A 142,306-nucleotide genomic window follows, 5' to 3' on the forward strand; every position below is an offset into this window, starting at 1 on the left:
ACATTATACATGCTCTAACTCACTAAAACACAGGATACCAAATGTTGTAAAAAGTTTATCAGGCACAGCCACAAGAACCAAAGTTCCCTGTCTAAGTTTGCATATGACTCTGGTAACTTTAAACACCTCAAATACTAAATACACAATCAATCTGCCTTCCAAAACATGACAGATGTAATAATATTTGGTGTGGAAAGTAACATGGCACTGCACTAAACATTAAGGCCCACATGACAAATTCAGTCTCTTTTTCCCTGCTTTTCATATTTTACAAGTATAGCCGATATTTCAGTACTTGAGGTACCAAGAGATTAGCTTGGACATTCTAACAAATGAGGGTGGGATTATTTAATCTTTTGGCCTGTGTTCTCTTTTTTCTCCCCACTACAGATGAAGCCTGAGCCCCCTGTGGTCCACTGAGGCAAAAACCAAAGACCTTAGGAGAGTGTCTGAGGACTGCCACTGTCCGTCTGCATTCAAGTTACCCTGATGCTTTAGGAGAATTACTTTGTTTTGAAATAACGGACAACATATCTCAAAAAGTTTGTTCCACCCTCTAATCTGTGACACCGCCCTTTGAAAACCTGGCAGCAGTGACCGTAACCCTCTGCAGAGGGTACATCAATCCCAGTTCACACCACCTGGTAGAACTAGATTACCTAAACTGATTTTGATGGAAATGGTAATGCAAACATGTTCAGTGAACAATGAATTTCAGGCTGTAGATTATATGTTTTGTAACTTTATGAGATTTGATAATGCACACAAATAAACTGCAGACTAACCTCAGCAATAAGACTAGCTTATATTTAAAAATGAGAAGCAGGCCTCTTGTAGCACCTGACAGCATTCATGTAAACCTATTTCATCACACACACACACACACACACACGCACGCACGCACGCACGCACACACACACACACACATACACACACACACACACACACACACACACACACACACACACACTGCACAAACCGATTTGCTGACACAAGTCAGCAAACAGGATTGTTGAAGTGTGCATAAACACATTACATACTCATTATTATTGAACAGCAGGACACAAACAGGGCATTTGCTAGCAGTGCATCTTGATACATGTATTTAATAATACTGTGACTGTTTGTCTTTGTCCACCATTGTAAGCCAAGGCCTAATGATGATATATTGTTTTCAGCAAGGATAAAATCCTCTTCCTAAATGTCTGACACCATTATTTTATATTTAACATGACACAAGAGCTCCAGCATCACATGCATTAATGTCACAATACCTACCAACACCAGTCTTAGTGATGCATTGGAAGGTTCAAAGAAATCCAGCCAGTCAGTCACATTTTGAAAGCGTTTATTCTTCTTACCTAGAGAAAATGTTTTCCTAACAATTAAATGAAGAGGGGAGACATGGAAAGGAGATGGGTCCTTGTAGAAAAATAGCAAGCAAAGTGGTTTGGTGTTGGGGGATGAGATGGAGGTCCTGGAGGATGAGGTCAAAGCATTATTACAGCATTGATATTGGTACAATCCATACTTTTCAAATGCAGTTTTTTGAACATCTCACTGCAACATCTTAACATCTCAAGGGGCAACACTATGAAAATAAGCTTTAAATGGAGCAATTACATCCATACAATTAGGTCTCACCCAAATATTTTTCAAGGCATCTCCAAAAAGTGTAAAAAAAAAACCCTAAAACAAAACAAAAAAAACAACCTCAAACCTTTTCAGCTTAGCAAAGTTTTCCCTCCAATGTACACTATTGACAGTCTTCTAGAAATTGTACAAAGTTTTGTGTTGCAGAGAGGGAGAGAGCAAAAGCCAACTCTTTGGTACACTTCTATGTACAGTACAAACTGGGTGTGTATTCACATAGAATATGAGGGTGGAAAATGATATATCAAGCCATTCTTCACAGGAAAAAAGCGATATTTTAAAAAAATGTAGTAGCTGTTTAAGTGATCCAGATATGACACAGGTATCCAGCAGCACTTGAGTTGTCATATGCAGACTCATGCATGAAAAGGAGGGGAAATTTGGATGTTGGTCAAGTTATAAATCACCAAGTGCTTTTTTTTTTTTTAAAGACAACACTGAAAAAAAATCTTGAGGTTCCACATTTTGTTACTCCAAAAAAAGCAGGGCATGATTTATGGGTCTCTTCCCTCACTTCAGTAATAATAGACATTTTACTGAAAAAAACACTTGTTGAAATCCCTAATCTTGTCATTTTGCCGGTATAAAACTGTATGTGTTCTGTCGACATGGGCCATGTTGCACACATGTGGGATAAAGCCAACTTATTATTAATGTCACTTGGCTGTCTTCATGCTTCATAGCACTATGCAGTTATTATCTATAGAAATTTGCAAAAAATTGACAGCAAAGACGGGCAAAAGCATAAAGGTTGGCATGGCTAACATTATGACTGGAAAACAAAAATACATAATGCATTTGGTTTATGAAGGCTCTACCAATATATGGTTTGGGTGGGAATATGTTTCTCTGTTACTTCCCGTCCTTTCCATTTGGAGATAAGCGCGAGTTCCTACCTTAAAGTACCACAACAAAGAAACTAGGTCTCCAGGGAGAAAAAAGCTTAAGAGAGAAAAAGATAAAGCAATATCAAAAAGAAAAGAGCAGATAACCAAAGTACTGTGTAGCCATTCAGAAAAAGAGCCATAAATAGAGACAGATCTACTAGATGAGGTCTCAAGTTCCTTCTATGACCAGTGTAATTCATAACAAGGATAGACTCAGCAGCAGGATCTCTTGTTGTGTGTGTGTGTGTGTGTGTGTGTAGCTTCTACAAGCTCTCACAGGAGAATGCAGGCACAATGCAGTCACTGGCTCTTGCAGACATATCTGAGTTTGTGTACATTTATATTTTTTTCAAGTCCAGAATCTTCAACCCTTCATTATCCTTTTGCAACCCGGATTGCAGTGTGCACAGCCGGCCTCTAGGAGGCGAGCCAAGGATGGGAGAGGCACTGGGCTGCAGTGGCTCTCTTCTCAGGCACCAGGTCCAGCATGGGCAGCAAGAAGCTGCTGAAGCAGTGAGCGTCCTCCTTGGACCACTCGTACTTTTCCACCAGTACCTCAAATAGACCCCAGGGCTTCAGCTTGGTGATGTGACGCAGATCACCTGAGAGAGGAGGTGAGGACAGAGTGGAGGGACATGGGGGGGAGGGAAGGGAGGAAAGACATCAGCAGCATGATTTAAAAAATAATAAGAAGAAAAAAATACAGAGGGACAGAGCCAGAGCTCACATCTGAAAGGCTTCAAATATAGGGAGAGTATAACTTTGGAATGTTTTTCAATCTTGAGACTGAAAATACTAAATATCAAATATATATATATACAAAAAACAACATTTCATACAACTAAAAGAAATTCCTGTATTTTTGACATTTAGTAATATAGTGTAAAAGTATCCAATTCACCATAACTAACATTAAGCTCTGGCCTCAAACAGGACAATGTCTTATCCTGAGACAGTAAATGCTGCATCAGACAGCTGTACGTACTCAAAGGTTGTGTTGGATTAAGTGACAGGGAATGGCTGGTGGCAGGATGGGTATGTTTACCTTTCTTGGTGAAAAACTCCTTTGAGTATTTGCCTGCCAAGATCAGCTTCCTAGGAACTTTACCAAGTAGCTCAATAATCAGTGCTATGTGATCTACAAGGAGAAAAGAGAGTTCAAGAGGAGCAAAGGTTAAACAGAACCATTTTAGTGATTTTACACATTTAGTATAAAATTCTTTAGTCCAATCTACATTCATCAATAACATAAACCACACGACTCTTGTAATGTTGTACAATTTAATAGCCGTTTTGGTGACTATTCATTGAATGAATGACTCTTGGTGCTTGATGGTTCTGTCAAACCCACAGTACCTGGGTGAAAACTTTGAGCTTTAACTTCTTGGGGAGTTATCTAATAATTTCACATCATTATGCCAGCACATTACATAAAAGGTTTCTGACTAGTTTAGTTTTAATGGACTATGGAAAAAAAAAATTCTGATGGCCTGAACAATCTGTTTGGTTGAACTGCAATCTTCTGGAATGGAACTGAATCAAAGTTGCCATCAGGGTAATTAATAATAACATATATATTGAAAGTTGGACTTTCTAAACTGTAGTCTATCTATCGGCCAACTAAATCCAGCAATAGCACTCATTTGTCCACTGGGTTCCAAGGGAATTGCAGAATGATATTTTAGGGAAAAGCAGCTCATGTGTGTCAGACACCAACCTTCATCTCTGGAGTAGTCTTCCCCAGAATGAGGTTCAAACAGATAGTCTCCAGTAGCAAGCTCAAAAGCCTGAGGAAACAAGCACACAGGAAATAAACAGTAACAAACAGGAGAAGTGTGAACTCAGTCGGTTACAAACCAGCAGTATGGTTAATGTGGCTGACTTGAAAGATTGCTTTTCCTGTCCTCGTTTTCTTTCGTTTGACAGTGTGTGTGTGTGTGTGTGTGTGTGTGTGTGTGTGTGTGTGTGTGTGTGTTTATGTCCATCAAGTCGGGATCCTTCTCACTCCTTCGAGATGCATTCTGAGCGTCAACAGAGTTCTCCTGCCATTCACTCACAACTGCGCTAGGCTGTGTTTATTTGCTACCCTGTAACAATAACTGTGTGTGTGTGTGTGTGTGTTTGTGTAGGCTGTATTTGAAAAAAGGTTTTCCTCTACTAGCACAATCGACTGATTCCTGTGTAGGTAGCAAGGTCACATTTTATGTACAAACGTAAGGCATCATATGACTTGTCAGTTTGCCTGTTCTGTAGGTGTTCATACAGTATCACTTTATTTCCTACTACTTCAATCTGATTTCCATCTTTTTGTGTGTTTGTGTGTGTGTGTGTGTGTGTGTGTGTGTGCGATTGTACTCTACCATGCATGCTGTGCTCCAAATGTCTGCTGGCGTGCTGTAGCCGGCTCCCATTAGCACCTCCAGAGAACGATACTGTCGTGTCTGGATGTCGTCTGTGAAGTGTTTGTGCTGGGGGACGAAAGGAGAAATCAACCATGTTGGAGCACGGAAAGCCCGAGAATGGGGAAAGTGGTAAACATGATCTGCTGTTTTGACATTGGGTTTTGGCATTGGAACCTTAAACCACATTAAATTAATCGGCTCCCAGTGAGAGTTCTTTCTGAGGAAAAAGTGGTACAACATTTTTGTGCACTAATGAATTATGTGCCTCGGTAACATCTGCACTCACCACCCAGCAGGCATTGCCAAGGTCAGCAATCTTAACCTGCAGCTTGTCAGCATTCAGAGGTTCCAGTGGGTTCACCAACAGGCTTCCTGATCCTACAAGTAAAACAAAGAAGGAGAGGGGAGGGTGGATGGAGAGAGAAGAGGACACAGGTGGAAAAGCAGGGGGACAAAAGGAGAAAAAAAAGACAGCATGAGAAGACCAAGGAAGGCTTAAGCTGGGGACACACTAGAGAGTCACCAGGCCAATTAACATCATATTTACACATAACAACAATCAAGACGAGACCCAAAATCTGAGGCATAGTAAAGACTGACAGTCTGAACAGATTTTGTGGTCCTGCGGAGGCTTTACAAACTCCGTTTTTACCACACTTATCAAATAACAGGCTGGTGTGATCTGCACTGATCATAACAAATACAGCAGGTTTGATATTTATGACCTGACCTCTAAAGAGGACCTGAAAAGTGTGAGTATATTTGGAATCAATTTTGGCAAAACATTAGCCTGCAAGTTTCTTTCTCTTGCTAACCATTCTGGCTGTCTTCTTCTTCTTCGCCTCCTCTGGTCTGTCCCAGTGTATCCATCTCCTCCTCCTTCTTCTCCTCCTTTTCCCCCGCCCTCAGCTCTACAGTAACAGAGTCAGGGCAGAGACAGGCAGGGAGCTGCGGCAGGTCAGGGTGCAGGTCCCCGGGGGTCCCGTTAATGGTGTGATGGTCCTGCTTGTTGTCTGATGTGTTGTGGTTCTCCGTCTTTGTGTCGTTCTCTGGTTGGTTGGCATTCTGCTGGTCTTCCTGTTGCTCTGTATACTGCTTGGTCCCAAGTACCTGGCTCTCCAGGCTAGTCTCGCTCCCCAGGGTGGAGGTGAGGCCATTGCAGTTCACTTCCATCCTGTTTGTCTCCTCGCCCTCGCCCTTTGTCTGTTCCTCCCCCACTGGCCTCTGGTCATCAGAAGTTGAGTCTATGGGAAACCAGAATGTTAAATATATTTACACAGCACCACAAAAACATAACTATTCCAAAAGCATTTTGTTCAGTTATTTCATGAATTAAATCAAAATGTGTAACAAATTCTTTGCTGAGTGCAAGGGCTCATTTGAAACCCTTCTATATAGTTAAGACATTATTTTGGGGGGTTAAGTGTTTTCTGAAGCTGCATTTGGAAGATGTGCTGAACATCAAAACATAATTAACTCTTTGCCTTGGGTCACTGTTGTTACCACTCCACCCATTTAATGTTGGAAAAAGCTGCTGCCTAGGTAATTTCAGGATTTAGCCTACCATTGAATAGGGATTATGTGAAACAGACCCTGAGTATTGTCGTAATATAGGCTAGCACCCACAAGTAATTCTTGCACTTGGGTGTCATCACCCACTTTTGCCACTGATCGGGGATAATATCTAACTAACGCGCTATCCAACTGTTTAACTCAGGATCCTGCCAGCCAATCACCTGCGATGGTATGGCTAGCAATATCTTGCAGTGTAGCAGACACGGAGAGAGTGGCTGAAGAGAGGGTGTCTTCCGTGGTCTCTGTTGTCTCTTCGTCATCCTCTTCCTCTCCTCCCTCAGGGGTGGCACCTCCTTCCATTTCCTGGATTCTCTTTTCCAGCAGCTCTGCCTGCTTTTTTTGTTTTTTCTTCATCTTCTTCTTCTTGTTCTTGGACATCTTGGCCATCTGAGGAAAAGGGGATTGGAGTAGAGAGAGATGTGGAGAGGAACACTGTGAATTTGTCACAACACTGACACCATCTAATTTAACTTCAAATCTAATTTGGACATATTGCTCATATCACAAGCGCTCTTAAAATAATGAGACTTACTGGCTTGGGTGCTGGGGCTGTGCTCACTGTAAGAGACAGAAAAATGAGAAGATTACATTTCACATTTAGCGGAGACATGTGTGACACATTCTCTCCATAATTAGCATTCGCTTCAGGTGGTTGGGTTGATTCGCACCCCGCTGTACTAATACCTTGTTTCTGCATTAGCATCAGGCACAGTGGGAGTCACACGCTCCTCTGAACGAGCTGGTAATTTCCATAACCAATCGAGAGGTGACTCATGCTGACACACAGCTACGCACACCTCTTTTATTAGAAACTTCCAGGTGTTTTTTTTCTGAAACATAGGCGTACATGACTATATAGCCACAGATCCTTCAGCATTATGGCATTCAGCTGGAAAATAATCTTTTGCAACGTCTTCTCCTATTCCCGTTCCATTATGCCCTATTTTGTGCCCCTTGACAATGCAATCATAAAATCATCTTAATGTGAAAGTGTTTATTCATTTAAGGACCCATCTTGAATCAAATGTGAATGCCAACCACAAACTAAGTGACATGCCACTGTAAGAGTGAATAGGAATAGACTTGCTGATGGCAGAGAAAACCCTCTAGGTCAGTAACATGCCATTCAAATCATAAAACTTGCATAGAGAGAAAGGTTGTGACCTGCAGAACCGGAGGGAGGCGCAGCACCAGTCCTCTGCCACTGGGTCGCTTCAGCAGCCATCTTCTTGACATAGGGCTCATTGACAGTCAGAAGGATATTCTCTGGTTTGATGTCTGTGTGGATGATTTTGCACTTGGTGTGGAGGTAGTCTAACCCCTGTAGGACCTGCAGAGCAGCACAGTCACACAGCGAAAGGATGAAGGATGTGTTCTAGCTCAGTGGTTTTCAAAGTGGGGTCCGGGAAACCCCAGAGGTCCTTGAGTGGCTTTAAGGGGGTCCTCAGTGAAATGAGGAATAGTTTAATTCCACTGGAATTATTTCACTAGAAATTGTTACAGTGCAGAATATATGAGGGATCATTTTTATCATTTTCTTCTTTGTAGTAGTTTAATTCCATCACTGTTAGTGTTCCAGTATGACAACCAAACAATTTGACCCTTTGAAACTTGCAGAAAAATCACATGATTTCATTGATAAAACATGGGACAAAAAAGACAAGGAGGTAATTAGGTAATAAAAATGACCAGGAACATGTAAAAGAAAATTTGGGTGGGTGGTTACAATTAGTAGAAAAAAATGTTTTACAAATTACAAGAAAATTATATATAATTATTACAATTACATATTTAACCTTCAGACCAGTGATGCTGGATCAAATGCTTGTGAAAGGCATCTTAGGTGTGTTTAAATGCAAGCATTTCACAAGCATTTAATACTTAACACAAACCAAAATATCTCTGACATACAGTAATGTTCTCTAAGGTTCTCTCCACTCAACTTGGGGGTCCTGAACATGAAAAGGTTTGGAAACCCCTGCTCTAGCTTAATGTCTTTGCATAGATGACAATTAAAAAAAAAAAAAAAAAAAAAAAAGAACAAATCTTGGAAGATGCAGCCCCATTGCTGTCTGCTGAATTTCCACAGCTCATGATTTAGACAATTTTTTAAATCTCATTAATCAAGTGAAAGAGTTGCACCTCTTTCACATAAGTATATTGTTACATATACATGTTATATCAGTGTACTGGAGTCTGTAGAACAACCGGTGAAAAGGGTAGGTTTTATAGGAGCCCAGTTCTATCACATTTACAAAAACCAGAAAGCATAATGTTTGTCACTCTGGCCGTGAGCCCACTTGCAATACCAGTCTAATCATTCAATGAATCAGAAAATTACTCCTTGGGCGGTAAATAAATTGTGTTAAATCCAATTACTGGTAATATTTTCAAATCAACTTGTTCCTCCTGAGGAGATGTACCTGTCGTATGATGCTCTTAACGCAGGGCAGAGGCAGGCCTTGATAATTGGACTTGATGATCCACTTCAGTAGGTGGTGGCCCAGAACCTCAAACACCATGCACACATCTGGCAGGATGCAAGGTCAAGGACTAAAAGAATATGTTTTTTTTTCACTCTGGTTACCCACACGAAGACAGAAAATTGGTCAAAAAAAACCCAAATAGATATAGAGCTTAATTCAGTCACTAACCAAACTGATGAGTGAAATGATGTTACGATGTTTTTCCACATATTACCACACATCAAAGACAAACAAACTTTCCTGGACTGTGCTTTAAATGTTTGAAAGCCATTAAAACAAAAATACACACACACACACACACACACACACACACACATTCCCATACATTATTTATTACACAATTGCCACAACTTTTCTGTATTAGTCTTATTTCTGCGACAAGGAGCCAGATTTAGTAGCAGCCAAGGTTACCAAGTAGCTGCCAGTGACAATTAGCAGGATGAAAAATTATACCTAAAATAATATCTGGTTATGTATCACTGATTATGCAGCATCATTTCCAGGGAAATATTTCAAATGCCATGACTTTTCAAGGTTTTTCATGACTGTGAGCCCTTAAAAAACATTCAAACATATGCGCATGCATGCACGCACAAAAGTGAGTCAGCGAGAAGACTATCTAGAGGATGTCTGGGCATGCTGCCTAAAGACGCAGCTGTAGGCAGGCTGAATGAAGAGAGAGAGAGAGAGAGAGAGAGAGAGGGATGGAGCAAGTGTCACTACAGGAGGGACTGTCACACCTAAAGACGAGCCAATACACACAGCTAGCCAAACATCAGAGCAACATCTGTGAACCACTGATAGAGGAGAAGTGCATAAGTGTGCGTCTGTACTAAAACTGCAGCAGACAAAACCGTAAAGGCTAGCGCTTAATTTGTGCATCAGTGCTATGTTTGCAGTAAAACTCCCTAAATCCAGTAGGTCCCTGGCTTAATAACTGAACTTGTCTTTGAAATTAATGCCAGACAAATGTACCCGTCTAACATAACAAGAAAGAACTAATTTAAACGTCTAGCCTGAGGCAGTGCAGTCTTATCGTTGGATGTTAAACACTTTGAAGTAACCATTTGGCCTGCAATGAGTATAATCAGTATGTCCAAGACATCAAGAGAAGACAGCAACAGGGGGAGAGAAAATGGAGGCCGAGTTGCTCATTTATGTTACTCATTTCTTTAACAGGGACTGTGCATATTAATCAGTACCACTCTATTATGGTGTAAATGTGCTGGGAATTTGACAAAAGACTCACATTAATTTCCATTTGCTGTCCAAGGTTGAAGACGAGTTCGCGATTTTGGAACATCGGCCCTATTTACAAATGATCTGGCATCATCCTCAGACATAGAAGGTATCATTTCATTATCTGCTTCAGTACTGAGTCTGATGTCGAGGAGCTGCAGGTTCCTGCTTGGCAAGAGCAGGGATCAATGAGGCAACCGTAAATGGCTTTGAAAAACTAAGATAACGATGCTTTTCAGAAAAGCAACAAGAAAAGCAAGATATTGTAGCTTGAGCCAAGAGAAATCCCAAAAGAATATCACTGTCTAAGTCCAAAATTATTAACAAAATGCTTTGTTTGTGATACCATTCTAAGGAGAACGTTCTGTGATTGGTAAGGCTTCACATTATCAAATGGAACAGAACAGGGAACAAAAGATTAATTTATTTCTGAGTTTCAGGAAGACATGGGCAGTTATTGCTTAAAAAGAAATCTCTTTCTTAGCAAAGGATACGAGTGCCGTTCATGCCAGAAATCTTGAAATCATCAAGAAGCTGTACCACTTTCTCTCTGCTGGGGTCATTGGGATCTGTGTTCCTCACCTGGAAAACATAGACATGCACAGATGATGTATGCGCGCGCGCACGCACACACACACACACACACACACACACACAGTCATGTAGTATGAAAATATTTCAGGGCATTGCAGTTTAAGACATTAAAACATTAAAAACGGGATAACCACTGTGTGCCTTACAGATTTGAGCAGCTTGATCTCATCCAGAGCCGTCTCAGTGTAGTGCTCAGCACTCTTCACCACCTTCATGGCCACGAAACGCTTACCCCTGATAAAAAAAAAAATAATAATAATAATAATAATAAATTAAAAAAACACACACAAAAATCGTTCATTTATTTGACCACAACCTTAGGGGAGGTTTTCAATTTTGTACAGATCAGACAACTATGAGGCCAAATATCATAAAACCTCCACTGTCAGGGCTTTATTTATCTCAATAAAAGAGAGTACCAGGCCTTTATAAAAGACAAGCCATTACTTCTTACACCTTAAAGTGAAAAAATAAAACTATATTCTCCCAAGAATTGTGCTGTTCAAAAATATATAATTGCCTTTTTGGCACATAGCCGAAAATACTAAAAGTACTGGCAACTGAAGTCAGATTCTAGAAAGATCTCTATTTTTATTCAAACCTGACCTTTTTTTCAACACATACACTGCGTCACTAATGTTAGAGATCTGGTGACATTTTCAGAAATGACTACAGCAGAGTTTTGAAGCTGATGCAGAGGTGTCAGCAAAGGAAATTCTTCTAATGTCCACTAGAAGCTGGTTTCAGGAAAAAAAAAAAAAAAAAAAAAAAAAAAAAAACTATAAATCCAATCCAATTTTCAATGTATTAAGAGGATATAATGAAAATATGATGAGGTTGTATTTGCCAAGTCAGTCTGTATAGTGATTGACAAGTCATTCATAAGTCTAATCTAAGAGTTACACAATTGCCTCCAACTTGGTTCTATTCTTTTTCTCATTTTGTTGCTTCATCCCCAGAAAATTATAACATTGTGCAGCTGTAAAGACAATGCCCTTCAAAAGACAGCAGTTAATGTTACACTCACTGCATCCACCTTTATTTGACACCAGTCTTTACTGGACGTTTTATGGTATTAACAAATGTCGCAGCTTGATGAAATCGTCTCACATTTGAACAGCATTGCATTTTATGAGCTCTGACTCGATACCTGGAATTTGGCCATAGAAAGACTGTACACTACTCTCTATGTTCCAGACAGCTCCACTTTTGTTGAGTCAACTTACTGGATGTCCCAGGCCAGCCAAACAGTGGAGAAGTGCCCCCAGCCCAGCTTACGGATCACATGGTATCTCCCATTGAACAGGTCTCCTATCTTCACATGGTGATATCCGCCTAACAAGAGAGACGTGAATGTCATCAGACTCACAGACGGCAACAATGGTCTTTGATATTCTGTGTTAATGTATAGTGTGTATCTGTACGGACTGGACCGAAGAAAATCTACTGAGTTTGAAATCAATTTTGATAACTGGGGAGGAAATTCAACAACATGCTTGAAAAACTGTCCTTATAAGAAGAAAAAAGAATTTTTAAACGCATACAATATATAGTTAACAAACAGATTATCTGAAGAGATAGCAAGACTGAAGAGAGACAACATACCCCTGCAGTAGTCATTGGGGTCCTCCTGCTCCTCATCATCAGAGCCCAGGATCTCTTCATCCTGCTCTGGGAGGGGAGAGTCTGGCTGGCCTGGCTGAGAGCCGCCTCCTCGACCATGAGGCTCTGGTCTGAGTCGGGGACAAGAGGAAGAGGGACGGCAAGAAAAAGAGACAAAGGGCCGGTTAAAGTAAGGGAGTTAAAGCTCGGACAGAAAGCGCTTTCAATAATGTCACGCATTTTTGCCATATAAGGTAGTCATTCAGCTTATGTTTTTATTCAGAGTAAACACTGAGTGCGCTACAGCACAGTAAGATTTATGCTTCTATCACCAAAATTACAAGCAACCAACAACCAAGAATCTGTGCTCTTATAATGCTCCTGCGATGATGATAAGCACAGTACTATAAAAATAATACAATAAGGACAAGTGAGATCAACATAAACTGGGTGGAGAAATGAGCAGGATGGAGTCAGAACAGAAGGATCAGGTGCCTGGTAGCAGCAGAGCACAGAGCACAGACTGTCTGCAGGACTACAAAATGGAGGTATGATGGTGCAGATCCCTTCAAAGCCTTGTTCACCAACTCAGGGGTTTTGAATTTGATATAAACAACTGTGGGCAGCCAGAGGAGAGAGTATAGGAGGATAGAGACATGGGACAATGTGGGCAGACTGAAGACGGGGTGGACTGCAGCAAACTGGATGAGTTGAGATGAGAGAAGTAACTTATAGAAAGAATGATAAGGAGCTACTTTCACTTCCAAAGATTCAAGTCAGCTCTCTATAATTAATGCTGCGCTAGGCAACTTTACACGCTGACAGCTCCAAATGGCAGCAGGAGGTGACAGTTCAATTTTTTTTTTCTTTTAAGTTTTTAGGGAGTTCATTAACCAGAATGAACTGCAAACTTCACTGACCTACAGTAAATTTATTCTTCTTGGGAGCTATTAGTTGTAGGGATGGTCCAGCTTTCTCTCAAAAGAGTGCTTGTTAGGCGCTTTTTAAGTGAAAGTTTTATACTTGTACTTTGAGTTTTAATAATACAATAAATTTAACAATACAATTCCGGCTTGGAGAGAGCAGAGCCCCCCCCAGTGACCATACGTAACACTAAGGGTGTAACGATTCACTCATTTCACGATTCGATTCACAATACAGGGTTCACGATTCGATATTCTAATGACAAAATTTGAATTAAGAGAAGAATATGATTAAACAATAATATTCTTCGGCATTATCAATGCAAAACAACTTGTTTTCTTGAACACTTGAACAGAGGAATAACATTTTACAATTCCAACTCCAATTCACATCTGGCAGATGTTTTTATCCAAAGCGACATACAGCTCTCCACAATGTGACGTGACGATACACATACTACAGTTTTTCATGGCAAAGTACAGCGACATCATATATTGTTACAACCCTATCAGTAACATAACTGGAGCCCAGCAAACTGCACCAGCAGTGGTGGTAGCAGGTTGGTTGCGGTGGCAGATGCCTGGGTGTGGGGATGGGGAACTACTAGATGGAAGACAGAACCGCAACTCGAGAATGTGAACTTTTGTACACACCTTTGTATACACCTTTACCTAACACCTGAGATCAATTTGGGCAAAGACGGCAGATCTATGGGGTCTCAATTAGTTTTGTATGTGTTTGTAACTAAGGTGAATATGAATGCAATGTAATGCTGAGTCGTGCAAATTTGCTGAGACTTTACACACTGCCCTGGCAACAAAGGTTCACACAGTAATCCGTATCAAGCCGTGGTACATCTTCATCAGACTTTAAAGAAAACATTTAATAACACTTAACCACATTTAAAATAAAACATCTATCAGTGATACACCTTGTGTTGTGTTGTTGTTTTTTGGCTGTAGATTTTTCTGATTTGTATGGACAAGCAGAGCTATGTAAATGATGTGATGACATAATCTTTAAAATTACACACCTATGTAAACAGTAAGAGAATCCCAGACAGGTATACATTGTTGTCATTACTATCATTATTGTTATTATTATCATTTATTGTCAATATAGCATTTAAATGATGGTGGCTATATTATGTTTCTTCACACTGATGTTCAGTATCATACCACACAACTGATCGAGACAGTTACGACATGGTTTTTAACACAAAAACACTGACATTACTGAATAATTCAGATGTGTACTTTAAAAGGGAATCAAAGTGTCAGAATGCATGTAAAGAAACCGAGCGGAGTTGTTTATTTCCCTGGGGGAATCGTGCTCCCACACCTCACTCTAATGGGTTTTACCCTTTGGCCGGCGACTCAGTGTGCTGGTAGAAAACACTGGCATGATGCACAGCACTGCAGGTGTATGTGCATACAAACACAGATAACCTCACACAACAACATTAGCCTCCAGTGAAGGACAAGGAAACAGTGCAGAGTAAAAGTGGATCAGCGCAGCTCGGTGACCTGATTAGGAGAGCTGCTGCAGAGCTCAACATTTTCAACTCTGCCTTTCCTCACACATCTTTTCTCCACTCCGCTCCTCTACTCACTTGATATTTCAAGGTCAGGACGCTAGTCTGCCTGTACTACAAAGGAAAACACTGAACATAAGGATGTAAGTTTTTTTTTTCTGTAAACTCCCAAAGTTCAGTTGAACAGTGAGCACAGGGTTTCACATATCTTTACTACTGCCAGCTGCTGTACTACCACACTACGAAAATGATGTCAGTATGAAAAAAGATATTTCTCATTGTCCATATTTTCAAGAATATAATGACAACAAAGATGATAACATAATCCCCAGCGTGGTATTTGATATTTGTGTTGAGAATCTTGGTGATACTTACAGCACATCTGCTCTGCTATTTGTTTGAGGTATACTTGGGGCAGGAACAGCTTTTACTCTATCTTGTCAGTCAGCAGCATTGTGACTTTTCAAGCAATTTAAATGATATTACAGAAATGGGTGGCAGACTAATCAAAGACTCGACCGCTGGAAAACAAATCAATAATCAATTGGATAACCGGATAATTGTTGTCATTTAGAAAAATTAAAGAATAAATACCAAGTGCTCTGGTTACAACTTCACAAATGCTACGGTTTGCTTGCATTTTTCTGAAATTATTTTTTAAATCATAAAATGAACACTTAATTTGGGTTAATCTGGTCGCTAATCAAATTAAGTCAGCAGAGAGGTTTTTTTTGTTTGTTTGTTTGTTTTTTTCATTTGATAGATAAAATAATGAATCAAGAAAATATTGACAGATTAATCAACAACGAAAATAATAGAAAGTTGCAGCCCCAGTAAATTACAGTCCAGGTTGAATTATTACCTAACAACCAAAACAGTAGTACAGTCCTTTGACCAAGACGTAATGTCATTCAATATTAACTGCCTTGTTGAATAGCTAATGGTGACTCTGCAGTGCTTAAATGAATAGGATGTGTTGTGCAATTCTGGACATAGTGAAATAAATTATTCAAACACAATTCTCCGGTTGCTCATATAGGACAGCTCACTGGAGAGTAAAACAGACAATGTATGTTTTAATGAATAGGGACTCAAGGTGGAAATCAAGTCAGCCAACTGAAACACACAGCCCAGAGACGGTGAAAGAGAAAAGTGTCAAAACAAGCAGGAAAGAGGAGCTCACTTCGACTCTCCACTAGCGCTGTCCTTGACAATTTCTTTGATTGACCGGTGAGGTTTATATTTTACGGAGAGTGCGTGCAGGTGATGACGGATTATGTCGCCACATCCCATTGCATCTGATGTGATATAACTTTACCCATTCCTGCCAATTGTCCCAACATTTCGTTTATATCGTTTATAACATTTATATCAAATTAGTGTCAAATCAATAGGCTAACAGGTGCACAGAGCTCAATTTCAGGACAAGACGTTATCATGCACATCTCAAAGTCCACAAAGCCTTGACTATTTTTACCCTAAAAATGACGAAGAGGGGACTAAATGATTTCACCCAACTGTGTCATCCATCTCTTTGCCCGAGTGATTTCGCCCAAGTCTCCAAGCCAAAAAAAGAACAGAAGAAAATCCCCAAAACTGCTTGACAGACTGCTCGACTGACGACATTCTGACCAAACATTTGACTAATTAGGGTCAGCACATACACTGTGTTCAACCATCCATCCACACACACACACACACACACAGTCAAATTATTCTCTCACATCATTATCTTGTTCTTGTTTTTGTAGTATTTACGATGTTACCTTCTTGTTGCTAACAAGTGGACAATTTCACGCCTGGTTGTTTTAAGTGCACTTTGCTGCTGTCCTTGGTACCAAAAGTAAATTTAAAAAAAAAAAAAAAAAAAAAAAAAAAAGACCAAACATTGACAGAATTTTCTGGCAATGTATAGACAGTGTATGGGATCATAGTGTATGGGGGTCAAAGCTAACATGTTAACCAATTCATTAATTTGAAGACCTTAACACACCATTAAAAAAATTATGCAAATTAACACAATTTTGAAGTTTTAGCCACTTTTGACCGTTAAACCCATCTGACATCACACATGATGCTGTGGACGCTGCCAGCAGAGAGCTACTTTGAATACCAATAAAAAAAATAAATAAATAAAATAAAAATGAATGGCAAAACAACGTGGGGTCTGCTGGATGGCAAGTTTTCGTTCAAGATTTTTTCCAATGTTTTAAAATGTCAGCTATATGCCAAACTTTTTTTTTTTTACTAACTAAGTGCTTCCTATAGCCATTGTAGTAAGCTAATACTAGCAGTGGTGCTGTCCGACCACACTTGTGAAGTGTGTAAGGGTCAAATCTGTCAACACAACAAAACTGAGGGATGCAGTTGCTAAGTGGATTGCCACAGACTGTCGGCCCATCAGCGTTGTTGGAAACAACGGGCTGAAAAACTTCAGATTACACTGGGGAATCCATCGTGTAAAACCCATTGAGGAGCAACAATTGTTTCCGAAATGCTCATGACCATCATGCATTAATGATGATAAATGCATGACTACAGTGTGTTTAATGTGTTTAAAAATATTTATCACTTGACAACCCTACTCGTGTGTGTATTCTTTTTTTTTTTTTTTTCATGTTGAGCTTTTTATCACATGCTATAGTCCTTGCTCAGCACTGCTGAAGATGTTTAATGTATCCAGACTAGAGGACTGTCTGGGTCTGACAGCAGATACACAATCTGTGTCATTGGTAATTAGTTGATCTTGGCACACCATGGAGGTAAGGATGGCCTACAGCTTCTAGCAAGAAAACCTGCTCTGAGCACAGACTCACACACAGTGCAGACAGATGTTTCACACAAACATTTCCCCCTTCTTTACGCCACATGGCGGTTTCAAGCAGACTCAAAGGACCTGCATCTCTCAAACCAAACCCCCTTTGACCAAGCTGTTTTACAGCAGCTCCTCGTGTTTTAGTGACATCTAGGTTATTGAATAAAACTGCAGTCAGGTAAAAAGCCTGGTCATGTGGCTCTGAAGGATTTGGACTTGATCAAAATAAGCCATGCATCATCTGTTAAAACAGCAGAGCAATTTTAACAGCTCTCTCTCCCTACATACTAATGTAGAGGAGCACTTTACTGCTAACAGTGTTTACCAGTGGTTAAATGTGGTTGTCTCTCTAATCTGGAATTTACTATTGCATGCAGTTTGACTTCATTGGATGAGGGTATTTTGTTGTAATTTGTTTACAAACAACATTAACAAAGTCATTAGGATTAACAACCTCAGCTAATCAATTCACCAGCTTAAGTCAGAGCAGAAGGGCCCATTTGGTTGCACACTGGCAAAGAGGTGTTTACTAAGCCTCATATATTCAGCGGTCTACTCAACCATACTGCTTGTCCTCTCCTGGAAAAAACAAACAAACAAACAAAAAAAACAATGTAAACAAAGGGCTTAAGTCAGAGGTTGTAAGGAGATTCCTGATTACAAATGAGGTCTTCTGGTTCTGTGACAAGAAAATGTAATATTCACAATCAAATCAAAATGAAAACCAGGCTCAAGAGTTTTTCAAATTAGCATCAAAGTTCACCAGAGAATTAATTAGGATTTTCTGTTACTTTCACGGAAAGTTTTCATGTGTGTAGGAGGTATCTTATTGGGAAAAAAACCCTTGGCAACAGATTTGATTATTATTCATCCTGTGATTATGCTTCTTGATATACCCCCCATCTGCTGTGAGATTTAATTCTGCCTCGTCAAAGAAAAGGTTATGCTGACGTGGGTATACTCACAACACTTTCAATTTTTTCAGAATGTTTCAACCTTGATATGAGAGAGCCATTAAAATTTCTTAGTTTTGATTTTCCCACTTATGACAGGAGTTTCAAAGAGTGGACAGCCCCAAATTAATTTCAGCTGGTAGTACAAAGTAATGGAAGATAGAGCCTTTACTCTTTCTCAGATGTTTTTACAGATGTTTTGGTACTTGCAAACAAGGTTGCCTGATAAACATGTCCATGTGTTACCCGTCTTAAGCTTAAGCCTGCAGCACATTATTAAAAATAAGCTAAAACCATCCTAACCTAGTGCTTGTTCAGAGAGTAACAATATGTTAATTAAGAAGTGCTAAAATTTAAAACCAAAGTGGAAGACACTGCTGTGCACAGATGGAGAGTGCATGGATGAGCGACAGATGAAGATAGTGCTGAAATCAAAGTTGAATGATTTATTATTTGATGGACAGACATTAACTGATTAGAATTTGAACAATCAAGTAACAGTTTTAGTTATTACCAAATAAAAATAAGTTTGTTTTTTTCTTTTACTAGTTGGTCAAACTGACTTAAGCAATTTTGAGACAATCAGCAAGCAACCAATAATGTGATGAATGTGCTACCTCCTTTTTCTGGGGCGGCTGATTGATAAGTGCTTAAAGCAATCTCAGCAGCACACATAAGACCTTTGCCAGCCCACACACTGAATGGTAAAAGCATAACCAAATTGCATAAACACTTAAGACACTAGGCCTGTCCAAAACACCTTTTGGCATTCAGCAGCAATTATTTGATGGCATTCAAAGGATTGTTACGTGGCTTGCCCGCATGTACATGAGGGATTTCCAGCACTGTGTGTCATGGTGCACAGAGGGACTGTCACGGTAGAACGTATGCCACTAGCAACATCCAACTTTCCTGGTGGGGGGGGTGCCCATGGACACTGTCCTATCCTGAAACAAGAGTCCCACATAAATTACCTGGAGCACTAAGTGAAGTCTCTCACCCTGAAAAGCTCTCTTCTGTTTCTCATATTTCATCCTATTCTGGTGAGACCAGGCAATACGGTAGCTTAATGTATATTAACCATTGGGGGGTTTGTGTTCCTGTTAGTTACACACTCTGGTACACAGACTGATTTTATGGATTTCTGTCTCCGAGAGCGACACACGTTCCCGGAATTCTGAATCTGGGGGCAGATCTGATGCCCAGGGGCACGCCACTATATGGAGAATGGACTGTGCATCCAGATTTTGTGAGGCAAGTGTGGATGTGCTGTGGCACAACCACAGTGGATCTGTTCACATCAAGAGAAAACGCACAGTATTTGCTGATAAAAAGTAAAAACAATGTGTGCGTGCGTGTGTGTGTGTGCCATTGACTACCACGTCAAAGCTTCGAAGCATTTGGGCCATTTGGACGAAACACACTAACACTTTGTAATGAGGGCCAACAAAAAATGGGTTAAAAGCTGTGCTTGAGTAATTACATACAGATGAAGAGACAGAATGGTGAGGAGGTTAGAGGGACATCAACATCAAAGAAAGCAGTGAGAAATACAAAAATATGTACCAAATATTCATGACATAAAAATTACATGTCACCTGCACTCACTGGAGGCATTCACAACTGATAAAAAAGGCCTCTTGGATTATGCAAAAAATCTCTTGGACTGCAGTAAATCGACAGAGAGAAACAGGTCAGTGTCAATGCCCTGTTATCACCATACGTGACAAACATGCATACACTAATCAGGGTACTTCAAGGACTTCTACAACACTCACCGTGAGACACCATGACCTGTCTCAAGATGTCAGTAACTGTCTATGGCTGTTCATCACTCATGCACACACATACACACACACACACCCTGCTCTTACCTGCAGGATGCACGGATGCCCATGGGACGTAACAGAGGAGAAGAGGGAGTGCAGGTGTTAAGAGACCCTCTCACTCCATCCACCAGGAGAAAAGGAGGGATCAGAGGACCAAAGGAAAGAGGGGATAGGGAGAAAGTAGAGTGGAAAAGGAGGGAGATCAGTGCTGATGAGTGAAAAGCAGAGATTGCAGAGAGGGGGGAAATGGCAAACAAGAGTGAAAAGCAGGGAATTGAGTGAAAATGGTAGAAAACACAAAAGACACAAAGAGGATGGAAAGGAGAAGAGTGGGTGAAGGCAAGCGCAGAGAGGAGAGGAAGAGGAGACAGAAAGAGAGAAAAAGAGAAATGTAGAGGCTCTGCCGCAGGCTCAGCACAGATTCAGAGTGCTAGAGCACAGGGCACCACTGCTCGCTCACTCACATTAAACTGACTCCCTCTCTCTCTGACCGAGAACTCTCCTTGGCTGTCGTCAGCCCACAGGGCCCGCCCCCTTCCCTGAGAGCCGCGACATGATTGGCTAATGCAGTGCAGCACTGCATTGCAGGTGAGGGACGACAGCAGCTCCCCTCCTCCTTCTCTGACCAAAACAACATCAGTCCTCTTTCCCCTCTTGGGCTGTCCATCATCCTCATCACCCCCATCTTATTCTTCTACCAATCCACCACAATTTCACTGTATGTCTCTCTCTGAAAGAAAAATGCCGTTGAGCCAGTCTCTTTTGCAGCCATTATGTCCATGCATGTGCAAGCTGTGCTCTACATAATGAAGTGCTGAGTAGCCAGCTTACACTGTTCTGATTTGCTGCCTTAATGAAGATTTGAAGCCCCAAGACAGATGGAAATCAATCAGCAGATCCAATCATTAGAATCAGAGATTGATCTTATGTTTTGATTCACTATTGCCCCTTTTCCACCAGAAAAAACCTGGTGCTAGTTCGGAGCTGGTGCTAGAGCCGGTGCTTAACTGGTGCCAACGAAGAACCGGTTTGTTTTTCCACAGGTCAAGAGCAAACTGGAGCCAAGTCAGAGCCACGTCATGACGTCTTCGGAAAACGTAATGACGGTTGCGCGAGACGCCCGCTCAGAATCACAATAACCATCATGAATGAATGAATGAATGATACTTTATTAATCCTTTGCAGGAAATTACATTGTCACGGCAGCTTCATCACTTCAACACACATAAAACTGCACACTCATACTATACAGTGGCTGTAGCGTCTCTGTCTCTGTCCGGCCGTCCTGTCCTGAAGCCGGTGAAACTGATCAGTGAGTCGGGGATGATGTTCGCGAGCCGCGTCTCAGTCAAGCATATAATGCTGCTTTCCCGATACAGTTTCTGGCCCCGGGTGGAGCAGGATCTGGATTTATTAGCGATGCAAATACTGCTTGTATCTTTACAAGCCTACATTTCAATACAGAGGCGAAAAACACAATTATTGCCGGCTACCTGTCGGATTCCTGATCGGAACGAATGACAGCGATGTTTAGTTATAAAACGGGTGCTTCTCATCCTTAAACGTAATTTGCTGAGCCGCGTTCCATGCCGCTGTAAAATCAGTATAACCCACGGCTTCTCGGGGATTATTGTTTATGTTTATAGCGTTCGCAGTTCCTGTTTTGTTTTGTAACCCCGCCCACCAATGACGCGGTGGGCCGCGTCATCGGTTCTTTCTCTGGCTCCTGTTTAGCCCCTGCTCGGAGTCGGTGCTTGCCTAGCACCAGTTTGGAACCAGTTTGGCACCAGTTTGGCCCCTGCTTGGGCGGTGGAAAACCAAAAAACTGGTGCTAAGTCAGGCACCGGCTCCGAACCAGCCCCGGTGGAAAAGGGGTATATGCAACACAATGTACCAGGGTTTCATCTGTATTCATTTAGCAAAAAAAAAAAAAAAGAAAAGAAAAACTGCAAGAGAAAAAGAGAAATTATAATAAACAGTAGAACTTCAACTTTAAATATAAATCAGACCTAAACAGCAACAGATGTGGGACAAAACTAAGATTACTGCTCAAAGCACCACAGCTTTATCAACATCACAGACGAAACACCGCCATTTTCACATTTTCAAGTCAATTCAATTTGATTAAAAAAAGAAATCTAAATACTTAATAATAACTGTTGATATTTCCAAATAAGAAGCTACAGTTTTTGTAACCCTCAGTGATGTCTGAGGATGGAAAATGAGTTTACCACAATCTATGCCCATGCTCCTCCGTCTATCTGTCCAACCATCACGCACAATGTCTTGAATGCCACTGATGGAACTTTGACACAATTTCACTGAATAATACATTGTTTTTCAAAGGGGGCACTACAATGTTTGTTTAACTGTACGTCATTTATATTATTTTGGACAATTCTGATTGTCTTCTCCATTCTGGCATTTATAAAATCACAATGACTGGCCCAAAGGGCTGCTACAATGATTGTCTTCCTGTTTGTCCAAGTATTGCACTATATTTAAGACACCACTGGTCAGATTTAAGCACTTTGAATAAGTTTTAACTATATTCAGTCATACAAAGCAAATCCTGAGTCAACTGATCATTGAATAATGGCTATGTATTGATTACCTTCAGGGTCCATGTGCTTAGACCGTATATTAACATTACTTGGCATAATTATCTATGGGGTATTAATTTCATGAAATTTTTGATAAGCATTAGTAATAGTAAGTAAATAGTAAATAAGTCTGTAAGTAATGAGGATATAATGACCAAACAGGCAGAGACAAATAAGAGAACAGCTATGATAGAAAAATTTCAGGAAAAAAAAATAAAAATGAGAAAAATCCATCTTGTTAGCATAATGCATAATGATAGTAGGGCCCCACTTGGGTCTACCATGTCCAAAATCCCAGACGACATCTAGTCTCACTTCACAATATCAATATAATATCTATACATCGCCCAGCCTTAGTCTTAATCACGATCTGTTTGCTTATCAGCCGATAGTATCTACTTTTACTGCTCTGCTGGCAATGCACAACAGTATCACTTGCACAAACTCTTTGACGTTGCTTCTGCCTAGAAGACCTGATGACACAAGACTAATTAGACTATACCCCTGAAACGGCAGTGTCAGGGATGATATGGGTTTGCCCCGACTGCTGCTGTTTGCCCCACCACAGATCCTGGCTGTGGCTGCAATAATTTGAATACTGTTGAGTTATCTTTTCAAAGTGGCTGAGCACATTCACAACCCCGACAGAAAGATCACTACTGATTTCAGTGACCTCATGACCTTTCTTCTAATGCCACCATCAAGCCAAACTCAGGCTGTTTGGATATGGCCTCCTGTTGTTCAGCGACATCAGATACCTCATTTGAATCCTGGTGGCATCAGACATGCCACTTTCAAGTTGTCTGGAAGTTAAGAGTCATATCTACGAGTTGTTAAGAATTTATTAAAGGAATATATCACCCATTACTATACATTTCTGTATCAATTACTGACCCTGAGTTGTCGTGAATGTCCAACAAAATAAGTTTTTAAATCGCAAGAGTCAAAACTAATTTAGTACCTGTTTTAAGGCAAGCCCTCCACCCGTTCCGTCTGTGAAGCTGACCAATGTAACAACTTATTATACCAAACTCCAGTGTATCGATTGTTCATTTAAACTTTTCAACATTTCCCAACCTCTATGATAAACTAATAACAACTTAACCCCCCTCTCTCTCACAGGTTGAGGTCTCTCTTATAGGGTGAATACTGCTGAGGGATCTCTATCCTGAACTGTGTGTGCTGCAGTATAAATAGAAAATCTCTGTATAGTTCTTTCACTTGCAGACACTGAAACTATCAAGCACATAAAGGGTCACAGCTGGTTAATCTCAACTCAGCCTGGGCCAGATTTCCTCAAACTTTTCTTAAGTGGGCGAGAGTGATTGTGCCAACAAAGACTGCAATATAATGCAGCACCATGTCCATTTGACATCTCCTTTTTCAATCTTGTGCACAGATCTGACATGACAGGGAGTGCCAGCACCCACTGGTTTCTCTTAGCCTTGCTGTTTCCACCTATCCAGTCCTATCAGATCTCTGATGCAAAACAAACAGTGGCGCAGAGGAAGGAAGAGCTCTTTGGGACGGAATATGGCCAAAGTTTACTTCTTCCTCTCTAACCCTCCATCCAGATAAAATCAATGTTAAATGACAGCAGGATGAAACAGCAGCTCTGGTGAAGTTTCATAACTTTTTTAGGGCTTTTAGAGCTATTTTTAACTATTTAAGGCTGAAGACACTCAGCACTGATAGTGTTACAGAACATACTGCAGCACATGCACTTTAGGCCCCCAACATCCATGTGATGAGATTATGCTTTTAGAATTGCTTAATGTTATTAACATATGCTGAATGCCTATTATTATCATCATCTTTCTTAGGTATTATGTGACTAGTAAATTCAAATATTTCAAAAATTCAAATAATTTTTGTAAGTGATGTGTGTGGGACCCCCTCGAAAACGAGTTGCGACAACTCAAGGGGTTTATCCTACGAATAAACTTCATCATCAAATAAACTAAAATGTACTGTTAAGTGTAGTGTCACAAAGGTTAACTAGGATCCATCTCTTCCCTGTTTAAGAGTAAGTTGTCTGGAGAGAGTGCTTAAGTGTGAGATCCAGGGGCCACTGGCAGAAGAGGTCATTGTATAAAGTGGACCTCCAGGCAGAGATAGCAAGACTGTGTATGAGTGAGTGAGTGAGTGAGTGAGAGAGAGAGAGAGAGAGAGAGAGAGAGAGAGAATGTAGTATGACATCTTCAAATGCTAGAGCACCACACTGCAGTTTTTCCGCTTACTTCACAAAACAAATTCCTTCAGCTAAAAACTCACCATCTCCATGGCCTAAAACAACTTTGCCTTCCCATGCCCACCCCTTGACAGTTTATTCTGCATTTGTTAGGAAAGATAGATAATGAGTAACCTGCAGGGGGAGGAGAGCACAAGAGAGAGAGGAATTGAGGGACAGAGAGCTGTAGTGGGCTCCAGATGATAAAAGATGTGATGGGTTATGTAATGAACTGCAGTTATGACTGGGAGAGAGCAGAGAAACAGAGAGAGATGAAAGCAAAATGCAATAGAGAACAATGGCACTGGCAAACCCACTGCTACTCTGGTTATTTATGCTCAGTCTCCTGGGTGCACATACAAGCTTAAAAGACAGAAAAGTACATAAAAAGGGGATGCAGCCATGCCCAGAAAATAAGAGAGAGAGAGAGAGAATTAGGTTTGAACAAAGAGAAAAAAAAATTGTCTGTGCATCAGAAATAAAGTGAGAAAATTGGGAGGGTAATAAGCTCTTTCAAGAACTGACAGCACAAATCCACCAGGGACATCATCAGTCTCGCTCTTTTATTCGCTCTCTCTTCGTCTAACTCACACAGACATTAAGCAAGACACACTGGCAGGTAAACAGGTACCTAGTGGAGCAACAACAATCAGCATCTGCTCCCTAATTAAAAATGGATCGGCCTGCCAGTAAGTCAGCCAAGCTCCATGCAAACTGGCATCAGGCGTGCGCACACACACACACACACATACATACACACACCCACACACACTCACACATATACACACTTGCTGAAACAACACAACCTTGAAAAACTATGTGCCATCCACAAATCCAACAGGTAGTACAGACATAAGCAAAGCTCTACTGTTCCATACATTATTCTCTTTCTCACACACACACACACACACACACACACACACACACACACACACACTATTTGGTTTGACACTCACTTGCACCTGAGACCACTGGCTAGCTTCACCACGGCTGTGTTGATAGAGAAGATCCAGTCCAGTAGCCACATGGCTCTTGAGGCGCTAGGCTAAAGGTATGTTACACCACAACAGAATAAATTATGCTAGCAGAGCGCAGGATGAGGGATGAGCCCTGAGACCGCTGTGCTGCAGGACAAGGTCTGTGCTCAGTTCCTCTCTCCTCTGGCTCGTCCACTGAAAACTGTCTGCTGCTTCCTCACAGCACAGCTACAACTGAGCTGCTGAAACCAGAGAGAGGGAGGGAGGGAGGCAGGGAGTGTGATGGGTACAAGGGCAAGAGAAAAAGAGAGAGAGGGAGTGGTGGATCAGGATGGACACACAGAGGAAGTGAGATGGAGAGAAAGCTAGGAGAGTAGAGAAATACAGAGAAAAGAGCAAAAGTGGAGCCACGTATTTGAGTCAGGAGGAGAGAAGAAGAAAGTGAGGTGAAGAAGAAATAAGTGGAGGAGGAGTTGAGGCTAAAGAGAAGGGGAAAGAAGGGGAGAAGAGGAGGAAGGGGAGGCTAACAAAAGGTCAAATAACAGGAGAGGAGAAAACTAACACTTACTGATGGTGATACTAAGGATGTGGAGAAAGTAAAGGAGATGTCAATGGGGATGAAGATTAAAGGGCTGGAAAAGTTGAAGGAAGACGAAAGGCAAAGAAGATGTATGGATGAAGGGAAGAGGAGAACTGATGAAATTGTCATAATCTACAGGCCTACTCTCAAATACTGCAAGCAGAAAAAAATGTTTTTTTGCATCGTTCTCTATAGACAGACAGTCTTCCTGTGTAAAAAGATTCCCACATTTGCAATAATACAAGGTCTAGTACCAAAACGTTGAAAAATAAATGTATTATAGCAAGTTAGTGTACAGGAGTCTTTTCATCTACACAACCCTCTCCTATGCAACTGTCTGATAGAATAAGTGTGATAAGTTTCCCCTTGAGACCATGTTCAGTAATAATCTCAAGTTACTGTATCGCGTTCAATGAAATTGGGAGTGGAGGGGACTATGAATCAGCGTTCCTTCACTTGTCACACAGCAGCATATCTTGCAAACAGATGCTCAGATTTCCTCTAATTTTGATGGGAAGGTTGGTCATGGGCCACTGAAGTAGCAGCGAATGTTTTACAGGACTTGGCCAAAAGGTGGCATGGCATACTGCAGAAAATACTTCCAAACGTAATATCCAAAATTTTAATGCAAGGTTTGTCCTGGGCTAAGGAACAAAATATTTACTTATAACGCTGACTGGGCCACACCCACTTCCTCCCACGCCACACATGGGAGGAAGTGGTAAGGATCTGTATATCTACTGTGTCAACATGCATAACAAACACATGACCTGCAAGGCCTTGCACAGTGGAAGGCATGTGAGATGTTTGTGTTTTGCAACAATTTTGGATACGAGTGCACCTGTATAACCAGTTACTGTTGGTATTCTGTGTTTTTAAGCAACTACAACTGGAGGATGACTGACCTGACCAGATCCTAAACTTTGTCAGCTCTGATACACAGCTGTCAGTCAGCTGAGTGGTGACTGCACAGCCAGGAGAAACACACACACACACACACACACACATACACACAACATACACACAAAATCAGAGAGCTGACACACGTGCACACGCACACTTTCACCTGAATGGGATACTTAGACATGGCATGGCAGAGCTACATGTGTCCTGCCCTTTCACTCTGCCACACTACCGTGCTTGCTTCTTTCTTTCTTTTAATGATCTTAATTACACACATCACTCTCATGTGTGTTTTATTCTACTCCAACAACAAATAATCTATTAGTGTGTTGACACAGGAATAGAAATTTTACCAACCTGTGGCAAATGGTTGTATTCAGGGTTCAGCCTGGCCTCAAATCAAATCAATCAGGGCCGGGCTAATGCCCATCCCTGCATCTGAGTGCCAGTCATTAACTTGCCAACTATTTACTGAGAACCTCGCAGGCAGATGGGATCTCCAGACAAATCCCCAGAGCCCAGACTACTACAGGGCAGTAGGGAAGCTATCAAAATTAAGTGTGTGTGTGTGTGTGTGTGTGTGTGTGTGTGTGTGCCCACATATGTTCACGCAAGGAGAGACTCAAGGGCTAATCATGACAACAAGCTCATCAATAATTAGCAAGGCTCTCTTGAGGCTGTCTGTCTGGCTTGAGACAGATCTGATTCAAATAACTGGGCTCCCTGCGCTCTAATAAGCAGAACATAATGGCAGCCACACAAAACACACTAGGGCATGCAGTGCATCTTTACACACACAAACATTACAGCCCAGAAGATTAAGCAGTGAACTGATGCCCTTCACTAATTACTCTCCTGTTTGCTTCCTAATGCACTTTACATATTCATCTATATACCTTGTACTTTGCAATGCCCTGAGGCCTAGACAAACGACTTCCTTGCAGACAACCCTCAAAACAGGCCATTTTGTGGTTGCAGTTGCGTTCAAAGCGTCACATTTTGCTCAATAATAAGCTTTAAAGACAAAATCAAAGACAATGTATGCTTTTACATAACCAGCAGACACAGGAAACAGCTTTAATGTTGACACTGTTTCAGAAAAACACACACCTGCCCACACACAATAAAACCACAGGACAATCCTAAGTATGAAAACAAAAGCCTGTCCGAACACTGAAAGTCAGATTCTCAGGCCCATTTCAGGTACAACTGGCACTACTGTGAAACAATCTGAGGATGTTGTACAAATCATTATTTCGAAGTAGCATTAGTAGCAGATATCATTTAACAAAAAAACTATTAAATGTCTCCTTAAATGATATGAATGTACTTACACGGTAGGGTAAAAGCATTTCAGCGAATGTGATGGTGTCACAAAAGGTTTCTCAAACACAACCAAATAACCCAGTATGATGCATTTTTTTTTTATTCTGGTGTGACAATTGTGTCATCATTGGGGCAATGATCATGTCAAATCATGTATATGACACTGGAACAACCAGGTGATTCAATGGGACTCTGTTCAGGTCATTAGGCCTTACAGTACTTACATGATAACTAACTCTGCAGGGGAACATGCTACCAGCTAACATGTATAGGAATGAGAGTAGGAAGGAAGGAATAGGGAAGGAAACTGAGTGTAAAGGAGAGAAGATGGTGCACATCATCAACTTACTTTTTGCCAGGTTTCTTGGGCTTTGTTCTCTTCTTCCTGGCCTGCATTGCAAGTACTAATAATGATGAAAAAGGAAATAAAGTCATTACAACACCGACACTGCTCCACAGTACCGCCTTGCACTCAATAGCACCAGACTGATGTTGCAGTAAAGTATTTCTATCACATTACCCCACATTAACGTTATTTTAACGCAAAATAAAGGCAGCTAACCTACTTTATGCTTGTTAGTCTGCCCAGGGCCGCAGGTGTACGAGGTTAACTTTAGCAGCTCTGGTGGCTAGCAGGTAAGTTAGCCTAATGAAATAATTAAAGCTGGCCTTAGCGGTGTGCTTCTCTTTACAAGTTGGCACACTGGCTTCATACAGTGCTGCTTTTCACTCCGAGTGGCTCAGATAAGTTGTCTAATATCGCGTCAAGTCGCGTTAAACTCGGTAACTTAGACAACCCGGGGTCGTTAGGTAAAAGTTGGGTAAAAGTTTTGGCGCAGAGTTTTCCACTGTCAGATGCTAGTGTCGTGGCTAGCTAACTCGAGCTAGCATGCTGTTCCTCACATGGTTCACTTTTACTTTTCATCAGCTGTTCAATGCGCTGGACGGTACTTCTGAAAATTACTGTGATAGATACATGTCTAGAAGGGAGAAAAAAAACACTGTATATGTGGCGCTTTTGTTATAATAATCATTTTAGAGTACGTTACCTTTTCTTTCCATGTTGATAACAAGTCGGGGAGTAAGCTGCCTTCACGTGCAGTTGGAAATCTTGCTACTCTCGAGTGAGTGACCCTGAACGTCCCAGCGTTGTGGGATGGCTGGATTATTATCATACCAGAGTTAAAGGAGGTGACGTTTAAGGGGTGCAGGGCATGGAAATAGCCAACAACTGCTGGTAGAGTTGATTTTTACTGTGACTTTTGGCTAATTCGTTAAAACATCAATCATTTGGAATTAAGTTCATTTTCTCCTACTGCACTAAATAGCTCTGATGGACCAGGTTGTTTCCTGAAACAGCCTCTACTTTTGTATCAAAGCCCATCTTTCTCTTATTCCAAACGAATGACATTTAAATTTGTGTTGCGAAGTATAGTTAGTTTGTAGTTTTGTTTTATCAAGTGTTATAAACCCTTTATTATGCATGCAGCAGCCCAGCTAACATGGGCTTATTAGGCAGTGTTTATCATTCACACTAGGATGATTATTTACAGTACATTGTCTGTCTTCTCTGTGCCCTTTCTAAGTATTTTCCTAAAACAAAAACCTCCTCTTTAAAGAGCTACCTATATGCCCCTCCACACAATCAAAATAAATCAGGATTTGCTCTTTGCATTTTCTAATGTAAGTGTTCCTTATATCACAATATTCAGTACAATGGAATATAAAATGAAAATATTGGTACATGTTAAAGCGGATTAATGATGAGATAGCCTAAATTAAAATAGAGTCAAGCCAGTGAACTTTATCATTTGGCATCACTGTGAATAGCAGCTTATGCATCGTTTATAGTCTAAAATCCCTAATGAAAATATGGACTTTTTGAAAAAACGATTAAAAAAAGTAACAATAAATAATAAGGGATCAGAATATAGGCTTATATAGGTTGAGTAAATAAGGCTCATGTATAAAAGAAAATGCCTTGATGACACTGGAGAAGCTAAAGACATGAGATAAATTAGAGAAAGCATGTTGTGTAATGTGGATGTGGCACTCTACTCACTCAAATGATAAAAGTTATTTTATGAGCTAGTCATGCGGTGTTATTGGTGTTACAGGTCCATATTGTGCTGTAGACTGTGTTAAATCCAGATTAGAAGCAGGTATGTTCGCGTGAAGCTCCTGTAATTTGGACTGTCACTCAGATTAACAGGCAGGAGCGTTCACTGACGTTTGTGCTGCCACTCGCTAGAGATGGGAAAAATTACGAGGCGCACGTGAAGGAGGCAGTCGTAATCCATGTAAATAAATAGGTACTTAGACATGGGCTTTCATCAAGCTGTCAGCATAACTGGCCTGAGCCAACAGGTATTAATTTATGACTGTCTATACATCAGTTCATCATAATGCAAAAAGTTTTTTTTATCGTAAATTGTTCCCTCTAAACCTTTGAATTATGCACGCTATTTTGAGGTGACTTTTATGCACTGTTATTCGGATTATGGCCTAGGATTTCAAATGAATTCATGTTTGTAACAGAACTGCAGCGTTTCAGTGTGAATTGTGCTTCAGCAATCCTCTGAGAATACCCATTTGGGAGAGAAAAAAAAAACAAAAAAACATTGTAACCCCCACCATCATCATCATCATTTTCATCATCATCACCTTTTAATTGGACAAAAGAATAAATCAGATTAAAATTAATAAATACATTTTTTGGTTTATTGAGAATCTATCTATCTGTATCTTTTTCTAAGGCCAAATAGCATTTTTTTAAAAAACATAAATAAAGCTAACTTTGTTCAAAGAGTTACATAAAATGTTTCAAAATAAGTCTGCCTGTGCAAAGGTTCCAGTTGGTAAAGGCCTGAATGCACTGTATTATGACCATAGAAATAATAAAAATGTGCCTATTTGATAGGCCTACGCAGTTCAAATGAACAACCAGTTTTCTACCTAGAAGTGGCTGTTGTTGTCAGCTACATCAAGGTGATTCAGTTTGTACACACTGTGACTGTCTGTGTTGGTGAACTGTGGTTTCTGTTCGTGGTATAGAAGGTGACGCAGTATTTTTGGTGATTCTCAGCAGATTTTCAACACTTAACACTCTTTTAAAATGTGCAGCTTGCTTAGACATTCCTGGCATACCTTAACTTTTTGATCATATTTATGTATCATTTCTCACCTGTTGTAATGTTGTGTATAAGAAAATCTGAATAAATATATCACAAACTAAACTTTTTGATATCTTATCTATAGCAATTCTTTTTGACTTTTCAACCCTATTTAATTTATTTGTATTTTTTTTTTTAATTTTTACAATAACATTGACTGTTCAAACCCAACCCTTTTTAAACTTTACCTACTCCTTCTTTTCACCTATAAACTTCATTCCAATTTTAAATACACAAGCACATACTGTACTGTATGAGTGGCCCCTCAAGAGAAACAGCTACATGCCTCCATCATCATATTCTGTAGGTGATGGAGGCGTGTAGTTGTTTCTCTTTTCTATATTCTACCACGTTCAGCGTTCAGCGTTGCGACTCCTCTTACCTCCACTTAGGTTAGGCTGATCTCAAACCAGACCTCTCACTGCCCTCCTCTCTCTTTCTTATTTATTTATGTCCTATCTGTTTGATACCTGTTTGTATTGGTATTTTCTGTCCTCTAGCTGTCATCTGCATGTGTCCATCTGTGTCTTTGTTATGAACTTGCTTGAATTTGATTCCACTGCACAAAAGGATTTTAGAGCACACAGGATTTTTGAAACACTCCACACACAGACATCAGGTTATCTAACAGAGATTGAAAATATGAGTGAGTGTGATTATGTAACCGCCAGAGGGGAAGGGATACGGTTTGATCTTTGTAAAAGCTGGGTGTTAAACTCGCTGTGTTTAAAGTTAATTCGGAAATGTTGGATATGAGAAGGAAACTGCTGTTTGATGAAAGGTTGTATGCCGGGGTGTAGCAGAGGGGGAGCGCAAGCAGTGCCTCCACTTCTAAAAATAGGGAAAAAAAGGAAAACAATGCTTATTTGGGGGTGCTGGGCTGAGGTGCATTCTCCCACTTCTAAAAATAGCACTACAATACTGCCTGTAGGGTCACAACCCAAAAGCATGACCTGAGTGACATGTAGAGTACATGACTAGAAGACCCTGCATAGCGGTAAAGATCTTGTTGCTGTGTTATCCTGCCCCCAGTCGGTAAATGAATGCACCTACAGCCTGCCATAAATGCATTAGACACAGACCAACACAGGTTACAGGTTTGAAAAATAGTAGCCTTTATTTCCTAATGGTGGAATATACAGGTGGTGTGGCCTGCTGTCTTGGTACAGAATGTGGTCTAAAACTTAGTAAAAAGGTAATCCATTCCAAGGCGAACACATCTCAACCAAAGAAAAAGATAATAAACAAAATGACATTGTAATGACACTGGGAAATGCCTAACTGACAAGATAAATATCTTACCTAACCTATGCCGTTTGTGGTAAAATTACAAAGTATGAGGCTTCAGCATTGTCCTTCAGCATCCAGTGGGTAAACATACACTCCTTGCAATACACATGTGCCATAAAAACTAATGATGGAACCAACCCCCCTGCTAAAACTACCCAGGTCTGCAAATGAACAATATGGTTCTAGCATTTACTCAGAAAACAGTCAAGTATTACAGAATCACAGAATAACATCGACCTCTTGATTTGACACACAGAGAATAAAATCAAACATTAGAAAAAAAGAAAAAGCAATTGCTGATGAAATCTTGAAGACGTGGATATAGTTTGGCTGACATGAGCCACAGCAACTGTGGATACAGCTTGTATGTCATAGATAAAGCTATTTGCAGGCCCAAAAAGCATCTGCAGACTCCTATAATGTACATAAAACAATTGTACTATTACTGAATGGTTGGTAACTAGAAATCTAGACCCGAAACTGAGGGCCATGTTCAAGGAAGAACTCCTGTTACTTGTTAGTGGTTTCCGGGTGAATGTAAAACATGACCACTTAAATATATTCATTTTCCTTAGATTCACTGAGCTGTTGTCCTTTGGAAATATTCTGAAGGGATACTTTCAGAGGACAATAATTCAGGGAACATAAGTCACATGTATTCACCTCTTTAAAGCTGGACTTGAGAAACAATTGCAATATCAGGAGGGCAGTTTGTCAAGCTGATTGAGAGCAACACGATCATCCACAACAACGGTACATACAGTTACGTCTCCGTTCTGATAAACAAGCTGTAACTGCAGTCACCATGGCTAAGCTGACAGATGAGATTATTAATGATAGGTTTGGTTTCTGATATAGTAAGATCTCCATAAATTAAAAAAAAAAAAAGAACCTTAAATTCTGACACAAATAATCTCTTTTACATTGATATACAAATGACATAACAAAAGATCATAAATACAGGGCAGACTACTGCCCCCAACATTCAATAAACATCGATAGTAATGTGTTTAAAAAAAAAAAATGTAATATGTGATTTTAAAGTACATTGTCAGTTGATGTGATGGGAAACATCAATTTTCAAATACAATAAGCCAAATCTGGCTTGACCATGCTGAAGTGATAGAGTTTGTGATAACGGTGACTGCTCTCTATAAACATTCATCTGGGACACATGAATGGAAGTGCTTAAAGAAAAAAGGATATCAAAGAAAGGAGTGGAGACTTCAAAAATAAAATAAAGCAGGAAAAAAATACTAAAGGGTCACATAAGAAAAATATGCAACTCTCCACCCTCGATTAGTTTAGTAGAAAAGAGAAAACAAGGAACTATAAACCTACACATCCAACGCTAAGAAATACATGAAGCCTTGAATTTGTGTCACTAACAATCAATTCCTCATTTTACATAGATTCAGCTTACTTTATACATAGAATTTTTTTTTTATTATTATTAAATTACATATGTCTTTCAATTACTATTTCAGGCTAAAATACAGCCACATTTATACTGTGAATACGGCTGGCTGAAATGTGCCTCAGCGATCATGACCTCAACACAAACGTGGTAACTGTTATGCTCATTGTAGCACTTATTTACAAAATGTGCAGTCATATTTACAATTACATAATTTTAAGCACTGGTTGTAATAACAGCATATAATTTAAGTGTGAGGGGGGATAGTACGTTTTAGGCATATTACTGTTTACAACTTTTCAATCCAACTTTTTTCTTTAAACACAGTCATAATTGCTGGCTAAGATGAACAGCATTTCAACAAAATACCAATCAGTGGTCTAGTTCATCTGAATATTTTGAGATACTGAAAGTTGATGTGTGATTCAAACAAGGGATACAATATAAACTGTAAATATGATATGCTGTCTGAGGAAAAAAGAACACACTAAAATTATATAGAAAATAAAGTTATATCTCAGTCCAGTGGGTGGTAAGTAAAAACAGACAGCGAGGTGGAGGCCGAGGTGACGAAGGTGTCAGCTGTGACCCCTGAAATCACTATGACCCCCAGAAATGAATGACGGCAGGCACTTGAATGTCATGGTTGTGTGTGTGTGTGTGTGTGTGTGTGTGTGTGTGTGTGTGAGCCGATAGTCAAATGAGACTGATAGTCCTCAGAGTGTTTCTTGCAACGAGACAGATGTGGGAGGAAATCCTCAGGACTCCATCTCGTCTCCATCAAACGATGGCGGCTCAAAGCTGAGAACCTCCTCATAGGTTAGTCCTGAGAGGAAAAGACAAAGGCAGGGGGTTATATAATGCTGCACATGTACACACACACACACACACAAACAGACCATTTCATGTTTTCTACATGGATGTAAAATAGGTTAATGTATTTTTTGCCATGTATCTTTTTTTTTAAAGAATGCTGTGATTTTGTAAATTTACTTGCAACACATCTGTACTTCAATTACAAATTTATTTTTGATTTTTATTATTTATACATTTATGAAATTTTGAAATGTCTAAAATAGAAATCTGAAATATGTAATAAAGAACCAATGTGATCCTGAAATATACCTTGTATCATCTGCTCTATAAACATATTTCCGGAAACAAACAGGAAATGTCATTTACATAAGCATTCAGACCCTGTAATCAGTGCTTTTGTAGAAGCTCCTTTGGCGGTGATTACAGCTTCAAGTCTCTTTGGTTATGCCTTATCCAATTTGTACACCTGGATTTGGGAACGTGTTCCCAGTGTTCTTTGCAGACCCTGTCAGGCAGTGTCAGACTGTTTCTGTCACGCTGAAGAGTGAACTGTAACCCCAGTCTGAGGTCGTCTGCACTCTGAAGCAGGTTCTCTGCAAGGACCTCTTGGTATGGGGCTCCATTCAGCGTTCCCTCAGTCCTGACCTCATAGTCTCCAAATCTCTGCTACTAAGAAGCACCATGCCTCACTGTGGGGTTTGTATTGCCCAGTAGGTGAGCGGTATCTGTTTTTTTTTTTTTTTTTTTATACAAGATGTGCTGCTTAGCAGTCAGGCCAAAGACTTAAGTTTTTGTTCCATCTTTTCTATTTCTTTGTCCTTAAAGTGCTTTTGGGCAAAGTCCAGGCAGGCTTTCATATGTTTTTTACTTGGGAGCCACTTTGCCATAAAGATGTGACTCCTGGAGAGCTGCAGGTTCTCCCATCTCTGGACTGACTGAGTTCGGCCAGATATTCCAAACTTCTTCCATTTTACAATGAAGGAGGCCATTGTTGTCCTTATAATGCTTTAACATTTTGTTTTCATTTTTATTTTTTTAACCATTCTCCAGATCCAGGCATCTATATAGTTCAATCTCAGTGCTCTGCAGAAAGTTCCTTGGATTTCTTGGCTTGGTTTTTAGCTCTGCCAAACAGTGTAAAGTGTGAGACAGGTGTGTGTGCCATTGTAAATCCTGCCAATTCACTTTTGTCATGGTGGACAACAACCAAGTCCTACAGACATCCTGAGGAGGAGCAAAGGAAACAGGATGCATCTAAGCTTGATGTCCAGTGTCATAGTAAAGGGTTTGAATACTTATGTAAATGAGACTTATGTATGTGAATGAAACACGTAAAGACTGGAGGGGAAGGGGTGATTCCATGAGGCTGGATCAAGTCTGACAGTTCCTGAATTCCCAGTACCGGGCGTCAGGTTCTGTTGACGGTCTTGGTCTCATGGTTTCACACTAACTCTGAACCTCGGTCGGAGCGTGTGTTCTTCAGGTTAGGTTATTTTCCACCGATGTTTAAACTGTTAATACTTCTGTTTAACTGTTAATACTTCTGTTTAAATTGTTCATATTTCTATCTTTTTATAATCCTTGTTTATAGTGCTTATATTGCTTACTGCTATTTATCATGTGTATACTGTATACTTCTTCTAAATTTGCACATTGACCTACCTCTATGCACATTTTATACACCCATGCACACGTTTTTTTCTGGGGTTTTTTTGTGTTGCACATTGCTTTTTGCACACTGGGTTGTACTTAGGTTATTCTGTTGTACTCAGATCTTATTCTGTTGTACTTAGATCTTATTCTTTATTTTTATTTCTTTTTATTTACTTAATCTGTAATCTGTGGATACTGCTGAAAAAATGTGAATTTCCTGCGGGATGAATAAAGTATCTACCTACCTACCTACCTACTTCACTTCTTTATTTTAAGTGGGATATTAAGAAGCGTGTATATATAAATGTGCAAAAATCTACCCATTCTTCTGTTTACTGATATAAGCCAATGTTAAAAATTGACAGGAGCTCAAGGTAAAAATGCACACAAAATTCATAAAAAGCCTGTAAAATCAAAACAAACAAACAAACAAACAAACAAACAAAAAAGACTGGGAAAAGTCTCAATAATTAGGATGTACATGTGGAATGCAGGATGTAAAGGGATTTAGACTGAATTGTGTTTAATTAACAATAAAAATGTATTTTTTCAAAGTTCAATAAAATTTCCCCTGAATAGGAATGAAATGCCCTTAAAAAAAGACCCCAGGGAAGAAAATATCCTCTGAAAATCTACACACAAAAAATGTATTCAGGTTCAGGCTGCTTAAAAATACACAACCCACACACCCACCCACAGTTTGCCAACTTACTCTTCCATTCCTCAATCTCCAGCTCGCGGCTTTCAAAGCTCTGGTCATACGGCTCTGCTTCTGGCTCATCATCTGGGTCGTGGTATTGAGAAAAGTAAGGGTGGGCGAGAGCCTCAGACGCTGTGATCCGCTTGTCTGTGTCCAGCACCAGCATTTTCTCCAGCAAGTCCACCGCTTCAACACAGGAGCAATGATGAGACAACAGTGTTAGAGAAACAGTGAGACAGGCAGCAAAAAGATGTGGATACTGAGAAGCTCATCCTAAAACATGCACACATTGCTTAAAGCATGTATGCCAAACTCAAGGCCTGCAATATGATAATTGATTTTCTATTAATACTGGCCCGGTTACATATTTCCCACAACACGAATACTACTACATTTAGGGATTTGAGTTTGACACCTCTGGCTTAAGGAACCTCAGAGTTAACTTAAATGAACAGGTGCAATAATTTGTTGTTAAATAACTATCACCTGTCCTTGTCATGTTGGACCAGTGATTCCACAAAGCCTGCAGCATATTTAATGGAACCAACAACTAATTAAAGCTCAGTAACTTCAAGAGAAAATGCAATGCTTTAACAACACCACTAGAGGGAGTCAGAAAGCCAGGTGCAGCATGAGCACTGCATGATGCTCGACAGATAACTCCATAAAAACTTACCTAGGGGGTTGGCACCAATAAACACATCAGCAAAGTTCCGCTTGGGCATCTGGGGAAGTGAGTTGATGTAGTTCCTTGCCTGTGAAAAAGATCAACAAAAACTGGTGAACATTTGACAGAGTAAAGCTACCAAAAACGGACAACACTTTGTAGCACTATGGCTGAAAGAAAAAAAAGCAACTAAAATCCTTTGATGCACTTATTTGATTAATTGCATTTGAGCAGTGCAACGCGAGAAATGAATCCAAAATTGTGTAAACCATACCAATCAGGCATGCTTCAAGCAATAAGATTGACAGTTTGCACGTCAGATACATCAAAACAGTATGCCATGTGTATCTCGAGTGTTACAGTGACTGCAAAATGATCCAAAGTCTCTTAATCTTAAACGCGCAGTGTTAGTGTAAGGGGAATTCTGGTGAGTGATTAAGAACAAAAACAAAGCAGGAGGAACCAAGGTCACAGACAGCTCGTTAGACTGCACTGGCAAAGCAGTCCAGGAAAACGTTGAGGTGACAAGCACAGTGAGCCAGAGAGAAAAAACAGGAAAGTGGTGGAGAGAGAAGAGAGTATGAAAAGCTTATCAACTTATCCACAGGCAACAAAAAGGGATTGGTAGGAAATATTTAACAACACAATATCAACACTTATGATATCTATATGTCTTAGATGAAAACATTAACACCGGTAATGACTGGTGGATGGTTGTAGCTTGACTCCACTTCCACTTGGGGAGGAGCCAAGACAGGTGGGAAGGCAAAGGACTGTCTCACCTCATGGCTGGGCATCCTGCTTATTAGGGAGGCTGGGGGCGTCCCCGTCAGGCGCATTATCTGCTGCAGCTGGTTTATATCTATAGCTTGTGAGTCAAGGGCCATCACGACATTGGAGGTCATAGTGTCAAACAGCAGAGTTGGTTAGGGTGGTCTAGTTTGTGTGGGGTGAGGTTGAAGCCAAGGAGAGGAAACAAATGACAGGGTAGGTAGAAGGAAGAAGACTTTAATAGGGTTCAAGGTTACTGAGCCGGATACAAAACAAACGTTGGCTACCTCACTGTAACCTGTAACAAAGCACTTGTCCAAGTACTCGGACGTCCAGACACTGTAACCCAGTGCTGCCAGTGGAGAGCTCACAGTCTGTCCTATAAAACCACTGGTGCATTTTAGAAATTCACAATAAATGCTAGATAGAAGTGGAAATTCAAGCCTTGTGCTGAAGAGAAAATAAAGCTGTTAAGGTAATTCACATCTTCACTGCAAAACAGGTACAGGGCAGAAGTAGTAGTGGCAGAGCAAAGCAGTAGAATAGATAGATTAACTCTTGCTTTAGCAACACATAGGCCACACAAACAGGCAAAAGATGGAGTGGGATTGTACTTGTCACTCACAGGCTCTGAGGAGATTTTCATCAAGAGCTCGGGCCCTGGGGTTCCGACGAGCATCATTATATGCATCAACTGATTAATGTCTACCACACTCGCATAAAGGAAAACAGGAGGGATAGAGGGTTTTGGTAGGGAGAGAGGAGTGAGAGACTCATAAAGATTAAGTTTTAATACGTGCCCGAGTGTCCTCGTTCATTCCTTCAAAAGTTAATAATGCAAAGCCACAGTATTAACAACCCAGAAGAAGATTTGATTATCCCTACTGTGTACTAAAGTGCAGTGCAAATTGATACTGAATAATTACAACAGGAAAAAGATGGAAAGAACAAAGTAGGCCCATAAATGTTTAACAGGGCTACATGTCTGTGGTGGTGTTAAATGAAGCAAAAGCATCTGCGTTTCCATTAAATGCCATGCTAGGTTAGTTGACGGTGTATTCCTTGCACCAGGAAGCTTATAATAATGGAAAAAGTCAAGCAAGACATGGCAGAAATGTAGGCCAACAGTAAGCCAGATAACATTTCAGAGTGTCTGTGCATGCTGTCTGCAGTGTGCACGGAGCTGCACAAGGACAGGCTGATAGACTTGATGCTGGTAGCGAGTCTCTGTTACATGCTGGTCTCCACTGTAGCAAACACTGATTTAGCTCTAGCAACTGCTGGTACTCTCAAACAAGGTAAAAATGGTGCAGTCCTTGGAAAATTAATGTAGATGTGCTTGTCATCCTTGGATTAGATCCCTTCACCCAACAGATTGTTGCTTTAATTTTTAGATAACATCATTCCTTGTCTAGCCTAGAATGCAGAGAATTATGGCAACCTAATTTTTCCAACTTTAATCCCAATCTAAACAGATACAAAATCTATGCATCCAATGCATTTGTAATTGGCCACAGCAAGAAGGATGATCGCTAGATGAAAGGTAAAAGATGTTGACTAGTAGCTGTAATATCATTGTTAAAGGTTTGTTTTCATTGGGATGGGAGTTCTCTTGAAGTGGGACAGACAAGAGAGAAAGAAGAAGTGTATGATAGGATCATTTTTGTGGGTGGGCAGCTCTGCCACCTCTCTGAATAATCTAAACATAGTGAGGTGGGACACACACACACACACACACTCAAACTCACACAGAGAGCATGTGGTAAAGGAGTGGATGGTGTGACTGGTAACTTGAAGCAGGAGACCAAACACATTATGCAACAGCCACCTCCTGCTTTTAGGGTTCCTACACATTTTCAAAATTCCAGACTTTTCCAGAAATCTTGGTTGATTTTTTAACATCTCAGACTACTGATTGCAACATGTTTGTCAGGCATGTTAATACTCCAAATGTTAACAGGTTACTTTTTTTTTTTTAAAATCTATGGTATTACCATCTGTTCATTCACTCAGTGCCACCATTGATTTGCTTTCCACAATACAGACAGGTGTTTGAATCACTCTGCCTCACCCACTCAATAGAAAATATATTCAGCTGCCTGCTCCTAATGTGAATAAAACCAAAATATGCTGCTTGCATGATTCATTTATAATTGCAATTTCTGCATTTCGCTTTTTAGAAAAGTATAAATTCAAGCAATAGTCTCTTTTCTATTTCCATACTTACCCAAACCTGGAAATTATCCAAATCATATTCCATATTTTTTCATACTTTTCCAGACAGTTTAAGAACCCTGTGCTTTTGATCTTTCACAGAGCCATGACCTGGCAAGTGTGTGTCAATGCCTGTATTTAAGGTTGCACTGCTCTGTGTGTACATCTTAATTACACAGAGGACTCATAAACCTGAGGGTTTTCTTTTGAGTTAAAACACAGCTTAATGCCTTGTTGTGCAAGTGTAGCCTTGTGAGTGGGAAACAGGAAGGTGTACTTTATTATAGAGAAGCAGCAAAAAAACAGTGGGCAGTGTTGAGTCAATCACCACAAGGGACTCCTGTGTATGCGCGCACACACACACACACACACACACACACACACACACACTTCCTTGACTATTGAGAAATGCAACTGATGCGCTCTCATCAAAGTAAATATTCAGCACTGTGGTAAGCTCTGTCAGCACTTACTTAAAGGTGCATATGTCTTCACCACCTAAGCCTTAAATGGGTTTGCATACAAAGCCATAAAATGTAGCACTCAAAACATTAAGCTGACAAGTGTGTTTGTGTGTGTGTTAGAAAAAAAAACTGTGGCATTAGCAAAGCAAAGCAGCAGTTCGTATAAGAGCCTGGAAGCAAAGAAAACACTGGACATCATGCAGGCATTGTGTATATTCTGTGAACCCACAACTAATCCACTAGTTTACAACATCTTCTAAAATGCATCTGCTACTCTTCATGATCTACAAGGGTTGACTCTAAGGGGCTATTTTCATCTCTGCATGGCAATGACAGTAGTGGAAGGATACGGTCTGTGCCAGGGAAGAGCGTCCGTCCAGTGAGTAGTTCAGCCATGATGCAGCCCACCGACCAAATATCCACTAAAATAATGTTAAAAAAAACAAACAAAAAAAAAAAACAAACAAAACATGCACACACAAACACAAACACAGTAAACGGCATGGTGAACACTCTAGAATAGGATACAATATGTCTGCATCTTATTCAGTGCCCTTTAAGAGCATAATGCAGAGTGATCTGAATCCAGTGGCTGCTTATAGCACCTCCATCATAACAACACATGGATGTACATGAGCCATTTCAATACAGTTTAAACCTGCACATTACAAGAAGAGGGTTGTGCACTTGTGTATGGTGTTATAAGTTCCATTTCACTTTTAAAGCAACATTATCTTTGAATGTGCTGTACATCTGTTTACCTGTCATGTTGTAGTGCATCCAGTTGAGCATGATCTCTGGAGCCCGGTACCACCGGGTGGCCACATAGCCCGTCATCTCATCATCGGAGTGTCGTGCCAAGCCAAAGTCCAGGATCTGAGGGATGCATCACAATCAGTTTTTGTGTGTGAGAGAGACATATGGAGATGATGTGAATGCATAAACATCACCTATTCCAAAATTAATTCAATGATATGACAAATTTAATCTCTAAATTGACTACAGCAGCCTTTCTGCACCTTCAGCTCACAGTCTTCATTCACTGCCAGATTACTGGGCTTCAGGTCCTGCAAGAAAACAGGCAAGAAGGTGAAAGGAAGGTTAAGTAGCAATGTTATGCATATTACATGCAGCTTTTAAAATAAATAAATAAAATGCATTAAAATAGGACAGCTTAAGTGGGATGAGAGAGCCTTCTGATCAACACAGGTGAGATGGTCAAAAGACTTTGTAACTGTTCAAGTTTTAAAGTAGGGCCACTTTAAAAGGTTATGTGATTAATACACATCATATGCCCTGTTCAAGAGAAATTATATCTATAGACCTCTGGGGTTCAGGCGGTATTCATGCACATTTAGGGAGGCTTGTAACTTACTCTGTGGATGATATCTGCAGAATGGATGTACTGTAGGAAAATAAAGAAAATCATGATTAAACACAACGGTTTTCACTTCTTAGTTCAGGCCTATTGAGTAAAAATTCAGATCTAAACAGAAATTGTAATGCCAAGCTCCACATCTTACACTGGTTATGAAAAAAATGAATAGAACAGCTCTCTTTCCCTGGACCATCTGCCCCAAATTTGTTCTGCCCATACTTACAACTTTATGCATATATACATACACAGAACTATGATCCCTACTCTTCATACCATGCAGCAATACCGTACTTGAAATAAGCATGTTATACACTCAGTGGCCCCTTTATTAGGTCCACCTGCACAACCTAATTCAATCCAATACAACTGTTCTGCCATAAAGTTAATGTTATGATGCCTATAATGCTAAGGTTTTCTTTTCTTTCTTTTTTTTTTTTTTTTTTTTTTTTTTGCAGTAATAGAGGCGTTAATTCAGTTCTATGTTTGGCATTGAGCTCATAGTTAGTGCTGCTGTTGTACTGGACTGCATTTTATTGAGAGGTGTTTCCAATAGTCTGTCCCACTCATGTATATAAACAGGGAGGGCAAAAAATCAGAAACACCTCTAAATATAATGTAGTCCAGTAATTTAAGGCAGAGCTGTTGCATTGAACTGTATTAGATTGTTCAGGTGGACCTGATAAAGAAGCCACTGGGTATGGCAGCATACTGCAATCATCCATACTAGGTCACACTGTTGCTTACAACAGTTACTGTCACTGGTGCTGGTGCTATAAACCTTTTTAAGTAAATTTTCTAGTTAACATTTTTGCATCACCTACCCAGTCAAATCAGGAAAACAGTGCATTTTTTTTCCAGTATACTGACATTTAAAAATTCTGTTTCTCAACTTAAAATCAGCCAAGAATACCATCCTGCTGGTCCACAGGGTCTAAGGGAGTGTTTAAAGTGTTCAGTGACTTGTGGAGACATGTTGGTGTGCTCACTGAGTAATGTGTGGTGGGAAATGAGCTGACCTTTAACCCCCTGAGGATCTGATAGATGAGGAACTGGACGTGATCATCAGTCAGCTTCTGACACTTGATGATGTTGTTGAGGTCTGCCCCCATTAAGTGGGTAACCAAGTACCTGCAAATCAGACAGCCAGTTAGATTACTAAATTCCTAAAAACATTAGGGATACAACACACTCTTCTGTATCAAATGCTGAAGTATGTCTACTGATAAATCAAGCCTGGAATTTTCATTGATTCACTAATTGAATTATAATTATGGCTTTCTTATGGTTTATAAATCATTGTGGTTCGAAAAGTGCAATATAAATTTTATTAACATGGCTGTAATGACAATTAAATAAAACAGACTGCACTGTTAAACTGTCCTTACAATAAAACAAAACTTAATAGTTCATGCAAAATTCATGCACATAAAACCCTGAATGGGGAAAAAAAGCTGGACTGGTACAATTGATATGAAGAGGGTGGCAATCCACTATACTAATTTGACAAGAGAATTGTTCTGCTTTTCTGTTCCACAAACATTTCTAACTAGCTGACGTCTACAGTATGCCACCAACAGATCAGCAGGAGGGTGCAATGTCTTATGAGGGAAATATGTGTGTATGAGCATGTTACATTTGCTGTATCGTTCATACTGCAACAAGACGCCAGTAAGGCCTGGCTTGCCAACACGTGCGTGCACATCTGTTTCTCTAGAGTGCACTCGAAGGCTTGATTTCACCATTTTTAAGTGTGTGTCACTGGTCACAGGCAAGTGAGAAGTGGCACATCAGTCTTTCTTTCTCTCAGTCTCTCTCTCTCAGTCTCTCTGTGTGTGTGTGTGTGTGTGTGTGTGTGTGTGTGTGTGTGTACATGCGTTTATGTCACTTCACACATTTCCACAATGTGTCCAAAATGCGGCTGATGCCCTGGCTTGCACAGAATTCAAGGTCTCTGATTGAATATTCCGTGCATACACACAAACTGCACCCCCGGAGACAGCCAAATGGCTGTTACCATGGAGACTGGCTGTAATGTGCACAGCACACGTGTTTACCCTACATTCACCTTGGTAAAACTCACCACGTGATGAACTCACATGAAGTTCTGAGCTGCAGGATTATGATGTGACTATTGTAGCTATGGTTTTGTGTTAATCATGCAGTCAGTGACTAAGATGAATGGTTTCATTGTGTGAAAGAATGAGGGAAACAAAGCTACAGTATGGCAGGGAATGAGACTGAAAGAAGGAACACTCAAGAATCAGAGAGACGAAGAGCAGAACAAAAAGCGGAGTGAGGTAGAGAGATAAAGGTTGAGAAATGGTGTAACTTACACATCGTTGAACTCCTCTAAGCTTGTTGCTGGTGTGAAGACATCTAATAAACCAATCACCTGTGGGCAAACAGAGAGGTCTGAGGTCAGAAAACATCAGAAAAGGCTACATGGTTGGCAGACCTTACCAATTAACAAAACAAACAATGTTAATTCATTGTTTTTCTGCATGATTTTCTACCCTGTTCTCTTTTTTCTAAGTATGTCATGGGGAATTCAGTTTGTGATTGCACAACAGGAAATCCAAGTAGAGTGGAGAGCACCAAAAAACAATGTGTGAAAGCAATAACAGACAATAAGCTGCATGAATGTAAGAGTTTGTTAGATAACGATTACGTGTGCATTACATAAAAATGTTCTGTGAGGATTCAGTATTGAACAGAGACAAGGAAATGAGTGTGTATGTGTGTGTGTCTGTATGCACATGCATTGCATGCATGCATGCATATTCATGCATGCATGCTGCACATGCATTCGTGCATGTTGGTAGAGCACAGCCATTAGTGCTAACCCTGCCCCCACCCCCCTGCAGAGATATTGAGGAGGGTAGGTGTTGTAAAAACACAGCAGCAGCCCGCCCATGCAGGGCACAAATCCTAAGCTTATTGGTGGGCCTGAGCCAAAACAAACAGCTGATTGGTCCTCTCAGGCTTTCCAAAATCAAAAAGCCAGGGAGTCTCCTGGCAACAGTGTGAGGATAATGTAACAGAAAACACTGAGCCCCTCCTTTGTAATGCATCCACTGGTATACACCAGTGGAGATTATTTCTGCACACTCAGATGATTTAGAGAGGAAACAGCAGCTTTATCAAGAAAACCAACTATCCCTCTGTTGTAATGAAGAATCTGACAACATGCTCATCAAATCAATAATGACATAAGTTCCACATGAACTGTTAAGCAAAGTTGCCTCTCATTATTTGCTCTTAAAACTGTTCTCTGTGTTAAAAAATGTATTTGGATTACCATTTGTTATTCAAGTCAGTTCTGTGCAGACATATGTGTGTTTGGAAAACGTGGCATTCTGAAAAACTCTGGTTTCAATTAAGACCTCTTTCTCTCCAACAAAATACCGAGGTATTTTACCAATACCAATGCATAATGCAACACTAATTCCAAGATTGCTTAACACACTGTTCAAACTGCAGCGGTGGTGAAATAAGGACTACAAGATCCAGGCAAGGCAATGTTATGTAAGCACTGAACTCTGTGTGGACTGAATCACGGCCTGTTTAAGTTGTGCTTTGGTATGAGTTATGAGGGTTCATATGGAACACTGTCACAACATGAGGGGAAGGCTGGACTGTCTCAGTATGGCTTGGCTTACATGTCAAGTGATGGACATCTGCAGTAAACTGATTTTTCTCTCAGCTCTTCATCTCAACACACAAAATATAAAAGTAAAAGGCATTTATACAACAACTTGGCCTTTCCATGTACTGTAACAGCTGGATTTTTCTTAAGTCTCTTCTGCATGCCCTAAATACTGTAGTTGCACCTGAACAAGACCTTTCATGTCATGAAAGGTCTTGCACAAGCCATATCAGTGTCACTCACTGATACAGCTTGTGCATGTCCAGAAATGGTTGAATGGCTGGTGCATGAATTCTAGGATTAATTAATTCATGCAGATGAAACAACATAGGGCTTTACAATGTTCAAAACTAAGAATGAAATTAAATGTCCATGACATAGATCAGGTCTATTCGACTTCAGCAGCAAGTGGGCTGAATTGTTAATTCACATGGGGTTTGTGGGCAACACAGAATAATTTGTCAGTGAATTGCTACAGGCAGCTCGTACTCTCACAGTATAAGGTTAATAGATCTTTACATGATATAAAATAGCTGTGTGCATCTTGTTTTGTCCAGACAGCAGCCGGTACATACAAATAATTAGATGGGGTTTGAAAGCTTGATACACAAGTGCAAAAGGTTACATCTACCAACAACAGAGATGGTGTTTTTCTGGTCCACATCCATGTAGAAAATAGGATGAATAGAGTAAAACGCTATCTGTCAGACTAGTAGTAGCCTACATTAACTTATTTATTCATCATAGGCTATCATATAGCCTGATTTACTCACAGGCTCTTGTGAGCCATAGCAAGAAACAGAAATTGGCCTGATGTGGATGAGAGGCACAGATAAACAAAGTGGTTGAAAACTGTTTTCTTGCTGATGTCCAAGAAGAAGAGAGGGTGCAGGCCTCACCTTCCACTCAGACAGTTCCTGTCTCTTGAGCTATTTCCAGTTGTTAAAAGTGGCCAAAAGGTGGAGCTGAGTGAACTGCTTACAATGTGCAATTATTTTGTGCAGCAGACAAAAAAATGGCTCCAACTTGTACACTCACAGAAAGTCCCAAACTTCACAGCACACCGACACCCATAAATACCATTTCATAACACAAGAAACTTCCCACAATTAGATCGAGTAAGAGAGACTGAAAGCAGCAACAGCACATGGTGCTGGTACACTGCTATGCTCTAGTTACAACAAAAGAAACCAGAAACTTTCTATATGTATTCGTACATGGGCAGGTGTCCGTGGGTGTGTGAAAACGTGTAATATGTATAGTTAGACACAGGGATACAGATAACCGAACTGAAAGCAGCGACTGTGGGAGGGGAAAAACAGCAAATTTCCTCATCAAAGGCAAACAATGGCAATCAAAATCAAAGTGGCAACAGGATGAGTAGAGTTGCAATTTTTTCATTATTTATAAATCTGTTGATTATTTTCTCAACTGATAAATTACTTGTTTGGTCCATAAAATGTCAGAAAATATTGAAACATGTTGTCCCAACCAATAATCTACAACACAGCAACATTTAGTTTGCTGTTACAGAGAACTAAAGAAACCAGAGCTGGAATCAGAGAATTTGGAAATTTTCCTCTAAAAAAATGACTCAAAACAATCAATCAATTATCAAAATAGTTTGCAATTACTTTAATAGTAGGCAAGTAACCGATTATTCGACAGCTCTAAAGATGAGATAAAAGAAGAGACAGCACAAAACCTGATGTCAGCATGTCTGAAATAGCCTACATGCACAGTGAGTCACTGTACGCCAAGCTGTCCAGGACAACATGCTCTGATCTCTTGCAGGAAAGCCCCTAACAACAGCACATCACATTAACCCCCCTTGGGTGAGGCCACTATGTGTGTGTGTGTGTGTGTGTGTGTTTGAGTGTGTAGTTGACAACTGGGCCTAGCTGAATCAAAAGCAGAAAATCTCATGTGTACAGTCACACATATGGTTATACAATTTATTTGCCTGTTGTCCTGTTTTGACTAGTGGGGGGCAAAATGTCACAATGATACTGACACTATTAGGCTGAATTACACAATCAAATATCACAGTATTGACTGAATAGCTCTATAACAATATTGTGACAATATTGTAGGGACTGTTGGTGCTTTCATTAGATATTTAAACACAAATGATTTTTGTTAAACAATCATTACTAATGTAAATATGAAGCCAAGTCAGTACAGGAAAAGCTGCAGGTTCCAACAGCTCCAATAACGTCAGAAAATTGCATCCCTTCACAGTAACGCAGCCTTGACATACTGACATAATATTGACGTATCACTCAGCCCTGAGCTGAGCAGTCACATCATCATGTTGACACTGCATTCCAGTCTTTAGGGAAAGTTTCTAGTTTTACAGTTTCCTGTTTAACTACTGCAATATTTGGGTCAACACATCCATAACTATGTCCCTGTCAGCAGGACTACATAACAAACTCATTTTCTACTGTAAAATGTGGTCTGGTCAACAAGGTAACAGACAGCATAATAAAGTGAGCAATGCTAGCTCTAGTCATGTTGCAGCTTTTGGTTCAAATCAAACTGATGGTATTTTCATGATGATGGAGACTGAGACCAGAAAAACTGAAAGCTACATATGCAATCTTTCCGCAGGAGGCGTAAACAAAAGAGCGGTGAACAGGCTCTGGTCAAAACTTTAAGGTGGGGGCTTGTTGCAGATGACTTACATTCTCGTGCTTCATGTGTTTGAGTAGCCGCAGTTCTCTGTAAGTCCTCTTGGCGTGGATGACGGACTGGAACGGTCTGGACAGCTTCTTCACCGCTATCTTCAGGCCCGTCTTCACGTCATATGAAGAACTAAGAGACACACATCAAACAAGGATGGCATCACAGCTTGATAAGACCTGCACTGTGCATAGCAGACACACTCTATCAGGCCATTAACAATAACAATTCTCATAAGAAATTCCAAACCAGTCTTCCTTAATTCAACAGGGAACGAGATGTTCCACAACACCGCGTAGGTGGCCTCAATCCGGTAAGCAAATCATTGCACAACAATAAGCACTTGGTTTCACTTCATATCTCTGCAGCCTGAAACTGTATAGGGAACATGACAGAATATGTCATAAAATATCTGCTCCATTGTGTGGCACAACACAGGAGTGTGAAAATCAGTTGTTAACTAGAAACATGATTAAGGGAGCAAAACAAAGGACACTGAACTTCTTGAATCACCTTGCTCTGTTGAAATTTACAGTGTACTTAATGTATTAAGCATGGTTAGCACACAGTATGGTGGGTTCAGCACATGTGCTGTGATTACAGGTTTCAGACAAAGCCAATCTTTGTTGGGAAATAGACTGATGGTGTTCAGATGTTGATGTGGGGGCGGTAAAGACAAACTCCATGTAGCCCTGCTTGGCCTAACACATGTTGCCCCAGAAGTTTAGTGAAAGCAGGGGTAAATCCTTACCTCACCTTTGGGTGACAGGTCTATTGGGATAAATATGCTGCACAAACATAAATGTCCACAGACCAATAAATACTCTGTAAAACATTTAAATGTCTATGTAAAAAGATATTTGATCATGCCTCCCCCCCAAGTCTAACTCCCGCACACTCAGTCTGATTTTGCAGCATTTTAACTGGCATTCCCTCTAACATGCCTCGACTCAGCAGGCTTGTATCATCTGAGGCAGGCAGGCTGACACTGTCTGCCAATCAAATGAGAATCAAAGACTGGTATTGTAACTGTCTGCCCATGGGAGAATTCATTCATGCATTTCATTCAAGCACTACCCCGTTGACAACATCATGTATCTGCACGAGCACGACCATTTCAAAGACTATTAGCTACTCTTATCATGAGACAATGTACATTTGAGAACAAATTCACAGAGACAGTGGTGGGCAGTATATATTGGACTATACTGTACACCAGCAGAAATCTGTGCAATAGAAGATAATTGGCATTCTGTTACTACCACAGTTTAGCAAATTAAACAGAACTGGGCCACAGTGCTACTACCCTATATATGCCACTGAAAATTTGTGGGCAGGGCTGCTTTAAAAGTACCATATGATGTGGATTGGTTATTATGTGTAAGAGAGCAAAGCGTGTCCTGTAAACCTCAGACAGGAGGACACCCAACATAATAAAGATCATGCGAAAAAAACAAACAAACAACAACAACAACAAAAAAAAAAAAAAAACAGAGAGGGAGCAATGTCTGACTGATGCCAGGCTAAGTTGTTGGCAAATAGGGATTCAAAATTGTTGCTCTCATCTGTTGTTTCCATTTCATCTTTGTTTGCATAAATGCTTAGATTTAAAAAATCAAGTACTGTAAGTGTGACAGAATAGCCTTTATTTTCCAGATATTCAATTACTTGGACCGTTTATACTTTGCACAACACTGCAATGAGGCAAGAAAAGCACAATACAGTCTTAGCAAGCACACACAGTTCACAAACAGTAGGCTAATTATGTTTGTAACCAATTTGTCCGTGTTCCCCCCACACATGTAAACACGCTTCAACAGCAATAGCCAGTGATAATGATAATTTTCATGATAACGTTTTTATAGCATGAAACTTATTACAACGAGGCCATTCAGCGATTGGGCTTGAGCTGTACACATGAGAGTGTGTTTGCTCTGACTGATTTTGGATTTGAATTAAATTACATTTAAAATAGTTCTTGATCCTTCACAGCTATCTACGTTATGGTATGGTACATAGATTCTACACTTATATCGAACTGTCTGCCATGTGAATGCAAGAGCTGAATATACTGAACATGAACAGTGCCACCGTCTGTTATTATCTGTCCATGGACCAAAGATGGCAGCCTCATCCAGGTGTGACTGCTTCAGACCCACACAATTAGCAACATCTGAGTGCCATCTTGTCAAGTAAGCATGTTGACTTTGTTATGTTACCGGTGTACTTGACACACAAATGATAGGTAACAAACTACGTGGCTTTTATCAAGTTCATTTCTCTCTGTTCTGACATCCAAAATGCATAAACACATTAACACCAGACAAACATGTGCACAGTGCATGAGGACCTGTCTGCAGGCATACATGGAGACCGGCACAAAGACAGTATGGAGGCAGTAGAGAGTGAGGCAGATGGGCCTTGCCTCCCCATGGTGAGTGACATCGCTGCATTTCCTGTATCTCTGAGGGCACACAGCCCAGATATGATAAACCACATTCCTTCCAGGTCAATCACTGAGGCTGCATCACAAATGGATGACTGCAAAGTCAGATGAGGAAAACGTTTTAACTCCAGTGATAAGGAAAATTGTTTTTCCTTTATTATGCTGTACACTAATGTGGGGCAAGGAAATAAAAGACAGATCTTTCCTTTTCTTTCCTAACCTACTTTAACCACAGCAGATGACTAAGAACTTTCCTTGTAGCAAATATTCAGAGGAGTAGCCACAGAGAGTGGGGAGCATAACACACACTGACACATGGGAGCTACCATCAACTACTGTCTTAGACTACTGAACTAGTCTTGAGCTGCTCTGTACCCATAAAGTTCAGTGATTTTATCAGGGCACCTCAATAGTAGCCAACTTGTTAAGGGGGGGAGAAGGGAATTAGTCACTTCCTTTGTCTATTTTCTCTGAACTGAGTGAGGGTTTGAGCTGTATGAGCTGTCAACTTCACAACCGTACATGAATGGGAACTCAAGATCTCTGTTTTTTCACACACCACAACTTGGTCAACAGCCAGAGTGGGGCAGAGTGTCACAACATCTAATATTTGAGTACACAGAGTAATGAACATAAACAAAGTCTTGCGACACTCAGCTTGCTGGTAACAAACTTATGATCCCAAGTGCATAATAAGAACAGCACGATAAGCACGTGTGCCTTTTCCAGTAAGTCTGAAAGAAGCCGTCACACCCGGTGTATGTTCCAGCCTTGCAGAACACCTTGTATATGTCTGACTTTTGAGGGGAAAACCCATACTCAGCAAACACAGACCAGTCAGAGGCAAACTCAAATACCTAACGACACACACTGCGACATCTATGAAGCTACAGCTAATTTGCACAGCAAACATGACCCGTTTAAGCGCACACACCATCCAATTACTCTGTAATGAATGTAAGTGCAATAACAAAGGACCATAAAAATGTGGGCTGTAAAAATAAACAGCATTAGGAGGCCAGCATCATCAGGGAGGCAGTAACTGTCAGCATCATGTTATGACTGACTAAACCTATAAACTTACAGAAATGGCTGCTTGAGATGAAGCATCTGCGTAAGAGTGTTATTCCCTCCTGCCATGCTGTCATTGGAGTGTCTGCAGGAGTGCTCAATTTAATGCTTTAAAGATGTATTAAAAACAAAATTCAACAAAATAAACATGATTTTTTGTGGGGGATCATCTCTTCTTGAAATAAGAAGATGCAGATAAGTATAATGGTTAAGCCATAGGTTATATATTTGATCCAATGTACAGAAAGTTTTACATAGTAATATGACAGGTTATTAAGGAGATCATTTATCACCTGCTGTTGCAACAGTTTCCTTTGGTGAGATTCCATAGTTTGAATGAAATCTAACCATGACATTTTTTCCCAAGAAACTTAAGACAAGTAAGCACAAGGATTTCCTTGAATTTCACTCTACAAGTAATGACAGGTGAATATCAACTGAGTTGCATTAATCTACCGCAGGCATTTCCCCAAAAGGTAAGAGTAGCTGATAGTAAGTATAAAGCCATGAATTAAGTTCAGAAGTATTTAGTTTTTTTAACACAAGAAATGTTGACTCTCATTCAGAAAAACTTCACTTGTTTGGACATAAATGACATTAGATCAGATATTTATGTTGAAATTAAGACCCCATTAATCCAAATTTAAGTCAATGTAAAGACTTTTAAAGGCCTAATATTTCTAAAAATTGAACTTTTTCAAGATTTTTGGGGAACCTGCAGACACTCTGTTTGTAGAGTTGAGCTGCCCTCATCTGACATTGTGTTACAGAACTACTGGCTACTCAGCTGTCTACTTTTTTATTGCATCTTCTCTTTCACCTTCCATATTAAGAACAGCGTCTCCTCTGATCAAACCCCTGGCACTGTGTACTCCAGACTGGGTTTTCCCAAAAAATTCAAACACTTTCATTTGTGTCAGGATGTTGTTCAGCACCAGTGATCTTCATATGCTAAGATACTTTTAGATACTAAGATCTAATCTGTGACTTCATGCCATTTGCCAAAATGAGGGGTTCTACACTTCTGACATCAAGTCTTGGTATAGTAACAGTGCTTCATATGACAGCTGGAGCTGTAGTCATGCTAGATTGCAGGTTTTTAAACAAGTGCGTCAGCCAGAAACTGCCTTATCAGCAAATATTTTAAGTTTTACAAGGTGCCTACAGACAACATAGAAAGAAATATCATGGCACCAGTGCACATACAACCAAGAGAAAGGCTTCCACACTGTGACAGACTGACTGGAGAAATATACTACGTTTCCAGTTGTACACAGAGGGAAATGAAGAGGAATGCACCTGGATGCAAACTGAGGAGTGGTCCTTAAACACCTGTGTAAACTAGCAAAACGGACTGCATAGATACACAGAACATTTGAATAGAGTTAAGTCACATTCAAGTGTGTAAGAGTACAACGAGCCTGTGGGCAAGGCACCTGTTTTTTTGCTCTGCTGAGTAACCAAGACCAAATAACATGAGGCACACAGTCCATAACCTAACTTAATCCCAGCCAGTAGCTTCACTTTGAACTCTTTCTTCACTCACCCACACTGGACCTCCTCCAAGTCTGACATTTCAAGAATGGAGACAAAGGTCAGCAATAAAAAGGCGGTGGTAGTGGTCTTCTGCCTCTGAGTGACAGGTTGATGAAGGATATTAAACACACACACACACACCTCCACACACACCTCTTCCCACACTTTTCAGCTGGGACATGTTTAAGCACAGGGCCTGGGGAAAGCCATGGCAGTAACAAATAAGATCGTCCCAGTTGGCCGGCTGACTGTGTGAAAGACACTGTCCGTCAAGCTAACCAACATCCATCCAAATACTGAAGAAGGCAGTATGAGCGTATTTATATTTTTCTGATACGTTCTGAACAACTTTAATAACACCGTCCCATTCAGAGGATGCGTTTACATTTGACAGCTTCTCACCGTGGCACAATAAGCTATACGCAAAGGAGAATGATGCAGTCAGTGTGATCACTACCCAGTTACATCATGGCATCAACTAGATAACAGCAATACAGTGGAACACAATAGCCTACCCATGTTTTCACTGTGAAATATTCATGCAACATAAATAATCTTTATGACAAATGCACCGGTACTACTTTTTGCGTTGTCCATACCAAATACAAAACTTTAAGTATAAACTGAAACACAGCGCCAAGCTGACCCATTACTTTCACTGAACTGATTGAGGGCTTAGACAGGTCATTTTAAGTTAACAGACAAAACAATTTGAAATCTTGTTTCCCTAACATGTGAGAAACTTGTGAATGATAAAAATTGAAAAAATATAAACAGCTTACTTTTATTTCTGACACTCAGGGCTTTTGATACTGATTATTATAGTGTTGGCTAAAATCTCTGACTTTGATGCTGGCAATTTAGCTTGATAATGGCTCTGATACCAATATCAGCATCCAATGCATCCCTGTCTAATTGCAGAGTGTTGTAAGTAGCATCAGACTGGTCTGTTGTCAACTGTATGGAGCTTGTTTTCCTGTTATCTTTTGTTTTTAACCCCAACAGAGAATCACACAACAACTGTCCAGTGTCATCTTGTGGGACAAGAGAAAAACTACTACCAAAACCAAAGGTGGGCTACAATTATGTGAGGATGCACCCGTGATGACTAACCGTATCACGGCTGAGGCGGCTGCGTAACCTCGGGACTGTGAGTCATGGGTGTAACACGACGGGAGAAAGGGTGACATCATTCTAGACTCATCACCGTCGGACGGGCTCCTATAGAGAGCCACTCACTATGGACTAGGGGGGCCTACTTTCTGAAAACCATGTGACTTTCTGGTACTCTGCAGTCTGCACCCGACTGGAAAGTGCACAATGTATGTAATGTGCCTATGAAAAGCGAAAGAAGGTGCATTGTACCAAGTAGCAGCCCATACATATGTTATTACAACGCCGATATAATCGGCGATCACTGCTTATTTATAAATGCATCCTCCATAAATCCCCATCTCATGTGGAGAGGATCCACTTTGGTAGATGATGCAAACAGGAACATGTCACCGACGAGGCTGCTCCGCCAGAGCCTAAAGACAGTCAACAAGAAAAAAAAAAAAAAAACACACCCTCTTCTACATCTAAGGCATCTAAACTTACTCTCTACGCTGCCACTGTGTTGACTGGAAAACCTACATACAACTGTGTCACCGTTTCACTGCACGTCAGCGTGCGAGCCAAGCTGGGAAGCGGGCAAAATGTGCACAAAAATAACAATAATAATCCCCACCCGTCGAAGAAATGCGAGCTGCGCCGAAGCGTGCACGATGTACCCGAAATTTGCGTCGATGAAAAGTATGAAATGTAAACAAAAGGGCTCAAGTGTTAACCCGGTTGCTTCCAGATTCATTCGTTGATGTGCATTTCGCAGGGAGATACTGGGGGCCTCTGGGAAAGCGTTGTGGCATTGTGCAATTTTGTTGTGTTCTCGTTGCTGCTGTGCAACGCCGCTTACCAAACGGATCCGTAAGCACCGGAGCCAACTGGGGATAAGTGCTGGTACCGCTCCGGGACCTCCCACACGGTTTTGTTGAGCTCCTGTCGGTAGAAAGTGGGTCTCTCCTTCTGCGACATTCCTGCGGATTTACCGACCCCCCCGGTGACAAACAAACCAGTCGAAACTTCTGCCTTCTCCTCCTCTTCTCTCTCTCACCCTCCTCGCAGTGCGGTGCGGTGGCTGCGTCCTCCAGGAAACTCAAAACAACCGAGGCGCGCCGAAGTAATACACGACCTCGGCCTTCAAGTCGTGCAAATTGCGTGCAGTTGTGCAAAATTTCCCCCCGTGCACGGCGGGATGGAGGTTTGTAGGTAACTTCCTCTAGCAGACGCCGTTCAGGTCAGGAAGCTACGGACGCTCGCTGGATTTTTCCCCCCTGTTCTCGTTCCGCTCGGTGCGCGTAAACGTCAAAGCGTTACGTCGCTCCGTCCATGGCTCCGTCACCCACAGTGCGCGCTCCCGCAGGAAGTATCGCGAGAAGTAGGTTATTATTGAGAAACCTGGGGAAATCCTATAATTCCTGTTGTGCCTTTACCAGTGGGAATTCCCCTCTATCAGTTGAGCTACTGATTCAAATGCACCTCCCCGATAGCAATAGCAATCATAGCGTTGGTTTGTGTAAGAGATTTTAACTGGATACTAATAAATCATTATCAAAAAAAGCCCTAGTGCACCAAGGCTCAAATAAGAAATCTACTGCATGTCACCTAACATCTATTATTTCAAGTAAAAAAAAGACCACAAACACAGACCTTGTGTCATTAATTCTTTACTGGAAAACAAATCACCCAACCCCACCCCCAAAAAAACACCACATAACTTTCTTCTCTGCGTATCGTTATAAAAAAATAAGGTGACAGTTTGGGACTCGTCTATAATCCTTTTACTTCATTATAAAGTCAGAGTTTAACAGTGTTTGATTTAAGATGGCATGACGAGCATCACACCTGTTTGGCAATACGGTTAAATCTTCAGGCAGGTCAGATACAATTATCCAATTCCACATGTAATTCGTTTAGATATGCTTCTAAAAATTGTCGTCATCTTCTCTGTGCAGCACCGTGCAATGTTGACAGAATTTTTTTGAAGTGACATACACTGACCGATCTGTTATGCTAAAAACAAATGTCACATGGTACAGAGTTGGATGCATTGTGTAGGGTAAATACAGTGTTCCCCAGTGTAGTGTGCATTTCAACCCGAAAACAAAAATACAAGACTCCAGGAGGCCTAACAGTACTGTTAAGAAAGGGTAAAAGATCCAAAAAGAGTAAAATATTAAGTATACGCAAGAACAGTTTCATATATTAGCTTTGTTTCTCTCCTTCCCTCCTTGAGTGAAGGAAATGGATACAGGAAAAACAGCATAGTTGGGACCAAGCAGAATTGATCACTTTTAGTCTGACTGCACTTATCCTCTGTGCCGTAAACCTCTCTTGGTCATAGTTTTTCAAATATATACAGCTAGGTTATTCTTAGATTTTATGCAGGAATAAGGTACAATGAAAATCTTACACCTTCCACTTCGTCCTTCAGTATAAATTATCATGGGGAGGTGTAGAGACAACAAAAAAATGTTACCCAGCAATAAAATTACACCAAGTGACCCCAATGATTTCTCTCCTCTATCACATTGGTAAGGTAAATTCAGGATGACCTGCATGTCTGTGGTGCACAGACATGAGAGGAAAGGAGAAGTCATTAACCCAGTCACCACAGGGGGGCAGCACTGGCTTGTCTGTCAAATGGGTCCGCCAGGCCACAGGGCTTCATCGGTCACATAATCCAAGAAGTGTCCACAACAAGGATTAACACACGACCATTCAGGTGAGTCCGTCCCCAGCCTGCATCCATCCAGTCTTTTCCAGTCCAGTCTGATGCTCTCATTTTAAGAACACCAAGTAGAACGCCATCGCCAGGCAAGATACCGCCACAGCAATGTGAAGCCGTGTCCCGATTACTGCGGCTAAGAAAAAGAGACGCAGATGAAGACAGTCAGTAAAAAAAAAAAACCTACAGATAAAATGACAAACATGCACAACAAGAAGAGAAACACATACTATGTCAACAAATATCTACCATTCATTTGAGTATGATTAAGAAGGAACTGGCACTCCCAAAGCCAGAAACCAAAAATCCGGCTTAAACACGAAGCTCAAAGCTGACTTTCACAAGTCAGATACAAGTTGGATCATTTTTATGAGGTACAGGATTATCTATTTTGTAACCCAATACATATATAAGCACCTCGGACAATCCCTTTAGATGCACTTAAAAGATATTTTTCCCATCTTTCACTACCCGTGGAGCATTTCCAGATGTCATATTTTCATGACACCACATGTTCATGGATAAATCCTTTGGTTTCTGGTATTGAGAGAGCAATTCAGTCTCATACATGTTGATTATTGTCCTATAACATAGTGATAAAATATGAATTCTTAAACTGAGAGGTATTCCCTTACATGCATTACATGTTTAAGTCATAGCCATGAGCCAAATGAACCAAATATTAAAACACATTATGCTTACCTTTGTAGAAGACGCCCCACACCCCCTTCTTCTCAGAGAGTAGCCAACTGTTGAGGCGAGGCACCTTTTTGAGGTATGCACACGTGCAGATGAACAGCAGCCCAAAAACCAGGATGCCATCAAAAGAGTACACTACAGGAAAAGAAAGAGAAGTAGATAGATAGATAGATAGATAGATAGATACTTTATTCATCCCGAAGGAAATTCGAAGTTTTTCAGCAGTATCCACAGATTACAGATTAAATAAATAAAAAAAAAATAAAGAAAAAGATCTAAGTACAACAGAATAAGATCTAAGTACAACCCTGTGTGCAAAAAGCAATGTGCAAAAAACCATGTGCATAGGTGTATAAAATGTGCATAGATGTAGGTCAATGTGTAAATTTAGAAGAAATATACAGTATACACAGATGATAAATAGCAGTAAGCAATATAAACACTATAAACAAGGAATATAAAAAAATAGAAATATGAACAATTTAAACAGAAGTATGAACAAAGTATAGCATCATTTGATCTACCCTCAGCTTCCTTCAAATAAACCCAATGCCCAGCATCCTGCAAGTTGTCAATAAACAGTTTCAGATTTATGAATCGAAAGCACTTCAACTACCCTACCCTGATTAATACCAGACATTTGTTTACTATTTGCATAATCTTACATCATACAATTTATCAGGATTTCTCTTATTTCACAAATGCAGTTTGTTTGAGGGGATGACTATAGAGTATAGAGTATTTCAGATGCTTTCTATGAATACATGGTGATAGTATTCAAATGCACCTGTCCATAAACTAGGATCAGCAGCTGTGAGTCTGAACATACAGTGTCCTGTGCAAGCTGGGTTGACTGGACATGTCACAGCAGCTAAACACCATCAGCTAGCTAGCAGTAACGTGAACCAACTATGCTAATGTGATCAGACTGGCGACAAATGACATCAGAAGTTATGTATCCGCAAAGTTAGTAGGTCAATAACAAACCACTGCATGCCCGGCCACGTCCGACAGCTTCCTATTGTCGTTTGTTGATTAATGAAACAGTCATCACTGGGAAATATTAACATCAGCTAACGAAAACAGTTAAGCTACCGTTAGCGAGCTATCTTAGTTAAATCAACGGCCAGCGACTTACGACACTCGTAGAAAACAAGTAGCTAACTACTTGAAAACACTAAAGCAGCAAATGTGACCAACAACTGATACGACAGCTTCACATATTGGTTAGCAGGAGCCAGTCTTGCTGCTGGCAGACAGTGTGTACCCGGGCCACGTCTACAGCTAGCTGTAGACATGCTAACGACAGCGAGCCAAAGGAGCCGCTGTGTGTCCCTGTTTGCCCCTGACAGCCTCTTAGCTAGCTGCAAAATGCACACACGCACCATTTGTCATATTCGCGGGTTGGTTTCGACGAGCTTATGTGTCTGTTTCTTCCTTTCAATCAGCAATCCATGTTATGTTTCAAAGTGAAGCTAATGCCTCCCTAATTCGCACTCTTCGCAGATCTAGGTTGACATTTCCGGTTTCATCGGCTTTGATTCGTCTTCTTTTACGTGTGATGCTCGCCAGCGTCCTGTTTGTCGCACTACTGACACCTAGTGGATTCTGTGCGAAACAACACAGTGAGGACTCGCAGTACCACACCCTGTAAATATGGGTTTCAAATGGGAGGGTAACACACTTTGTTTACTGAGCACGAGGAAGGATAAAACCCTTCAGGTTAATGCCAAGACTAATAATAACCCATAGAATTAATGTGGCACTTTTAAATGCAGTCTTTAATCTGATTTTTGATGTCAAATGTATATGAAAACATAAACAATGCAGGAAAATGCTTTTATTTTGGGTTGTGATGGGCCAAAAGAGTTGTCCTTTACTACTGAGGCACTTGTAGGTTTTATTCTTTTGAGAACTGAGTGGCATTCTTCATTTTTTAGCAATGGTAAGACACCTCCATCCACAATGATGAGAATAATGAGAATACACATCAGTGCACTCAGTGTCACATTTTTTTCAGCAATAAGAACCATACAAATGTGCAAAATATTCTGTATATGTCATCAAAAGCAGATGAAAGTGAATATATGTGGAAGGTGCTCAGCTGTTTATACATTATCTGAATAGGCAATAGGTATAGCCCATTGTCAACCTGTTAATTTGTATATGAGCACATTTTAATTTTCTGACTGTTTTTCCTCACATTGTCATATTATCTTATGTTATATAAAATATATTACATGTTCAATAATTGATCATTTTCTCTTATTTCACACTGCATGCATTTTATATTCTTTTTGTCTGGTTGCTATTTGGCATACACTCTTAGCACTGTAATCCACATATTTTTCATACTTACATTTCTGTTTGATCCACTGTAATGCATAAATTGTGTTTTAGTATATTTTGAGTATTTTTATTTCAATAAGTCTATTAATAAACTTTTTTTCTCTTCTGTTGCTAGCTGATGCTACAATGCACCAGTGTCCCCACAGGGATAGTTTCATCTTACCTTCTATTTTGCTTAGAATAAATAAATGAAAACATGAAATAATACCAACAGGAATTCATCTGCATGTATTGATGAGTTAAACACCAAGTCTGCAATCTGTTTCACTGCTTTCAATGTGTGGCAACCTCGAGACACCAGCTGGGTCCAAGTGAAGGGATGGCAGGGCCATGCTCGATGAACCCTTAAAGAGAATTTAATTTCAACACATGTTCTACCACTCTAATCCTTCCATATGTTATCCCTTCCCTCAGATACAACATATAAGTTTCCCTTGTAGGGGTGCAGAGGAGGGAACAAAGGGTGATAAGACAGTTAATAAGATTTGACCACAGGATTTCAAGGCACACCTGTTCAAGCCTCCCCCTATAACTGCAGCTCGCCCTGCACCCGGAGACGCCAGGTGAGCTCCTGCTGGAACTGCAGCTGACTTTGAGAGACACCGCCTCAGCTACTCTCTGTTCTCTGCGATGCGTCTCTACCAGAACACACAGGTAAAGATGGTCTTGTGCTGTTAGCTGGAGAAGAGGTAAACATAATGTATAGTTCGTACATTTTTTAGTAGTGGTAGTTGATGAAATTTGCCAAAAATCTTAAGAAGTGAAGAAAGAATCATTGGCCTAATGATCAGGCTGGAGTTGTCTGTGCCACAGAAGAATCTAGTCAAAACCAGCTATTAAATAGAGATGGGTGGGGCAATTTCTTTCTTTTTTTTTTCTTGGTGGTGATGGTGTGTGTGGAGGGGTTTCAAATAGCGGGAGATGCACATTAAGCCTTGTGAAGTTTTCCTCTTTATTAAAATGAAAACTGTCTAGCTTAAAATAATATTTAGCAACTTCCACCTGTAAAGTACTCGTGGAACTCGTACAAATTTGAAACACAGCAGTGAGTATTTTTCTTTTTTGTGCAATTGTGTATGAGTGGGAATTTTTATGCTTTGTTTTGTTATGTTATGTTATGCATTTGATGCTTTTATTATACTTATAGATAAGTGATGTTTGTGGGGAATTTTTGGTTATGGAAAGTTAGTAAGTTGCATTAAGTTTGTAATTTAGCTGAAAGTAACCTCCCAGTACTGTTAACTGAGGAAAATTAGATACATAACTTAAACATTTTAAACTGCATTTTCAAAGTGAAATGTATATATGTATGTATATATACCTGTTCTTCACTCAGGTATCAAAGAAAATCACAGAAAATGGGTCTGACTGGAAAGGTAAGATAAAATCAGAATTTTTTGAAACAAAATTTTTAAAGCCAAGCTCATCTTGCTTCCGTGAATCATGACAAATAGTGTTATCTTAGAGCAGGTGCTTTAAAACATTTTCAGCTGAGTTATCATGTGAAAAATAATGTCATTTGTCAGTGATGCATTTTGAGTCCTCATCCATTTCTTTAGAAAGCATTCTCCACATTTCACACGCCACACTTTGTGAACAGATGCACTGGCAAATAGGTTGAAAAGGGTGTGTGATTGTGTGTGCAGGCCTGTGTTCCTATGTGTCATGGAGGCATCACTACCGGATAGTCTCATCATGCTGGCTGACTGAGAATCTGCAGCAGAAGGATGATGATCTCATCAAGCCGAAGAAGCTGCCAAATCCCGTCCTGGAGTCTCACCAACACCGAGCCCTTCATCGAGAGCTGCTGTTCTGCTGCAGACGGTGAGGAAATGCTTAGCTGTGTGCCTACTGCCAGCCAGTACAACCAGGTCATCCCAGATGCATGCACATGCACAGTGTGACATCAGTGAAGGGAGTTTTTCCAGAGGTACTGTACCTTGTGGAGATGAGAGTGCTACATTCAAATGATTCTGTATCGCAGTGCTCTCAGGGAGACTCACTTTGCTTTTGATTGACATGATTGGCTGCATCCTTAAGTGCAATTTGGAGTCTCATTGTGGACACATAGCAAATGATGGTTCCTCTTCCAGTTGGATCGTAATTCAAGGGAGATAATCTGCTGTGGTTGCTGTGGATAGCATGTTTTAATGAGAAGCTTGTCAACTATAATAATTTGTATTGTCTCTACAGCAAAATCTCCAAGAATCATTCACATGCCTTTAACACAGTGCTGTAAGATGGTCTAAAATAGATTAACACAAGTTTTTCACCAACATGCCATAAATTAACTAATACAGACCCATATGAGTAAGAAAGGCATGCCAACTGAAATCAGAAAGCAGAGCCCAGCAATATTTTCCCATTTTTGTTGTCTAATACTTCAGAGGAGCCTCTTATCCTCACTTGGGCTTGCCTGATCCAGCTAACCGTGACCCACCTAACTGTGATGTGCACAGGGATAAGCAGTGTGCTTAAGGTGGTGTTTAATGCCCACAGAGTTACAGGCACAACACATTTGCAGAGATCAGTAGTAATCTCTCAACAGGGGGCTGAGTGATCTCACTATCTAATGTCTGGTGAAAACAACAGCCATGATATAATACTGTGCACTCTCGTAATCTACCCTTTCAGCTACTAACTGTGCACTCCCATTTTTTTCAATACCTCCTGTCAAAAATGTACACCAGTGAAGTGTGTGCCCTTAATTACGATTATGTCCCTTCAAAGCTGCCCACATTTTTCTAGTAGTCCATCCCTATATCAGTTGTTTTGTGTCCATGTGTGACCCCAGAGGTCTACTGCCCAGACAAAAGCCCGAGCTGCTAAATGTGCTGGAACACAGGCAGAGGCAGCAACAGAAGCAAAGAGAACGAGCCCTCCGGACCCCCTCCGACCTGGAGCTGAAGCTACGCAAAAGGCAGCAGAAAATACAAGTGGTAAGTGAGCCCAGGGGTATAACTGAGACCAAAGATGAAAAACTGCAAAACCTGGGGAAGAGAGAATGTGAAATGGCCTCATTTATTTTTTTGAGCCAGTAAGCAAATCTGTGGATATTTCTGGATGTAGACTCTTCAAGAATCATATCCTAACACCGAGATTTGTCCTGTCTTGCAGTATGAGTTGGAGGAGCTGAAGAGGAATGAAAAGCTGAGGAATCAACCAGAATTTGTTCGTGTGAGAGGAAGCCTGAAGCACATCCAGATTGTTCATCAGTGAAAACCAGAACAAAAAGGCAACAAATCAGTTCCCTTAGACTGTGTAGCATGTGCAGACGGATGTGAGAAGCTGCTGTGTTGGTTAATAAACAGGAGGATCAACTTTAACAACTGGAGACCATCACACACAAGCACAGCACCCATCGTAGCTAAAATCTGAGATCAATCTACCATTTGCTCAAGTGATTACATGTTGCTGGTTTTCCTCCTCTTTCTGCAGGAAAAAAAAAAGAATAAGATATTGGCATAACCAGCATGCTTCACCGCTGTATTAACAGAATGCTGTCCAAAAGAGGGTGGGTAACGCAATCAGCAGCCTCATAGTTTGGCACTATGATCATCCTGCTTGATTACAAAATCAAACATTTCAAATCTTCCTTTAAGATCTTACAGGGGTTTACAGTTTGCACTATGGTAGGTATAAAGCCATCAAAGCAAAAAACACTTTTTTTTTTATCATCATGACCATTCCTACATCATCATATAGTTATCAAAAGGTTAGCCATTTCATTGTTCAATGTTGTCAAAAATTATATTTTTGTGTAATACTGCCTTTTGCAAACCATTGTGACAAAAAATGTAAATGTCTTTCCAGGATTTTAACAATTAATATACATAAAATGTGCAGCTAGATACTGAATATGGAAATCTGTTGAGCATCAAAGCACTCCTATATTCATTCAGACAAAGAAAAAACAAGTTGTGGAGAATACATTAAAAAACATTTAATAAAACATCCAGGCAGGCTGACCATTTTGGAAACAAAACTCAGGTTGTGTGGGATTCAAACTGCTAGAGAAAACAGTGACAAAACAGTCATGTCATTAATGCACGACAAAACTTATAGCAGCAGTCATAAAAACAAGCATGGAGGCGGCTCTTTTTTGCAGCATTCCGCAATATTCAACCAGATCTCCAACAACCCCTCCCTCCCAGTCAACGCTGCAAACAACTCAAGGTTTTGGGACACAGCTTTTGACACTGAAGGGTGAGTTCAGGCTGGAGAGCTCAACGTTGGAAAGAAAACAATTCATTAGACAATTGTTTTTGGACATTAAAATTACATTGCTTGTTGAAAAAAGTGACCAAGTGCCAGCTGGTATTCTATATCAAGTGTTGACTGTTGCCTTGTTAATGTATCATCACAGATCCTGTAGAGGATCCAATAGAAGGAACAAGACCTGGAACATGGCACATTCAACCATGTTCTAATACACATTTAGTGTAACTCCAAACACATTAAACTTTCTGTATCACTGATAGTAAACAAAGGTGTTACATTAATAATGATCATTTCTTGTCCATTCCCTCTGTAAATGGAGTGCTACTTTCCGAAAAATGTTTATACAATAAAATTTAACTCACAAGTAGCAAACGTGTCCGCTGTGCTTCTGTTCGGCTGTAATACCAGTGTGTTTTCTGCACTTCTGCAATAAATTAACAATAAATAAAATATGACAAAAATGTAGCTGTCACAAAACAAACGTCGACATCATAGCATGGTGAGAACCTATTAGTGTTTCCCTCCATTATCTACCTCAGAACTCACTGAAATCACCATTACACACATCTGAGTTTCTGAGAATGTTTAGCTACGAGTATGATAGCAGAAGCACAGATGGAGATGTGGAGCAGGCCATCAACATGGTAGACTGAGGGTAGGGAAAGCACTGACATGACAACGGGTCCAAATAACAAGGCCAAAAGGGTTCAAATGTCAAAAAAGGACAAAATGTTAGGGGATGCCATCCTTCCTCTGGCAACACTGTGAGGGTGGCACACTCCAGTCGTACACGTAGGACAATCGCAGCTTGACTTCTTCCTTGCAGAGCCTGCCGTCCCGCTGCAGAGTTTGATGCTTTTCCAACATGTCCTCCAGGCTCTGCTTATGTGTTACCAAGTATTTGTTGTTGCAGCCACGTGACTTGTACTCTGTGTCAAAGCGTGGGTCATGTGTCCGTCGCACGCCCACTGGTGCCAGCCAGGCACCCAGTGACACGTCCTCGCTCTGCCATATCTTGAAGTAGCCAGTATTTTGGTGCACATAGCGTACCAGGTCAGCCGACAGAATGTAGCCACCGCCCAGCGCGTAGGGCAGGTAGTAGTCGCACAGCTCCCAAGCACTTTCCCGCCATTTCCCAGCTGTTTTCACCCGCCCTCTACCTGAGAAGAAACCCCAGTACAACCGGTTTGGCTCTTTCCCCTTCAGCTCTTCTTTGAGGAGGTCCAAGCGGGCGAAGGTGTCGTCATCTGCTTTGAGGACAAACTTAAAGTCCACATTTTGGTCCAGCCAGGAGTACATGTGCAGCAGCTTCAGCGTTAGGTTCTCGTAAGAGTCCCGCAACTCGGGCAACAAGAGCAGATCTTTGTGACGCCCTTGCTCTGTGTTGAGGTTGAGAAGGTCCTCGTTGGAAAGCCCCTCAGTTCCCACCACAAACATGGCCAGAACATCAGGGTCCCGCTTCGACAGCCATGTGCTGCGGATAATACTCCTGCGCTCTGTGTATTTTGGTCCAGTTGTGATGAGGACCACCAGGAAGGCAGACAGGTCCTTGGATCTGGTGGGAGGGTTGTGGTGCTCTGGATGGGGCTGCAGAGCATGAACACGGGGGGCTAGGCCTGGAAGGTCTGCTTGACCCTGTTTTAGAGTGTCCGAGGTGCATTTGGCCAGGAAGATGAGGACTATGGCAAAGGTGCACACGCTGCCAATTACTAGAGCCGTCTTGTGGCGACACACAAGGCGTAACAGGTTCATGGTGCTGACCCTAGTGTGAAAAACATAAAGAACAGACAGTCAGGGCACACAAGTAAACAAACCACCAACAATCACACACTACAGTACAAGCCAAAAACTATGCACAGGTGCTATTAAAAATTGTGTTTGGTGTCTGTATGTGAATGAGCACTGCAAACAATATTCCGCTTCACATCGTTAGCACCAAACCAGTTATTACAGTACCCTCGCGTTAGCTGCGCACTAAGCACTTCATATTTTTAGCACTGATTGAAAAGCTCTGTCAGTAACGTGTACTTGGCGCAGTGCATAAATATGTCACTGTAATGCTCAAAACACTGATAAAGTCACATCTGGTTCATGAACACAGCTGGTTAAAGAGTTACCTGCTCATGAGATGATGCTTTGTGTGTCAGCCAGTACGGCGGAGGAGGCGGCAGCAGGCTGGCTAAGCTAACGGTGGCTATCGGGCTAACAGCCTTGGCTCACTTTGCAAGCTTGCTACGTTTACAGCCGCGGCCAAAACACATGGCATCCTCATCCTTGACGAAAACAGCCACTGGGTTTCAGCGACCAGGCACAAACAAGCAGGTTAAATCGTTTGTCGAGCCAGCCAGGTGTCGACACACTCATTTTTTTTCAGTCCAGAGTATAAAGACGCAGCTGTGCTTTGGATAATGAGGCGGAAACGGAAATGAAGCCCTGTGGTGAGGGGAACATCAAAATTAGGTAAACGCCACTGATCTGCAATAATAATAACAATCTGATCTATTATTATTATTAGTAGTAGTAGTAGTAGCAGTAGTAGTACTAGTAGTAGTGGCAGTAGTAGTATTAGTAGTTATAAGAGTAGTAGTATATACCCTCAGTGGCCACCTGTACAATAAAAAGCAGTTCAATATGCCATAAATTCTATCTTTTAAGAAAGTTTATAATGTTCAGTTTTTGTTAACATGGCGGAGAAGGCGTAATTTAGTGTGCAGACGTCTTGCACTGGACTACATTATATTGAGAGGTGTTTCTAATTTTTTGTCCTCCCTATTTATATAAAATAGTGGACAGAATAGTAGAAACACCTCAATAAAATGTAGTCCAGTAGGCTACAACAGCACCGCTAACTATGAACTCAATGCCAAACATAGAATTGAATGAACACCTTGATTACTGTGACAAAAAGAAAACCTAAGCATTATAGGCATCAGAAAAGTAAACTTTGAGGCAGAGCAGTTGTATTGAACCGTATTAGATTGTGTAGGTGGGCCTAATAAAGTGGTCACTGAGTGTAGCTCAGTGGAGAATTGACTGTGCTGAACTGATGGCTGACACCTATAAAAATCAGGCTACAGGGACAAGGAGAGTAATTTGGGAAAAAAAAAAAAAAAAAAAAGTCATGGTGTGGATATCCTGTAAGTCAGTACTGTCATATTTGAAAGTGAAGGATCTGAAAAAAATGTCTGCCTTGTTTAGGTGGCTGTATGGACTCAAATGTCCAGTGTATTGTCCCTCCTTAAAATATTTCAAGTTGTAGCATGAGAGTGGTTTGCTCAGCCAAAGCACACACAAAATTCTCACACAATGGTGGTCCCAGATGGCAAAAAGAGGTAAATCTGTTTTAAATCTGAGAACTTCAGTACTGAGAAATTACATAATCGGATGTTAGTAAACACTCCACTACAGGTTCATTTTTATCAACATGGATTTGAGATTTTATTTTTTTGCCAAAGGATACCAAAGCACGGAGAGGAGCAAAAGATCTAAAGATTCATGATATTAAAAACTCACTTCTTGGTCTTTAGTTTGTTTAGAAACAAAAACTCTCCATTCATTTCATATTCAAGACAGTTCAGGATTTCACAGCTCTTAACTTTTTCTATTGATCAGAATGAAAGTTATTTGACCCCAAATCTAGTCTAGAAAAGTCCGACCCTTTCCTGAGGAATTGTGTATGCATTTATAATTGACTGAAATAAATATGGCAGTGTTACAATGTCCAGACAGTGCTGCTTTGTGAATTGCGGACTGCTAAGGACAACAATTGTACAACAGACTTTAATTGCATTGAAAATGAACACCTGCTGTTTGAGTAACAATTAGAGCAAGATTTCTTGAATTGATTGCATGCCTTGTAAATGTAAAGAAACTCAGCAGATGGTGTCTGATGATCTCTGGATATGCAGGAGAACGCGTTTCAGAAGAAATACATTTTGTTTTTTTTTTCACCTGATGATCTGATAAATGATTTGTGTGAAGGAAATGGGAAATAGCTGTTAGAATCTCTCGCCATAAATTGAAGAAAAAGAGAAAAAAGGAAAAAAGAGGCTTCAATATAAAGTCAGCAGATAAAGGAAGCGTGTGTGTGTGTGTGTGTGTGTGTGTGTGTGTGTGTGTGTGTGTGTGTGTGTGTGTGTGTTGGGACGGGGGCTTGGCTTGCCAGCTGTTATTTCGCGCACGCGTGCTGGCTAATAGTCACCAAGGCTCAGCTTTACTGCATAAAGCTCCCGAGAAAAAAGCAGTAACACCGGATTTGGAGAATTTCACCTTCAAAATGAAAGCATATGTATCGCTGCTCTTGCTCACCGATTCATAAGGTCTACATTAACATTGCAAGTTTTATTTCTATATATATATTCTATTCTATAGATATAAATTTTAGACTTTTTTTTTTGACAGCCTATTACATATGCTGTGATGTTGCTTATGCCGGCTGGCTTGACAGGAAAGCCTACTAGAGATGCCATACACCGTTATCTCGCCATAAAATGAAGAAAAAGAGGAAAAAGAGGAAAAAAGGAGAGGTTTCAATAAGAGGGCAGCAGTAAAGGAAGGGTGACACTGCCATGTTTTGTAAATACAGTATTTGTACCATCCCTGTGACATCTTACACAAGACACAACGTTATAAATATAAGCTGAGAAAATTACATTGTGAATTATTACACACTCTTCTTTATTTTCACATTGTTCACTAGTATTATCGTAAACAGCGCTGCAAAACAGGTTCGACGACAAGTATTTTACTTTGAAATCTGTAACAGGAAGTTCTAATTTTGTAGCTAGCTCGCGAGGACGAGCTAACGACTGTAAAAGGAAAAGAAATGGCTAGCATGAGATATTTTGAATGATAGTATGTCGTCTCGTTTACACACTTAGTTTTCAAGAAGCAGGTCGACCCGATCATGTAAGCTCATGTCTTGACGCTGTCCGACTGTCCGTGTTAGTGTAGCTTTGTCACAGTAACAGTTTCTTTACCTGGCAGCTAGTCAGGTTAGCAGGCGTTAGCTCTGCTCGTTGACACTGAGGGAAGAAGAGAGTGGCAAGCAATGATGTTTGGGCGATTACGCCGACATCTTCGGATATCCCCAGTTTTGGTCACCTTTATTCTGTTCGTCTTGTTGGCTGAGCAGTTGGTGAAAGCGTCATCGGAATATGATCCCTACAAGGTCCTCGGTGTCAGCAGGAGTGCCAGTCAAGCAGAAATAAAAAAGGCGTACAAGCATCTTGCCAGGGAATGGTGAGTGACTGACGTGAAGTCCCCACACGCCCCAGGCCATCACATTAGAAAACCCATTAATGTTACATAATGTGCACTTGACGGCAATCCACTGAGGCTAGGTTTACCGCCATGCTTGTCTGATCTACCCATTTCAAGACCTATTTCCCTTTTATTTATTGCAATTTCCTTTTAAAATTGCAGTATAATAAAGTATGGTGCCCTGTGTGTCATTGTTTTAGGCATCCAGATAAGAACAAGGATCCTGGAGCTGAGGACATGTTTATCAAGATTTCAAAGTCTTATGAGGTTGGTGACCTGAATTCAAGCAATTCAGGCACAAGCATTCTGCATCACAAGTTGTCATCATGTAGAGTTTTCCGTTTTCGCCCTGTGCTTTCTCTGATTTCTTTGTTTTTTACTACCATTGGATGCCGCTGATGTACATTCTCTGTCTCTCTTCCACTCTCTCCCACTCGCACACACACACACACACACACACACACACACACACTCATACAGATTCTGTCCAACGAGGAGCGAAGGGCCAACTTTGACCGCTATGGCCAGATGGATGAAAACCAGCCATTTGGCCAGTCACAGCACCAGGGCTTCCGCAGCTTCCACAACAGCTTCTACTTTGATGAGTCTTTCTTCCACTTCCCCAGGTAAATTGAGGTCCATACTCACCTTGATGGGCATGTAGTGTCCACTTGGTGTGATGAGTCAAAGTCAGGAAACAGAGAAATCACTGAGAGAACATTGCCTTCTGTTTTTATTTAGTTTCATCAGGTAATTATAGTCACAATGTGTGAAAACGAAACTGGTAGAAACGGACACATTTAACCAGTTGGTTTAACAGTCGAAAGACAACCAGCTTTTTTTCATGAAGTATTTTTCTGTTTTCTAAATATGTCATAAACAGATGAAGCTAGAGTGGTCCATGTAAATAAAATTTACTTTGTTTCTGTTTTGTTGTGATTGTCATCGTCATGAAGGCTACAGTCTTGTGTTACAAAAACAAGCATATCAGACACATCCACAAATGTAAAAAAAAAATGTCAATTGTTGGGGCGCCCTGGTAGCTCACAAGATAAGAGTATGTACCAGATGTTAATGTTGAGTTCTGATAGCAGCATCCTGGGTTCGAATCTGACCTCAGGCCATTTGCTGCATGTCATCCACTCTCTCTCCCCTGCCTTTCCTGTGTTTAAAAAAAAATGTCCCATGTTCACAATAGGAACAGAAAAATCTGTCAGCTCTCTCAGGCAGTGCACTTTGACAGCATCATACAAATGCAGTTTCTATGATTTCTGGAACTCATAACTTGCAGCCAATAAAAAAAGAGAAAATGTATGTTGGCATTTATTGAGAATACCTCTTCTCAATATATGCACCACAAAGTTTGAGAATAAGTGAACAAACTGGCAAACTGGAGTTATAGACAGTTTTTATAGCAGGTCCTGATAGATCCTGGCTCTGCAAAAGGCTCACTCTCTTATTTAACCTCTTCCTTCAGGTCCAGGGACTTTGCAGACAGCAAGTACCTGCTGCACCACGCACAGTACAACAGTGTTGTGCTGCCAGACAGCCACAGGAGGCCCTATCTAATTAAGGTGACCTCTGAGTGGTGCTTTGCATGCATCCACATTGAACCTGTGTGGAGGGAGACGGTGCAGGAGCTGGAGCCACTGGGTAAGGTTGCTGTTGTTGCATGTTGATGTGGCTGATGAATATGATGATTTTTATAAAAAATATTCTAACCAAATAATAAAGGAGCATCAGCAAACTTTCTTCTTTGTGTTGTGAAAGTAATTAATCAGATTGATACCCAGCATCTGTTCATAGTTTGTTTTATACTTAGTATCAGTAACAGCACTGAAAAAGTGATATTGCTGCATCCTTAGAATTTATGCTTACTAAATATGAATGCATGCTACCAGGTTTTAACCAGATTCGCCCCAAAATTTGCTTAGTAACTTCTACCACTATGTTTGACCTAATAAATAAGTTTCTAGCAAAAAAGATGTTCAAAATAACACTCGATTTCAATATCTTGCAGTCTCTTTTAATGCATATATTGGTTATTTTGGATGGAGTCTACTCTTATCATAATACCCTTTCAAGTTGTTTCAAGACACCATATTAGATTGTCGTCACATCTCATGTCGCTGGGACACAAGTCACTTTCAGGTTCACTCACCACACAATACAGAATCTGTATGCATGTTGTGTACATGTAGACACTTTTCGTTTCATCATTTATTAGACCATGTAGACTTTATGATATGCACACACGTAGAAACATTTTTTTTTATTACATAAGTGAATCAAAATATTTTGATCTTTTTGATTCTGACCATTAGTTCTGTATTGAACAGAAAATGACAACTTTGACAAAGCCAAGTTTTCGAGAGGAATTCAAACATGCAAAATTAGCATCAGGGGTTATCATTTTGTTGAGCTCAAATCCTGATGTGAATGTACTTAATTATCCCACCAGTTAGCATGTCTTCAGGCCAAGCTTAAAGAACCACAACATATTTCTTTTCAGAGGCTTTCTATGTCTCCAGTTTCTGAAGTTTGACTGAAGCTGCTTAGTCTAGACACGGGAGCTTGTGTTTGGCCCTACTGTAACAGTCCGTTTTGACTCTTCTGCCAGGTGTTGGCATCGGCATCGTGGACCTGGGCTATGAACGACGACTGGCCAGCCAGCTGGGGGCCCACCGCGCTCCCTCCATCATTGGGCTAGTCAATGGCAGGGTGACCTTCTTCCACCAGGCTGTTGTACGGGAGCACCTGCGACAGTTTGTTGAAGATCTGCTGCCCCAGAGGCTGGTGGAAAAGGTAACTGGAGCTGTCCTAAATAATATGTGTGCTTTCTTTGATGCCTGACATGTAAAAGTAAGCCAGTAATTTTAATGTATAATGTAATTACTCACTGTAAGACAGCTCTAACACAAAGTTAACTAATCTGAGAAGCGTTTTGCTTTTGGATATAGTTACTGTTAGGATTATGGGCAAACTAAAAGTCATCTAATCACAATTACAGTCACACCACTCGTGCTTAGGGACTTATGTGACACCTATCTTCCAATGTACCAGTCTTACCTAAACAAAAGTATAATGCGATTTTATTTAAAATACATAGTGAACTAAGGTGATTTCCATTGTTCCTCTAGATTACAGATAACAACTACCTGCCTTTTCTGAGTAACTGGCATGTGGAGAATAAGCCTAGTGTCCTCCTGTTTGACCAAGTACCTGTGGTTCCCCTGCTCTACAAGGTGAGCGTTCACATGAACATCCGTCCATACATCTGTCCATACGTCCCATTCTTTTGAAACATGATATCTCAGGAATGCCTTGAAGGAATTTCTTCAAATTTGGCGAAGTCCACTTGTAATCAAGGATGAACTGATTAGATTTTGGTGGTCAAGGTCAAAGTTTTACACAAGTGACTAACAGGATAAAATGGTGAAGTGATAACCTTGTTATATCCGAAAGGTCAAAGGTCAGCTTCTCTGTGAAATTATAATGTTCTGCAAAAACACTTTTCTGGCCATTATTCAACACCATAATTCAGCATTTTCACTTCACTTCCTGTCCCTGGATGACAGCCAGGACAGGGGGCTTCCAGGTCCTCTGGTAGTCCACCACAAGCTCATTGGTTTTGCTGATATTGAGCTTCAAGTGATTATCTTTGCACCATGTGACAAAGCTCTCTATCAGACCTCTGTACTCCTCTGTTGAAATAATCTCTAAGAGAAGTCAGCAATATTCTCACCTTGTTTTTTTTTTTTTTTTTTTTACCCCTTTCCTGTTTGAATCCCTAATAAAAAAAAAAGTAATTTTCACTTTGCACTAAACTCTCTCTCTTTCACACCCATTCTCCCCCACTCTTTTTTTTTTCTTTGTTTGTTTGTTTTGTTTTTGTCCCTGTTTTGCCTTATTTTCTGCTCCACTCTCCAGTTGACTGCCTTTGCCTTCAAAGATTATGTGCGTTTTGGCTACGTGGACCAGGGTGAAACATCAAGCACTCAGCTACTGCGGCAGTTCAACATTAACACATACGCCCCCACCATGCTGCTGTTCAAGGAGAACACAGAAAAGCCTGCTGACATCATCCAGGTACACGCAACTCAGCCAGCAGTCCAGACAACTGCTTTCCTGGTTAAATAATAATCAGCCCCCACCAACTGTGTGAATCTTCATATGTCCTTTAATTAGTCTAATGATATTATGACATGATTAAAATTGGACTTATTTTGTATCCATTGTTCAAGTATAATTTTTCTTTTAGTCAAGTCTGGCTTATTTTAACCTTAGATACCTCAGTGGTCCTAGAATACCTCTCCCCTCTCAAAATTTCCTTTCCTTTCTTCTCTTTACACCCCTTTGTCCTCTTTCTCCCAGGCCAGAGGGATGAAGCGACAAATCATGGATGAGTTTGTATCCAACAACAAGTTCCTGCAGGTGCCGCGGCTGGTCAATCAGCAGCTTTTTGATGAACTGTGTCCCATCAAGCAGTTCCACCGTCGAAGAAAGTAAGAGATTTTATTGGCAGAGTCACAGCTCTTGGTCCTGAACTCGCACTTCAGATAATTAGCCTTCCTCTTGTACTCCCTCCTTTTCTCCCTCTCTCTTGTCCTCTCATAGTCCTTGACTCAAATTAACTGCTTGTGTAGTAGGCCTAGATTAAATGAGGCCTCTCCTGCCTCACTTCCACTTGTCTACTCTCGTGAAATTGGTGTAGAAGAAAAAGGAGAATAAGGTCCCGGTCTAATGGGCCCTTACTTTGACTTGTTAAATGACATTTATGACAGCACTAAGGAGTGGTAAGATAAACATAATAGTAGGAGGTAACCATCAAAGCTAAGTGCAAGGGCATTTGGTTCACTAAGACTACAGCATCAAATTAAAATATTCACACATAAAAGGTTCTACACATACTATTGTGTTGAAGTTAAGAAGGAATAATAATGTCCTGCCAACAACCTTTGAATGATGCCATGTGGTAGAAACAGAAATAATAAAGGCAGATACATTGTAGCATTCTCATGATTCTGCCATATAGGAAACTCCCAGTGATAATTAGCATTCCCACACTGGGCTGGGCAATTTATCAATATTATGATATGAAACTAGATATCATCTTGGATTTTGGATAGCGTAATATCATAATATGGCATTGTCCAGGTTTTAAAAATTGCAGTAAAGAGATGCAATTTTTGAGTTTATTAGGCTGTTAGCTGTTCTACCATTATCCTCTACCTACTTGGTGTTCATATAGGTATTACTAATGATTGTTTATCAATAATGACTAGTATAAATGTGTATAAATATCTTATGAAAGCCCCTATAGTTTTGTCACAATATTGATGTTGAGGTAGTCAGTCAAAGATATTGTGATTTTTTTTTTTTATTTATTTATTTTTTTTTGTCCATATTCTCACAGAGTGAAAAATTTACCAATAGCTAATGAGAGAAGGCTTGAAATGTTCAGATATACTATCCATCTTTTGAGAAAAAAAGTCTGTATACCCACTTTAACATGTACTGAATGATTAACATTAATGGACCGCCAATCTTTGCTCCTGTCACCCTATAAATGATCTTTCCTGTCTATCAGTTTTATCCTTGCCCCAGTCTCAGGCAGAGACACTGACATTTTTTTTCTTAAAAAGTATTTCTTTTGGATTTCTGTTGTTTTTTTTTTAATGGTCACCTTCCGTTATTTTCTAATGAAGGACACCTATTTTCTTTTTTTATGTGCTTCTAATCCATGTTTGAGGTTCAGGAAAAAGCTCTATGTTCCTGCAGTGTTTTCAGCTGAAATATATGAATTAACTGGTTTCCCAGGTACTGTGTGCTGCTGATCACAGGCGAGGATCAAGCCTTTGTTCCAGGCAACAAGGCCTTCCTGGACTTCGCCTCTGCCAACTCCAAAGACGTGCTGCGGTTCGCCTACGTCTACCAGCGCCAGCAGCTGCCCCTCTGTCAGGCACTGTTCCACAACCAGGCCACACTCTCACCTCAGGTCAGTGGCAGAGGCACATGCAGTACACACACATACATAATTAAGCAAACAACTGTTCTCTCAGTGTATATACAGTGTAAACACCCCATGTCTCCGGGTCAAAAATTAACATCGGCTGTAGACAAAAATCCATGGGGGGTGGGGGGGTGGGGGGGGCTATTGAAAAAATAACACTCCATCATCTAAAACAACTACAGCTAAGATAAGCAGCTTAATGAATACAATCTATTACTTCAAGACAAGGCCTAAACAGGCATTGATACCGATGGCACCAAAAAACAAGGACTTTTTTTGTAATTTTTGTTTGATCTACTTTACTGCTTCACTGTCATTTTTACACTGCCCTCTTAGTAAACCTCTTTATTTGTGTTTGAGTCTGTATTTGGCAGTGGATTTCTTATATATATCCATATAGATACAGCTATACACAAAATCACAAACAGGGCCCTAAAATCACATCTAGGGTGTAAATAAAGCATTCAGACAGAAAAATATCTTTCTGCGCTGGATGACAGACAAACTGAGGACAATGTGAATTTAGGGTCATTTTTTTATTTTCCAGAGCATTCAGAAATGGAGACTGATAAATATACCGGATAAACATTAAATGTGCAGAATCTGATATGTGTCATTTTACCAAAAACGTGCATTCTGAGGCTCTGTATCGCCTCAAGTTGCAGTTAAAATGCTATTTAACACCACTGATTGACAGGTGGTGATTCTGGAGAGACGGAGCCAAGCCGGCAAGGTCCTTTACCGCTCTGTGACTGGCGGCTGGAACGGCAGCGAAGAGGATAAGCACCATCTCCACGAACAGCTGGAGCTCCTGCAGAAAGACCCTGCGTACCTGAGCTCAGACACCACCCTGCCAGAGCTCAACAATGAGATGGCCCCTGTAAGTCACTGGCAGACATGCACTCAGCCAGCCAGCAACTGGAACCTTTCTGATGAATCTCATTTGTTTTCTATGTCATTCTCCACTTCCCAGATGTTTCTCATTCAGTGGATGAACGCTGCTTATGATTACATCCTTCAATTATATGACGATTTTCTTTACTCAAACTGGTAAGCCCATGCTTATCTAGGCAGCTTGCACCGATCTCTTGCACCCATCTCCTGTGATTTTTCTGAAATAGTCTTTGTTAATATTAATGAGTGTAAAAATGATGCAGTACTTCGCTTTTCCAAGTCCTTCATTCTGATAGATATTCCTCTTGTATTCTACCTACCATGTTTTGAGATTGGAAAAATGTACCATAAAATTAAGATGTTAAGCTGTCTGTCCTCCAGGCGAGAGATGATGCCCATCCTGTCGCTGATCTTCTCAGCTCTCTTCATCCTCTTCGGCACTGTCATCATTCAGGCCTTCAGGTGAGATAGACACCGCTCTTTTTCAAGTCTGAAATGCTGCATTTACTTAATCATTTACATAAAATATCAGACAAAAAATGTATTTAATCAATAAATACTTAATCATCCTCACTGGATCTACCGTAGAAATTTGTGTTGATGAGACGTGTTTATCTTATTTTTATTTAACCCACCGTGATAATTTCTGGTCCTGAGCCCAGTTGGGAGAAAAGGGTGGCCTGATATTGCCTAAAAGGATTCAGAGCACAGGTTTATTACTTTCATATCTACTAGTATTACATCATGATTTCCTTTCTGTGGCCAATTTCAGTGAGTCCGAGGCAGACAAGCCCCAGAAACAAAAACCAAAGGAAGCACCAAAAACTGAGGATGAAGCGTCCAGTAGAGCCAGTACCTCAAGGTAATCTTGATAACATTCAATTTAAAGTGACTGATGTCTCTGTTATTTATATGTTACCAAATTGGACACACCTCTAAAATCCAAAACATTATTTTACAGATACTTCTCTCACTGTTTGTATTGGCACACTGGAACATTTTGTGATAGCTTAACATAAGTTTATGTATTATTACTGGGTCATTGAGTTTATATTGTTTTTAAGTCTTGGATGACTTGTGTGTTTTGAGTTATGATGTTGAGGAAAATTTGAGAAAACTTTCCAGCTGCAAATCTGTGATATGTATCCACACAGCCACAATTAATGTGCTCAAAACATTTCTCCTGTATTCTTGCCAAGGGAAATAGGCTCAAGATGGTAGTAAAGTATTGTGAAATCCCTCTGGCTTCTACCATCTTTTCTTTCTCAAATTTGCATTTTGACTTTTTGTTTCTTTCCTGCTTGCCCCTGCCTCCCTCTTCTCCCTCTTGCCTTGTGTCCCTTGTTCTTTTCTTCCTGTAACCCACCATCCATCCATACAGCCGTCCTCCTAAGAAGGATTTTGTCGAGGTGACAGAGCTGACGGACATCACCTACACCAGTAACTTGGTCAAGCTGAGGCCTGGCCACATCAATGTTGTCCTGGTGCTCACCGATTCCTCTAAGAATGCCTTGCTCAGAAAGTTTGCAAAGGAGGTTTTCTCTTTCTCCGGGTAAGCTCTTAGGAAGTTTGGCGTCTTAACAAGAAAAATCTGCCTGTACTTTATCAGTTGGAATTATCCATTTTCACGATTTTGCAGTTTTTATAGTTATTATTATTATTATTATTATTTTTTTTTTTTTTACAGAACACTTGATTCTGTGGTGACTTCCAGTCCGTTCATGTTTCAGACTCTGCAAGACAATGTTTATCACATAGTTTTCACTGTTCAGTGCATGTTCTGCTTGTTGGTGTTCTCAACTTTTCTCTGCTACCTATTTTCAGGACTCAGACCCTCCACTTCTCCTTCCTCAATGCTGATAAGCACTCTCACTGGATGCCCTCACTCCTGGCCTCAACCCCGGACGCTGCACAGAACCTGGGCCTTTCAGATGATGATGAGGAGTCCTCGGACTATACCGGCCATGTCCTGGCCCTAAATGGCTACAAGAAGTACTTTTGCCTCTTCAGGCCAGTCTTCACTGGGGACGATCCCAGTGATGCCTCATTTTCCTCTGACGCTTCGTTGTCCTCTGCCAGCAGGAGAAAGTCACGCTCTAGGTCCCGGTCCCAGTCTCGATCCCGGTCCCATTCCAGGGAAGATGGGGCCGGCTCGAAGAGAAGCTCAACCAGGGCCACCAGCCTAGAGGTCCACCACAAGCTTGACAGGCTGGGACTGTGGATGGAGAGGCTGATGGAGGGCACGCTGCCTAGGTTGCGTGTCCCTGCCTGGCCTTCGCTTGATGCAACCATGAACACCTCCACGGAGAGCTGAGGGGAGTGCCACAAGCGTGTGAAAGGGAAAGGGAGAGGTAGCAGTTGTGGTCCTGCTTCCTGAGTAGCTCTTTGGTAAGAAATCTGCAGTGCAGCTTGACAGTTTTTAAATGGTTTCCTACGTTCTCTGCCACACACTTGAACGTATGACATTAAACTGTAGACATCTTGAGTTGCAGGATGTCTGTTTCTCTTTAAGTTAACTTAGAGCAGATTGAAGATTGATGGCTTAGGAAAGAACGCTACCACAGACTTTTAAGATGCACCTTAGATCTAAAGGTAGATCCCCACCTGATACTTGGTACTTTTCCCTTTTCCTGGCACGCACTAGCTTAAATATCATCTTTATTTGAAATATTGGCAGAAGGATTTCTAAACGATGGAGCTTTCTAAGTTATGTTTCTTTCATATACTGTAAGGCTCAGGCTTGTCTAAGACTAACATGAAGCTAATGAAGCTAAGACTGTTAAACAGCTTTTGGAGCCAGCCATGACTTTGTCCTATAGTGTCATAACCTTTTCATGGAAAATTCTGAAAATATCAGATCTTGCCATCGGCTTTCACAGGAAGAGGATTACTAGCATAAAAGGTGTGGAAACTGAACACATTGCACTGACTATATAGGTAAAATTTTTGTTTTTGTAAATTCCAAGGACCCTATTCAATCATACTTGGTTATTGATCGATCTTGTTATTATATATTGTTATTATATTTCTTTTTGCATCGCAAGCATGAAGGCATATATTAAAACATAATAAGCAGCAATATATAGCCTAACTTATATAATTACATTCAGTGTAATATACATTTACACTATAATTATTTTAAAGTTATATGAAATTCCTTTTCACAAAATGCTGTTGATGAGTTGTGATTGAATAGGGTTCTTCTGTCATGTTTTCTAGTGCTGCTGTGGCCTAGTTGTCATACGCAATGTGGCAATTTTTGGCTGTTTTGTTTGGGATTTAAGCATGTGTATTGCCTTGTTTGAAATTCAATAAGGTCAAATACAGGTTTGAGAAGTGACATCCAGAACTTGGAAATTTGCCTTTATATATATGTTCAGTTTGTTTTTTTGTTTGTGGCTGAATTCACTTTTTAATTCAGTGTCTACTGTCTAAATCAGGGATAAATGATGGATAAATTGTACCATGGTCCTGTTGCCCTTTTAAGTCTCTGCCCTTAAAACACTGTAAATGTTATTGCATGGAATAAGTAGACCTAAATTCACTAATAGGTGTATAGTTAAATTACACTGGCAGCTTTACTATTTCTTCCCAAATTATGTGCTTGCAAAAATGCCCCCCTTTATTTTTCAAATTTAATGATTTGCTGCTCACTAAGTTACATTTGCAGTACACTAAAACTTATACACTATAACTTTAACAATCAGTCGGTTTGTGTGTCATTTGAATGTCATTTTTATCTGTATCCCATTGTTGAAGAGAGAGTGCAACTGTTGTGAGAAGAAACTGTTCCTAAAACACAGTTTATTTATGAAAGTATGTAGATAAGCAGTTGCTTTGGTATTTATTTCATTTCGCCTCCATGCTTCTTAAAACTAATAAATATTTTTTAGTCTACAACCACACTGTGTTGCTTTCTCGAGCAATTAGTTTGATACATTTAATGAATATGTACACAAATCGGTGAACTTAAAAATGTAACATTATTTACAATCAGCATAACATAAACGAATATTAATATTAAGCATAAATATGGGACAGACTGGATATGAATACACACAGACCATGCACATTAAACAGTCAGCAGTCTAGTTGTCATTTTGGTTCAATATAGTTTTAGTTTTTTAGTTTAGTTTTTAGTTTAGTCATACTTATTTTGAATATGTCAATAAAAACAAACAATTCTGCAATTTAAATCATAGAGAAAGACATACAAAATGAATAACAGATTATAATAGCAAAAAAGAAATAAAAAAACAAAAGCAAAAACAGAAAGAATCTAAACATATCCGAAAAGGAGCGAGAAGAAATAAAACTTGTTTTTTTGTATTTGGCAGCCTCTAATTATTTATTGGGAATGTTGAACACTTTTTCCATGGACAGGTCATCTGGTCCAAAGGAGACTGGCAGCAGCTCGTTCACATCCATCTTTAAATAGGAGCCATCAGGTTTTGTTAAATACACCTCCCAGCTTGACCCAAACTGTGAAAAAAAAAAAAAAAATCCATCAAAACATTAAAAATACAACAGGTTCAGGAATTTTGGAAGCCTGTCTTACTGACTGATCATCAAGACCACTCTCTGGATGTACAAAAGTTTGGATGGTGGACGTCTTTGTAGGATACTGGTACCTGGTTTCTGTCCAAGTTAATGGGCAATGAAACTTTAACCACAATTTCTCAGAGACAAAACCACCAATGTGAAAACATTTACTGTGTCCTAAAAGGAGAGCTTGATTTGAAGCTACAGACTGAAAATGAACAACCAGAAAAACAAAATCTTGGGTCATTAACTCTAGATAAACTGTGATAAAATCCAATAATATGCAAAACATGGTACCTCTCTCATGAACTGCCTGCACCCGCCACATGGGGAGATAAATTGGTCACTCATGTCACTGCAAAGAACATACGTTATTTAATGTGTATCAGAGATAAAAGTGTATACTTTTATGTAGAAATAAACATCCTGATATGCAATATAGAAACAAGGGGTCAGCCTTGGACCCCAGGTATTTCCACACCTGGTCATGAAGGTTAGTGTCTCCATATTAATAAAAAAAAAAACATTAATGTTGGTGTTTTCTGAACAAGAGAGGCATATGGGATCCTCACTAAGCCTCTGTTTGATTTGGATGAGGTGCAAGAAAACTGAGCTCAAACAGTAACTTTGTCATGGTTAGAGAATAGAGGACTGCTGATATTTCGCTTGTGTTTCGTTGGAACTGCACACACACACTGCCTGCATGTTTGTATGAAGGACAGGACATTATATTACCTGGCAATTGCAATAGCCTTGAAGCTTCTATAGCCTTCGGATGCTGCCTTTGACATTGCATTCCTTTCGGCACACACACCCAGGTTGTAACATGCATTTTCCACATTGCAACCTGCAAAAGAAACAGTGTTGTCAAGTATACCCAGCAACCATTATTACCGGTAGCATCCCACTTGTCATTCTCTCTGTATTGAAAAATGGTGAAACGTTGACCCTGGAGAAATGGATTTGATTGGAAACATCCTTAGGTTGCAGATGGAGAGCCTTTCATCATGACAGAGTCTGTCTACTCATTTACTCAGATCAGACTGAACAGTCACTTACCTTAGAGGGCGTTTGCTCTCTCAGCTGTTTGCCAACCATTCCCCCCTCCCCCAAACATGTCTAACCATGGACAAAGGTGAAGCTAAAACTGGACCTTGGATGGACAGGGCAGTTTTGTATTTGGCTTAATGCTGACAATCTTTTGAGCCACCCGGTGGTGTGACAGATGTTATGTGCCAGTGTTGCTGATACAGTGAAGCAATGACAAAAAGTTACTTAAGGTCGAGACTTGTTGACACTAAGGAAGATGACTTTATTTCATCAAAAGAAATGATAATAAATGATATTTTCAGGGTAATAATGGTGGTAACTTATTAGACAACAGTAAAGAGACATTTATGTGCATTTCAGCATGACACTTGACACCTCTTCACTAAATCTTTTGAACTGCGTAGTTTGTCTATCGCCAAGCAGTCATTACTATGGATTCTTTTCAAAATACTCATATAAACAGACAAATGAAATCCCGAACTGTTTACTGCTGGTGACAAAAATTCTGTCACGTATCAAATCTAGGAATTTCCACAGCAAGCAGAGTTCCAGGAACAAGCTTGACCTATGCACAGGTTACATCCTATGGCTCACCGTTGCACAGTAGCGGTTTTGGACATGAGCGAAGCGGGTGATGTTGACGTTTTTATGTCACGTGGGGGGCGGCACGAGCACTAAATTAAAAAAAAAAATAAAATAAAAAAAAATCATCAGCGCTATTCTTTTATCTATGCAGCTTCAAGCGCCGCTGCTTGCTGAAAAGGTGCCATGCACAGCATGGCCGGCTCTGGGAGGGGCGCCGTTATCGGTCGTTACCGTGAGGGAGATTGTCGCTCTGAGGGGCAGGGGAACTGTGAGGGAGTGGGGTGGGGCACTGCCGTTGCATTGCCTTCTTGTGTCATTCCTGTGGCGCAACAGTGCTGCCGCCCTACAGCAGTGGTCGCTCATGGCAGCTTTCAATAACAGTGCATAATGTGAACATTTTAAAGCACATTCAATTAGATGTGCTTAATTCTAGATGTCTACAGGCTTGTAATACCTGAAAAACTTGCACTCAGTCTGATATGTGATCACTGATTCTGAAATATTTGGTGACAAAAACTAAAACCCGAGCCCAAATAAAAAACACACTGATTTTCACATCCGAAACTGAGTAGATTATTTAGTGACACATTGTTGAGTATAATCATTGGACAGGCCTAACAAAATTGGACCAAAATGGCATATACAGACAAGCCAGTCAACTGATCCCACTTTTTGACATTAGGGGACTGGGGTAAGATGAGCCATTTTTCATATTTAGGATCACTACATCAAGGCAATCATAGTTTTGTCACTAACTAATATATCTGCATATATTTCAGGATGTTGTGCATCTCTTCAAACAAACAGATTGAGTGTAAACATAACTGTTTCCATAATATAGCATGTCCAAAAAAAGTGGTCTTGTGGCACAACTTACCCCGTGTATGGGGTAAGTTGAGCCATATCCAACTACCCCCCCACCTTCCTCCCCACCTCCATCCCACCCCTCCCTCACCTTCTCCCTCCCTAAATAACAGTCACTTCTTCACATTCATGTGTATTTTTATTTATCAAACCACTTCTTCACATTCATGTGTATTTTTATTTATTAAACACAATTCAACAGGTACAATAAACAGCTGTTTTAACATGCCTTAAAGTGCGCTTGGGAAGAGAACATTAACAGCTGTGTTTTTGGAAAGAAAACACTAGAACACTAGTTTCTTGGTGTCCTTGCTGACAATAAGGTCAGTTATGAACATATGAACGTAACACATTTGAACATTGAACCAAAATACACTTACCCCATGCACTTAATAAGTATTTATTTATTTATTCATTCATTCATTCATTCTTTCAATATTTCATATTTATTTAATATTTAAGACATTTAGGCTACAGCCAAAATACACTTATTTAGTGTATGGGGCTCCGGCTCAACTTGACTTACTTGACTTAAGCCCTTTGCTCCTCTTGGGTGCATAGGCCACTGACAAATATCCTCCATTTCACTCTGTTCGTGGCTTTTTGCTCAAGCTCTCCCCAGTTGAGCCCACTCTCTGACATTTCTGCCTCTACACTTCTTCTCAAGCTGTTCCTGGGGCGGCTCAACTTACCCCTGGCCAAATGGCTCAACTTACCCCAGTGCTACCATTGACTTTTTTAGTCCCCACAGCTAAAATAGTGCACTTTTATGCTAGGTTTATGACCTCATGTTGTAGCTCATAGATACCACAACTGATGTATAAAAAAAAAATTAAAATGATCTGTTTTGGTCTTAACACAATTCTCATGAAACTAATGATAGACTGAATTCACTTTCAAGAGTAAAAAATGTTTTTTTTGGAAATGAATGTCTAACCACTTTACCCATGTGGTTCTTAACTTCACAGACTCCATGAAATTATGCCTTCCTCTTAAATATTTGGTCAAATGATCAATGTTTTTTGCCGTTTCCTAGCAACAGGGGTGGCTCAACTTACCCCAGAGACTCTCTCTCTCTCTCTCTCTCTCTCTCTCTCTCTCTCTCTATATATATATATATATATATATAGATATATATAATATCCACCTTACCAGTGAACACCTTGTCGTCTTGGGCCAGGAGAGCAGCTCCAACCCTGAATTTGCTGTAGGGGCAGTATGCATGCTCCTTTGCCAGCTGAGACTGGTGGATCAAGTCTTTGATTTTCTCCTGGGTTAACCTCCTTGTACCCTGGTCCTTGGTATGGATAACCTCCCTTTTCAACTTGTCTTCCTCCATGCCAGTTACTGGGTTTATCCTGGGTCTCTAGAATTTGTGAGTCAGTCTGTTTGGCTCATCTTTTCCCAGCTTTTTGTCTGATCTGAATATGACAGAGGGGAGGAGAGCAAGAGGATTGCTGCCACAGCCAATCCCTTTTGCTTGGTTGTCTCCTCCCCACACACACACACACACACACACACACACACACACACACACACACACACACACACACACACATACACACACACACACATACACATGCAAATTGTAGATTCACTCTCTACCTTTAAGAGTACACTTAAAACTTTCCTTTTTGACAGAGCTTATAGTTAGGGCCAGCCCAGTTTGCCCTGGACCAGCCCTTAGTTATGCTGCTATAGGCCTAGACTGTCGGAGGACTCCATATCATGCTCTGAGCACTTTCCTCTTTTCTAATCTTCCTCTTCCCTCTTCTTTTCTTCTTTCTTCTTCTTGTCCCTCTCTATTTTTAAGTCTTGGATGACTTGTACGTTTTGAGTTATGATTTGTCATTTCTCCTGTATTCTTGCCAAGGGAAATACGCTCAAGATGTTAGTAAAGTATTGTGAAATCCCTCTGGCTTCTACCATCTTTCTCAAATTTGCAGTTTGACTTTGTTTTGTTTCTTTCCTGCTTGCCCCTGCCTCCCTGTTCTCCCTCCGGCCTTGTGTCCCTTGTTCTTCTCTTCCTGTAACCCACCATCCATCCATACAGCCGTCCTCCTAAGAAGGATTTTGTCGAGGTGACAGAGCTGACGGACATCACCTACACCAGTAACTTGGTCAAGCTGAGGCCTGGCCACATCAATGTTGTCCTGGTGCTCACCGATTCCTCTAAGAATGCCTTGCTCAGAAAGTTTGCAAAGGAGGTTTTCTTTTTCTCTGGGTAAGCTCTTAGGAAGTTTGGGGTCTTAACAAGAAAAATCTGCCTGTACTTTATCAGTTGGAATTATCCATTTTCACGATTTTGCAGTTTCTATAGTTATTATTATTATTATTATTATTGTTTATTACAGAACACTTGATTCTGTGGTGACTTCCAGGGCAAGGCAGTTTTGGAAAAGACAGGACAGTTTTGCACTTCTCTAGTTTTGTGTTAAGTTGGCATGATATGTAAAACATTATGTCCCTTGTTTTTATTTGGTGAGTTAGAGGATAAAACAGGTATATCAGGTAAAAGAGCATCAGTCTACTAGTGGGCAGCAAATTGCTTCCCACTGGTAGACTGTGTGTCATTTTGTCCTTTTTAATGTAACGATTAATCATACTTTGGTTGCTGTTCATGTTTCAGACTCTGCAAGAGAGTTAGTGAAGCAGTGACAAAAAGTTACTTAAGGTCAAAACTTGTTGACACTGATATTTTCAGGGTAATAATGGTGGTAACTTATTAGACAACAGTAAAGAGATATTTATGCGCATTTCAGCATGACACTTGACACCTCTTCACTAAATCTTTTGAACTGCGTAGTTTGTCTTTTGCTATATTATAGTGTTATGTAGGAGTAGTAACATGGAAGGGCGCAAGGCAGTATTTGCCTAGGGCGGCAAAATAGGCAGAACCGCCACTGGACTAACCTGCCTGGTAACACTGCCTGTGGAGGATGATTAGCCCATTTACTTTTTTTTGTAATTCATTATCTATTGTTGATGAAGTTCACAAACTAAGGTTTCTCAGAGACATGATACAGTGTACTTATTCCTAGACAGATGACCAGTAACTAAAAACAGTTTCAGAAAATTTTCATCTTTATTGGTGCATCTTCGTCTTTGCCTTAGACTCCAAGTCAGCGGAGAAATAGAAACTGGAATGACTAAAACATTTATGTGAAATGGGTGTGGATCAAGGTTTGTGGTATGATGTCACATTACCAGTAAATACAAAGGTCCATTTGGTTGCATACATGAGGAAAACTGTAATAAGCCAGACTGTCTGGCTTATTACAGTGTGATTGTGTGGTTGTGTTTGGTGTGTTACTCCAAAGGGTTCTCATTCCTGGATGCAATTTCAAGATAACTTATTTACAGGGAATAGAAAGCACATTAATTTCCTCTGTGTGTCATTATGCATTAGGGGTTTGTGTATACTCTATGAAAATGTAATTTAATCATATCAAAATCACCCACTGAGGGTCTATAAAACAGACAAATAAAAGAAAGTCCATTTGCTTTCCAAACATGCCTGTGGCCCCATTAGCATCCATGATGCTCTCCATAGCAATAGAGAGTCACGTTAGGTGTTTTTCAGCAGAAACTTGTTCTTGTCACTAGCTGTGAATCTGGATGATCCAGTTGATCCAGGGAACGTAGTTTCTGACCTTTGTGTAGACACCAGGGAAGTATGCGTTGGCGCAGCTGATACCCCAGGACACAACACCCTCAAATTTTCCATCACAAATAAGAGGCCCTCCTGAATCACCCTGAAGCAAAGGAGAACATACAAATGTGACTGAGTAGTTTTTGTTTAGGTGATATTTTTGTATGGGTAACATCTGAACCTTAAACAACTGTCTGATGTGTTCATGTAAATATCACACTATATTATACTACCAAATCATTATTACTTCACAAAGAGTGTGACATGCATTTAACTGATGATGCAGTAATTAACTGTGTATCTTGTACAAATAAGTTATTACATTGTTAGTGAGAATTGACAATTAATTATTAAGCATGACCATACTTTGTACCACTTTTGACCCATTTAAAAATTATCATCTAGCAATTATTGCATCATCAGCTCTTTCAAATAAAACAAACAAACAAACAAACAAACAAAAAAACTGTTCTTTGCCCCTTTCCTTAACCTTTTTGGGTAATCGTTTTTGCTCCCCCAAGCTGGCTTTGTTTCTCCAACGTATTCTCATGAAACGGTTCATATGATATCATACGAAAAGTTAGGCACAAATGTTCGTGCATCTTCCTAAGAATTTCCAGCAGCACGAGCGATCACCGTGCATGCGCGAGCCCCGAAGCGAGAGCCTTAAGAAAAATGGCGGACATTCCTTTTATCCTCAGTGGAAAATGCAATATTTTAAGATAGCTTATGCATTCAAATGCGTTTTGATAACATTTGTAGCAGGAAATGTGCATTTTATTTCCAAAATCTTCGTTCAGTTAATGTATATTGTAGAAAACTCCCCGCTGGGCTGCGTGATTACGTCACTGCGTGAGTGGATTTTGCTCATGCGCGAACTTTACACTTTCTTTTTGTGGTGAGCCGCCGTCACAGACAGATGCGCTCCCCTATTAAGCACTTTATACATTGCTGTTGTGTTGATTCGTGCGTTCCTGACAATAAACCACGCACACACACACACACACACACACAGCCTTGTTAATACAACAACAAAATCACAACCTGTAACTCGTGATGCAAGTACTCAGTGCACTGTGTTCATCTGTTGAAGTTGGATTTCAATAAATCTGTTGTACTACAACTGAAGGTTGCAGCTGCTCTCTTACCGGAGTACATAGTCAGTGCAGGACATCACTAGCAAGAAACGCACAAGTCTTCACAAGTGGTCCTTCGAGCCGGATCTGTCCCGCCCACTGCGCTATGGCGACCTTTCAGGACTACAGCAGAGACCCTGATGTCCGACCTCGTTCCAGCAGACTCAGGCAGCCCCCAGGTTACCTTGCGGACTACGAGCTCAGCTACCCAGCCAAGCAGCTTCCGCTGTTCGAGTCATCCTTCACCCAGGCCGCGGAGAGTCTATTGCCGAGTGAACACACCCAGGTTGACCTCCACTCACCTGACCACCGCCCACAAAGGATCAGTGAAGAGGAACGGTGGCAACGCTTGGAGACATGCTACAAGGATATGAGCAAACGACTGGAGGAGCTACAGCTAGTCATGGACAGTGCTAAACGAGTGCCTTACCCTCAAAGCTGCCCAGTGTATCCTCCACCGTACATTCACTATCCTCCACACTACTCCAGCATGCCACGGCTAGATCTAGGCAGCCCCACAGGCAGTCAGTGGTCGATTCCAGAGCACAGTCGACCAAGGGACTCTACAGCAGATGGTAAAGAGCCACCACAGCAGCCAGCACCACTACCAGATCTTCAGTCGCAGCAGCCTGACCCGTTGCAGCATCTGACAGGAGAGCAACATACACCAGAGCTATCCACCCACATTCAACCAGCTCTTCAGGGTGCATCTCAGGTGATCCCAGATACCGCTTCAGCTGCTTATCATGCTCCATTGCCAACTCTGCCGCCTATTCCTCAGCCACAGACTGTGCCACGGCCGACTCTACCACAGGCTCCACCTACCCAACCTGCCATGCCTCGGCCTCATCTTCAGCCAACTTATCCTCCTCTTCAACCTGCCCAGCATCCCATACCTCCATCAGTCCAATACCAGTATCCTACCTACCCTGCCTATCCTCCATATCCATCAGGAGTATACTGGCCGCAGCCGCAGTATGCACCGCCTCCACCAGTCTACCCAACGATGCCTCCTTATGCGCCAGCCACGCCACCGTCAAACTCTTCAGCCCCAGGTATCCTAGAAATGGCCATTGCCTCTTCATATGGCATACCAAAGCCCAAACTCACTGCCTTCAGTACAGGCAAAGAGAGTGACTTCATTATGCTGAAGAAAGGACTTGACAGTGTGCTTGGGCCACATAAGCATCTAACTGAGGACTACAAATACCAAGTGCTGCTTGACCTCCTCAAACTGCCACACGCCTACCAGGTGGCGAAGAGGTATGTTAACGATCCAAAGCCATACACCAGTGCGATGCAAGCCCTCGAACAGCGGTACGGTCAACCACGTCAGCTTGTTCAAGGAGAGCTGAAGACAATCCTCAACTCTCCACCTATCAAGCCAGGCGATGCGCAAGCCTTTGAGGATTTCTCATCTGCTGTCAGCACTCTAGTGGGTCTTCTAAGCACTATGGATGGACCCTCTCGGGCTGAGCTCCGATGTGGCTCTCACGTGGACACTTTACTCAGTAAACTGCCCGCCAGCTACAGAGATCGCTTCGCCGAGCACTGCCTATCCCAGGGCATCATCCGCAGTGGGTCAGATCAGACATACACTCTCCCTGACTTCTCTGAGTGGCTGGAGAGAAAGGCACAAGCCATCCAGGTAGCAAGGCGAGCCACTGAAGCCTCCCGATCGGAAGTCACACAGGTGGAGCGGAAGGAGAAAGCATCAAGGCCCTCAAAGTCCAAGTCCGCCAGTGTCTATGTGGCCAACCACCAAGAGACTTCAGAAACCGCCCAGAGTCCTGATACCTCATCAGCTAGTCCTAAGTCAGGTCAGACTGCCAAGAAGCGAGAACGCTTCAAGCCATACTGCCCATACTGCTCCAACCAAGAACATTATCTCAGTGCCTGTGCTGATTTCTCCAAACTTAACACAGCCGAGAAGATGAAGTGGATAAAGGAGAAAGACAAGTGCTGGAGATGTGGACGCGGTCACAAACCGGAGAGCTGTACCCTGAAGAAGCCGTGCTCCACCTGCAACGAGCAACACCTCCTCACACTGCATGAAGTGGCACTCCAAGCCAATCAGAGTGTCCTCACTGTCAGCACCTCTTCCAGTATGGTGTACGTGGGCCAGACTAGTCACTCCAGTCGTGTCATGTTGAAAGTCATTCCAGTTCAGCTGCACAACGGAAGCAGGACACTGGACACACACGCTGTATTGGATGACGGCTCCGAGAGAACTATCCTCTTACCAGCTGCCGCCAAACATCTTGGTCTGCAGAGGGACGAAGAAGTGCTTCCTCTTAGGACCATCAGACAGGATGTTGTAAAGCTGAAAGGAGCGTCTGTCTCATTCGAGGTGTCTGCTCAGCCCAATAGACAGGTGAAATACCAGATTCGCCATGCCTTCACTGCAGATGAGCTGAGCCTCGCTGAGCAGTCGTGCCCAGTGGAGTCCCTCAAGAAGAGGTATTATCACCTGCGCGGAGTGCCAATGCGTGGATTCAGCCGAGTACAGCCCATGCTTCTCATCGGTTCCGATCATCCCCATTTAATCACTCCAGTGCACCCAGTACGGTCTGGACCTCCAGGTGGTCCAGTAGCCGTATGCACCCAGTTAGGCTGGGCCATACAGGGGCCAACTAACTTCCTCCAGATCCCCTCCAGGGAGGCTTCCTGCTTGCATACAGCGCTCCTGTCACCTGCTCAGGACCTGCACCAGCATGTCGAGAGGCTGTGGCAACTCGATACACTGCCATACAGATCAGAGAAGGAGGCAACGCGCTCAAAGCAAGACCAGTTAGCTGTTCACACCTTGGAGAAGCAAACCCTCAGGGTCACAGTAGACGGCGTCACACGCTATGCTACACCTCTACTCCGCAAGCCAGGAGCACCTGATCTACATGCTCCTCCAGCTGCAGTGATGCCTCTCCTCAGAGCTACGGAGCGGCGCCTGGCCACCAATCCAGACCTAGCCAGCATCTACAATGAGGAGATCCACAAGCTACAGAGAGCGGGGTATGTAGTGAAGATCAGAGGCCAGAGTGGTGTTCAACTGCTCCTTCAAATACCAGCAGATAGCCCTCAATGATGTCCTGCTCCCAGGGCCTAACCTTGGCTCATCACTCCTGGGCGTACTCCTCAGGTTCAGGGAGTATCCAGTAGCCATCAGCGGGGACATCCGTGGAATGTTCCACCAGATCCGGCTTCTCCCTGTAGACCAACCACTGCTCCGTTTCCTGTGGCGGGATATGGAGAGAGACCGCAGTCCTGACATCTACGAATGGCGTGTTTTGCCCTTTGGTACTGCCTGCAGCCCATGCTGTGCTATATATGCACTTCAGCGGCACACCAAGGAGAACAGCGCTGGCAGCCAGGAGGTACTGGACTCTGTCATGAATGCCTTCTATGTCGATAACTGCCTGCAGTCTCTCCCTTCGCCATCTCAGGCAAGGCAACTGATCGACAAGATGAGAGCTCTGCTCGCCGCCGGAGGATTCGACATTCGACAGTGGGCGAGCAACAAACCTGAAGTCATCGCACACCTCCCTCCAGAGGCACGGTCAGAGGGCTGCGAGCTGTGGCTGATGGCAGACAGAGCTGATCCACAGGAGTCGACACTCGGCCTCCGGTGGCACTGCCCATCCGACACGCTCAGCTACAAGCACAAACAAGCCACCACCATGGAGCCCACGTTGAGAAATGTGTACCGTGTGCTGGCTTCTCAATACGACCCACTTGGGTACATCATCCCCTACACAACGCGGGCAAAGGTGCTGATTCAGGCCCTCTGGAGGAATGAGCAAGGATGGGACGAGCCTATCACTGGCGAGCTTCTCACCGCGTGGCAGACATGGGAGAACGAGCTCCCTCACCTCCAGCACATCAGCCTGCCTCGCTGCTATTTGCCAGCCAGTGTGAACTTGAACGCCTCCCCAGTTGACCTGCATGTCTTTTGCGACGCATCGGAGAGAGCATACGGGTCTGTAGCCTACCTGCGTGCTGAAGACACTGGTGAGAATGCACATGTGTCTTTTGTCATGGCCAGATCCCGTGTGGCTCCACGCAGACAGCTGTCAATGCCACGGTTGGAGCTCTGCGCCGCATTGACTGGAGCTCAGCTGGCCAGACTGCTACATACTGAGCTCACCCTTTCAATAAGGCAGACCATCATCTGGTCAGACTCAACGACTGTGCTCGGTTGGATCCTGTCTGACTCATCTCAGTATAAAGTATTTGTTGGGACACGCATTGGTGAAATTCAGGAGCACACTGACATCAGCAGCTGGAGGTACGTCCCCTCCGAGCTGAACCCCGCAGATGACATCACTCGGGGAAAATCACTCCATCAGCTGACTCAGCCGTCCTGTTGGAACAGTGGACCTGAATTCCTGCATCACAGCCCTGCCCACTGGCCAGCTAATCCTGCAGTGAGGACTGAGGAAACAGACGAGCTCAGGAAGTCCACATTCTGCGGCCAGCTAGCTGTCCCTCACACAAGCTCTCCTGACCCCACGGAGTACGATACCTGGTCTGACTTACTGGAGGCTACCTACCGGTCCCTTCACGGGGCGGCAGCACCCCCCATGTCTGCCTCAGACCGCCTAGACACAGAGGTAGCTCTCCTCAAGCAAGCACAGGCTGACAGTTTCCCTGAGGAAATCAGTGCCTTGCAGCATTCCCATCCAGTCCGGCCATCCAGTCGCCTCAGCCCACTCTCACCAGAGTACGACCATCCTCTAGGCCTCATTAGAGTTGGAGGTCGCCTCCGCAAAGCTGAGGACTTACCCGAGGATACACTCCATCCTATAGTCCTTGCGCCTGAACATCCCATCACGCAGCTGTTGGTGAAGGACTACGATGATCGTCTCCTGCATAGCGGTCCTGAGAGAGTCTTTGCTGAAATTAGGAGGACTTACTGGATCCTAAGAGGCCGCCAAGCCATCAAGAAACACCAGCAGCGGTGTGTGGAGTGCCGCAAGTGGCGTAGCAAGCCAGTAATCCCCAAAATGGCAGATCTCCCAGCTGCGCGACTCCGACTCAACAAGCCTCCATTTTGGTCTACTGGAGTGGACTGTTTCGGCCCATACATGGTCAAGATAGGACGGCGACAGGAAAAACGATGGGGCATTGTGTTTAAGTGTCTCACGACCAGATGTGTTCATCTGGATTTGATGCCCAGTATGGACACTGACTCATTCCTCCTCGCTCTCCGCCGCTTCATCCCTCGAAGAGGCAAGCCCTACGAGATATGGAGTGACCGAGGCACCAACTTCCGGGGCGGGGAGAAGGAGCTGCACGATGCCTTTGAGGCACTTGAGCCATCCCTCAAGGACCAACTTGCCAAGCAGTCCATTGCTTTCAAATTCAACCCACCTCTTGCTCCACACTTTGGCGGAGTGTGGGAGAGAGAAATCAAGTCAGTCAAGTCATCTCTCCAAACCATCCTGAAAGACCAATCCATCCCAGAGGAGGTCTTGCTGACCGTCCTCATTGAGATAGAGGGAATCCTCAATTCTAAGCCCCTAGGCTACGCTTCGTCGGACCTGGCGGATCCTGATCCTATCACCCCTAACCTTCTGCTCATGGGGCGGCGGGACGCCTCACTACCTCAGGCAGTGTATGGATCCAGTGACCTACTAGGACGCCGCCGATGGAGACACAGCCAGGTGCTTGCTGACCACTTTTGGGGTCAATTCACCCGCAAATACCTCCCCGGTCTTCAGCCACGTCAGAAGTGGAGGAATGCCACTACAGACCTCGCCGTGGACGCCGTCGTTATGGTGGTGGACCCACAGCTCCCGCGGGCTCTGTGGCCTGTAGGACGCATCACCCGGATCATCCCCAGCGATGACAGCAAGGTACGCACAGCGGAGGTGGACATTAAAGGTAACCTCTACACCCGTCCTGTTGCTAAACTCATCGAGCTCCCGCGGATGCCCGATGGCAGCACCACCAGCGCTCCCTAGCCCAGCAGTGACTTTCCTGTTACTGCGCATTCGTCCCTACGAATCCGGGGGCGGCTGTAGAAAACTCCCCGCTGGGCTGCGTGATTACGTCACTGCGTGAGTGGATTTTGCTCATGCGCGAACTTTACACTTTCTTTTTGTGGTGAGCCGCCGTCACAGACAGATGCGCTCCCCTATTAAGCACTTTATACATTGCTGTTGTGTTGATTCGTGCGTTCCTGACAATAAACCACGCACACACACACACACACACACACACACAGCCTTGTTAATACAACAACAAAATCACAACCTGTAACTCGTGATGCAAGTACTCAGTGCACTGTGTTCATCTGTTGAAGTTGGATTTCAATAAATCTGTTGTACTACAACTGAAGGTTGCAGCTGCTCTCTTACCGGAGTACATAGTCAGTGCAGGACATCACTAGCAAGAAACGCACAAGTCTTCACATATATGATGTTTACTTTGTTAGTTATTACGAAGATTCTTTCAGGTTTCTATCGTTGCTATGGCTGTTGCTATGGACGCTGCTACCACTATCGCTGATGTAGCTTCCGCTCGCAAGTATTTTCCTCACTGTCACCGTGGAAATCTGAGGAGGGAGGCGTGGGGTTAACCTGATCTCACAGAAATCCATGAAATGAGCATGATCTCTTAATAACGCATTGAGTGCTCCTCGCACGTAACCTGTTTTAATCATAGATTTATATGGTTTTAATTCACAAACAGTGTCCACTGAAAATCAGATCACACATCCTCATAGCTCCTGGTAAGTCTGCCTTGGATGGTTACAACATTATGGCTAAAAATCAGACTTTTTCCGGAATATCGATTAAATTTGCACTTCCGGGATCTATGAATCACCACCCACAGCGTGACGTCATTGAAGCCGAGAATCCGTGTGTCCTGCACGGATCCTCGCTGACTTTCAGTGGACACTGTTTGTGTGGTGACCACACGGAATTAAAACCATAGAAATCTATGATTAAAACAGGTTACGTGCGAGGAGCACTCAATGCGTTATTAGGAGATCATGCTCATTTCACGGATTTCTGTGAGATCAAGTTAACCCAATGCCTCCCTCCTCAGATTTCCACAGTGACAGTGAGGAAAATACTTGCGAGCGGAAGCTACATCAACGATAGTGGTAGCAGCGTCCATAGCAACAGCCATAGCAACGATAGAAACCTGAAAGAATCTTCGTAATAACTAACAAAGTAAACATCATATACATTAACTGAACGAAGATTTTGGAAATAAAATGCACATTTCCTGCTACAAATGTTCTCAAAACGCATTTGAATGCATAAGCGATCTTAAAATATTGCGTTTTCCACTGAGAATAAAAGGAATGTCCACCATTTATTTTGTTTTCACAGAAAGACTAGCCTGCGGCGCATAGGTCACGTGATCACAACTTTCTGGCTCACAATTATGTGGGTTATATACGAATTATAATGCAATACTTTTCGTAGGAATTTGTACGAATACTGAATGAGAACAGCCTGGTTTCTCACCTGACAGGAGTCCTTGCCTCCAAACCTAGAGCCGGCACAGATCATGTTGTCAGTGATCCTGAAGTAGTAGTAGAACTGACAATTGGGGATGAAGTCCACATCCACAGCCCTCAGCACAGGGGACAGATAGTGGTTGTAGATCTGGGTCACACCCCATCCACTGACTGTACACCTGGTGGTGTCGTTCAAGGGGGGCGAGTCTGGATCGGGCAAAATGGCCAGCTGGATCATGGCATTCATGGTAGCTGGCCGGTCCAACTTAACCCAAAGAGGTCATTAAGTTCAGTCAGTATGCCAGAAGATTAGAAGGCAGGAATAAAAAGGCCAAAGATAGTCTAGATGGAAAGGGGGGTCCACGCGCATAGGGTGTTTTTTTTTTGTTTTTTTTTAGGGTGTATTTTAACATTCTCCCAGGTACCAGGCTGAAATAATGTCCCATGGGGTTCATTTTTAACCCGTTCTTACAAAACCCTGGTACAAAACCCGAAAATGAAAAAAAAAAAAAAAAATAGAAAATAGCATAACTTTTGAACTATACATGCTACAAGGACAAATGAACACATTTTTCCACACAATTTGGACCCAGGGAATCCATTAAAATGGTTATTATTAAGATTAAAGCACATTTTGACTCCATTTCAGGACAAATACTAAAACAAACAAACAAACAAAAAAAACTAGGCGAAAATCGTCAGATCACATCTATATTTCTCTGTTTACTAAATATTTTGGGTAGACTTTTCTTGCCAATTATTTTTTCTCAATCCTTGAAGGGTGCACTTTAAGATTCTGCCAGGGACCAGGCTGAAGTAATGTCCCATGGGGTTCATTTTGAACACTTTCTTACACATATCCTAACCAAACCCAAAATAGAAAAAAAAGAGAATAGCATAACTTTTGAAGTGCTCATCATAAAGAGACAAATTAACACAGTTTTCCATACAAGTTTGGCCAAAGGAATGCATTAAAATGGTTATTAGAAAGATTCAAGCACATCCTGACTCCATTTCTGGACAAAAATCACACAAAAACAACAAGTGGACTGATAATCCAGTGACTACCCGCAATATTTTGATGGAATCGTGCACTTTACGATACAAGCATGAAATTTGGAACACTGTTAGACATGCCCTAAGGATAATTTTTGGCTATAGGGCCAACACAGATTTGTCCCGTGGTAACCGTGGCAACCATTTTTCAAAATGGCTGCCACCTGCTGTGATTTTACCTGTAACTCAGGTTCTAGACCACCTAGGATCTTGATCCTGGTGGCTAATCCTACATTTTCAAGGATGAGGAATACAGTGGTACTATTTACAACATGCTAGCTAACTACCTAACTGCATATTTTTAGCATTCAGTTAATTGAATAATAGTTAAAACCATCAAAATATGTATTTCGTATACTATCCATGTTTTCTAAGATGTTGACAGATATGCCATGAAATGTGTGTGTTATGGCAATGGCCAAAGTGGAACTATACAGCAGTACAGAGACAGGATACCATTTAGCCGAAAGGCGTATTTAATAAAGCCAAAGAGGAAGGAAAGTGTTACAACACAAAGTTGTGTCCACCACAGTAACAAAGGGAAGTGCGCTGAATTGCATTTTCCACAACCACAGCAGCCAGGCAGCCAGGCTTGCTTCTGGTAAATGGACTGCATTTCTATTGCGCTTTTCTAGTTTACTGACCACTCAAAGCACATTCACCCATTCACACACACTGTCGGCAGACTGTCGGCCATGCAAGGCGCCTAGCTGTCCATCAGGAGCAGTGAGGGGTTCAGTATCTTGCTCAAGGACACTTTGACACACTCTGGAGGAGTAGGAGCAGGGGATCAAACCGGGGATTGAACTGGGAACCCTCCGGTTACTGGACGACTGCTCTACCTCCTGAGCCACGCCACCCCTGGTAGTGTGGTGAACTTCGCATCCACTTGTCAGAATCAGAATCAGAATCTTTGTTGTCACATGACACATTTTACAGGTGTAAAAAAGTGGGTTAAATTATTCATTCATTCATTCATTCATTCATTCTCCCGCCTGTGTCCTTCCTCTTCCACCCCCAGTCACCTGGAGAGGGGAGTTCAGGGACTGCAACCACGGCTTGTCCCCTGGCTGCTAGTGCGGTCATACAGCAATACCACAAATCGCTCAAGAGGCTCCATCCAGTCATCTATGGCGTCTGGTTTGGTAGCCAAGGCAAAGAAGGCACGAGTCACATCACCGAAGTTCTTCCATGTATCCCATGTCATCTTCTTGCCCCTGCCTCCAAATGATGACAGTGTCACAACCAGTAAAGGCAAGGAACACTGGTAAGGCTACACATCGATCTGGGCCTAATGCCCTTGCCATCTCATGAGCTGCTAAATGCCAGAAACTCTTCCCAGCTCCAAAGGCAACCCACAGCTGAGCAATGCTGAGGCGTTGGGCTGCCGTCACTGCCAGTACCAGCACATCTGTGTCAACAGTGTATATAGCGAGGTTGTCATACCCGTCCTTCACAGCATCTTCCAGGTGTAGTATGATACATGTATCAGCCTCCACATGTGTGCTTGGTGCAAGACCTGATGTATCTTGGGGCTGAGTACAGATGACTTCAGCATGATGAGTGCTGATTACCTGTTTCTCAGTGGCAAGGGATGTAACACAAGTTGCCAGGAGGGAGAACAGCTCAGCTTTGTTCTCATCAATACATAGATACTCCGGCCAATTTCCAGGAATGGCACTGCATGGCTCAACCTGATGACCTGGACAGTGGGAATGGATGGATTTTCATGTGAAGGAACCAGGTCCATCAAACAGCCCACCAAGTCCGACTTGGTACTAGTTCTCAGCTTGCCCATTTGTGACAGTGCTGGTGGACATGCCTGATTTTCATGCAAAGAACTCATCCAGATTGCAGTCTATTTACCAGAAGCAAGCCTGGCATGTCGCAACTTCCTCCGCTCTGGTTGTGGAAGATACCAATATGCCAAAACAGCCCTTCAGTGCACTTCCCTTTGTTACTGTGGTGGACAGTGTCATCATACACAGCTTTGTGTTGTAACACTTTCCTTCCTCTTTGGCTTTATTAAATACGCCTTTAGGCTAAATGGTATCCTGTCTCTGTACTGCTGGATAGTTCCACTTTGGCCCTTGCCATAACACACACGTTTCATGACGTATCTGTCAACATCTTAGAAAACATGTATAGTATACTCTACCGAAATACATATTTTGATGGTTTTAACTATTATTCAGTTCACTGAATGCCCTCAGATCTTTTTGTGTGGATGCATCACACAAACGCCATGTGACACTCTGATGAAGGCGGAAGTCAAACGCTGAAACATGTCAGGTAAATAACCAAATCATATATGTCTGTCAAAAGAAAACCTATAGATGATCTCAGAAATATGCAGTTAGGTAGTTGCTACCTAACTGTAAATAGTACCACTGTATTCCTCATCCTTGAAAATGTAGGATTAGCCACCAGGATCAAGATCCTAGGTGGTCTAGAACCTGAGTTACAGGTAATATCACAGCAGGTGGCAGCCATTTTGAAAAATGGTTGCCACGGTTACCACGGGACAAATCTGTGTTGGCCCTATAGCCAAAAATTATCCTTAGGGCATGTCTAACAGTGTTCCAGATTTCATGCTTGTATCGTAAAGTGCACGATTCCATCAAAATATTGCGCGTAGCCGTTGGACTATCAGTCCACTTGTTGTTTTTGTGTGATTTTTGTCCAGAAATGGAGTCAGGACGGGCTTGAATCTTTCTAATAACCATTTTAATGCATTCCTTTGACCAAACATTACTTCAGCCTGGTCCCTGGCAGAATCTTAAAGTGCACCGTTAAAGGACTGAGAAAAAATAATTGGCAAGAAAAATCTACCCAAAATATTTAGTAAACAGAGAAATATAGATGTGATCTGATGATTTTCGCCTGTTTTTTTTGTAGTTTTTGACCTGAAATGGAGTCAAAATGTGCTTGAATCTTAATAATAACTATTTTAATGGATTCCTTGGGTCCAAATTGTGTGGAAAAATGTGTTCATTTGTCCCTGTAGCATGTATAGTTCAAAAGTTCATCTATTTTTTCCATTTTCAGGTTTTGTAAGAAAGGGTTAAAAATTAACCCGATGGGACATTATTTCAGCCTGGTACCTGGCAGAATGTTAAAATACACCCTACAAGGATTTAGAAAAAAACAGGTCCCAATAAAAAACCCACCCTATGCGCGGGGACCCCCCTTTCCATCTAGACTATATAGGTACTATATGTCTAGGTCATTGTGACTGGCACAAAAAAAGCAAAACCAAAAGACACTACCCACAAATGACTCCATACCTTGATCAGCATGATATCATTGTCAAACGTCCTGTAGTGGTACAGGTAGTGGGTGATGACTCTGATTACGCCAAATTCCTGCTCGAAGCCCTCTCTGTAACGCAGGTTGTGCTCACTCAGGACAACTTTGAGCATGTGGCTCCTGTAGCAATGACACAGTGAGGGAATCATGGAAACAAAGTCATTTAAAAATCACATAAAAGATGTTTCCAATAATCTTAATACTCATTCTTTTGACTACCACAGCTTACAAACCCATAACAGCTTAAACGTGACATTGAGAGAAATGGTTGAGTTCACCACAAGTATTACTAACAAATGCTCTCTGGTGCACGATACAAATGTGAATCTTTTTTGAATCTCATGGGAAGTAGCTGAAAACACTTTCCCTTTTCATTTACTGATTTATTATATGGATATTGGTCAGTCCTTTGACACCTTAACAGCAGTTACTATAACTATAGCAACTACAGTCAACAATTGCTGCCATCATGTGAAAAGTGAAGGTCAAATTGTCTGAAAGGCACAATAATATAAATGCAATAGATCTATTCGCTAAGATAATATTCCTAATTCCTTCTCTGTTTATCTACAGCACTTAAAACACATCTTTTCAAGGCAGGCTAATGCTATATTTTCCTAGAATTAATAGTAATCTAGTCAGTAAGAAAATAAGACAGTATCTGGCATTCTTTATCTGTAGTGATTTCAAAGTAAACTGAAACTCTGTAGACATTTTTCACAGCAGCCATTTTGACATGAAATCGCAGGCTAAACACAGGTGTTACTTATGACTTTTATACATTTCCATTCCATTTAGTCTTGCAAAGCCATAGTTTTTCAGTCAACTGAATGAGTTCAACCCATTCAGTTTCTATGGACAAACCCTTTCCGGTGAGCCAGCAAACACAATTAATAGCAGGAGGCTGAAATGGTATGGAAATGCATTTAATTTCTTTAATTAGTAATACATGCGCTTTGCAATTTCATGTCAAAATGAAAAAATGCTGCTATGAAAAAATGTCCATAGACCAACAAGAAATTTGGTGACAGGTTTCATGATTAAATGAAGGTGTTTTGCATGATTATTTTTTGCCCCCCCCCCCCCCGGGGGTGCTGTTGACATGCTGCCTACAATGGAAATAAATTATTAGTGAGAGGGGTCTGTCTGTAGCCTGCAGACTACTACAAAGCACATCTCCTCCCATCACCTTCCCTAACCTTAACCTCAGCCGTGCAGGAAAGTCTTGTACTGACATAAGTGGGCGTAGCTTGTACTTGCATGGTAGTTTCTGGTGCTGGCTTGGGTGTGCGTTGCACTGTAGGGGTGTGTTTTGTACTTGTCTGCAGGCTGCAGATAGAACCACTTATATTTTGTGCTGCCTACCTACTGTGTGAACGCCACAGATCTGAAACTGCAGTAACTCACGGTCTCCAGCAGTGGGCGGCACTCACCACCCACTGTGGATGGATGAGGGTGCCCCCGCAGAAGTGGTAATTGTAGTACTGTAGGGAGACTTGATACTTGATGGAGTAGGGCTGGACCTCTTGACCCCCGATGATTCTGACCCCATACACACCTGAGGACACAGAAATTCAGAAAGCTACAAGACTAAACTGATTTCTAAACCATGTGTGCTAAACCGTGTGCTTTCATGAAAAAGTCAAAGAAATAGCTCATAAAAATAATGTTGTTATATTCTATTTTATTCTCTTCTTTGGTAGGAAAACAGGTTCCAGGTTTCATGTGGGTAGATGTGCATGGACCTGCATGATTAATGGTTTAAATGTGTAAAGACAGTGTGTAAGTTAACAGAAGTTAACAGAGGATGAATGCGATCGTTCTTTACCTGCTGCGTTGACAGTCACCAAGAGGAGTAGTGAGAGAGGACAGGACTGAGCCATAATCATGTAGCTTGATACCAAAAAGAGAAACACCAGAGGTTGTTAATATCATAGGCTCAGCTCATCCTCCAATTTTCATTTGCTCTGTTTGATCTGTGATGACAGTGGCATTATCGCCTTGCTTGAGGATATAGCAAAGGCAGAGGCAAGTTTATTTGTATAGCACATTTCATGCACAACAGCAATTCAAGGTGCTTCATGCAGAACAATGCAACAAATGAATATACAGAAAGGAAAAATGAGAAAGTAAAAATTGCATAGGAAATATGAAGTCAAAGTGCAAAGTTAAAAGTGCAAATATGCTGTAATATCAATCCCTGTATTGACTTAGTTCAGTAGTTTATATGTGCTGATTGCAAAAAAAAAAAAATTAAAAAAATGATTGTTTGGTGAATTCTTTTTTTAGGATAAATCAGTGATTTGCATAAATTACCATTACAGCCAATTAGTGCCGTGCATTTTGGCCTTGATGACGATTAACCTACAGATCACAGCTAGTCAGTTTAACAACATCTGCTAATGCAAATGTCCATCTTAAAGGTGCTCTATGCAAAACTGAAAGTTGATTGCGGTAAGGACCATTAAGACTAAACTGCCAAAAAAAAGTGGATAAGCACATAATTTATAAGTGAGTAAGTGCAATGATTAGACCCACGTAGACTCAGATTTCACACTAATTCAAAATTTTTTTGTAAGATGACTCTAAAAGGTCCTCAAAATGGGTCCAATGATGAGAACCATATAGACACAGCCATCGCATTTTGTGCTTCGTCCTTGTCAGTGTTGAGTCTAAACGACCGCACATCAAGGCAATTTTGCATAGTGCACAATGCAGTGGGATGAGATAACACCAATTATTTTCAATTCTAATAAGCTTGTTTCATGATTATTATTTTTTTTGGCAAGCATAATTTTGGGCTGATTTACTGTATTCTCCCTCATTGCGCTGGATTTATGCTTAAATAATTGAGACTTCACTGTGATTATCTCATCCAACTGGCAGATTTTGAGACTTGTTTTAAGAAAAACAAGATATTGAGGCTTCAGCCTCAATATCTTCAGCCTCAATAATCACTTATTGAGATTGATTTTTTTTTTTTTTTTTTTTTTTTTTTTGCAGTGTAATAACAATATTTTAATTAGCAATATCATATTTGCAACAGGTCAAGAGTCAAAGACATTTTTTCCCTATGAGAATGATAAAGTCTATCATATGTCATATATCTAATAAAATTTTGATATTTATGATCCAGTTGTATCTATTTAGTACAAAGCCCTATTGGCCACCTCACCTTATCAAGAGTCAAGTGATAAAATAAAAGGCTGGCTGGCAGTCCAAATCCTGCATCCAAACACTTGCACACTCTCACACACTCCTCTCGTACACCTGAGGTAATGCTTGAGAAGTCTCTGTCCTCTTTTATACTGTAACCATACCGTCTGTAATAACTGTGCCCTGGCTTTGTCCAACATATATCATGTCGTGAGGCACCTAACACACACACACACACGCGCACACATACACACATACACACGCATATATACACACAAAACAGAGACACTGACCTAGTACATGACAAAGGCGACAGTCTACTCTTTTATTAGGTCTTTCCCTCGAAGCCCTTTGTGCTCACATATTGAGCCTATTGTCCACAAATGGGAGGAAAGTGAACCTTTAGGGAGGTGAAACCCAACAAGCCAGAGAAATGATAGAATATACTCCAGGCCTGTTGTTGTTGTATCTTGTGATGTTACAAGAAGCAGCACAAAAGGATGTATGATTGCCTGATTATGATGTATTAGCTCACCATCAACAGTATCAATTTAAGATACTTTGTGGCGGTTGAACTACACATACTTTACTGAGGTGTATGTGTTAAAACAGCCCTTTACCAAAACACAGTTTCTAAATGGTGTTTAGACATCATGCTTGTCCTTTGCCTCAGTTGGGATCACGGACGTAATTTGGGGGGGAGACAGGGGGGACATGTCCCCTCCACTTTTTCAAATGGCAGTTTTGGTCCTCAAGCAGTTCAAGCCCCCCCCCCCCCCCCCCCCCCCCCCCCCCCCCCCCCCCCCCCCGCCCCCCACCCCCGTACTCAAGTCAGCTGTGTCCCCCCCACCTCTGAAATCAAAATTTCATCCATGGTTGGGATCCTCGCAAAATTATCAAGTCAAAGTCAAAATGTGCAGGTAACAAAGCCTCGCCACTCAAACTGCCCATTCTGACAGTGACATGATGCATTATGGCCCGTGTCTGTCATGCCCATGCTTTTCCATCTCCCTAGGCATGTGTCTCATTTAGCACTTTCCCAGCGCTTTTCTCTTTTTTTCATAACGGGTTCCCATGACTTGTCGTGTACAAAGTGAGCTGCTGGGTTGCAACGTCACTCGTGGGCTCCCTACTGTCTGCCCTCCCCAAGGTGTCATTCCAACCGTGAGGGTGAAAGGTGATAGTGTGTGCCTCTGTCCCTTAGGTGCTAATGTGAGTTGACAAACAAAGTGTGTGTGTGTGTGTGCGTGAGTGTGTACGTATGTGCAAGAGAGTAAGTGAGTGATATGGAAAAAAACCCACAAAACTGCATGTGCAGCACACATGAATCTGAGGCAACATATATAACACCAAAACACCGACACTACAGAGGGTTGTGTTAATATAAAAAAGCTGCATACTCCTCTATCTGCACCATGCCATACCCTCTATACTCACATTATGTTGGCAGCCTTCCATAATTAAGCTGGATAGAAATATTGCTGCATATTTTTAAAAAAATGGTTAAATATTTGCTTGGAGATAGAAATAAAAATCGTAAGCATATTTTTCTTTTTTAGTAGTGCTCTATATTAAAAACATGACATTTTGGTCATGAAGACTGTCATCAGGCAAATTATTTACAAAGTATGTGGAAGACAATATTTCTGAAACTTTCCTGAATATTTTCTTCAGTCGTCTTTGGGTTTGCCATCGTTTGCGAGTGAAAAAGAACATGAAGCTTGAATGTAAATGAAGCTGCCCCACGATGTGCATCAGTCACAAATTAGACTGACAATTAGATACTGTCTGATGAGCAGGGGAACTGCTGGGTATGCGTTTCACTGAGGCGAGGTTCAGCTCCTTTGTTGTTTTCGCCCATCTTTTCCTCACTCTAAAATGTGTCTGAAGCTGTCACCAGTCCACAACTTGAACATTTTTCAGCGTCGCAATAAAAGTACATGGAAGGGACCCAGGTATGTGGTCAGGTAATTGTTGGGCCAGGAAATACCTCAGTGGGAGGCAACACTTAGCTCTCTCTCCCATTCTACCGGCCGAAATATCAATTATTCAGCTACGTCTAAATGTGGGACAGGACGAGGTCAGAAGAGATTCTTCTCACACGCTGTGGATGATGCTGACTTGCCAGAGGGCTGATGATGATAATGATGATGATGATGATGATGATGATGATGACGATTATGCTAATGATAATGAGTTATTATTATTGTGGGCATAGATTTAGTGATGATTGATGATTCAGAGTCATACAGAGAGACTCAGTCCTCATATCTGCGATTTTTCCCACACACACGACAAAGCAGTGCACAAACGCACAACTGCGTAGAACACACACACACACTCACACACACACACAGACATGCACACTCACGCACACAAGCACACACAGTGGGCCATTGAAACATTTCAGCAGGGATAAGCTGTGATGATGACACCGACGGGGCATGCTGATACAGTATAGATGAACCAGCTCGGCACAGTACCCTTGGTTGCCATGGCAACAATGTAAGGCCTTTCGACAAGTCAGGAGGGTCAGGAAAAAGAGTTGTGATAGCAGTGGGTTGAAGGGGGTGGACAGTTTTTGAAGGTGAACTTTGTCTCTCTCGCTCTCTCTCTCTCTCTCTCTCTCTCTGTCTCTCGGCCCTATACTGTTGGTCCCTGGTTCTACGGCATCCAGGAAACTGAAACTGAAAACTTTAATTTATTTATTTATTTATTTTTTCTCGGAAGAAACCCGAGGATAAAGGCTGATGAGCCTGTCTCCTTCTATTTCAGGAACCAGAGTGGATGTTGTGGCTGGGCCAGCAGACAAGGTGCGAGGACAGTGGTAGCCCGGACGGTTTGGCTGCGGGTATGGTGTAGGAAAAAGCCCTGAAACCTCTACAGCTACCATGAAGCTGCTGCTGTGTCTCTGTGGTGGGCTGCTGCTGGAACTCTTGGCAGTCGACTGTGAGTACATGATTTTTTTGCAGCGATGTGAAGGCACTACATGATGCTCTGTTCAGTTGTAAATGTTGTTTTCTGATGCACTTGTGATGGTCTTTGCTTTGTTCAGTGTCTTCCCTTCAATAAATGGAGAAGAAACTTATATAGACAGGATGTGTGGCTGCAACTTTTAACACTTTAAGTCGACACTTTTTTAAAAAAAAGTGTCGACTTAATTGTATTATTTCGCTTAACAAATAAAAGGTACTGTTAATTATTTCCTACTTTAAGTATATCTTTTGAATAGAATTTCCATGTTCGCCCAGTTTAGAGTTTTGTTTTCCTCTCTTTTGAGTTTTTTTTTTTTTTTTAATCAAGTGACTAATTCATATGTCATACATTTCTCACTTCTAGTTCAAACTATCCCATATTAAATGCATCCACCATCCATTGTTACAGGAGGAACTTATGGATATTCCCAGGAAATTACTACTACTGTTCCTGTCATGTGTTAAAGCTTTAGGCCAGTATACTTTTGTTGAGCTGTTGCATAAGACCAGGCAGGGTAAACCCTCAGTTCTATGTTTCAAAGCCCAGCTTGAGGTGGTGACACTAGAAGGTCAGGTCCTATTGGATTACCCTCATTACACACTGGACTCCCAGGTGACAGAAAACCACTAATTGTTAGCCAAGGTCCATGGGCTTGAGGGGGTATTAAAGCGCCTCACTCTTTATGTCTGTCATTGTTCCTTGAAGCTCTTCTATGATTTATAGGATCGACTTTTCAACCCTGAGCGAAATCCATACCTGTGGAGCTGACTTTAAAGGGTTTTCAGAGTTTTCACAAAGGCATGAAGTTGCCATTTTAGTTTTGGATTACATGATCCCTTACGTGAAGTTTCTACAAAAGCCAGGGAAGGCAACTGTTCAGGAGAACTGATTTCAGGTCCACTATGCATTGACTTTGTAAGCAAGATTTACCAACATGAAACAATTTCCCACCACACTTCAGGGACTTAATATCCAGCTGCCACGTCTTAGGGCTCTTTTTCTTCCCTGTCACTTAAAGCACAATGTTTGTGTTTCCACACAGGCCAGGTGCTCACGCAGGGGCGTATAGTTGGTGGTTATATACCTGCACCAAACTCCATCAAATATATTGTGTCACTGCAGAGCACGAAAGGCCGACACTTCTGTGGTGGATCACTGATTCACAAGTCCTGGGTGCTGACTGCAGCACACTGTAACATTGGGTAAGTGCTTTGATCAACAGATGTTAGACTCTGATGATTTTTCCTGTTACGGTTCAGGACAAAACACATCCAAACTCCAGCTGTGAAGATCTTTAACTTTAGTTGAAGGATTACATGCTCCACTATGGGTTTAGAAAATTCTCCTATGGTTGGGTTTTATGAAACTCTTTAAAACTTTAAAACTACATCATATATTTACAGTCATCTACTGTGGTTGGTTTGATTTGATGCTATACTCTTGATTCTGAAACATGAAACGAGTGGCGTTGCAGTTGAACTTTGCTTGAGGCAAGGCTCAAATTCATTCTTATGAAAAAAAAAAACTATCAGAATAATGCTCAAGAGAAGTTTTTTTTTTTTTTTTTTTTTTTTAGTGCAATCTGTAGAAATCACAGTTTAGAAGCTAACATGACATGATTTTGTGTAGTGAGCAGATGGCCCAACAGATGCATAAAAGCAAACATCCATTCTACTCTGGCCAGGTAACATCAAAAAAGAAATTGCTTAGTCATGATCTGAACTTGTCTGGGAGGTGCTGAGAGGTCAGATAGCACGCAGACACAGTCAAGCCATCTGACCTTGTCCCATCATGGATAAATGTGTGTGTGTATGTGTGTGCTTGTGTGCATGTGTGTGAAGCGTGATCTTGTCCGGATCCAGGAAATGGGCTAGGTTTCTGCTATAGTGTCCAAGGTTACACACAGTGAGCCTTTGTCTCCTGTTACATCTCTGGTAAACCCCTCTGTTACAGCTTGTTCCAGAGTGTGAGAGAAATAAAACCTTATTGATTTGGTCTGAATTAACGACATTTGATCATATTAAAGCGACATTCTGGTGGTCCAGGTAAAATATATGTAACCAACTATATTGTGAGTTTGTGCAGGAGTTTATAATGCATATTGCTCCACCTCACTCACATTTGTCCTCCAGCTGCACCTGTTAAAACTAAAATAACATATTGTTTTCAAAAAGACTGAGAGTGTTAAACTTGACCAAATGCTTCTCAGTTTTGGACTCAGAATGACGTCAGTCATGATTAAACATATTGTTTTGTGCTTATTTATAGTGCTTAACAAACCTTTTCAGAGCAGATGTTGCTAGTGGTCAAATTTAGCATCATATTCCTATTTGGCATAATAATGTAATCTCCAATATTATTCCCTTGTCCTTCAGGGCAGAGCACATGATGATAGTGGCGGGCGATTACACCATCAGTACCTATGAGGGCACTGAGCAGTACTCAAAACCCCACAGGCTGGTAACCCATCCCCTCTACAACAAGAGCACCAACAATGCTGACATCATGCTCATTAAGGTACTGCAGAAATAGAGATCTGCCTGTTCAATATTATCAAAGATCTTACACTAATACACAGAAAAGGTATCACATTGAACGTGTTACTCAAATAGAAAAGCGCATTGTTACGTACATTCTCATATTTTTCTCATTGGACAGATTCTGTAAGACTGTTTTACCTCATGAACAAGCCACATACAACATTAACTGGCACTGCTGTCTCTTTTCAACTTGTTTGTGATGATTGTTGTTTTCTTTACTTAAATACATGTGAGATACCCATGGCACCCAGACACACCAAGGGCCAGTTCACATTACAGATAAATAGGTTTTTCATTTCTCATTTTAATGCTTAATCTGGTCAAGGTCACATATCACAGTACAATTCTTCATGAGATCAACAACTAATAGTGCCAAGTCTGGTGAAGTGAAATCAGCCTGGCTGTATGTGCATAAACAGGAATGAGACTTGAAGCCTGATTATATGCAGTGATGTAACATATGTCCAGACATACGTCCAGTTATTTGTTCAAACGTGCAAGTGTTCTCAATCTTCTAAATATGAGTGTGTGTATGTGTGTATGTTTGTATGAGTGTGGGTGTACAGACACAGAACATGAGCGACTCCAATTTATAATTTGTTTTTCCAAGCCCGTAAAGGCTATTGTGAACAGGGCCTAAGAAGTCCCCTGATGTAAAATATTGTTTTCACCGAAGGCTACTCAACACAAATCAAATCTTTACCTTGCTGTGCCCTTACACACACACACACACACACACACACACACACACACACACACACACACACCCCATACAACAATCACATTTCATACTCAGTGACTGTCTTCTGAATTTCTGTCTAGTTGCGGGAGCCCATGGTGCTGAACAAATATGTATCGCTGGCCCCCCTCCCCAGACAGGGCACCGGTATGATAGAGGGTCGGGTGTGTCGGGTGTCTGGGTGGGGCTACACCAGTCTGGTAGAAGGCCAGGTGCCCTTCACTCTGAGGACCGTCAAAGTGCCCATTGTCTCCACTGCGAGGTGTAACAGCAGTGAGTCTTTCAACGGAAACATCACCACAAACATGATCTGTGCTGGCTACAGCGCTGGTGGAAAGGACGCGTGCAAGGTACAGGAGCAAAGACTGTCCTAAGTCCCACTGTGACAAACACGCTCAATCAGTCCTTGAAAAGCCATTAAATCCATTTCAAACAGCAAATTCACCCATGTCTCCAACGCACTAGTAAGTACTGGCCTGGGTTCTCAAGATATATCAGACAAGATCAACTTTTTATATATCAGTTTACATTTGAACAAACACTAAGACATTATGTGGATGTAGTACAGTTTATTATATAAGCTATGGTTTGGCTGCTACCTTTTATTAAGGAGAGGTGGCAGTCCACCCTCAGTAACTATATTAGTTTACAGAAGTTGCAGGGGAGACAGGAAAGCAATCCAGAAATGAACCAACAGCATAACATGAGCCAGGGCTCAAATCCTTGCTGTAATTTTGTTGTATGGATATTTGCAGCCACAGCAGCTTTTGCAGATCTGATTACATGTATGACAAAAGACTTGAAACTATACTTAGCATGAGGACAAAAATCTGATATGAACTTCATTGTGTAATACTCCTGTACATTTGGGATGAAATTGTAAACAGCTGCAGAATAAATAAGAAAAAAAAAATGACACAATCTTGCGCTTTGGCATTCTCAAGTGACTGCAACAAATAACCAGATTTTGTGAAGTTTGAAGGATTTCATTACCCAGAAATCATTACATCAGTGAACTTTTCACAGCAGGTTCAACTATTACTGAGGAGGATAGGCTTCTTGCTGATGTTTAACAGTTTTGTATTTTGCTTTTTTCACTGGTCACTTCTGGTTTGCCAAGATTTCTTGCCAGTGTCCCTACCCGACACCTGACATTAACTTTAGAAAACTGCATGACTTTATAGCATCTCAACTAAAGAAGGGTGGAATGCACTTCTCTGTTGTAGCCACAATTTGTGATTTAGGCTGACTAAATTTGTGTATTTGTATGTAAAAATCTTGCTTAGGGCAGCTTTAAACCCCCCTTCATGCCAAAGAAGTGACGCAACTTGACTGAGACAAGGGTCAAGCAGCAGCTGAGCTACTGGAAGCAGGTCAAAACTTTTTTGATTGCGTCTGGGGCCCCATTACTCAGAAACCTGGTCCTACTGGCTGTATTGTAACAATAACCTCAGAGTAAAAACTGTGAGACACTAAAACCATCGGCTTTTCCATGAGACCCATGTTGGCATCACAAACTCGGGAGGGTGTGGTCTTGTCTTTCCAGGGAGATTCTGGCGGGCCACTGGTGTGCGAGGGGCGCGTCTACGGTGTTGTATCCTGGGGCAACGGCTGTGGGGACGCCAAGTTTCCGGGAGTCTACACGGCAGTATCCAAGTTCCGCCGGTGGATAGACCGAACCATCTATGGGTCCCTCTTGCGATGTGTGAAATACTAGGGAAAAGTCCCAAATTATGATGATCATGATAGCTATTAATGCAACTTGCCTTAAGAGGATCTGAAAATCTGTGAGCTGACACCAAGTGCATCAAAAGTTTTGCAGAAGGTTCTTTGAAAAATACATCCACACCTTCCACTGGTTTGCATCAACTTTGATGATTACTTTGATAATGGTTTCGTTACTTAAGTAGATATGTGGAATTTGATACAATGTGGAATGGGCACTTTATAAGACACACTCATAAATTTTCACTGTATACCTTGTGGAACAATTGCCCTTTTTTATGCAAATAAATTGCCACATTTAAGGAGGGTCTCTGTGTCCGAATGTTAGTGGTTGTAATAGGTATTTAGTGTCCATTTTGTCAGAGATTTTCCTCCAAACATGTTAACATACACAATGCACAATAACCCCTGGTCTGAATAGACCTAAAATCCCTTTTAATGCCTTGTTTGTTTGCCTTTGCCTATCTGACATCCTAGAAGGGTGTGTTTTGGAATTATCAGTTGTTTCCTTGTATTTGGCTGAGCAGGGATGTTCAAACAAGGTTTCCTAAATAATTAAAACATTCTAAACAAATCCCACTTACTATGACTGTCAGCATATAGCTACATATAATGAAACATTTCATAATTACAGGGGCCCGAAGAGCTGGTATTGAGATGTTCTCACATGAAAGATGAGCCGCTGATAAAATCTTCGAAAGGTAGTGTGAGTTCAGTAAGTCCAAAGGGTTAGGTGTGCCGTGTCACGACTGTACCTCCACTGTGAATAGTTGATGGCATATTAAAGTTGGCTCTGCTACAGGCACAGATATCTAGTTTCATCACCTTTCATTCCAGTGTCTGTAAAATGATATTTGGTTAAGTTCCTGTGAGAAATGATAGTCTATGTCAGGATTTAATACCCATCCATCGCTATCGCCTTTATATCTGTTTTGTTACTTCATCCCTTCATGCTGCAGTGCCATTATAAAATTTATTTATGTAAACATTGCAGCCGGTACTTTAATGAATGGTAAACCCAAGGGGGATTTGTCCATGCCTAAAGAAAATCCCAGGAGTCTTTGTTTAACAAAGCCAACACTAAGCCAGTTTTCATGCTGCCCTCTGATCATTGTTCTCTGGAGCATGAGAGCAGGTTAATTTTGACCCTGTTGTCATATCAAAACACCTTGTGCCAAACCCCCCCCCCCCAAAAAAAAAACAACTGCTTTCAGGGAAACCTCTTTGTGAACATGATCAGTACCTGATCTCATTATCAGCACTGCTGACAATATACGGAGTATGGTCATTTTAAGAGTAGTTTCATCTGTAATGGCTGTGAACCAAAACCAAAACCAAAACCAAAACCAAAACAAAAACTGAAGAGTGGTGGTGGTGCATAAACCGGATAACTGAGAGAGGGTTGTGCAGCAGCTTTTCCAGGAACAGTAATGTTCCTGGAACAGTAATGTTCCTGGAAATATATGTTTAAGTCCATGACTTAAACACACACACACACACACACACACACACACACACACACACACACACACACACACACACACACACACACACACATATACACTATATTACCAAAAGTATTCGCTCACCTGCCTTTACTCATACTATGAACTGAAGTGCCATCCCATTCCTAACCCATAGAGTTCAATATGATGTCGGTCCACCTTTTGCAGCTATTACAGCTTCAACTCTTCTGGGAAGACTGTCCACAAGGTTGAGGAGAGTGTTTATAGGAATTTTTGACCATTCTTCCAAAAGTGCGTCGGTGAGGTCACACACTGATGTTGGTCGAGAAGGCCTGGCTCTCAGTCTCCGCTCTAATTCATCCCAAAGGTGTTCTATCGGGTTCAGGTCAGGACTCTGTGCAGGCCAGTCAAGTTCATCCACACCAGACTCTGTCATCCATGTCTTTATGGACCTTGCTTTGTGCACTGGTGCACAGTCATGTTGGAAGAGGAAGGGGCCCGCTCCAAACTGTTCCCACAAGGTTGGGAGCATGGAATTGTCCAAAATGTTTTGGTATCCTGAAGCATTCAAAGTTCCTTTCACTGGAACTAAGGGGCCAAGCCCAGCTCCTGAAAAACAACCCCACACCATAATTCCTCCTCCACCAAATTTCACAGTCGGCACAATGCAGTCTGAAATGTACCGTTCTCCTGGCAACCTCCAAACCGAGACTCGTCCATCAGATTGCCAGATGGAAAAGCGTGATTCATCACTCCAGAGAACGCGTCTCCACTGCTCTAGAGGCCAGTGGCGGCGTGCTTTACACCATTGCATCCGACGCTTTGCATTGCACTTGGTGATGTGTGGCTTGGCTGCAGCTGCTCGGCCATGGAAACCCATTCCATGAAGCTCTCTGCGTACTGTACTTGGTCTAATCTGAAGGTCACATGAAGTTTGTAGCTCTGTAGCAATTGACTGTGCAGAAAGTCGGCGACCTCTTTGCACTATGCGCTTCAGCATCCGCTGACCCCTCTCCGTCACTTTACGTGGCCTACCACTTCGTGGCTGAGTTGCTGTTGTTCCCAAACGCTTCCATTTTGTTATAATAGAGCTGACAGTTGACTGTGGAATATTTAGGAGCGAGGAAATTTCACGACTGGATTTGTTGCACAGGTGGCATCCTATGACAGTTCCACGCTGGAATTCACTGAGCTCCTGAGAGCGGCCCATTCTTTCACAAATGTCTTGTTTCACAGTCTGCATGCCTGAGTGCTTGATTTTATACACCTGTGGCCAGGCCAAGTGATTAGGACACCTGATTCTGATCATTTGAATGGGTGAGCGAATACTTTTGGTAATATAGTGTATATATATATATATATATATATATACACATATATACAAGTTATGGGTTTTACACATTTAGGCCTGTCAAACACCAAACAATGCTCCTTCTCTTTAACATCTCAACTTGGCATGACCGTGAAGACACAGATTTGAAGCAGGATTCTTGTCTCCAGTTCCCCAAATGGTATCTTACATCCCTCAAATCACCCAAAATCTCTGGACACTGGATACATGACATGTGGGCCTACAGGAATTTCAGTGAAACCACTGTAAACCTTGCCCACTTGCCTCCTCACTGCGTCCAGTTTACCAAACTTCAACGGAGACTTTAGTTAGTTTGCATCCAATAGAAATGGAAGTGAACAATAAGGCTGTCGGAATGGAATTGGAAGTACGCCATGGGGCCACTAGTCACATCATAGCCTTTGAAAATACTGCCATCCTCTGGTGAGGTCTCACTCGGTGGCGCCATAGCCTGCCCAAAACACCCAAAGGCTAATAAATCATAAGCAAAAAGGGGGGAAAAGACACAGCACCAGTACGACAAACAGGTCTGGGTTTTCACATCAAAAACCAATTAAATCACTGAGTGACCTTCATTGACGCGCAGCCTACGCAGCATTTTCGAAGGACCTAAAATGATTCACTATTGTGTGCCATCCTTGAATATAAAATCACCATTTGTTTGATTGGATCTAGATCCCGGAGAGTGGAGCTTTGTACACTACGGCTCCAACTGGAAGCTTCTCTAGGCTGCACCAGAAAACCCCCATTCAGCTCCCTCGCCAGGTCTCCCTGGGATCCGTGTTTTGCATCGCTCCTCAATTTGCATTTCTTCCTCAGATTTTCCGTGCGACGGGTCCAGCCGCTCGAAACCAGCGGGCGCTCCACGGCTGTATTGTACATGCGCCTCCATTTCCAAAGCAATACGCTCAGAAAGACCTCAGGAAAATTTGAATAATGTTGCCGAAGCTTGTCGAGCGGGGAAATTGAGGACATTTTAAATTAATGTTATTTCTGATGCGCACCGACGGGGACCGACACGTGTCTTCGAGGTAAACAGAAAGGGCTAGATCGTGTCAGCAGGTTACATTGTTTTTTTCTTTTGTTTGTAATAGCCGACCCAGTACAAGGTTGACGTCGAGCCATTCATTTTAGTTTGTGCGCCTTGGTGATAAAGACGCCTTTGGAGATGTCGGAAGTGCTGCCTTTCAACGAAGAAAAAATGAGTCATTATGGAAATGAGGGCGACGAGGGACACCTTTCCTTCACCTGTCGTCTTCAAGACACCAACAACTTCTTCAGTGGCTCACAGAATAAACGCCCGCCGAAACTCGGACAAATAGGCAGGAGCAAACGGGGTAATTATATAATTAAGGCGTTTTCGTTTGTATGGTGATGTTTTCAATGCGCACATAGCTTAATTATGGACCACAATGAAGCATCTCCACATTTGCAGCCACATATGCAACCCTGTTGCCTTGACATAGCCCTCAGTGGAGTGCTCAGAAAAATAGTCAGTTCACTGCATGCGTGTAGGATCTATGGGTTTTTAAATATTCTATTCGCATTGCAACACAAGTTGGATGCGCAGTGCGTGCTGTTAAATGCCTCCTGAATGCTGCCCAACAGAGTTCTGCTGAATGTCCCCTCCTGAATGAATGGTTGGTATGATTGAGATTTATGTGCTCTGTCACTATGATTTATATTTGTCATGATAAGTGAAGGCTGCTCCTTGTATGCTGCATTCCTGGTAAAAATCATAAGATGGTCCTTGTAAGAGCAAGCTCACTTGAGGTGGCACATACATGCACAGACGGGGAATTTGTACACACATGCACAGATTTACACGATCATGGCAAAAAGGCAAACATATAGGACTCGCCTCTCTTTAGGCACAGAGCGAGAAAACTCTGCAATTCAAACGCATGCACATTCACAGATGTGCATCAGACTGATAGACGCACACACACGCACCATCATCTTTCACTGTCTTTTGCACACTCTTGCTCTCTCATACATGCACACACCACCTCATGCTCGTATAGTGTAATGCTGATGGTTCTGGGCTTTCATGCCCTCCTGTCAGTCGGTGGTGAATTTTCAAGACGCCACACCAAGATGAGCCCCCTCATTAACTCTCTCCCCTGTCATCCACAGTTGTGATCGAGGATGAGAATGGCGACAACGAAGCGCTGAAAAATGGAACAGAGAAGACCCCTGCGGAGGCTTAGAGCGCTCTCCTCACCACCCCCAAAAGACACTCTTGAAATTTTTTATGGCGATATTTACCAATTTTAATCCAAAGACACTGTATATAAGCACTTTCTTTCATGTGGCAGCAAGCAGTACTTCCACACCCTCCTCTCCCAGTCAGTCACGGCCATCCGGGTGACACGCACTGGCAGGGGTGGGAGATGGCAGCGAAAGAGACCCCCAGGTGGACCCCCCCAACACACACACGCACACACTCACACATACAACCGCACACACCCTCGATTAAAGGGTTTCGCCATTAATCCTAAAGCGGGAGAAGACAACAAGAGGGGGGGAAGGAGGTGGCGGAAGGAGGTGACGCTGTCGAAATGCAGAAATCAGGGACAGGATACAGAAATAAGCATAATCTAAAAACTAAAGCACACACTTCTCCTATATCTTATCAATCAAACCTATGGTACCATTCTTTCTGCTCTTCGTTTTGATTGAGGGCAAATGAATAACAGTTTGTAAATATGGAAAGGGTAGCCCTTATTTTCTTGCACAAAGTGAGAAGCGGTAAACTGGTTTGTTGTTCTCTGTCTGTACTGAAGACCTTATTTATTGACCCTTTGGAATACGTCTTTTGCAGTGACTTAAGGCCTGAAGGAGTGTTTTTGTATGTCGATTATATTCTGACCGAATGAAAGTGATTTCCTTTTTTTTAAACTTATGATTCTCGATGTTGCCTGAGTGTTTTTTGTTACCATACCTTGCAGCTAAAAGTCATTTATATACCGTGTACCTCCCACCTGTTTGTAAGCTTCCCAGGCTTTCACCTGGATTGGTTGATACTGTAACTTGACTGTACACACCCTATTGATAAACTATTTATATTGCATTGTGCATTATCGTGTGTGCCAAATCTCATGAGGGATATACTATTCCGGACAACTTGTTCTTTTTTGTGCTTTATACATTTACTCATACAGTTTAGTTGTTTTGTTTGGTTGCCATTTTTTAGGGATCTTTCTTAAACACTGAAGTACCAACTCATGCATGGCAAATATGGAATCATGCATGCATGGCAGAAGTTCTGAAACTCTTGTGTATTCTTGAAACACCTCGTATACAGCTTTGAATGACAAACCTCGAGAAACAGTCTTAATTCTGCGTTGTACTGTACGATTCGCACTGATTTGTACAGTGGCCTAATATCTTGTAATAAAGATTCTGACGAAGTACTACTCAGTGTTTAGTGTTGATTGTGGTTTACAGTCGGGAATGATCTACCTGATGCTGCTCATTGTTTGACTGCTTTGTCTGTTTTTTTTTTTTTATTATTATTAGAAAACAAAACAGACAAAAAGCAAATGGCATGGTTTGACTTTTGGATATGGTCCTTCTACATTATCTACTGTTGTCACTCGGTTTTGACCAAGAAAGGTCAAGCCTGCATTTTCCTGTGAGAAAACAGCGTCACATTCCTTGGAAAGATCAGATATGGAGGGAAACAGGAATGTCAGGAAAGGATGGGGAAAGAATTCCCATCAAGAACTCAGAATCCACACACACACACACACCGTCGTGACTTGCACAAAGGAGAGTTGACACACTGAGCTTGGGCAGCAACAGTCGACAGTCCCACAGAATACCACGTTGTGCGGATGATTCTACAGGAGCCACTGCACCCCGATGCAATGAATGTCTTGCATGTAAAATCTCAGTTCCTCTCTTTAACCAAGTCTTCCCTTTAACTCAGTTGCCAGAGACATAAACGGTGCAAAGGTACCGAGGCATGGGGAACACTGATGAGACGTGACATTTCCAACTCTGCTGTGGTGACTAAATGATTCATGTTGTGTGACGAACCTCTGTCAGCGTACAGCATCTTAAGCCTGGACTGCTGGGATGCGAGCTGGGAACACATACATGCAGTACATACACATGACCAGGCACACACATGTCTGTTTCAGCTCTAACTGTAGACCAGACTAACATATTGCTAGTCTCCCTCTCTCTTTCTCTCTCTCCCTCCCCAGTCTTGACAGACATGAAAGGGGCTGCCTGGGCCGGGTACCATGGTAACAGATGCACCTTGCACTCGATGGGTGCTGCGGTGGGTTCGGTGCAGAATCCTCCCTGAGCCACAGCGTGATACCATCGCTATCTTTAATGGAATGTTCTCCATTCTCTTATCTTTGCCCTCTTCTCTCAAGACCCCCTATTCACTCTGTGGCATGACCACATTATCCTGCCAAAATAGTCCCTTCTTCCAAGACGGCAGTCAACCATGACAATGGCGCTACTGCAGTACTGGATAGCAGCCTATCCCCTCGTAAGGGCTGATAGCCTGCTATATGTTACATTTAGAGTGCAGTGGTTTATGATTTTCTGTGCAGTGAAGTCTTTCATCCAAAACAATGCAGTGAAGCTTTGTGTGGGTGGCCTCAGATTGGTCTCTGCTAAGTCTCAACACAGGGTCAGTTAATAAACAGTATTTAAATTGACATCTGTAGACCCCTTCATTTCCATCGTTGTACAGTCAAACCTGTATGATTTTCCTATTAACATACTGCTGACAATCCATTGTAAAAACCAGGGTTAGACTGATAAATCAGTTCAATATGAAGTTGACACTGCTCTTTTATTAACAATCAGATATTGCACCAGTGTCAGCCACCTCTGATGTGATGGATATCATATTGTTTGTTTTGACTACAAAATTAATGTATAATTGATTAATGTTTCACTGGCTGCCCATGGAAAGACCTTATCCTGAATTTATTCTGATGCAATATTTTGATTTGATTTCATACAGTTATATGCTATGATGATCATGATTATAATTGTGATTATTATCATACTTGGTTTGAGAGTCTCATGTTCTAAAAGCTTTTTCCAAGGCTTTTCCAAAGCTACCAAGGATATACTAGTTTGGGTGAAACACTACATACATTTGGGAATTTGTTGTCTTAAAAATGGTGAAATTTAATTATATGGAATAATAATATTATGGAGTAAGTAACACAATATCAACTATCAGAAAAAAAATATTGGTATCAGTAGCAGCCATCAAAAACTCATGTCAATCAAAAATCAAGAAGTTTGCAAACAGTGGCTTGCATGTTCTTTTTTGTGCTTTTATTTGTTCCACTAGTGGTTCTTTTAGACCTGCAAGTTTGATATAACAAAAGCAGCTGGGAGCTTAAATAAAGAACTATGCAGATAGAAAGTAGCTCACAGGGGCTATAGAAGGCAGTGGCAATGGATATCATAAACCTATTCAAGGGAAATATTTACACTAAATCCTCAACTGATTATAAGAAATAAAATAACAATGGTCATAATCTGTCATCAAAAGGTTTCCAACTGCAGCCAAAGATCCAGTCCATCACTCTGCAGGAACTACAGAGTGTTTGAATTCATTATCCATTTCAGTTTCTCCTGCGTATGCATCCTTTGCACTCTCTTCAACATAAAGTGACAAAGTTAAACATTAGACAAGTGACTAAGTTTTGATCCAGTATACTTCCTGCGGGTCGATTGTCACATCGTTCATCTCCTTTACCCCTTGCGGCGACATTGTGCACATATTATCAGAATGAAAAGAGACAGTTATCAGTTTATCAAGATATTATGATGCCTCTCTTTGTGAACGCACCTATGTGGTCTCCAAAGCCATATTCATGGATAAGCGTACAGTCATGTCTCAGTGCAGGTTATGTGTTTATCCCACAAAGCCAGATAGCTAGATGGGGCTTAGATGTTCAATCCTAATGCTATTATCACAGAGATACAGCAGATCCTGCTCACCTCAGGCTGGCTAGATACATTTAAAGTCAAATACAGACTTGGGGCTGGGTGGCCACTGCCTGTGGGAGAAAGCTTTAAAATTATTCTTCATAATGCCTAGTGTGTATGAGCTTTCTTATTCATGGAGAGCCTTTTTGAGTAAATCGATCGTTGATTGGATGATACTGTGGTGAAAGGGTTTTGTAGTGAGAACTGAGGAGAGGCAAGTCACTGGTGCTGTTAGAGGGGGCAGACAGGAGTCTGGATCTGACTAGCTGTTAGGTTACATAAGCTCTGACAGGTGTAGAGGAAGAAGAACAAAGGAGGAAGATGAAGAGAGACAGAGTGAGAAAGTAACAGAGGGAGAGGCAGGGAGGGAAGGAGGAATGGAGAAAAAGAGAGAGAGGGAGGGAATAACAAAATGGGAGGGAAAAGGAGCATTCATAGGTCACTGACACAAGGAGGGAAGCCACGCCCAATAAGCTCCCTTTTAGTCACACACAGGCACAGACACACACACAGACATAAACATGCACACACACGCACACTCAAGCCTAACTACTCTGAAATTCCCACACAGCTATCCCTGAGAAAAACCCTGGTGCTTGGCTCCTCTCCACTGGACTTCGGAGACTGACCTTGGTCCTCTCTCTTTGGCTTAGTGCAGGGGGAATGCCTGCTGTAACCGCAGGCATTAAATCACCCAATGGGACAATCACCTCTTCTCTGTCTTGGCCTGAATCAATGGGCTTTGTATGATGCAGCCCTAGCATGTGTATGGCATGCAAATGGCCATTGCAACATTTGCATTTCATTCTACTGCATGTGCATATGTGCAGTTGTGGCTGTGTTTATGCACAGCTGTTGATCTATTTGTTCATGTTTGTCTCTGTTTATGTGTGCACGCATGTACTGCGTGTATGCGTGCATTCATATCTGTGTGTGTGTGTGTGTGTGTGTGTGTGTGTGTGTGTTTGTGTGTGTGTGTGGTGGGCAGGCTCGCTCAGCATTGCAATCAGGTATGCTCTTGCTGATAGAGACTCTGCTGGGAATTCACAAGGACAACCGCTGATAACAGGGAAATGGAAATGCAGTGCTGGTTGGAGAAAAAATATCCCTTTAGATACTACACCAGAATATTCTGTCTGCTCTCAAGAGGGAAGTTTTTTGGGCAGTGCTGGATCAGAGCAATTGACCAAAAAAAAAACCCCCTCATTACAGCCGTGTGTGATGGTTAAAACCCACTTTGTTTGCAGCTAAACCTTGATTGTCGATGACGTCAATCTCTGAAGCAAGTTCCCTTTCTGATATCAGTCCAGCTTTCGCTCATCTCCACCTAATACACCATGTCGGGGTCCCACCCAGAATCTAGGAGCAGTTTGCCATTCGTGTTTTGATTCTCAGTATAGAGAGGATTTTCCTTGTGTTTCATTTGTGTGAAAAAGGTAGGAGTTTTAACAGATGGGACAGTTGAGGCAGACTGATAAAAACAAACAGATGCACGAAGACAGACAGTCAGAGAAAGAGAGAGACAGAGAGCGGGAGACCACTCTACATTAACATTAAACATTTGCTGTTTTCCAAGGAAAGTGAGGGAGCTCATGGGAAGAAGACAGGAAGGGGGACAGATCGGAAGAGAGTGGGAGAGTGTGAAAGGGAGATGAGGAGATAAGAGAGATAGCCGAGAAAGGGGGGAAAGAGAGGGATAAACAAAGTGAGAGTGGAGGAAGAGAGAGACAGAGGCTCAATATGATGAAATGAACGCCAGTGAGAAACAGTTCAGACCCACCGGATGGTTACTATAGCAACCTCATTCCCAGTCTCTCTCTCTCTCTTTCTTTCTCTCTCTTTCTCTCCTTCTCTCTCTCTCTCTCTCTCTCTCTCTCTCACTCACTGCCTAGTTGCTTTGTTGCTGCTGTAAGTCTGTGGAGGGAAACCAACGGCTGAGAGACGGCTTTTTCCATTTTGGTGCAGTGGCATCATCATCGAGGCTTTCAAACAACTTTACATACTCTCGTAAACACTTGTGTGTACACTCAGTATGTTTCTCACTTGGTATTTGCTAATTTTGTGTCCGACAGCTCAAGAGCACCATTCAACTGATGCACTGGTTTCCTCCTACTGTATAAGTCCCTGGACAAGCTTATGTACGTACAGGCATGAAGAATAAATGATTAGTCATGCATCACTGTACCGTGCACTAGTGCTAGGTCCTGGAAAGTTCAAGGAAACGACCCAAGAGACAGGCTCTCTTAAGTCGTCCATATGTGCCATGTTTTACCTTTGACCTTGCTTTACTCAAGGACACACATGTGCTTTTCTCCATCATAGTCATACTGTACAAACACACTGGGCTTCTGTTGTGGAGCGTGCATTGGCGTATACACTGAGGACAGATTGAGATGTTATTGGGCGGAGTGTTCTCCTCAAGCTCAGCAGCAGTACGCTACAGTTTCATACACAGAATGGGCATCGAATGTCTCCATCGAGATCGTATTCTCCCCTGCACTGAGCAAAGCCCCCATTAAACACACACACACACACACAGATACACCCAAGCACTATGCATGCACGCACATACACGCACACACACACATTCTCACCAGCCGGGAAATATCCAAACTGGGATACACAACAAAGGGAAGAGCTTGTGGGCCCCCCAGCTAACCTCATGCATGGAGATCATTTTCAAAACGGAACAAAATGGTGGACCATCTCTCCGTGGCAGAGTGGGTCTCTGCAGGGCCCCCGGGGCGGGATGGCATGTAACTGTGTACGCGTGCCTCCTGAATAAAAGATGCTGACCTAGATGGAAATCCTCCATTGGTCACTTAATTTGTCCTACATGCGTGATTGGCTCGCACCCAAAAACATACAGTATAACTGTCCAATCGAGAGTGGAGGTGGCCATGTGTGTGTGAAGTGTGATGACATGAGGCTAAAATGTTGCAAACTTCTCTCAAGGTTGACATAGAAATGTTAGCCTTGAGATGAAAAGTAGGAAACATATCTTGTTGCGCCTAACAGTGTTGGGATACAGCTGTTAGAATGTATCATGTGTTTTGTTATCATAGCATGTTTGCATCAGTTTGATACCATCCAAATGGTTTGTCCTTGCTCTTCAATCAGTTTCTTTGTAGTGCGTATGTTGTTCTTTCCCAACCCCCCTTTTTAAAAACCCAATTATTCACCTCCAGGGCTTTATCCTGCATACATTTTCAAAGAGAGATTAATAAGAGAAAACATGAGAAGCATTTTTAGATACGCCATAGTCAACTGGCATTATACAGCTCACTGATGCAGATCAGAATCATGCAATGTGCCAGTGCTGGACCACGTGGGACTAAACATAGCACATATGTCTGCAGGTCTGTGAGCATGAATGAGCACGACTGAAGGGGTGTTTTGTATCAACATTGTACTGAGCCCTTCTACATTATTGATATGCAATTTGATTGCCCGCCATCAATAAATGATCAGGGAATTCAAAATTGTTGAGCTGGGACTTGATGGCCTTGAAGCTCTTCAGCCCCAGTAGATGAATGAACTCGATTGTCAGACACCAACCTGTGGAGCAAGTAAAGCTGCCTTAATCTTTTTCCGAACTTTCAAAAGGCTCATGGCTATTTGACCCCTGATGTGTTATGTAATCATCCAGATGTTTATTGAGTGAAAAGGTTTGGATTTAGTGAGAGCTCGGTCACCCCTGGAGAACAGGTCGCCTGGATCCAGATGGTTGTAGTTGCCTGGCCAAACCCAGGAGTCAATAACTGGGTTGAATCCTGGAAGCGCAGTGTGTGTGTCCCTGCATACTTGTCCCTCTTACCTAGCCACATCATTCATCTTAGTGATCTCTGCTGGTACATATAATTACGCAAAGTTTATCGGCCAGGTATCATGACACCCTCACTGTCTTTATTATTTCACATGTAATGTATTTGACATCCCTTGAATACAGAGTAAAGACTGACAGGTGGGTCCATACATGCACATCAGATAGCCTGTAATCCAACAGGGAAGGGAGGGCAAAATAAACAAACTTCCCAGTACTCCTTCAGTGTGTGTATCAGCCTAAACTACACAACAACATGACTCCAAGACATGACATGCATTTACATCATGTCTGTACTGTTTGTAATTTGCTCACTGGGTGGATGGGGTCTGTTGGCTCTGTGGTCCTTCTCAAGATAAACAGTGATATTGGGCTTTAAACAAACCTGAACATGAACAAGAACTTGACATCTTCTCTCCTTATTGGATTTAGAGTGTCTTGGACATTGTGAATATCACTCAAGAGTTTACTGTCTTCACACTGCAGGTTCTCTGTTTTCTAAGGTCTGACTCCTGTTTCCACTGAGCACCTATAAAGCCAAGGACTTTATCTTCTTCACAATCCACAAGAGCACCAACGGTTACTTCTGTTTAACAGAAACTACCTCTTAGAAACAATGGTGTATAAACATCATTAGATACAGTCCTATTTAATGTTTCATGCCGTGATAAAACTAGGTGGACCAGAAATGAAACAAAACAATGATAAAGTTAGTCAAACTGTCAAGTGCTGTATGGCCCAGCGATGCAACTCTTTTTGTTGGAGATATATGCTGACTTTCATTTGTCAGGCTCTGATGAGGATTGCGGGAATCGTTTGTGTTGTATGAACAGTAGGGAGCAGATGGAGCCCTTCAGCAGGACATCCTGTATGTATCTTGTGACTTTTGATTAACTATACTTATTCCACTAGTCTGAGCAGAGGCCTTATGGTGTGATGAGCTGCTGGTCTGATTAGTTGCTTGTTTGCATCACAGAGATGTTATCGTAGTTTAAAGGGTACATTTCACATTTCACTTAACAACACTGAGCTGTTAAGTGAGAACCAGCAGAACTTGTTTTCCATAAATGTATTTTTGCTCATTAAAAACTTAATCTTTGAAAGTATTTAGTATTCTTAAGATAATAATCCAGAGCTACTGTGTTATGAGTATATAAATAATAAGCAATACAAACATCAGACATGATTGGAAAGCAGGACAACAGAGGAATAAAAGTGTTGTATGGAAGAATTACTATAAATCATTTTAAAGACGTGATAGTCATCCTTGCTATTCCATTTGGTTGATGCAATCAATTCACTTTACATGATGAATGCTAATACGCTAAATCTATCCAAGTTCTACGACAGCTTTAATCGTATTACTGTTTTGGCGAGCTGAGGTTAAACATGGAGCGGCTTACGAGACAATTGCAGTGCATGAGGTATAGCCTTGACTCTGACAACAACAAAGCCATTTTCATCCCCATTGAAATTCCTTGGTGATGTCCACTCTGCACCATCGGCCTCTCTGGCTAAGCCTCAGGAATACCAACCATCTGTCTCCGCTCCTCTCTCTCTCTCTCTCTCTCTCTCTCTCTCTCTCTCATGCTTTCTCTTGTAGACAGAAAACAAGTGCTGCATCACCATTTTAATTCTGGCGTGGGTGTGCAGGTCTTTTTTTCTTGCAAGGGATGCATGGAGCAAGCGGTGAGGAGCAGGCGTAGACTGAAGGATCACGCATGGGTGTGAATCTTAATAACTTCTAGGAGCAGGAAGTGGAAGCTGAGGTCTGGGGAGAATCCGCCCTTAATCTCCCTCTCCCTCTCTCCTTGTCTCTCTCTCCCTCTCTCTCCTATGGACCATGTAGCCATGCTCTGTTTACAGGATTTGCCTCCCTTTGATTCAGATTAATTAGCTGACGACGGATGGCTGAGGACCCGAGTGCCTCCGTGCGAGACACACACACACACACACACACACACACACACACACACACACACACATACACAGAGAGGAAACAGTTTGGAACTGCGCGTGCTTTCAGCGCTGCATAGTTTCACACATGTGCTGTTGCTGCTGTCACTACGCAGCACCACAGCAAGGAGTTACAGCCAAAACAGGATGATGGCCATATTGTAAATGCATGTGTGAGTCTGAGGTAACATCTTTTTTCTTTTTTTTTTCAGATATTCCTGATGTCGCGTTATCAGGTCCTGGCCCAGCCCCTCAAGTGGCAGATCAGGGCTTCTGTCACTAGTGGGGTGGGGGGGGGGGGTGGGGGGGGGTGGGGGGGGGGGGTGCACCGAAGATTAAATTCACTGATTCATGCCTTTACTTATTCCTGTCATGGGGTGGGGGGCTATCCCAGCATGCACTAAGTGTAAGGCAGGTACTGACAATAGCATAAATAAAGATGTTTTGCATTATCACTGTTTACTCTAGTAGCTTTTATTCATTTTTGCAGTTTCATGAGCAGCACCATTCCACCAGAAAACACAGGCGAGGCAAGGAAAGTTTATTTGAAGAGCACCTTCCAAACATAAGGCAATTCAAAGTGCTTTACATAATATTTAAGTTTTAAGACAAAAAAAAAACAAGATTTAAAGTACACAATTGAATAGAATGGGGAAAGAATGAAGTAAATTAGATAGAATAAGAAAAAAAAAAGGTATAGTCAGTTACAGTTACAGTGCATAATTTAATAAAAGGCAGCGGCAAGCAGAAAAGTTTTAAGCTTCAATTTTAAAGACCCCAGACTGCAGAAACTAAAAGCTGCTTCACCATGTTGTGTTTCGACCCCAGGCATAGTAACCAAACTCATCCCAGATGATCTGAGGGGTCTGGATGGTTCATAACATATCAGCAGATCAGCAGAGGTTTGTGCTTCCAAGCATTTGCCCTGCTGAAGGGTCCTTGAGCAAGGCACTGAATGTCTCCCAGCTCCATGGGTGTGGCTGATCTCTGACCGCCTGGTGGAGGGGGAGAATTTCCCAACTGATCAAACCACAACTAGCTTTTTCTTTTCCTTTATTATTGTTTTATTCAGTGTAAGGCACGTGCAATTTTTCTTATTGCATGCTCTGATACCAGACGTTGTTTACCAGATATAAGCCTGCTTAAGACCCTGAAAGGTCAGAGCCTGCCATTCCTATTATCATTTTTGTCACTGCACAGCCTAAATCAGCCAATACTCTATTAGTAGTGCCTCACATGGATTCACAGATAAATATGAAAAGCATAAAAAGAGAGGTTACCCATGTCGAGCTACATATCTCAATATAGCCACATCATTTTTGCTTTCATGTACAATGACATATATTCATGAGCATGAAGCAGAGAGAGATAGTAGTACAGTCTTCTGTTGCGTATTCATGGGTTGACTGTTTATCTTTCTTTGACTGTTCACACATATAACCTATTTCTAGTCTAACCACTGTACTTTGATATGCTTTCTGTCATATTCAGTGCTTAAAATGAGTCCTTATGTGGCAATACAAAGTCCTTCTCTCTGTCTCTTCCAAATTCTCTGGAGACCTTAAACCTTACTTTTACTCTTTTAGTTGCCATGGATACCTCCAGCGAGGCAGCCGATTGGAGGCAACAGTAAACTCAGGCTCTTTCAAGCCTTCGACAAATTTGTCTCCAAACTGACGATCTAGGAGTCTCCCTCTGTTCTCTCTCTTTCACACGCATGCACACACACACACACACACACACACACACACACACACACACACACACACACATAGGGACTCATTGTCTCACATGCTTGCACATACTCTCGCTCTCATATATGCACCTACATTCTGTACATGTTGGTACACTCACTTCACTTATACATTTACACACACACACACACACACACACACACAAGAGGCATTGACCGTCAGATGACAGCGGAACAGAGATCAATGTAATCTTCTTCAGCACAATCCAAAGCCACTGTCATCATCTATCTATCTATCCCAGTGGAACAGGGGAGAGGTGTGAAATCAATTCTGCATTCAATTAAGGAGCAGCCAGTCACAGCGGTTTGGCTCCAGAGGTGACCCCGAGTGCTACTCCGTGGTCCTTAATGGAGGCCAGCTCTAGTTAATAGCCTGGTTTCCACTATAAACTGGGCCAAACGGGGCTACCCAAGGCTCACTCATTATCTACACCCTGCACCGCCTCCCCGCCAACTGTGCCAGCAGCCATGCTTGCATAGATTTCACTGCAGGGCTGTGGCAATAGACGCAAAAGTTTTCACCTACAGCCACAGTGTCTGTTTTCTGCTCTGTGTTATGCATACACGCAGCTGGCTTTAGTCCTGGCCCTTCAGTAGAAAAGCACCAATTGTAGAGCAAAAGATTGTTGGCGCTCCTGGGAATATGAAGTGTCCGATTCCTCTCAAGCCTCTGCAAGTATCACATGCAGGGTCCTTCACAAACCCACTCTTCTAAAAGCATTTCCAAAAGATCAGCTTTGTTTGCATGGATAAAAATGGAACAAAGACCATCTATACTTACTTAGCTTCACTGACTTGCAACCATTGACCTTGCAGAGGTGGTTTAATGAGTATACACTGACTCCATGTTTCACCTTAAAGTTGGAGGGATTTAAAACCCTGAAATGGTTGAGGTCGGTCAACGACATCCACTGTGCATATCTATGCAGACCATGTTGACTCAAATTGAATCTATATGAAACACGGACTGTATGGATTCAACCATTTTGTGACTGCTGGGATGTTGCACAAATTGGGGATTGCTTCTAAACACACATGCAGCTCAAAATGGGACAATTCACGCCTTACAAAGAAATTATTATTATTATTATTATTATTATTATTAATTTTTTTGCCTTTGCTCCTTTTATCTTCTTTCTCAGTACATGTTGGCTACTGTTTGATAAAGCTGATAGCACCAGAGCACAGCATGAGAGGAGTTCATTAACATAGGTACAGAAAACCTCTTCAACTCCGCTGCTCCCATGGGTGGCTTTGTCTTTACAAATACATGCTGTGCTGCTGAGCTTTGTTCAAACCCACAAAATATCATCTAAAATTCTAGAGGATACACCAAGGTTTGCAAAGATACCAAACATGCCCTGCTGAATTGTAGGGAAGTGTGTATAAAATGATGCTCAAAACCATCTTTTCTATTTGATGTAAATGGTGCAGCCAGAAACCAATGGCATTTTGAGTTTAATTATGTCCCTCAGTATAAGCATGATGTATCTTCAGTGAAGCACTGCAGCCAGCAGATACAGAATATAGGCCTGCATGTGACACTGTAGGCCTATTGTTTGTTTGATGCTGCTGCCAATAGGTAGATTATCTTACCTTCAGCAAGCAAAATAAATAAAGAAGAGACTGACTCATAACTTAGTTCTTAATGCTTGATCTCTCCTCATGATTTCAACAATGGTCATAATAATGACCCTATATTAGCATCAACCACTTCAAATAAGTTCATACAACAGCAATGACCCCTTTTGTTCCTTTACATTTGATACTGCTATTGTGAAAACACAAAGAGGTGGCTTTTACTCTAAACTGCTCACATGCTTGACACTGAGGTTTCTCTTAATAACCTCCTAATTTAACAGCTGAATCATCCTCAGTCATGCCAAAGTAGCTGCAGCCTCTGTTTTCAATATGCAGGGCCCTGTGTAGAATGATGCCATCATTCCACTCAGAGGTAAACATTTGGAAAGGGGTTCATCTAAAACAAGTGATGTGTGTTTATCTCAATGAGTCACGAATCAGGGGGAAAGTGGAGCTGCTACTCTTTATATTGGCAGGGGCTGGGTGTTACTTCAATTTTCCGCCTATAGGCAGCTTTACTGGAGTGATATAAAGCTGTGTACTTTGAAACTATCAAATTTGCATTCAAGGTAACTACGGGGACTTTGTTAAAAAATTGAGCATTATTTTTATAATCCTGGATGGTTCTATTTGGATTTGTGCACACGAACAAGTCTCTTCTGCACAGCTGAGACAGTGCGGTAATTCAAAGTGTCCTGTGGGCAGCTGTAGCTACTGGTGCTGGCAAGGTGTAGAAAAACAATGTCCAAGATCACCTGCTTATCTGAGCTGCATTATTGTGCTAAAAGATGAGTCTGACAGAGCAGCAGTGTGAAACATGACATTTTTGCGTCACCTGTTTTTTTTGCACCTACATCTTTCACAGCTAATTTAAGTGGGTGATTGTTTTCGGGTGTCTGATATAAACCTCATCCTAAGTGGAAATAACCCAGCTTCTCTTGTTTTCACTGAATCCTTTTCAAACATGATACATAAAACTTTCAACATTCAACTTTGGTGGCCATGGCTGCTGGTGAGGGATCTTGATCACATCATTGAGAGATAAAGCCTGAGGCAGTTTCGCTGACACTAAATGAGAAACATGGGATGATTTTGTCGACACCGGGGAGCAGAGCACACATGAGAACAGTTACTATTCAATAATTTTTGTTCTGCGTACCTGTGAGCGTCATGATAATGTAAAGCTCAACTGGCTGTTAAAGTTAAAATTGTCATTACATGTGGACAGATTGTGTTTCCATTTCAGTGGTGAATCTCTGCCTTGTCTCTCAGGTTTCTACCCAGGATACGATGTTCGCCAATACAAACTGTAGGAATATGTGAATTCAGTCCATAGTGAACTTTCGCTTTTTTGTTTCGCTTATTCAAGACACCACACATAAATACAAAGATATGTAGTCACTGTGGATAAGAACCTCTGCTGAATGCCAAATAATGCAAAGGGTGATTGGTAGATTATATTGGTAGATTCTCTGCAGTCTCAACAGCAAAAAGCCACATGATTTTTTTTCTTTTTTTCTTTCTTAATTGGATTCAAACCACATTAGTATATGCTATTCAAACCGCATTTCTCGACATGTAACCTGGGTGGCTCACCTGGTAGGGCATGTACCATACTCGATTAAAGCTTGATGCAGTGATGGAGGTTCAACACCGGCCCAGGCCCTTTGCTGCATGTCATCCCCTGTCTTTCCTGTATCTATCGAACAAAGCAGAAAAGCCACAAAAAGATTGGCTCTGAGAAGCAGCAACAAATCTGAGAGGCTGTCTCTGCTATCATCAGTGCTGATGTCTGCAGCAAATAGTTTCAGCATCATGACTGGACCGTGCCCATGTAGAGCAAGAGAAAAATCAATGACAAAACGTCTATTTTGTTACCTTGAACTGGTTGTAAACAAAACAACTGTCATGTAGTGGTCAGTGTAGGCACATATGTGTTGCTACTAGGGTTGATATGTGAGCAAATGTAGGTTCAGACTTAAATAAATCAGATCTTGACACCTTTAACTTGAGGTTTGCACAGTCAGTCTAAACACAGAATTTGAGAATCACATTGGATTTGCCCTGCAGGGTGAACAAAGCCTCTGATGCATCTGATTCAGTACTGTATCATCTCACGGGACAGGCCCTCTCTTGTTTCGAGTCTCCTTAAAGTACGGGGTGCACAGATCAGGCAAATGCAGCAGCATCTTGGGAACAGGGCCGCACGGTCAGTATGATAAAAGCTGTGTGTGTGTTCAGTTTTTTAAGTTCTTTGTAGGTAGGGCTGGGTTACATTCCCACATGGTTTAGTGTTGATTCATATTGTTCTGTCTGGTAGGCTGCTGTTGTGAATTGCTGTTGTAACTGTTTTATGAACGTGTGTGTTCCTATGTCCTTCTATATTTTTTCATGCGCTGGCTGTGACAAAGAGAACAATAAATTAAACGAAAAAACAAACGCTTCATCCCTTTTTCCCCCCAAAAATGGTATGCGCCTGATTATGGAGTAATACTTTTCAACTTATCACCACATCAGCCTGCTCTGCAGCTATGATGATCTCTGATTATAATGTAGAAGGTCTATTTGGCGCCACCTACAGGCGCAGGGGATTAATGACTTCTGATATTCAATTTCCGCGCTGTTGAATCTTAACCATGGACTGCAACGACCCAAACAACTATTTTCAAAAAAGGACGTTTTGCAACAACTTAAATTAAACTGGTTGTGTAAACAGGTGTTTTAAACAACATTTCCACACGCGACTCGCTCTGAAACCCCGCAGGTTGGGAACTATCGTCACGATAGGAACTATTCTGAGGTTTCCACAGCTACCCAGCCGGAAGTCTGAGCGGTCGTACAGGTGCCCAAAGTCGGTTTCGACACGCCATTGTGTAAGGTAGTTAGCCCAACGTTACCCGCATATTAACTCTTAGCTAGGTCTCCTAGCTGAGGTATCCTGTTGTCAAACACACTAGACCTACCGAAGAAACGCCGCCGTGATGGCTACGGACTCCTGGGCCCTGGCAGTGGACGAGCAAGAAGCCGCGGCCGAATCGGTGAGCAGCGCGAGCTAACGCGAACCCTAGCGTGCTCAGTGAATGACTTGGCCTGTTGTGTTACTTTTGTGATGATTGTTGGCTACTCAGAGGTATTTATGTTGGTTAAAGCTGATGTTAGACCATCCTTGGTGGCTCTTTGCCCTGCCGTAGCAGCTCTGATAGTCTGGCATCATGACCGGGACCGAGCCGCCGGCCGGAGCCCCGGTTAGCTAACGGTTACTGGGTCTGAGCAGGGATGCTGCGTGCCCACACGGCTCACATGCACTAGCTTTAGCTCTCAGCTAGTTAGCTAATGATGCAAGATGCTCCAAAATAGCCCCCCTGCTCTGTGAACCAGTCCCGGCAGTCATCCGATGCAGAGCTTTATTTGGTCAAGCAAACAAGCCCTGAAATCTGTCATATCTCGCTCTCCACAGATCGGTAATCTGCAGATTAAAGACAAACCAGAGGAAAATGGTAAGTGCCAATGCTGCAAAGTCAGATTCAGGTTAAAATTGAATATTTAGAGAACCTGCAATCATAGTAACATTGATGATATGAATGTTACTTACAGGCACAAACGCAACAGATGCAAGCAGTGCAGCTGCAAAGACAGCAGGAGACGGGGACAACAAGGCTTCAGAGGAGGATGAAAAAGGTGGGCACTGTTGGGGATTGTGACAGTGTGACGGGAGCACATTTCCAGTTGGCTCAGCACATGTTTTCATCCCGTGGTGACAGACTTGGTTGGCCTATTTGTCAGCCTGTTGCACAGCACTGTTGTCATTTCAGTCTTAATAGACTAATTGGTTTCTGGAAAATCATTTGTTTCCCCAGAGGACAAAGCGGCCCAGTCTCTGTTGAACAAGTTGATCCGCAGTAATCTTGTCAACACCACTAACCAAGTAGAGGTTCTTCAGAAGGATCCTAACTCTCCTCTGTACTCTGTCAAGTCTTTTGAGGAATTACGACTGTAAGTGACTGTCCATCTTTTCCTTTTTTGATGCCTGGCACTAGTTTGGTGTATTTCTTAATTTTGCTGAGCATTATGGTTGCATTACATTGACATAGTGATTATTTTGCTGATTACTGCATTTACAATATACTGTAACTTGGAATACAATACACAGTTCACATACACAATTCTCTACACTTGGATTTTATTGCAAACAAATATTTTTAAACAAACAACCAAACAAAAAACATGTTGTAGCATATTAATTGGTGTTTGAGTGCAGCAATGTTTGTATAATGTTAATTTTGATTTCCAGGCCAGAGATTTTGCTCACAACTCATATCCCTTGTTTAGGAGTCCATTTGAGTTGTTCTGATCAAATAGGCTAATTGCAGCTTCTTTTGCTACATTTGTATTGCAATTTTTATCAATTTAAGTTTATTATTAGTGTCGTTTCTATTAGTGTAGGGCATTACTTAAATTTTCATTTAATTAGAGATCATTTTGTAGAACAAAAAGTCACAAATTTGAGTCTTTACTGTCAAAGATCCAGCAAGACACTGGACCCTTTCTGCTACAGAATTACTGCTCCTCAGCTATTTTTAAGGCGTGTGTGTATTTTACATGTATGCATCTGTCAGGGGTGTATGCAAAAGAAAATAAATCTGATTATGTTACCAAAGGAAGGGTGAAACAGTTGAGTTCAGTAGCTGAAAAAAGTGTGTTTATTCACCACAGTCTCATTTACCTGCATCTCAGTCTGTTTGCTGTGATGGGTGACCCACACCAAAATGTGTGTGTCTGGGAAACATTGCATCCTCTTTAAAATAATGATCAGGTTTTGATTTATTGTTTTCCTTTTCAGAAATTGTGATATGTCCTCTTCTCTCTTCTTTGCAGTAAACCTCAGCTGCTTCAGGGTGTGTACGGGTTGGGCTTCAACCGGCCTTCCAAAATCCAAGAGACTGCCTTACCTATGATGCTGGCAGAACCGTGAGTAGACAGTCTAATGCCAGTCGTATACTGCGCCCAAAACCACATATCATGGACTACATACTTAATAAGTGTACTAGTATTCAACATAGTTTTGTATGTGAATAAAGGGTATGTAGCTTTCACGCGTCACTTCTTGTAAGCCCCTTGCCACTTGAAGATGCTGTAACCATGGTAACTTGTGCTAACCTCGACCGGCATCCAAACTAACTGACAGCAAGCATAACCATGATGTACTTCTTGAGGTTTTTGTTCACTTTGTGGGAGTACTGAGGGTGTTAGGAAATACAAGCCGCAGGCGACCTCATTCTGTAACTCACGGGCATGTTCGTCACCAGTTAATAAGTACCTAGTTCGGTGGGTACCGCTGTGCAGAGGTGCTAACATTGCTGTGATTTATTTCTGATGTCACAGTTAGTTTCTACTAAAAGTTACTACACAGCATTTTATGGTACTTATGCCAGCATAATGCCCAAAAAAATCTCGCATACTATTTTAGCACACTAAATGGCATAATATCATGTAATTCTGACACAGCCATAGTGCTGTTGTGTCTCTTCTGTTCTGTAAATATGTGAATAAGAAACTCTGAGTCTCACAGAAAAGTCTGAAATACCGTTTTCTTTCCAGAAATATAAACATTTAAAAAAAACAACCAATCTCATTATAAAGCTGAACCTCTATGCACAAATGATGTTTTTGGTGGTACAGGGTCTGTTCTCTGCAGCTCTCCCTGTATGAATCCAAACAGCATGCTAAAGGTTCACCCAAAAATGCAATCAGCCCCCCAGGGTTATACAGAGCAGAACCCAGCAGACACACATCACTGAGATGTGGAATATACATAATGCACAAGGCAAAGAGTCATCATCACAAGTATCATTAATAAGACAACAGAACAGGAGGCGGCTGGGGCGGTGGAGGGAGAAGAATAACCAGAATAAAGCAGATGGCAGCAGCACAGGCAGTCAGCAGCAGCACAGGCAGGTTGGCACTGCCAAGAAGAATGAGGTGTTGGCATAAAGTGTCTTGCTGAGGTGTCTGACATGATTGGTGATTGCTGGATCAGCTCATCATGTGGCAAGCATGACAGGTGTGTCTTGCCTAAAAAAGCTTTAAAGTTTCACTTTCACAGCTGTTTTTTAAGCAGTCGTCAGGACAATATACCTTTGTTTCAAAACTCCAGCTTGTAATTCAGGTCCACAGAACACAATATAACCAAGGCTTTCAGATGTTAATGTCTCAAACATTTACTTGCCAGGGATGTTATTGATTTATCTGCCAAAGACAAACTTTACTGGCATTTAATTATTCTGAGGTGTTTATTTTGGACCCTGTCTGCAAATGTTTGACCCATCATGCCTGCTCTCCAATGTCCTGTTCCATCTAGTCCACAGAATCTGATCGCCCAGTCACAATCAGGAACAGGGAAAACGGCTGCCTTTGTCCTGGCCATGCTCAGCCACGTAGACCCCAACAACAAATACCCCCAGGTTGGTTTTCACACTTCCCTCTGCTCCGACTGTCTAGTACACAGTTTAAAAATTTTCTGTCAGAAGTATCACTATAATATCTTTCAACCTCTCCTCACTTAGAGCTACTGTATATGACTGGTTTTATTTAAAGTCTTGTTGCAGCAGGTTTAAATAACATAATGACACAGTCAGCTCTTTTGTATTTGTTAGTATCTAAATTGACACGCCCCATCAGAGACCTCCATCCCACAAGGTTTTTATCACCTGAATGAAAGGAGTCAGTACTTACCACCAGTTAGGGCCCAGAATTGGACCAATTCCATGTGAGAGAACTTATTCTTAAAAATGATTCAAGACGTACTCAACTATTTAACACTTGATTTGATGGATAAAACGTGTTTTTTTTTTTTTTTTTTTTTTTTTTTTTTTTACATATAGTACATTTGAAAACAAATTTATGAAATGTGAATTATATGGGACCTTGTATGATTTTGTTCTTTTGCCAAGCATTTGTCACACTATGGGGAAAATTTTGTATTGTTCATTAATTCATTCAGTCATTCAATCTTGGGAAATGCAGACAGTTCTAATGTGCAGTTTTTTAGGACGAATGTTGAATTTAATTTTGTGTAAAGTGTCTTTTGAAGGAAAAATAACTAGAATTCAGGTATCAGTTTGCCTCTATATTACTACATCACGTACTTGCACAACCAGGCAGTTGAAGGAAGAGCATATTGTAATTTGCCATGACAGGCTTAGAAAACATAAATAGCCGTGCAGTTTACTCAGCCCTAAATGTTGTCCTCCACTTTCTTTCCTTCTGTCTCTCAGTGCCTGTGTGTGTCACCTACCTATGAGCTGGCGCTTCAGACTGGCAAGGTGATCGAGCAGATGGGAAAGCACTATCCAGAAGTCAAACTGGTTTACGCCATCAGAGGCAACAAGTGTAAGGCTCCTCTGCTGTCTACATTCCTACATCCTCCACACTGTGAAAATAGATGGACATGATGTGTTGGAGTTTCTGTGGCTGCAGTCCCGTGAAGGGCACAGTTTATATCCACTTACTCCCAGCAAAAGCACATTTTAGCTTGTTTTATGGTTGGTCAACTTTTTTATGATGTCTGCTCTGTCAACTTCATTGTATTTGGAGCCAGGCTGTGCTGCCTTCAAATGCCACTGGCAGTTACAAGTTGAACACACCTGAATGACTCAACCCAGTGAGAAATACTACTGGGAAAGTCAGGATGCTGTAGTATTTGTTAAGATGTGACATTTGAGGGGTGGAGAGCACTGTGTTAGTAAAATTGAAGTGTTTTATGTCACTACTTGTTATTGTTTGGCATTCAAGGTAAGTTATTATTCCTATTGTCAGGTTGTTTAACTGTTATTTGTGACAGTTTTTTTTTTTTAACAAACTAACTGGATTGTAATTATTTCCTATATTCTGCTGTTACACAACAAAGTAGCATTGTGCAGCAAACAACCGCCAAAGAAACTACTTCTGTTGCATGGTCTGTTTGGTCCATTTCTGACCAAAAACACTTCAATGTGTAGCATAATAAGATTTCTAATCCTAAAACTACACATTTCTGAGGAGCATTTGAAAACAGCTATGAAGCATCAGGCTATTTAACTAACCCATTTTAACCCCCGTCTCTTAAAAGATTGTATTAGCCATTGAGACTTTTTGCCGCGTTTTTCTCCTGCAAGCAGCGGGTGGCTCTCCCCCATTCCGCCTGCAGGAGAAAAGCTGCCTCCTCCAGCTCCCGCTGCGGTATAGCTGCTGTGATGAGACTGTTTTCCTGCCACGTCCTGCTCACTGCCCCGGGATGGTAGCATTACTCTGATGTTACCGTTTTGTTGTTTGTGAAACTGCACGCACGACAACTTCTGGGTAGCTGCTTTATTCTTCCCAAACACTAATCAGACTTTGTCTGTTTGTGTAACTTGCAGTTTGTATTGTTTTGCCATTTGATTTGCAGTGTGTTTTTTGCTAGCTGTTTTCTGTTGTAGTGCTGTGGTACTGCACTTAATCAAGTCTTAAAACTAGTGATCCCAGTGATAGCTGCAAATGGGCTACTGTACTTCTTAGAAAACTTTAACTTAGCTTTGAAAAGCTAAATGACTTTTTTGTTTCTTGTGCCTCTTCTAGTGCAGCGGGGCATGAAGCTGCAGGAGCAGATTGTCATTGGCACACCAGGCACCATGCTGGACTGGTGCTCCAAGTTCAAGTTTATTGATCCCAAGAAGATCAAGGTGTTTGTGCTGGATGAGGCGGACGTCATGATTGCTACACAAGGTCACCAGGACCAGAGTATCCGCATCCAGAGGTCAGAAAACAAGAAATAAACATGCAGAGAGCTGCACTCCAATTCAACTTATATATGAGAAATAGAGTTATGCAAATAGCTCAAAAATATTCCTGAGACAAGCTATGGCTTCTTGAAAGCTGCATGATGTTGTGAACTATCCTTAAAATATGACAAGTGTGGTCTTATTTTGTAAATCAGTTTTCTCATGTTGAGTAGGAATCTAGGGGCACACATCTTCACACATACCACTTTACCTTCACCAAATCCCACAGACTTCCCAACTTGCTGTCTTTTCCTCTGTGCCACGCAGGATGTTGCCTAAAAACTGCCAGATGCTGCTGTTCTCAGCCACGTTTGAAGAGTCTGTGTGGCACTTTGCCCAGCGCATCGTGCCGGACCCCAACATCATCAAGTTGAAGCGAGAGGAGGAGACGTTGGATACGATCAAACAGTACTACGTGTTGTGCAACAGCAAGGAGGAGAAGTTCCACGCCCTCTGCAACATCTACGGAGCCATCACCATCGCCCAGGCCATGATCTTCTGCCATGTGAGTTCACAGAGAAGGCCTGATCTTGCCCCCTCCCAAATTTGTAACCCTTGTCTTCTGACACAGAAGACCATTTCAGAAGACTTCCATTATCTTAAGGTTTTCTTTTGCCATGACCCTACCAGAGCATCCTGTGATGTTGTATTTGTTTCCCAGCCTGCCGGTTGAGAAATGCTGGTCTCATCAGTGAAGTTTAGTTGTTGAACCCCTTCTCTCTGTGGCCCAGACAAGGAAGACGGCAGGCTGGCTGGCAGGAGAGCTTTCCAGAGAGGGCCACCAGGTGGCGCTGCTCAGTGGAGAAATGCAGGTGGAGCAGAGGGCTGCTGTCATCGAACGCTTCAGGGATGGCAAGGAGAAGGTCCTGGTCACCACAAACGTTTGTGCACGAGGTATGCTTTATGTACACACACAAAGGTAGATTTAATATCCTCTCATCATATGACTTGCATTCATTAGCACCCCCCCTCTAACAGAGTTCATAAAAAAACAATTTCATGCACAAGACTGTCACATAGGGCAGGTCATGTGTGGCACAACATAATGGATGGATTTAAAAGTAAGAGATGTCAAAAGTACAAGCACCCAGGAGGCTCAAGGAATGCAACATAAAAAAAAAATAATTTTGTAATATGTGAAGGTACTTTATTTAATGCACTAATGATAATGTGTTACATTTTCAAGGATCTGAGATAATCACACAAAAGGAAAATTATTTTACCCCGTGTGCTAATAATACTTTTATAGAAAATCCTATTTTATTTATACAAGGAAGATTATTTTAGGTCAGTGCATTTAAAACACTGGAAGGGACTGCGATGTTTCAACATAAATATATTACCATGTTGCAAAATTGAATATCTAACAATAATGTGCATGTTTTTTTGTTTTTATAACTATCTACCTTTTTCCCCACTTCTCTTGTACCCAGGTATCGATGTTGAGCAGGTTTCGGTGGTGATCAATTTTGACCTTCCAGTGGACAAGGATGGAAACCCCGACAACGAGACGTACCTGCACAGGATCGGCCGCACAGGTCGATTTGGCAAAAGGGGCCTGGCCATCAACATGGTCGACAGCAAGTTCAGCATGAACATCCTCAACAGGATCCAAGACCATTTCAGTAAGCCCAACAGCAACTTACACACACACACACACACACACACACACACACACACACACACACACACAAGCACGCACGCAGACGCTATTTTCTGACACGATTCTTTGTGGTACCCTGTCAGTAAGCTTAACGGTCCAGAGCAGATGTATCTGTTGACTAGTGACTTTTGCACAAAATGCCAGCCCTCTAATTGAACCATGTCATTTTCTGTGGTCTCTGCTTCTACAGATAAGAAAATTGAAAAACTAGACACAGATGATCTGGATGAAATAGAGAAAATCGCCAGCTAAAGAGAACTGCGTGATCGCATGACGGACACCAACCCAACTCCCCCTCCCCTCCACCCTCTACAAGGACTGTACGCTCCTACAGTGTTTAACGCTTTTATTTTTTTAGTCGTCAGAGAAAAGAGCAAAGCCACAAAAACACAGCATATGTTTACACGTGGACGTCTTCTCTCAGACAGGTGTTTTTTAAGTCTCTGGAACATACCCTGTTTCACTCTTTGTACTTCTCTAAATAAAGTCTATAATGTTATCGCTGTGTATCGTAATGCTGCAAAAGCGGGCGTAGTTGGATATGTTTTACTGTACACATATGAATTTACAAACACTTATCGCCGCTTGCTGTAGTGGTGGCATGATACAAGCTTAATGTCCTCAGAGATTTTAATGTTTGTGTTAAATACTCATTAATTACAGGAGCCCAAACCTGAAAAGGACTACTTTTATGTGCCACAAAGTTGCTAGTTTCAAAGAAAAATAGGAACCTATTATAACTGAATGTAACTATATCTTGCAAGCATTTAGTCTGCTCTATTGTGATTACCAAAACTCAGAGTACAAAGGGTGAAGTTGGGTATGCTGCACCAAG

General features: G+C 41.7%; 12 protein-coding genes across 18 annotated transcripts in view; 6 read left to right on the plus strand and 6 right to left on the minus strand.

Annotated features, from left to right (window-relative positions):
• The window catches only part of lhfpl5a (LHFPL tetraspan subfamily member 5a), a 4,317-nt gene extending 3,916 nt beyond the window's left edge, over window positions 1–401 (plus strand). Inside the window, exon 3 of the mRNA XM_030051657.1 lies at window positions 391–401. Coding sequence (XP_029907517.1) covers window positions 391–401 — 11 coding nt within the window. The remainder of the gene's footprint in view (window positions 1–390) is intronic.
• Window positions 402–1,331: 930 nt separating this feature from the next.
• Window positions 1,332–30,267, minus strand: srpk1b (SRSF protein kinase 1b). Of its 3 annotated transcripts, none has more exons than XM_030051449.1 (16): window positions 30,162–30,267; window positions 29,462–29,516; window positions 12,442–12,569; window positions 12,063–12,171; window positions 10,983–11,070; window positions 10,737–10,824; window positions 8,941–9,047; window positions 7,682–7,847; window positions 7,050–7,075; window positions 6,679–6,904; window positions 5,758–6,186; window positions 5,229–5,320; window positions 4,901–5,008; window positions 4,258–4,327; window positions 3,586–3,678; window positions 1,332–3,142 (listed from the first exon to the last, which is right to left on the minus strand). In XM_030051449.1, exons 1-16 carry the CDS (start codon window positions 30,172–30,174, stop codon window positions 2,958–2,960), a joined length of 1,983 nt encoding a protein of 660 aa, XP_029907309.1. In that variant the 5' UTR covers window positions 30,175–30,267; the 3' UTR covers window positions 1,332–2,957. The 3 variants fall into 3 exon arrangements, with proteins under 3 accessions (XP_029907309.1, XP_029907310.1, XP_029907311.1); XM_030051450.1 differs by lacking the exon at window positions 30,162–30,267 and adding an exon at window positions 29,679–29,822; XM_030051451.1 differs by lacking the exons at window positions 29,462–29,516; window positions 30,162–30,267 and adding an exon at window positions 20,539–20,824.
• A 3,109-nt stretch (window positions 30,268–33,376) lies between these two features.
• mapk14b (mitogen-activated protein kinase 14b) lies at window positions 33,377–57,439 on the minus strand. Of its 3 annotated transcripts, XM_030051468.1 has the most exons (13): window positions 56,994–57,439; window positions 55,696–55,702; window positions 49,989–50,111; window positions 45,989–46,047; window positions 44,672–44,783; window positions 43,653–43,682; window positions 43,297–43,344; window positions 43,039–43,153; window positions 42,628–42,699; window positions 39,611–39,690; window positions 38,838–38,916; window positions 38,174–38,347; window positions 33,377–35,818 (listed from the first exon to the last, which is right to left on the minus strand). In XM_030051468.1, exons 1-13 carry the CDS (start codon window positions 57,110–57,112, stop codon window positions 35,751–35,753), a joined length of 1,086 nt encoding a protein of 361 aa, XP_029907328.1. In that variant the 5' UTR covers window positions 57,113–57,439; the 3' UTR covers window positions 33,377–35,750. The 3 variants fall into 3 exon arrangements, with proteins under 3 accessions (XP_029907328.1, XP_029907329.1, XP_029907327.1); XM_030051469.1 differs by lacking the exons at window positions 39,611–39,690; window positions 55,696–55,702 and adding an exon at window positions 40,225–40,304 and having other exon boundaries at window positions 49,989–50,118; XM_030051467.1 differs by lacking the exon at window positions 55,696–55,702 and having other exon boundaries at window positions 49,989–50,118; window positions 56,994–57,438.
• A 345-nt stretch (window positions 57,440–57,784) lies between these two features.
• tmem167b (transmembrane protein 167B) lies at window positions 57,785–61,107 on the minus strand. Its single transcript, XM_030051487.1, has 3 exons — window positions 60,950–61,107; window positions 59,568–59,699; window positions 57,785–59,001 (listed from the first exon to the last, which is right to left on the minus strand). Exons 1-3 carry the CDS (start codon window positions 60,957–60,959, stop codon window positions 58,919–58,921), a joined length of 225 nt encoding a protein of 74 aa, XP_029907347.1. The 5' UTR covers window positions 60,960–61,107; the 3' UTR covers window positions 57,785–58,918.
• Window positions 61,108–62,759: 1,652 nt separating this feature from the next.
• LOC115359282 (protein FAM107B) lies at window positions 62,760–65,284 on the plus strand. Its single transcript, XM_030051658.1, has 4 exons — window positions 62,760–62,763; window positions 63,560–63,737; window positions 64,708–64,852; window positions 65,031–65,284. Exons 1-4 carry the CDS (start codon window positions 62,760–62,762, stop codon window positions 65,130–65,132), a joined length of 429 nt encoding a protein of 142 aa, XP_029907518.1. The 3' UTR covers window positions 65,133–65,284.
• A 552-nt stretch (window positions 65,285–65,836) lies between these two features.
• On the minus strand, window positions 65,837–68,559 carry b3galt6 (UDP-Gal:betaGal beta 1,3-galactosyltransferase polypeptide 6). Its single transcript, XM_030051471.1, has 2 exons — window positions 68,252–68,559; window positions 65,837–67,896 (listed from the first exon to the last, which is right to left on the minus strand). The coding sequence occupies exons 1-2, from the start codon at window positions 68,257–68,259 to the stop codon at window positions 66,867–66,869; spliced, it is 1,038 nt and encodes a 345-aa protein (XP_029907331.1). The 5' UTR covers window positions 68,260–68,559; the 3' UTR covers window positions 65,837–66,866.
• Window positions 68,560–70,905: 2,346 nt separating this feature from the next.
• Window positions 70,906–82,204, plus strand: dnajc16l (DnaJ (Hsp40) homolog, subfamily C, member 16 like). 2 transcript variants are annotated; one of them, XM_030051448.1, is made up of 15 exons: window positions 70,906–71,375; window positions 71,597–71,663; window positions 71,877–72,022; window positions 72,874–73,049; window positions 74,017–74,204; window positions 74,540–74,641; window positions 75,327–75,485; window positions 75,771–75,901; window positions 77,217–77,394; window positions 78,107–78,289; window positions 78,383–78,459; window positions 78,685–78,765; window positions 79,076–79,165; window positions 79,685–79,855; window positions 80,128–82,204. In XM_030051448.1, the coding sequence occupies exons 1-15, from the start codon at window positions 71,185–71,187 to the stop codon at window positions 80,615–80,617; spliced, it is 2,430 nt and encodes an 809-aa protein (XP_029907308.1). In that variant the 5' UTR covers window positions 70,906–71,184; the 3' UTR covers window positions 80,618–82,204. The 2 variants fall into 2 exon arrangements, with proteins under 2 accessions (XP_029907308.1, XP_029907307.1); XM_030051447.1 differs by having other exon boundaries at window positions 74,017–74,201; window positions 74,537–74,641.
• A 419-nt stretch (window positions 82,205–82,623) lies between these two features.
• Window positions 82,624–86,683, minus strand: LOC115359135 (cytidine deaminase-like). Its single transcript, XM_030051479.1, has 4 exons — window positions 86,497–86,683; window positions 83,581–83,692; window positions 83,143–83,200; window positions 82,624–82,785 (listed from the first exon to the last, which is right to left on the minus strand). The coding sequence occupies exons 1-4, from the start codon at window positions 86,681–86,683 to the stop codon at window positions 82,648–82,650; spliced, it is 495 nt and encodes a 164-aa protein (XP_029907339.1). The 3' UTR covers window positions 82,624–82,647.
• Window positions 86,684–88,946: 2,263 nt separating this feature from the next.
• On the minus strand, window positions 88,947–103,857 carry LOC115359132 (trypsin-3). Its single transcript, XM_030051477.1, has 5 exons — window positions 103,797–103,857; window positions 103,376–103,526; window positions 101,947–102,088; window positions 97,611–97,868; window positions 88,947–89,099 (listed from the first exon to the last, which is right to left on the minus strand). Exons 1-5 carry the CDS (start codon window positions 103,855–103,857, stop codon window positions 88,947–88,949), a joined length of 765 nt encoding a protein of 254 aa, XP_029907337.1.
• A 4,158-nt stretch (window positions 103,858–108,015) lies between these two features.
• On the plus strand, window positions 108,016–113,096 carry LOC115359131 (trypsin). The gene is made up of 5 exons (XM_030051476.1): window positions 108,016–108,073; window positions 109,143–109,302; window positions 110,476–110,617; window positions 111,463–111,729; window positions 112,926–113,096. Exons 1-5 carry the CDS (start codon window positions 108,016–108,018, stop codon window positions 113,094–113,096), a joined length of 798 nt encoding a protein of 265 aa, XP_029907336.1.
• A 3,427-nt stretch (window positions 113,097–116,523) lies between these two features.
• Window positions 116,524–119,337, plus strand: camk2n1a (calcium/calmodulin dependent protein kinase II inhibitor 1a). 2 transcript variants are annotated; one of them, XM_030051485.1, is made up of 3 exons: window positions 116,524–116,952; window positions 117,056–117,258; window positions 118,058–119,337. In XM_030051485.1, the coding sequence occupies exons 1-3, from the start codon at window positions 116,906–116,908 to the stop codon at window positions 118,129–118,131; spliced, it is 324 nt and encodes a 107-aa protein (XP_029907345.1). In that variant the 5' UTR covers window positions 116,524–116,905; the 3' UTR covers window positions 118,132–119,337. The 2 variants fall into 2 exon arrangements, with proteins under 2 accessions (XP_029907345.1, XP_029907346.1); XM_030051486.1 differs by having other exon boundaries at window positions 116,538–117,258.
• Window positions 119,338–133,791: 14,454 nt separating this feature from the next.
• Window positions 133,792–142,306, plus strand: part of LOC115359121 (ATP-dependent RNA helicase DDX19B) — a 10,209-nt gene continuing 1,694 nt past the window's right edge. The window contains exons 1-12 of the mRNA XM_030051462.1: window positions 133,792–134,048; window positions 134,468–134,507; window positions 134,605–134,688; window positions 134,868–135,003; window positions 135,886–135,978; window positions 137,369–137,471; window positions 138,285–138,399; window positions 139,606–139,783; window positions 140,076–140,313; window positions 140,540–140,702; window positions 141,242–141,433; window positions 141,662–142,306. The exon at window positions 141,662–142,306 is cut by the window's right edge and continues 1,694 nt beyond it. Of these exons, the coding sequence (XP_029907322.1) occupies window positions 133,992–134,048; window positions 134,468–134,507; window positions 134,605–134,688; window positions 134,868–135,003; window positions 135,886–135,978; window positions 137,369–137,471; window positions 138,285–138,399; window positions 139,606–139,783; window positions 140,076–140,313; window positions 140,540–140,702; window positions 141,242–141,433; window positions 141,662–141,723 (1,461 nt within the window). The 5' untranslated portion in view covers window positions 133,792–133,991 and the 3' untranslated portion in view covers window positions 141,724–142,306. The remainder of the gene's footprint in view (window positions 134,049–134,467; window positions 134,508–134,604; window positions 134,689–134,867; window positions 135,004–135,885; window positions 135,979–137,368; window positions 137,472–138,284; window positions 138,400–139,605; window positions 139,784–140,075; window positions 140,314–140,539; window positions 140,703–141,241; window positions 141,434–141,661) is intronic.

Source organism: Myripristis murdjan, chromosome 5 (assembly GCF_902150065.1).
Source record: "Myripristis murdjan chromosome 5, fMyrMur1.1, whole genome shotgun sequence".
In the NCBI taxonomy this organism is placed as follows: domain Eukaryota; kingdom Metazoa; phylum Chordata; class Actinopteri; order Holocentriformes; family Holocentridae; genus Myripristis; species Myripristis murdjan.

Excerpts from the sequence above, each read along its gene's own strand:
- camk2n1a (XM_030051485.1), top strand. The coding sequence starts at position 116,906 with ATGTTATTTCTGATGCGCACCGACGGGGACCGACACGTGTCTTCGAG. Across the intron at positions 116,953-117,055 it reads GACCGACACGTGTCTTCGAG|TTTGTGCGCCTTGGTGATAA; the intron begins GTAAACAGAAAG and ends CATTCATTTTAG. Across the intron at positions 117,259-118,057 it reads AATAGGCAGGAGCAAACGGG|TTGTGATCGAGGATGAGAAT; the intron begins GTAATTATATAA and ends TGTCATCCACAG.
- LOC115359282 (XM_030051658.1), top strand. Across the intron at positions 63,738-64,707 it reads CTGCTGTTCTGCTGCAGACG|AGGTCTACTGCCCAGACAAA; the intron begins GTGAGGAAATGC and ends GTGTGACCCCAG. Across the intron at positions 64,853-65,030 it reads GGCAGCAGAAAATACAAGTG|TATGAGTTGGAGGAGCTGAA; the intron begins GTAAGTGAGCCC and ends CCTGTCTTGCAG.
- tmem167b (XM_030051487.1), bottom strand. Across the intron at positions 59,002-59,567 it reads GTGGGGCGTCTTCTACAAAG|CCGCAGTAATCGGGACACGG; the intron begins GTAAGCATAATG and ends TCTTTTTCTTAG.
- srpk1b (XM_030051449.1), bottom strand. Across the intron at positions 10,825-10,982 it reads AGATCAAGCTGCTCAAATCT|GTGAGGAACACAGATCCCAA; the intron begins GTAAGGCACACA and ends TATGTTTTCCAG. Across the intron at positions 4,328-4,900 it reads TTTGGAGCACAGCATGCATG|GCTTTTGAGCTTGCTACTGG; the intron begins GTAGAGTACAAT and ends TTGTTTCCTCAG.
- LOC115359132 (XM_030051477.1), bottom strand. The coding sequence starts at position 103,857 with ATGATTATGGCTCAGTCCTGTCCTCTCTCACTACTCCTCTTGGTGACT. Across the intron at positions 103,527-103,796 it reads GGTGACTGTCAACGCAGCAG|GTGTGTATGGGGTCAGAATC; the intron begins GTAAAGAACGAT and ends CTGTGTCCTCAG. Across the intron at positions 89,100-97,610 it reads GAGGCAAGGACTCCTGTCAG|GGTGATTCAGGAGGGCCTCT; the intron begins GTGAGAAACCAG and ends CCTTTGCTTCAG.
- LOC115359135 (XM_030051479.1), bottom strand. The coding sequence starts at position 86,683 with ATGGAGGAAGACAAGTTGAAAAGGGAGGTTATCCATACCAAGGACCAG. Across the intron at positions 83,201-83,580 it reads AAGGCTATTGCAATTGCCAG|TGACATGAGTGACCAATTTA; the intron begins GTAATATAATGT and ends TGTTCTTTGCAG. Across the intron at positions 82,786-83,142 it reads GCAGGCAGTTCATGAGAGAG|TTTGGGTCAAGCTGGGAGGT; the intron begins GTACCATGTTTT and ends TTTTTTTCACAG.
- LOC115359131 (XM_030051476.1), top strand. The coding sequence starts at position 108,016 with ATGAAGCTGCTGCTGTGTCTCTGTGGTGGGCTGCTGCTGGAACTCTTG. Across the intron at positions 110,618-111,462 it reads CTGACATCATGCTCATTAAG|TTGCGGGAGCCCATGGTGCT; the intron begins GTACTGCAGAAA and ends ATTTCTGTCTAG. Across the intron at positions 111,730-112,925 it reads GTGGAAAGGACGCGTGCAAG|GGAGATTCTGGCGGGCCACT; the intron begins GTACAGGAGCAA and ends TTGTCTTTCCAG.
- dnajc16l (XM_030051448.1), top strand. The coding sequence starts at position 71,185 with ATGATGTTTGGGCGATTACGCCGACATCTTCGGATATCCCCAGTTTTG. Across the intron at positions 74,205-74,539 it reads AGAGGCTGGTGGAAAAGGTA|ACAGATAACAACTACCTGCC; the intron begins ACTGGAGCTGTC and ends TTCCTCTAGATT. Across the intron at positions 79,856-80,127 it reads GAGGTTTTCTCTTTCTCCGG|GACTCAGACCCTCCACTTCT; the intron begins GTAAGCTCTTAG and ends ACCTATTTTCAG.
- mapk14b (XM_030051469.1), bottom strand. The coding sequence starts at position 57,112 with ATGTCGCAGAAGGAGAGACCCACTTTCTACCGACAGGAGCTCAACAAA. Across the intron at positions 42,700-43,038 it reads GATGCACTACAACATGACAG|TGGATATTTGGTCGGTGGGC; the intron begins GTAAACAGATGT and ends ACATTATTTTAG. Across the intron at positions 35,819-38,173 it reads GGAGATTGAGGAATGGAAGA|GACTAACCTATGAGGAGGTT; the intron begins GTAAGTTGGCAA and ends TTTTCCTCTCAG.